Here is a 121,834-nt window from a genome sequence, read left to right as displayed (position 1 = left end):
AGGCTGTCATGCCCGGCCAGTAGCGTGGCATCGGAGCGCGTGTTTAGTGCGGCAGGAGGTATTGTAACTCCGCGGACGACACGACTGTCCACCCAAAGTGTGGAGAGACTCACGTTTGTGAAAATGAATCAGGCCTGGATTAGTCTGGATTTCAAACCACCAGTTCCTGACACAACTGACTAAATCCGCTATGAATCATGCCCCTGCCATGTGCCACTTTCAGGTCTCCTCACACTGCTGCTGGGTTTCATTTTGTCATAGGGTGCTGGCAGATTACGGGCCTCCCATAGCTGCTGCCAGGCCCCTAATCTGCCATGGGCCCCTGTACCGCCTCATGCTGCTGCCAGGTCCACAGTGTGTCATGCCATGTGCCACTTTCAGGTCTCCTCACACTGCTGGTGTGTTCCATTTTGTCATAGGGTGCTGGCAGATTTCGGGCCTCCCATAGCTGCTGCCAGGCCCCTAATCTGCCATGGGCCCCCGTACCGCCTCCTCATGCTGCTGCCAGGTCCACAGTGTGTCATGCCATGTGCCACTTTCAGGTCTCCTCACACTGCTGGTGTGTTCCATTTTGTCATAGGATGCTGGCAGATTACGGGCCTCACATTGCTGCGGCCAGGCCCCTAATCTGCCATGGGCCCCTGTACCGCCTCCTCACGCTGCTGCAAGGTTCACAGTGTCTCATGGGTCCCTGTACGGCCTCCCATTGCTGCTGTCTCCAACGCCACACTCTGCCATGTGCCACTATCAGGTCTCCTCACACTCCTGCTGGGTTCCATTTTGTCATAGGATGCTGGCAGATTACAGGCCTCCCATAGCTGCTGCCAGGCCCCTAATCTGCCATGGGCCCCCGTACCACCTCCTCACGCTGCTGCAAGGTCCACAGTGTCTCATGGGTCCCTGTACCGCCTCCCATTGCTGCTGTCTCCATCGCCACACTCTGCCATGTGCCACTTTCAGGTCTCCTCACACTCCTGCTGGGTTCCATTTTGTCATAGGATGCTGGCAGATTACAGGCCTCCCATAGCTGCTGCCAGGCCCCTAATCTGCCATGGGCCCCCGTACCGCCTCCTCATGCTGCTGCAAGGTCCACAGTGTCTCATGGGTCCCTGTACGGCCTCCCATTGCTGCTGTCTCCAACGCCACACTCTGCCATGTGCCACTTTCAGGTCTCCTCACACTCCTGCTGGGTTCCATTTTGTCATAGGATGCTGGCAGATTACAGGCCTCCCATAGCTGCTGCCAGGCCCCTAATCTGCCATGGGCCCCCGTACCGCCTCCTCACGCTGCTGCAAGGTCCACAGTGTCTCATGGGTCCCTGTACCGCCTCCCATTGCTGCTGTCTCCAACGCCACACTCTGCCATGTGCCACTTTCAGGTCTCCTCACACTCCTGCTGGGTTCCATTTTGTCATAGGATGCTGGCAGATTACAGGCCTCCCATAGCTGCTGCCAGGCCCCTAATCTGCCATGGGCCCCCGTACCGCCTCCTCACGCTGCTGCAAGGTCCACAGTGTCTCATGGGTCCCTGTACCGCCTCCCATTGCTGCTGTCTCCATCGCCACACTCTGCCATGTGCCACTTTCAGGTCTCCTTACACTCCTGCTGGGTTCCATTTTGTCATAGGATGCTGGCAGATTACAGGCCTCCCATAGCTGCTGCCAGGCCCCTAATCTGCCATGGGCCCCCGTACCGCCTGCTCACGCTGCTGCAAGGTCCACAGTGTCTCATGGGTCCCTGTACCGCCTCCCATTGCTGCTGTCTCCATCGCCACACTCTGCCATGTGTCACTTTCAGGTCTCCTCACACTCCTGCTGGGTTCCATTTTGTCATAGGATGCTGGCAGATTACAGGCCTCCCATAGCTGCTGCCAGGCCCCTAATCTGCCATGGGCCCCCGTACCGCCTCCTCACGCTGCTGCAAGGTCCACAGTGTCTCATGGGTCCCTGTACGGCTTCCCATTGCTGCTGTCTCCAACGCCACACTCTGCCATGTGCCACTTTCAGGTCTCCTCACACTCCTGCTGGGTTCCATTTTGTCATAGGATGCTGGCAGATTACAGGCCTCCCATAGCTGCTGCCAGGCCCCTAATCTGCCATGGGCCCCCGTACCACCTCCTCACGCTGCTGCAAGGTCCACAGTGTCTCATGGGTCCCTGTACCGCCTCCCATTGCTGCTGTCTCCATCGCCACACTCTGCCATGTGCCACTTTCAGGTCTCCTCACACTCCTGCTGGGTTCCATTTTGTCATAGGATGCTGGCAGATTACAGGCCTCCCATAGCTGCTGCCAGGCCCCTAATCTGCCATGGGCCCCCGTACCGCCTCCTCACGCTGCTGCAAGGTCCACAGTGTCTCATGGGTCCCTGTACCGCCTCCCATTGCTGCTGTCTCCATCGCCACACTCTGCCATGTGCCACTTTCAGGTCTCCTCACACTCCTGCTGGGTTCCATTTTGTCATAGGATGCTGGCAGATTACAGGCCTCCCATAGCTGCTGCCAGGCCCCTAATCTGCCATGGGCCCCCGTACCGCCTCCTCATGCTGCTGCAAGGTCCACAGTGTCTCATGGGTCCCTGTACGGCCTCCCATTGCTGCTGTCTCCAACGCCACACTCTGCCATGTGCCACTTTCAGGTCTCCTCACACTCCTGCTGGGTTCCATTTTGTCATAGGATGCTGGCAGATTACAGGCCTCCCATAGCTGCTGCCAGGCCCCTAATCTGCCATGGGCCCCTGTACCGCCTCCTCACGCTGCTGCAAGGTCCACAGTGTCTCATGGGTCCCTGTACCGCCTCCCATTGCTGCTGTCTCCATCGCCACACTCTGCCATGTGCCACTTTCAGGTCTCCTCACACTCCTGCTGGGTTCCATTTTGTCATAGGATGCTGGCAGATTACAGGCCTCCCATAGCTGCTGCCAGGCCCCTAATCTGCCATGGGCCCCCGTACCGCCTCCTCACGCTGCTGCAAGGTCCACAGTGTCTCATGGGTCCCTGTACGGCTTCCCATTGCTGCTGTCTCCAACGCCACACTCTGCCATGTGCCACTTTCAGGTCTCCTCACACTCCTGCTGGGTTCCATTTTGTCATAGGATGCTGGCAGATTACAGGCCTCCCATAGCTGCTGCCAGGCCCCTAATCTGCCATGGGCCCCCGTACCACCTCCTCACGCTGCTGCAAGGTCCACAGTGTCTCATGGGTCCCTGTACCGCCTCCCATTGCTGCTGTCTCCATCGCCACACTCTGCCATGTGCCACTTTCAGGTCTCCTCACACTCCTGCTGGGTTCCATTTTGTCATAGGATGCTGGCAGATTACAGGCCTCCCATAGCTGCTGCCAGGCCCCTAATCTGCCATGGGCCCCCGTACCGCCTCCTCACGCTGCTGCAAGGTCCACAGTGTCTCATGGGTCCCTGTACCGCCTCCCATTGCTGCTGTCTCCATCGCCACACTCTGCCATGTGCCACTTTCAGGTCTCCTCACACTCCTGCTGGGTTCCATTTTGTCATAGGATGCTGGCAGATTACAGGCCTCCCATAGCTGCTGCCAGGCCCCTAATCTGCCATGGGCCCCCCGTACCGCCTCCTCACGCTGCTGCAAGGTCCACAGTGTCTCATGGGTCCCTGTACCGCCTCCCATTGCTGCTGTCTCCATCGCCACACTCTGCCATGTGCCACTTTCAGGTCTCCTCACACTCCTGCTGGGTTCCATTTTGTCATAGGATGCTGGCAGATTACAGGCCTCCCATAGCTGCTGCCAGGCCCCTAATCTGCCATGGGCACCCGTACCGCCTCCTCACGCTGCTGCAAGGTCCACAGTGTCTCATGGGTCCCTGTACCGCCTCCCATTGCTGCTGTCTCCAACGCCACACTCTGCCATTTGCCACTTTCAGGTCGCCTCACACTCCTGCTGGGTTCCATTTTGTCATAGGATGCTGGCAGATTACAGGCCTCCCATAGCTGCTGCCAGGCCCCTAATCTGCCATGGGCCCCCCGTACCGCCTCCTCACGCTGCTGCAAGGTCCACAGTGTCTCATGGGTCCCTGTACCGCCTCCCATTGCTGCTGTCTCCATCGCCACACTCTGCCATGTGCCACTTTCAGGTCTCCTCACACTCCTGCTGGGTTCCATTTTGTCATAGGATGCTGGCAGATTACAGGCCTCCCATAGCTGCTGCCAGGCCCCTAATCTGCCATGGGCCCCCGTACCGCCTCCTCACGCTGCTGCAAGGTCCACAGTGTCTCATGGGTCCCTGTACCGCCTCCCATTGCTGCTGTCTCCATCGCCACACTCTGCCATGTGCCACTTTCAGGTCTCCTCACACTCCTGCTGGGTTCCATTTTGTCATAGGATGCTGGCAGATTACAGGCCTCCCATAGCTGCTGCCAGGCCCCTAATCTGCCATGGGCCCCCGGACCGCCTCCTCACGCTGCTGCAAGGTCCACAGTGTCTCATGGGTCCCTGTACGGCCTCCCATTGCTGCTGTCTCCAACGCCACACTCTGCCATGTGCCACTTTCAGGTCTCCTCACACTCCTGCTGGGTTCCATTTTGTCATAGGATGCTGGCAGATTACAGGCCTCCCATAGCTGCTGCCAGGCCCCTAATCTGCCATGGGCCCCTGTACCGCCTCCTCACGCTGCTGCAAGGTCCACAGTGTCTCATGGGTCCCTGTACCGCCTCCCATTGCTGCTGTCTCCATCGCCACACTCTGCCATGTGCCACTTTCAGGTCTCCTCACACTCCTGCTGGGTTCCATTTTGTCATAGGATGCTGGCAGATTACAGGCCTCCCATAGCTGCTGCCAGGCCCCTAATCTGCCATGGGCCCCCGTACCGCCTCCTCACGCTGCTGCAAGGTCCACAGTGTCTCATGGGTCCCTGTACCGCCTCCCATTGCTGCTGTCTCCATCGCCACACTCTGCCACGTGCCACTTTCAGGTCTCCTCACACTCCTGCTGGGTTCCATTTTGTCATAGGATGCTGGCAGATTACAGGCCTCCCATAGCTGCTGCCAGGCCCCTAATCTGCCATGGGCCCCCGTACCGCCTCCTCACGCTGCTGCAAGGTCCACAGTGTCTCATAGGTCCCTGTACCGCCTCCCATTGCTGCTGTCTCCATCGCCACACTCTGCCATGTGCCACTTTCAGGTCTTCTCACACTCCTGCTGGGTTCCATTTTGTCATAGGATGCTGGCAGATTACAGGCCTCCCATAGCTGCTGCCAGGCCCCTAATCTGCCATGGGCCCCTGTACCGCCTCCTCACGCTGCTGCAAGGTCCACAGTGTCTTATGGGTCCCTGTATGGCCTCCCATTGCTGCTGTCTCCAACGCCACACTCTGCCATGTGCCACTTTCAGGTCTCCTCACACTCCTGCTGGGTTCCATTTTGTCATAGGATGCTGGCAGATTACAGGCCTCCCATAGCTGCTGCCAGGCCCCTAATCTGCCATGGGCCCCCGTACCGCCTCCTCACGCTGCTGCAAGGTTGTTAGATTTCCAGAGTTATGAAAAAACTCTATTAATATTTCTAGGTTCTTGTAGATGGTTGTGGGAAGAAATCCTTATGAAAACCAGGTCAGTATGAGCAGTGTGATTTTATTTGATCACACACCAAAATTACAAAGTCAATAAAAAACAGTAAATTCAGACATATGTAGCTTAAAATGAAATAAAAATAAAGAATAAATTGCCTTGGATATTAGGAAATAATGTAGTTCCTTTGCATAGCTTAGATAGAAGTTTTCTTGGCCTAGTTTAAGAAATGACCATGTGAGATTCAATTTCTTTTGTTCTTTGTCCAAGCATGTGCTTTGAGTAAGAGTGTGTGAAAAGAATGTCTCTGTGTGTGTGAGTGAATGAAGTGAAGTGTAGTCTATCTGAGAAACTTCTGCCTCGTTGTTTGAAAAGCTGCATACTTAAAATGCATGAGAAATTAGATCCTCCCATTAAGCTTTGTTTCAAATTCGCGGGCTTCTAAACCACTCCCATAATCACTCCTAGTTTGAATAGAAACAGATGTTCCCATTCAAACCACCAAGTCATTATCATGATTGACATACAGACTATGAGAAAGGTTTCTGAAGTTCTTATATTACATACAACTGTCAAAATCCATGATTTATGACTACAATTTAAACTCTCAGACTCATTAAACGAATTCACAGTATGGTATACATTACATGAGTATTTTAAAAGAAAACATGACTTTAAACCTCTACTGATTACCTAGACTCAAACACAAATAATTCACATCTGACCACTTAAATACAAAACCTCACATTCACATCCAATTAATAGGGGATATATTCTGCCAGCATATATTTCAAAAACTACTAAAGACCGAATTAAAGTTTGGATATTAAAAAATTAATATTACATTCCCCTCTGAAATATGAAATTCATATTAATTTATAACAAGCACACATCATTTATATCACAAACACTCAGGTTTTGATTTAGTAATCTCAAATGTATCATTATTTGTAACTGAGTCAGCATAACCAGAAAGTAGTTTCCTCTGAAGTATATCTTGTAATAGATTATCTCCTTTCCTAATTTCACTTCTAATTCGCTTATAGAAACTGTTCATTTTACACATCAAACATAATTGAAATATAATACATAATATGATAATAATAAAAATAATTATTACAGGATGTAATAAAATATTTCCTGCTGCAGATGCAATTGAAGTTTTTCCCAACATTGATACAGTACGTTTAAATTTTGACCACCAAGAATGACCTGAAAATTCAGACCATTCATGTTCTATATCTTTTAAACTCCCTTGTTCATGTTTAAATAATATTTCTGCTTTTTGAAGTTCATCTGATAATGCTATCAGTAAACCTTCATCTTTTTGAATAACATTTGCCCAATCTCTCCATGGGAATTCATCCACTTGAGATATATTGTACTGTATGGGAAGAGCACTTATATTTTTCATAAGCATGTTTGTTAAATTCATTCTCATCCCATTAACACTTATTGCTGAAATATCTCCTTCTATACAGAACAAACCTCGACTTAAGTTTTCTGTATGTGTGCAAGAAGAGAAGAAGGATTGAACCCTTTCTGAGTCAGACATAACTTGAAAACAAACTTTCTTTTTATCTACAATTGAGATTAACTCAGAAGTGGTTTTAACCTTTTCTATCCTTGCTGAACATAGAGTATGGTTATGGTAACAAGAATGAAATATACCTTTGTCTTGATTAGGTAGACAAATCACTTTAGACTGAAATTGTAAACATGAAGACAGATCTAGTTGTTCTAACTCAAAATTATTATCAGTAAATGCAAAATCTGTATATTGCAGATGGTAATATAGTAACTGTGTGTTGCTAACTGGTAATCCCAAGACAGTGATTGGAACCAACATTTGTTCTTTTCCTGCTACAGGAATCATTGAAGAACTATAGCATATGTTCTGATAACATCCAATCCACTTATTTACCCACAGATCAGTATGGTTTATGGCATATACATACTCTCTTGGTAAATTTTGTACAATACCTATAGGAGTTATTCCACTTTGAAAAGCTTGAGCTATTATTTTAAAATTTGTGGAATATTCCATCTGAATTTCTAAACATGCTCTGGCTATATGGGAATGCTGTTCACTTGACATTAAATTAAGAGTAATATTCTCTAAGTGTAATATAGATGGACCCATAATATTGGCTGTTTTAATCACCATATTTTCCAATATTTGATTCAAGTTTCTTTGTACTTTAATACTATTGCTTCCCACTAAACCGGCTGTCTCGAGATCAGACTTTAGTGTACTAATGTCCATGCTATTTGTAATACTACCAATAGTACCTATTCCTCCTAAAATACCTTCAACTATACCACGTTTATTCCTGTGAGGATTCCTAATATCAGTACCAAACCATCTTTCAATACCTAATTCCATGTTAACCAGATGTTCTTTACATTGTGGAAACCTTGTTGAGATTTTCCATTCTGAAATGTTAAAGTTCCACACTATAATAACAAATTTTCCTTCTCTCAACAGAAGTCTGGTCTGGAAATGGTTAATTTGGAAGGGACTGGCTGGAATAAATTTCTTATCCGTACACTGCGTTCTTTTAGGGGATAGTACAATTACATTTGTATTTACACATTTCTTTGGATAATTTTCTATTGATATGCAGCATTCATATATACCTGTATCATTAATTGATATAGTGTTTTGATGATACACAAAGTTATCATTATCCCAGTTCAAATTACCAAAAATACTTTTATGGATAACATCAGTTTTATCATGAAAACTTCCCAAAAATTCACCATTCCTTTTCCAAGTTAATAATGAATTTTGAGGTAGGTGTATTTGTATATTACACATCAAATTCAGATTATCCTTTCCTTCTACAAGTCTTAATGATTGAGGAGATATTTTTATCTCTGGGACAATCAAATCTACCACAGTAACAATTACTTTGACTTTAGTTTGAACCAAAGCTCTTGTCACTTGGAAATCCCATATTTTCACTATGTCCTCTTTTTCATTACCATTAATATTCAAATGTTCAGGATCAAGAAAGTGTGAATAACTTTGTAATTGATACCAAATATCTGTTTTAGAACTTCCTATATTTCCAGTATTTAACATGTCTATGGAAATATCTCCTGACCAAATAGTAGGTTCATTTCCCTTTAAAACTATTAACCAGTATCCCATATCGGATAAATTACATTCAAAGTTACTAGTTTCGTTATTGATCCTATAAAATCCTTGCATTTTAACAAATTTTGATTTAGACTCTATTTTAGCTCTAACTTCAATATCATTATTATGAACGAAATACAATTCCGAACAACAAGTTCTCCCATAACCTATGCACATATATCCTAGCAAGTCTTCAGCTGTATTAATGTTACTGTCTTTAGGAAAAAATCTTTTGTTCCTAATAAGTGTAGTGTCTTTCTTATGTAGGGCTTCAGTCTTATTAACTTCTGCATTGCTGGAAAAGTTTATGTTGTAGATTACTAATATTGTCATTGTCACTAAGAAAAAAATCGATCCTGTAATAAGTCTTTTCTTTCTACTGCTTTGATTTTCCTTATGTTCTTTTGTTGTAATGTTTATTTTTCTTTGGAATCTGCGATGCTTTGTTTCTTCCGGATTATTGAAATCCATGTCTGCAAAAGAAATGCAGTATCATTATCTCGGTATAAACAATTTGCATTGGTCACTGTGCACCCACATTGTTTGTTGTCTGCGCGCATTTTTTACTGAATTAAGAGGTCTTTGCACTTGTACCATTACTCCTTGAACATCCAAAATATCAAATGGACCTTCCCAGTTGCTTTGCCATGGTCCAGTTTTTCTGAAAGTTTTTACCATTACTTGTCCTCCTTTTTCGAACTTAGAAGAATGTGGAGGAACCATTTTTTGCATGCGAGTAGCTGCATGTGGTACAATAGTGTTCAGATTGTCTTGCAACATCTGTAACCACTTTGTTTTTTCTATTGCCTCTTTTTGCGGCGTTGACAAGAACGGTTCATGGGGAAAAACAATACGCATTTTCCTTCCTGTCATTAACTCAAAAGGAGAATACTGTGTTGCAGAAGATGTTGTACTTCTGACACTCATCAGAACCAATGGTACAGCATCAACCCAAGTATTTCCTCTGTCTAATAACATTTTTGCAATCCTTGATTTGACAGTCCTATTCATTCTTTCCACAATACCTGCAGATTGTGGATGATAGGGCACATGAAATCTCTGTTGTATACCCAAGATTTTACACATTGCCTGCATTATTTTACCTGTGAAGTGGGTTCCTCTGTCACTACTGAGGTTTGTTGGTATACCCCAGACTGGAAAAACATGATTAATTAGCATTTTAGCAGTTGTTAATGCATCATCTTTGCGAACAGGCAAGATTTCAATCCATTTTGAAAAAACATCAACTACAACTAAAGCATACCTGTACCCATTTTTACCTGTAGGTAACGGTCCTATATAGTCTAGTTGTAATGTGGACCATGGTCCATCTGCTGGAGGAGTTCTTTGTAATGGAGGTTTTTGACCCTTTGGTCGAGGATTCACTTGAGCACAGATTAGACAAGATTGAACTACACTGTCTACTGTTTCTTCCATTTTGTCCCAGTAAAATTTTTCCTTGAGTATTTCAAGCAATCTTTGTTTACCTATGTGGCCTAAGCTTTCGTGATTGTACTTTGTAAATTCTACCTGTAGATGCTGCGGTATAACAGGACGCAGAAACCCGTTTAAGTCATGATACAAAATTCCATATTCACATATAAAGGGAAATTTTGGATCAACCTGAGAAGCAGAAAGAGATGGATCCCTTTTCTGTTCTTCTGCAAAGGAGGGAATCTGTGTGTCTGTCTTCCTAACAACATTAACTGAGACTGGTTCAGACTGCATCACTGGTACTCCATGTAAAGCTGCTTCCTTTGCTAAGAGATCAGCTGTTCTATTGCCTACACTCATCTCATCATTGTCCTTCCTATGAGATGGAATTTTTACAATTGCATAGGCAATAGGATTTTCCTCTGCTAGCTTAAAAATTGATTCAAGTGTCTCTTTGTGCACTAGGACTTTGTTAGATGCATCTACAAAACCTCTACGTTTCCAAATTGGTAAATAATCTGTCAGGGAACGTACAACATATGAACTGTCACTGTAGATCACTAATGGACTTCTGTTCTCTTCCTTGTCTAATGTCAACACAGTTTTTACTGCTTCAAGTTCTGCCCTTTGAGCTGAAAAATGTCCTGGCAATTTGTGCTGTATGGAATAATTACGCTCTGGATACCAAATTGAATATCCACTGTAATAATTACCTGACATACAGTATCTAGAACCATCAACAAATACAGGTTCATCAATTTTCTCTGCCTCTCTACGGAAAAGAGGAGAGGAAGTTTCTTGGACTTCACATAAACATTCATGTTCTAACCCGTTGTATTCCATCAACTGAGGTAGGACATACTTGGCATTATGTTCAACCTGTATTTGCTTAGGTGATAGAGCCAACAACCATTGAGAAAATCTTTGGTTGGAAACTCCCGGAACATTTTTCTCAAAAAGAAACTTCAAAGTGCTATGTGGAGTTTGTAGAATAATTTTGTTGAATCCTACAATATGCTCTGTTGCTTTTACTGCATAATGTACTCCCACAAGTTGTCTGACACAATCATCAAAACCTTTCTCTACTGGGGTAAGCAGACGTGAGAAGTATCCAAGACTTCTCCAGACTCCTCCCTGTTTCTGAATCAAGACAGCTGAGATTGCAGTTTCTGAAGCATGCACTTGCAAAGCAAATGGTGCTTGCTTATCAACAGTAGCCAAAGCTGGAGCTGTTTGCAAATCATTTTTCAACATCTCAAAAGCTTTTTGCTGTATTTCTGTCCAGGGACCAAATACATTTTCCTCATTGTACTTCAACAAATCATACAATGGTTTGGCTTTTTCTGCAAATGATTCGATAAAATCTCTAGAGAAATTTACCAAACCCAAAAACTGTCTCAGTGCTTTGAATGTTGTTGGTACAGGAAGTGACGCAATAGACTCAATTCTTTCCTGTAAAGGCTGTCTCTTTCCTGGACCAATCAAAACTCCAAGAAATTTTACTTCATTTTTCATGAGCTGAACTTTGCGTGTATTCAGCTTGAGACCTTCATCTTGCAGAAGTGTAAACAATTCTGCTAAGAGAGTCCTGTGTTCAGTTTCAGAATTCGTCATAAGCAAGATATCATCTACATATTGAATTAAACAATCAGGTCTAGAAAATTTAGACAAAACATTTGCTAATGCCTGATGAAATATAGATGGAGAAGAATGAAAGCCTTGAGGAAGACGATTGAAACAATACTGGACATTTTTGTGGATAAATGAAAACTTGTATTGGCAACTCTCAGCCAATTTAATACTAAAAAATCAATTTGCAATGTCAAGAACAGAGAACACTTTCGCATTGGCATCTATTTGTGACATGATGTCTGGAGTTTCTGCCACAATGGGTGTACAACTTGGAGTGTATTTGTTTAGCATTCTTAGATCTATCAATAATCTATATGCACTAGGGTCATCACGCTTTGCCACTACCCACAAAGGATTATTAGTAACTGAATTAGCTTTCCTGATGATACCCTGTTCCAAAAATTCTTGTATGATTACTGATACAGGTTCATCAGATTCTGGCGGCAACTTGTATTGTTTTAATGGGGGATGGTCTTTGCCTTGAATATTAACTTCAATATTTTTGAACAGTCCAGCTTCATTTTTACCTTGACTCCACAGTTTTTTGTGTAGTTGTACTAACTGTTTCAATTCCAGATTATCTCCAGTATCTGGCCATTTATAGTCAGCATCAATTGCTTCTGTCAAACAGATGCTACCGACTTCACAATAATCTGTTGGGTCAATTACCATAGGCTTACGATTAGCAGAGCCCTGCCAAACAATGCCATTGGCTAAATCAAGTATCCACCCTCTTTGAGACAAAACATCAGCACCAATAATGTTCTCTGATCCTTGACAATACCAAAAGTCTATCTCCATTTGCGAACATCCTGGTATTTCAAAAGACACATTTTTACATTTTTTAGCTTGAACATCACCTTTTCCATTGAAACCTACAACTGTGCATACTGTTGCATTAGATGGAATTGGTATTTTCATGCCTAAAACACTTATTTGGGCTCCTGAATCCAATAAAATAGAAGATTTCTGTCCATTAATTTTAGCTTTTACATAAGGGCGGCCACACTTGTCCAAGAAAATTGGAGCTACATATTCCAGACAATGGAGTTCAACTTCCTTTTCTTTTGCTAGTCATGGTGAAGGTAATAATGGCTGTCTTGAAGTACTGGATGAATGTGAGTTGTTCACATTTCCTCCATTACTAATTGACATTTCACTAATCTCTCTGATCAGAGGAGCGTAGGGTGAAGATGACTTAACTTCCTGTGAACGAATTGGAGCTGACGGTTCAGGAGAAATAAGTCCATTTTCTTTACCCAAATTTCTCATCTGAATGTCTTTCAAAAACTTCCTACACTGCCATTTCAAATGCCCTGGTTTTGCACAATAGTAACAAGTGAGTGGTCTTTGATTCCCTTGTCTTACTCTGTCATTCCTGCGGGGGGCAGCATTTCCTGTCTTGAATTTATCCTGACTGTCAGTCTTAGGATAATTATTCTCAATTAAAGCAATTTTTGGTCTTACATTATTTAGCTTTAATTGTCTCCTAATTTTGTCAATAATATAGGCAGCGTCATCCAAATTATCCTTTTCATTAGCAATCAATAAAGATGCTGGATCAAGGTACTTAAATTTTTTTACAAAATCCTTGACCATAGCAGGGGTCTCATCCTGTAAATTAAAAATCATCCTGTATGCCTTAGAAAATCTGATCCTAAAATCATATGGATCATCATTAATAGTAGCTCTTAAGGAGTCTAAAATTTCCAAACTAGGTGTCTCCTCTCCTGTTGTGAACAGTAATAACTGTCGTAGTCTATCAGTAGCATTGCTATGAATTTCCATATCATCCTCATTCATGAAAGGAGTCTTGACTAACCTACGAGCCATAAAACTGGGGATCCACAACCCAAAAATGCGATTTCTTTGCTCATCAGTTAATTGAAACCTATCACAAAAATTCTCAAAAACATCGGAATTATGGAATGAATTTTCTCTCATGTTATATGCTGGTATATCCTTCAATATTTTCATTAACTGATCCTGAATCTGTAACTTCAACTTAGATGCTCTAGCAAGTAATTTCTGTCTCTGAACAGTAGTCTCACTGCCTTCCTCATCACCCCTGGGTGAGTCCGGGATAAATGAAGCTTGGGCCGTTTCTGATTGTTTTTTCTTTGACACCACAGCTATTTGCTTATTTTTTAATATTGCAACATTTTGAGATTCAATTTCTTGCTCAAGATGTTCAATATAGGTACAAAAAGTTTCACAATTTGCACAATTGGATTCAACAGTATCCTGCATGTCTGTACTCTGTAAGACATTTTTGCTATCTGTCTGAACAACACAAACCACATTTTTCTCTGGCAATTCAAACACCATAGAATTGAAAACTCTAACTAGCTTCACAATGTTACGCAATTTTCTTTTCATCTTATTAAACGTAAATCTAGAGCTATCAATATCAACATTAGCCTGCATACATTGATCATACATAGCTTTCCATAAACCAGTATCAGAAGCATGGCTAGCTAAACCTTGAAATTCCAATTTACTTTCATTAGCTAATGAATCAATAAATTCCATTTTTCTACTCACCGAATGTAGTAAATTTCCTCTTTTGTTCTGACTTAGAGACTTTTCTGGTCACCACTTGAATCCTCAGATCTCCACAACCAACGTTTTCCGTTCCAGGTTCTGCAATCTTTCCGAAGCTTAATCAATAGAAATAGTTCATCTCAATCCCCTCTGAAGAAGCGAGGAGAAATTGAAAAAACGTGGAAAAATCGAATGGCTGGCACACGCCAATAATGTTAGATTTCCAGAGTTATGAAAAAACTCTATTAATATTTCTAGGTTCTTGTAGATGGTTGTGGGAAGAAATCCTTATGAAAACCAGGTCAGTATGAGCAGTGTGACTTTATTTGATCACACACCAAAAATACAAAGTCAATAAAAAACAGTAAATTCAGACATATGTAGCTTAAAATGAAATAAAAATAAAGAATAAATTGCCTTGGATATTAGGAAATAATGTAGTTCCTTTGCATAGCTTAGATAGAAGTTTTCTTGGCCTAGTTTAAGAAATGACCATGTGAGATTCAATTTCTTTTGTTCTTTGTCCAAGCATGTGCTTTGAGTAAGAGTGTGTGAAAAGAATGTCTCTGTGTGTGTGAGTGAATGAAGTGAAGTGTAGTCTATCTGAGAAACTTCTGCCTCGTTGTTTGAAAAGCTGCATACTTAAAATGCATGAGAAATTAGATCCTCCCATTAAGCTTTGTTTCAAATTCGCGGGCTTCTAAACCACTCCCATAATCACTCCTAGTTTGAATAGAAACAGATGTTCCCATTCAAACCACCAAGTCATTATCATGATTGACATACAGACTATGAGAAAGGTTTCTGAAGTTCTTATATTACATACAACTGTCAAAATCCATGATTTATGACTACAATTTAAACTCTCAGACTCATTAAACGAATTCACAGTATGGTATACATTACATGAGTATTTTAAAAGAAAACATGACTTTAAACCTCTACTGATTACCTAGACTCAAACACAAATAATTCACATCTGTCCACTTAAATACAAAACCTCACATTCACATCCAATTAATAGGGGATATATTCTGCCAGCATATATTTCAAAAACTACTAAAGACCGAATTAAAGTTTGGATATTAAAAAATTAATATTACAAAGGTCCACAGTGTCTCATGGGTCCCTGTACGGCCTCCCATTGCTGCTGTCTCCAACGCCACACTCTGCCATGTGCCACTTTCAGGTCTCCTCACACTCCTGCTGGGTTCCATTTTGTCATAGGATGCTGGCAGATTACAGGCCTCCCATAGCTGCTGCCAGGCCCCTAATCTGCCATGGGCCCCCGTACCGCCTCCTCACGCTGCTGCAAGGTCCACAGTGTCTCATGGGTCCCTGTACCGCCTCCCATTGCTGCTGTCTCCATCGCCACACTCTGCCATGTGCCACTTTCAGGTCTCCTCACACTCCTGCTGGGTTCCATTTTGTCATAGGATGCTGGCAGATTACAGGCCTCCCATAGCTGCTGCCAGGCCCCTAATCTGCCATAGGCCCTCGTACCGCCTCCTCACGCTGCTGCAAGGTCCACAGTGTCTCATGGGTCCCTGTACGGCCTCCCATTGCTGCTGTCTCCATCGCCACAATCTGCCATGTGCCACTTTCAGGTCTCCTCACACTCCTGCTGGGTTCCATTTTGTCATAGGATGCTGGCAGATTACAGGCCTCCCATAGCTGCTGCCAGGCCCCTAATCTGCCATGGGCCCCCGTACCGCCTCCTCACGCTGCTGCAAGGTCCACAGTGTCTCATGGGTCCCTGTACCGCCTCCCATTGCTGCTGTCTCCAACGCCACACTCTGCCATGTGCCACTTTCAGGTCTTCTCACACTCCTGCTGGGTTCCATTTTGTGATAGGATGCTGGCAGATTATAGGCCTCCCATAGCTGCTGCCAGGCCCCTAATCTGCCATGGGCCCCCGTACCGCCTCCTTACGCTGCTGCAAGGTCCACAGTGTCTCATGGGTCCCTGTACCGCCTCCCATTGCTGCTGTCTCCAACGCCACACTCTGCCATGTGCCACTTTCAGGTCTCCTCACACTCCTGCTGGGTTCCATTTTGTCATAGGATGCTTGCAGATTACAGGCCTCCCATAGCTGCTGCCAGGCCCCTAATCTGCCATGGGCCCCCGTACCGCCTCCTCACGCTGCTGCAAGGTCCACAGTGTCTCATGGGTCCCTGTACCGCCTCCCATTGCTGCTGTCTCCATCGCCACACTCTGCCATGTGCCACTATCAGGTCTCCTCACACTCCTGCTGGGTTCCATTTTGTCATAGGATGCTGGCAGATTACAGGCCTCCCATAGCTGCTGCCAGGCCCCTAATCTGCCATGGGCCCCCGTACCGCCTCCTCACGCTGCTGCAAGGTCCACAGTGTCTCATGGGTCCCTGTACCGCCTCCCATTGCTGCTGTCTCCATCGCCACACTCTGCCATGTGCCACTTTCAGGTCTCCTCACACTCCTGCTGGGTTCCATTTTGTCATAGGATGCTGGCAGATTACAGGCCTCCCATAGCTGCTGCCAGGCCCCTAATCTGCCATGGGCCCCTGTACCGCCTCCTCACGCTGCTGCAAGGTCCACAGTGTCTCATGGGTCCCTGTACGGCCTCCCATTGCTGCTGTCTCCAACGCCACACTCTGCCATGTGCCACTTTCAGGTCTCCTCACACTCCTGCTGGGTTCCATTTTGTCATAGGATGCTGGCAGATTACAGGCCTCCCATAGCTGCTGCCAGGCCCCTAATCTGCCATGGGCCCCCGTACCGCCTCCTCACGCTGCTGCAAGGTCCACAGTGTCTCATGGGTCCCTGTACGGCCTCCCATTGCTGCTGTCTCCAACGCCACACTCTGCCATGTGCCACTTTCAGGTCTCCTCACACTCCTGCTGGGTTCCATTTTGTCATAGGATGCTGGCAGATTACAGGCCTCCCATAGCTGCTGCCAGGCCCCTAATCTGCCATGGGCCCCCGTACCGCCTCCTCACGCTGCTGCAAGGTCCACAGTGTCTCATGGGTCCCTGTACCGCCTCCCATTGCTGCTGTCTCCATCGCCACACTCTGCCATGTGCCACTTTCAGGTCTCCTCACACTCCTGCTGGGTTCCATTTTGTCATAGGATGCTGGCAGATTACAGGCCTCCCATAGCTGCTGCCAGGCCCCTAATCTGCCATGGGCCCCCGTACCGCCTCCTCACGCTGCTGCAAGGTCCACAGTGTCTCATGGGTCCCTGTACCGCCTCCCATTGCTGCTGTCTCCATCGCCACACTCTGCCATGTGCCACTTTCAGGTCTCCTCACACTCCTGCTGGGTTCCATTTTGTCATAGGATGCTGGCAGATTACAGGCCTCCCATAGCTGCTGCCAGGCCCCTAATCTGCCATGGGCCCCCGTACCGCCTCCTCACGCTGCTGCAAGGTCCACAGTGTCTCATGGGTCCCTGTACCGCCTCCCATTGCTGCTGTCTCCAACGCCACACTCTGCCATGTGCCACTTTCAGGTCTCCTCACACTCCTGCTGGGTTCCATTTTGTCATAGGATGCTGGCAGATTACAGGCCTCCAATAGCTGCTGCCAGGCCCCTAATCTGCCATGGGCCCCCGTACCGCCTCCTCACGCTGCTGCAAGGTCCACAGTGTCTCATGGGTCCCTGTACGGCCTCCCATTGCTGCTGTCTCCAACGCCACACTCTGCCATGTGCCACTTTCATGTCTCCTCACACTCCTGCTGGGTTCCATTTTGTCATAGGATGCTGGCAGATTACAGGCCTCCCATAGCTGCTGCCAGGCCCCTAATCTGCCATGGGCCCCCGTACCGCCTCCTCACGCTGCTGCAAGGTCCGCAGTGTCTCATGGGTCCCCGTACCGCCTCCCATTGCTGCTGTCTCCATCGCCACACTCTGCCATGTGCCACTTTCAGGTCTCCTCACACTCCTGCTGGGTTCCATTTTGTCATAGGTTGCTGGCAGATTACGGGCGTCTCCCATAGCTGCTGCCAGGCCCCTAATCTGCCATGGGCCCCTGTACCGCCTCCTCACGCTGCTGCCAGGTCCACAGTGTGTCATGCCATGTGCCACTTTCAGGTCTCCTCACACTGCTGGTGTGTTCCATTTTGTCATAGGGTGGTGGCAGATTACGGGCCTCCCATAGCTGCTGCCAGGCCCCTAATCTGCCATAGGCCCCCGTACCGCCTCCGCACGCTGCTGCCAGGTCCACAGTGTGTCATGCCATGTGCCACTTTCAGGTCTCCTCACACTGCTGCTGGGTTCCATTTTGTCATAGGATGCTGGCAGATTACAGGCCTCCCATAGCTGCTGCCAGGCCCCTAATCTGCCATGGGCCCCTGTACCGCCTCCTCACGCTGCTGCAAGGTCCACAGTGTCTCATGGGTCCCTGTACCGCCTCCCATTGCTGCTGTCTCCATCGCCACACTCTGCCATGTGCCACTTTCAGGTCTCCTCACACTCCTGCTGGATTCCATTTTGTCATAGGATGCTGGCAGATTACGGGCCTCACATTGCTGCGGCCAGGCCCCTAATCTGCCATGGGCCCCTGTACCGCCTCCTCACGCTGCTGCCAGGTCCACAGTGTGTCATGGGTCCCTGTACCGCCTCCCATTGCTGCTGTCTCCATCGCCACACTCTGCCATGTGCCACTTTCAGGTCTCCTCACACTCCTGCTGGATTCCATTTTGTCATAGGATGCTGGCAGATTACGGGCGTCTCCCATTGCTGCGGCCAGGCCCCTAATCTGCCATGGGCCCCTGTACCGCCTCCTCACGCTGCTGCCAGGTCCACAGTGTGTCATGCCATTTGCCACTTTCAGGTGTCCTCACACTGCTGCTGGGTTCCATTTTGTCATAGGATGCTGGCAGATTACGGGCCTCACATTGCTGCGGCCAGGCCCCTAATGTGACATGGGCCCCTGTACCGCCTCCTCACGCTGCTGCCAGGTCCACAGTGTGTCATGGGTCCCTGTACCGCCTCCCATTGCTGCTGTCTCCATCGCCACACTCTGCCATGTGCCACTTTCAGGTCTCCTCACACTCCTGCTGGATTCCATTTTGTCATAGGATGCTGGCAGATTACGGGCCTCACATTGCTGCGGCCAGGCCCCTAATCTGCCATGGGCCCCTGTACCGCCTCCTCACGCTGCTGCCAGGTCCACAGTGTGTCATGGGTCCCTGTACGGCCTCCCATTGCTGCTGTCTCCATCGCCACACTCTGCCATGTGCCACTTTCAGGTCTCCTCACACTCCTGCTGGATTCCATTTTGTCATAGGATGCTGGCAGATTACGGGCGTCTCCCATTGCTGCGGCTAGGCCCCTAATCTGCCATGGGCCCCTGTACCGCCTCCTCACGCTGCTGCCAGGTCCACAGTGTGTCATGCCATGTGCCACTTTCAGGTGTCCTCACACTGCTGCTGGGTTCCATTTTGTCATAGGGTGCTGGCAGATTACGGGCCTCCCATTGCTGCTGCCAGGCCCCTAATCTGCCATCGGCCCCTGTACCGCCTCCTCATGCTGCTGCCAGGTCCACAGTGTTTCATGGGTCCCTGTACCGCCTCCCATTGCTGCTGTCTCCATCGCCACACTCTGCCATGTGCCACTTTCAGGTCTCCTCACAGTGCTGGTGGGTTCCATTTTGTCATAGGGTGCTGGCAGATTACGGGCCTCCCATTGCTGCTGCCAGGCCCCTAATCTGCCATGGGCCCCCCTACCGCCTCCTCATGCTGCTGCCAGGCCTGTAATCTGTCATGGGCCCCTTTACCGCCTCCTCATGCTGCTGCCAGGTCCAGAGTGTGTCATGGGTTCCTGTACAGCCTCCCATTGCTGCTGCCAGGAGGCAGCAGGGTCGCAGCAGTGTCAGTGGAGCCAAACGGCCACGGAGTAGAGCACCAGCTCCACTGCCGCCTACCACCACGGCCAGTAGTGGTGCCGGTGTGCACGGAGGAAGTAGCAGTCAGCCAGTGAGGAGTAGCGGGGGCAAAGTTTCCTACTCGGCGGTGTGGCAATTTTTCCTCAAGCCGCCCGAGGAAGTAAACGTAGCCGTATGTCGACTATGTGGCCAGAAAGTCAAGCGTGGCCAGGGGGCCCATGTTGGGACTACAGCGTTGCGTCAGCATATGCAGTGTCGCCATTCGGTGGCCTGGGAAAACCGTGATAAAGATACGGCGGTTCTGCCTGCCCCAGCCCAGGGTTCCATTTTGTCATAGGGTGCTGGCAGATTACGAGCCTCCCATTGCTGCTGCCAGGCCCGTAATCTGCCATGGGCCCCCGTACCGCCTCCTCATGCTGCTGCCAGGCCCGTAATCTGTCATGGGCCCCTTTACCGCCTCCTCATGCTGCTGCCAGGTCCAGAGTGTGTCATGGGTCCCTGTACGGCCTCCCATTGCTGCTGTCTCCATCGCCACACTCTGCCATGTGCCACTTTCAGGTCTCCTCACACTGCTGGTGGGTTCCATTTTGTCATAGGGTGCTGTATGGCCTCCCATTGCTGCTGCCTCCACCGCCACACTGTGGCTCCACACTCTGGTTTTGGCCCCGTGACTGCCCAAATGAGTGAAGTGTGCGGTGATTCTAAGATCGACGGCACTCATCTGCATGTCATACTGACTGACATTATTATTTCTCTTCCCCAGCAGACTCCAAGGGCATTTAAAATAAAGGTACAGTGTTCTGCACTAATATAAAGGCTCTCTGAAGCCTAGAAACACCCTTTTATAAGTTAAATTCGCAGCGAATATATTCGCCTCGAATCAAATTTTTTCCACGAATTCGCCGAATCAGTCGAATCGAATTTTTGAATAATTCGCTCATCTCTAGGTGTCACGCATGAGCTGCCAATGGCTGACATCTAAGTTACACAGGGGAGTACCTTTATCCGCTTGTAACATCAGGAAATCGGTGATGGCCTTTCGCTGTTCGTAAAGGCGGTCTAACATATGTAGGGTTGAATTCCACCTTGTTGCAACGTCGCAGATCAGGCGATGCTGTGGAATTCCGTTCTGCCGCTGCAGCTCAAGGAGGGTGTGCTTTGCGCTGTAGGAATGGCTGAAATGCATGCAAAGTTTACGTAACATTTTAAGGATGTCTTGCAGTGGGATGGTAGATTTTAGGAACCGTTTGACAACCAGATTGAACACGTGAGCCATGCATGGCGCATGGCACAACCTTCCTTGACGCAGAGCAGACACCATGTTCTTTCCGTTGTCGGTCAACACGGTTCCGATTTTCAGTTTGCGCGGAGACAGCCATCTGTCGATTTCTCTGTTCATTACACTCAGAAGTTCCTCCCCTGTGTGACTACGTTCGCCAAGGCATACCAGGTGCAGCACAGCGTGACACCGTTGCGCCCTGCACATGTGATATGCCGGTCGGGTAATGGGCCTTGGCACGGGGGTGGCGGCTGAGGACACGACGGAAGAAGAGGTGGTAGAGGCGGACATGTTTGCTGGACCAAGGACGTGCAAACGTGGAGGCAAAAGCGGCGTGACCTGTCCAAGTTGCTGGTGCGGCTGTGCCGGCACCACGTTCACCCAGTGGGCCGTAAATGACATGTACTGTCCCTGACCGTAGTTACAGCTTCACACGTCGGCGCTGCCGTGCACTTTGACAGAGACCGACATGCTCAAAGACTGGCCCACCATCTCTTCTACATGTGAATGCAGGGCTGGCACTGCCTTTTTGGCGAAGAAATGCCGGCTTGGCACTCTCCACCGCGGCGCAGCACAAGCCATCATTTCTCGGAAAGGTGCTGAGTCCACCACTTGGAAAGGGAGGGACTGCAGCACCAGTAACTTGGACAGGAGGACGTTCAGCTTCTGCACCGTCGGGTGCGTGCTCGCAAACTGTTGTCTCTTGGAAACGGATTCCAAGAAAGACTGTTGACGGAATCCGTGAAGAGGAGTAGCAGGAGAAGGAGCATCTGAACGAGCGTGTAATATTAATTTTTTAATATCCAAACTTTAATTCGGTCTTTAGTAGTTTTTGAAATATATGCTGGCAGAATATATATATTCCCTCTTAATTGGATGTGAATGTGAGGTTTTGCATTTCAGTGGTCAGATGTGAATTATTTGTGTTTGAGCTAAGGGTAATCAGTAGAGGTTTAAAGTCATGTTTTCTTTTAAAATACTCATGTAATGTATACCATATTGTGAATTCTTTTAATGAGTCTGAGAGTTTAAATTGTAGTCATAAATCATGGATTTTGACAGTTGTATGTAATATAAGAATTTCAGAAACTTTTTTCATAGTTTGTATGTCAATCATGATAATGACTTGGTGGTTTGAATGGGAACACATGTTTCTATTCAAGTTGGGAATGATTATGGGAGTAGTTTAGAAGCCCGCAAATTTGAAACAAAGCTTAATGGGAGGACCTAATTTCTCATGCATTTTAAGTATGCAGCTTTTCAAAGAACGAGGCAGAAGACTTCTCAGATAGACTACACTTCACTTCATTCACTCACACACAGAGACATTCTTTTCACACACTCTTACTCAAAGCACATGCTTGGACAAAGAACAAAAGAATAGCACATGGTCATTTCTTAAACTAGGCCAAGAAAACTTCTATCTAAACTATGCAAAGGAACTACATTATTTCCTAATATCCAAGGCAATTTATTCTTTATTTTTATTTCATTTTAAGCTACATATATCTGAATTTACTGTTTTTTTATTGACTTAAAAAAGTCAAATAAAGTCACACTGCTCATACTGACCTGGCTTTCATAAGGATTTCTTCCCACAACCATCTACAAGAACCTAGAAATATTAATAGAGTTTTTTCATAACTCTGGAAATCTAACATTATTGGCGAGTGCCAGCCATTCGATTTTTCCTCGTTTTTTCAATTTATCCTCGCTTCTTCAGAGGGGATTGAGATGAACTATTTCTATTGATTAAGCTTCGGAAAGATTGCAGAACCTGGAACGGAAAACGTTGGTTGTGGAGATCTGAGGATTCAAGTGGTGACCAGAAAAGTCTCTAAGTCAGGACAAAAGAGGAAATTTACTACATTCGGTGAGTAGAAAAATGGAATTTATTGATTCATTAGCTAATGAAAGTCAATTGGAATTTCAAGGTTTAGCTAGCCATGCTTCTGATACTGGTTTATGGAAAGCTATGTATGATCAATGTATGCAGGCTAATGTTGATATTGATAGCTCTAGATTTACGTTTAATAAGATGAAAAGAAAATTGCGTAACATTGTGAAGCTAGTTAGAGTTTTCAATTCTATGGTATTTGAATTGCCAGAGAAAAATGTGGTTTGTGTTGTTAAGACAGATAGCAAAAATGTCTTACAGAGTACAGACATGCAGGATACTGTTGAATCCAATTGTGCAAATTGTGAAACTTTTTGTACCTATATTGAACATCTTGAGCAAGAAATTGAATCTCAAAATGTTGCAATATTAAAAAATAAGCAAATAGCTGTGGTAGCGAAGAAAAAACAATCAGAAACGGCCCAGGCCTCATTTATCCCGGACTCACCCAGGGGTGATGAGGAAGGCAGTGAGACTACTGTTCAGAGACAGAAATTACTTGCTAGAGCATCTAAGTTGAAGTTACAGATTCAGGATCAGTTAATGAAAATATTGAAGGATATACCAGCATATAACATGAGAGAAAATTCTTTCCATAATTCCGATGTTTTTGAGAATTTTTGTGATAGGTTTCAATTAACTGATGAGCAAAGAAATCGCATTTTTGGGTTGTGGATCCCCAGTTTTATGGCTCGTAGGTTAGTCAAGACTCCTTTCATGAATGAGGATGATATGGAAATTCATAGCAATGCTACTGATAGACTACGACAGTTATTACTGTTCACAACAGGAGAGGAGACACCTAGTTTGGAAATTTTAGACTCCTTAAGAGCTACTATTAATGATGACCCTTATGATTTTAGGATTAGATATTCTAAGGCATACAGGATGATTTTTAATTTACAGGATGAGACCCCTGCTATGGTCAAGGATTTTGTAAAAAAATTTAAGTACCTTGATCCAGCATCTTTATTGATTGCTAATGAAAAGGATAATTTGGATGACGCTGCCTATATTATTGACAAAATTAGGAGACAATTAAAGCTAAATAATGTAAGACCAAAAATTGCTTTAATTGAGAATAATTATCCTAAGACTGACAGTCAGGATAAATTCAAGACAGGAAATGCTGCCCCCCGCAGGAATGACAGAGTAAGACAAGGGAATCAAAGACCACTCACTTGTTACTATTGTGCTAAACCAGGGCATTTGAAATGGCAGTGTAGGAAGTTTTTGAAAGACATTCAGATGAGAAATTTGGGTAAAGAAAATGGACTTATTTCTCCTGAACCGTCAGCTCCAATTCGTTCACAGGAAGTTAAGTCATCTTCACCCTACGCTCCTCTGATCAGAGAGATTAGTGAAATGTCAATTAGTAATGGAGGAAATGTGAACAACTCACATTCATCCAATACTTCAAGACAGCCACTATTACCTTCACCATGACTAGCAAAAGAAAAGGAAGTTGAACTCCATTGTCTGGAATATGTAGCTCCAATTTTCTTGGACAAGTGTGGCCGCCCTTATGTAAAAGCTAAAATTAATGGACAGAAATCTTCTATTTTATTGGATTCAGGAGCTCAAATAAGTGTTTTAGGCATGAAAATACCAATTCCATCTAATGCAACAGTATGCACAGTTGTAGGTTTCAATGGAAAAGGTGATGTTCAAGCTAAAAAATGTAAAAATGTGTCTTTTGAAATACCAGGATGTTCGCAAATGGAGATAGACTTTTGGTATTGTCAAGGATCAGAGAACATTATTGGTGCTGATGTTTTGTCTCAAAGAGGGTGGATACTTGATTTAGCCAATGGCATTGTTTGGCAGGGCTCTACTAATCGTAAGCCTATGGTAATTGACCCAACAGATTATTGTGAAGTCGGTAGCATCTGTTTGACAGAAGCAATTGATGCTGACTATAAATGGCCAGATACTGGAGATAATCTGGAATTGAAACAGTTAGTACAACTACACAAAAAACTGTGGAGTCAAGGTAAAAATGAAGCTGGACTGTTCAAAAATATTGAAGTTAATATTCAAGGCAAAGACCATCCCCCATTAAAACAATACAAGTTGCCGCCAGAATCTGATGAACCTGTATCAGTAATCATACAAGAATTTTTGGAACAGGGTATCATCAGGAAAGCTAATTCAGTTACTAATAATCCTTTGTGGGTAGTGGCAAAGCGTGATGACCCTAGTGCATATAGATTATTGATAGATCTAAGAATGCTAAACAAATACACTCCAAGTTGTACACCCATTGTGGCAGAAACTCCAGACATCATGTCACAAATAAATGCCAATGCGAAAGTGTTCTCTGTTCTTGACATTGCAAATGGATTTTTTAGTATTAAATTGGCTGAGAGTTGCCAATACAAGTTTTCATTTATCCACAAAAATGTCCAGTATTGTTTCAATCGTCTTCCTCAAGGCTTTCATTCTTCTCCATCTATATTTCATCAGGCATTAGCAAATGTTTTGTCTAAATTTTCTAGACCTGATTGTTTAATTCAATATGTAGATGATATCTTGCTTATGACGAATTCTGACACTGAACACAGGACTCTCTTAGCAGAATTGTTTACACTTCTGCAAGATGAAGGTCTCAAGCTGAATACACGCAAAGTTCAGCTCATGAAAAATGAAGTAAAATTTCTTGGAGTTTTGATTGGTCCAGGAAAGAGACAGCCTTTACAGGAAAGAATTGAGTCTATTGCGTCACTTCCTGTACCAACAACATTCAAAGCACTGAGACAGTTTTTGGGTTTGGTAAATTTCTCTAGAGATTTTATCGAATCATTTGCAGAAAAAGCCAAACCATTGTATGATTTGTTGAAGTACAATGAGGAAAATGTATTTGGTCCCTGGACAGAAATACAGCAAAAAGCTTTTGAGATGTTGAAAAATGATTTGCAAACAGCTCCAGCTTTGGCTACTGTTGATAAGCAAGCACCATTTGCTTTGCAAGTGCATGCTTCAGAAACTGCAATCTCAGCTGTCTTGATTCAGAAACAGGGAGGAGTCTGGAGAAGTCTTGGATACTTCTCACGTCTGCTTACCCCAGTAGAGAAAGGTTTTGATGATTGTGTCAGACAACTTGTGGGAGTACATTATGCAGTAAAAGCAACAGAGCATATTGTAGGATTCAACAAAATTATTCTACAAACTCCACATAGCACTTTGAAGTTTCTTTTTGAGAAAAATGTTCCGGGAGTTTCCAACCAAAGATTTTCTCAATGGTTGTTGGCTCTATCACCTAAACAAATACAGGTTGAACATAATGCCAAGTATGTCCTACCTCAGCTGATGGAATACAACGGGTTAGAACATGAATGTTTATGTGAAGTCCAAGAAACTTCCTCTCCTCTTTTCCGTAGAGAGGCAGAGAAAATTGATGAACCTGTATTTGTTGATGGTTCTAGATACTGTATGTCAGGTAATTATTACAGTGGATATTCAATTTGGTATCCAGAGCGTAATTATTCCATACAGCACAAATTGCCAGGACATTTTTCAGCTCAAAGGGCAGAACTTGAAGCAGTAAAAACTGTGTTGACATTAGACAAGGAAGAGAACAGAAGTCCATTAGTGATCTACAGTGACAGTTCATATGTTGTACGTTCCCTGACAGATTATTTACCAATTTGGAAACGTAGAGGTTTTGTAGATGCATCTAACAAAGTCCTAGTGCACAAAGAGACACTTGAATCAATTTTTAAGCTAGCAGAGGAAAATCCTATTGCCTATGCAATTGTAAAAATTCCATCTCATAGGAAGGACAATGATGAGATGAGTGTAGGCAATAGAACAGCTGATCTCTTAGCAAAGGAAGCAGCTTTACACGGAGTACCAGTGATTCAGTCTGAACCAGTCTCAGTTAATGTTGTTAGGAAGACAGACACACAGATTCCCTCCTTTGCAGAAGAACAGAAAAGGGATCCATCTCTTTCTGCTTCTCAGGTTGATCCAAAATTTCCCTTTGTATGTGAATACGGAATTTTGTTTCATGACTTAAACGGGTTTCTGCGTCCTGTTATACCGCAGCATCTACAGGTAGAATTTACAAAATACAATCACGAAAGCCTAGGTCACATAGGTAAACAATGATTGCTTGAAATACTCAAGGAAAAATTTTACTGGGACAAAATGGAAGAAACAGTAGACAGTGTAGTTCAATCTTGTCTAATCTGTGCTCAAGTGAATCCTCGACCAAAGGGTCAAAAACCTCCATTACAAAGAACTCCTCCAGCAGATGGACCATGGTCCACATTACAACTAGACTATATAGGACCGTTACCTACAGGTAAAAATGGGTACAGGTATGCTTTAGTTGTAGTTGATGTTTTCTCGAAATGGATTGAAATCTTGCCTGTTTGCAAAGATGATGCATTAACAACTGCTAAAATGCTAATTAATCATGTTTTTCCAGTCTGGGGTATACCAACAAACCTCAGTAGTGACAGAGGAACCCACTTCACAGGTAAAATAATGCAGGCAATGTGTAAAATCTTGGGTATACAACAGAGATTTCATGTGCCCTATCATCCACAATCTGCAGGTATTGTGGAAAGAATGAATAGGACTGTTAAATCAAGGATTGCAAAAATGTTATTAGACAGAGGAAATACTTGGGTTGATGCTGTACCATTGGTTCTGATGAGTGTCAGAAGTACAACATCTTCTGCAACACAGTATTCTCCTTTTGATTTAATGACAGGAAGGAAAATGCGTATTGTTTTTCCCCATGAACCGTTTTTGTCAACGCCGCAAAAAGAGGCAATAGAAAAAACAAAGTGGTTACAGATGTTGCAAGACAATCTGAACACTATTGTACCACATGCAGCTACTCGCATGCAAAAAATGGTTCCTCCACATTCTTCTAAGTTCGGAAAAGGAGGACAAGTAATGGTAAAAACTTTCAGAAAAACTGGACCATGGCAAAGCAACTGGGAAGGTCCATTTGATATTTTGGATGTTCAAGGAGTAATGGTACAAGTGCAAAGACCTCTTAATTCAGTAAAAAAATGCGCGCAGACAACAAACAATGTGGGTGCACAGTGACCAATGCAAATTGTTTATACCGAGATAATGATACTGCATTTCTTTTGCAGACATGGATTTCAATAATCCGGAAGAAACAAAGCATCGCAGATTCCAAAGAAAAATAAACATTGCAACAAAAGAACATAAGGAAAATCAAAGCAGTAGAAAGAAAAGACTTATTACAGGATTGATTTTTTTCTTAGTGACAATGACAATATTAGTAATCTACAACATAAACTTTTCCAGCAATGCAGAAGTTAACAAGACTGAAGCCCTACATAAGAAAGACACTACACTTATTAGGAACAAAAGATTTTTTCCTAAAGACAGTAACATTAATACAGCTGAAGACTTGCTAGGATATATGTGCATAGGTTATGGGAGAACTTGTTGTTCGGAATTGTATTTCGTTCATAATAATGATATTGAAGTTAGAGCTAAAATAGAGTCTAAATCAAAATTTGTTAAAATGCAAGGATTTTATAGGATCAATAACGAAACTAGTAACTTTGAATGTAATTTATCCGATATGGGATACTGGTTAATAGTTTTAAAGGGAAATGAACCTACTATTTGGTCAGGAGATATTTCCATAGACATGTTAAATACTGGAAATATAGGAAGTTCTAAAACAGATATTTGGTATCAATTACAAAGTTATTCACACTTTCTTGATCCTGAACATTTGAATATAAATGGTAATGAAAAAGAGGACATAGTGAAAATATGGGATTTCCAAGTGACAAGAGCTTTGGTTCAAACTAAAGTCAAAGTAATTGTTACTGTGGTAGATTTGATTGTCCCAGAGATAAAAATATCTCCTCAATGATTAAGACTTGTAGAAGGAAAGGATAATCTGAATTTGATGTGTAATATACAAATACACCTACCTCAAAATTCATTATTAACTTGGAAAAGGAATGGTGAATTTTTGGGAAGTTTTCTTCATGATAAAACTGATGTTATCCATAAAAGTATTTTTGGTAATTTGAACTGGGATAATAACTTTGTGTATCATCAAAACACTATATCAATTAATGATACAGGTATATATGAATGCTGCATATCAATAGAAAATTATCCAAAGAAATGTGTAAATACAAATGTAATTGTACTATCCCCTAAAAGAACACAGTGTACGGATAAGAAATTTATTCCAGCCAGTCCCTTCCAAATTAACCATTTCCAGACCAGACTTCTGTTGAGAGAAGGAAAATTTGTTATTATAGTGTGGAACTTTAACATTTCAGAATGGAAAATCTCAACAAGGTTTCCACAATGTAAAGAACATCTGGTTAACATGGAATTAGGTATTGAAAGATGGTTTGGTACTGATATTAGGAATCCTCACAGGAATAAACGTGGTATAGTTGAAGGTATTTTAGGAGGAATAGGTACTATTGGTAGTATTACAAATAGCATGGACATTAGTACACTAAAGTCTGATCTCGAGACAGCCGGTTTAGTGGGAAGCAATAGTATTAAAGTACAAAGAAACTTGAATCAAATATTGGAAAATATGGTGATTAAAACAGCCAATATTATGGGTCCATCTATATTACACTTAGAGAATATTACTCTTAATTTAATGTCAAGTGAACAGCATTCCCATATAGCCAGAGCATGTTTAGAAATTCAGATGGAATATTCCACAAATTTTAAAATAATAGCTCAAGCTTTTCAAAGTGGAATAACTCCTATAGGTATTGTACAAAATTTACCAAGAGAGTATGTATATGCCATAAACCATACTGATCTGTGGGTAAATAAGTGGATTGGATGTTATCAGAACATATGTTATAGTTCTTCAATGATTCCTGTAGCAGGAAAAGAACAAATGTTGGTTCCAATCACTGTCTTGGGATTACCAGTTAGCAACACACAGTTACTATATTATCATCTGCAATATACAGATTTTGCATTTACTGATAATAATTTTGAGTTAGAACAATTAGATCTGTCTTCATGTTTACAATTTCAGTCTAAAGTGATTTGTCTACCTAATCAAGACAAAGGTATATTTCATTCTTGTTACCATAACCATACTCTATGTTCAGCAAGGATAGAAAAGGTTAAAACCACTTCTGAGTTAATCTCAATTGTAGATAAAAAGAAAGTTTGTTTTCAAGTTATGTCTGACTCAGAAAGGGTTCAATCCTTCTTCTCTTCTTGTACACATACAGAAAACTTAAGTCGAGGTTTGTTCTGTATAGAAGGAGATATTTCAGCAATAAGTGTTAATGGGATGAGAATGAATTTAACAAACATGCTTATGAAAAATATAAGTGCTCTTCCCATACAGTACAATATATCTCAAGTGGATGAATTCCCATGGAGAGATTGGGCAAATGTTATTCAAAAAGATGAAGGTTTACTGATAGCATTATCAGATGAACTTCAAAAAGCAGAAATATTATTTAAACATGAACAAGGGAATTTAAAAGATATAGAACATGAATGGTCTGAATTTTCAGGTCATTCTTGGTGGTCAAAATTTAAACGTACTGTATCAATGTTGGGAAAAACTTCAATTGCATCTGCAGCAGGAAATATTTTATTACATCCTGTAATAATTATTTTTATTATTATCATATTATGTATTATATTTCAATTATGTTTGATGTGTAAAATGAACAGTTTCTATAAGCGAATTAGAAGTGAAATTAGGAAAGGAGATCATCTATTACAAGATATACTTCAGAGGAAACTACTTTCTGGTTATGCTGACTCAGTTACAAATAATGATGCATTTGAGATTACTAAATCAAAACCTGAGTGTTTGTGATATAAATGATGTGTGCTTGTTATAAATTAATATGAATTTCATATTTCAGAGGGGAATGTAATATTAATTTTTTAATATCCAAACTTTAATTCGGTCTTTAGTAGTTTTTGAAATATATGCTGGCAGAATATATATATTCCCTCTTAATTGGATGTGAATGTGAGGTTTTGCATTTCAGTGGTCAGATGTGAATTATTTGTGTTTGAGCTAAGGGTAATCAGTAGAGGTTTAAAGTCATGTTTTCTTTTAAAATACTCATGTAATGTATACCATATTGTGAATTCTTTTAATGAGTCTGAGAGTTTAAATTGTAGTCATAAATCATGGATTTTGACAGTTATATGTAATATAAGAACTTCAGAAACTTTTTTCATAGTTTGTATGTCAATCATGATAATGACTTGGTGGTTTGAATGGGAACACATGTTTCTATTCAAGTTGGGAATGATTATGGGAGTAGTTTAGAAGCCCGCGAATTTGAAACAAAGCTTAATGGGAGGACCTAATTTCTCATGCATTTTAAGTATGCAGCTTTTCAAAGAACGAGGCAGAAGACTTCTCAGATAGACTACACTTCACTTCATTCACTCACACACAGAGACATTCTTTTCACACACTCTTACTCAAAGCACATGCTTGGACAAAGAACAAAAGAATAGCACATGGTCATTTCTTAAACTAGGCCAAGAAAACTTCTATCTAAACTATGCAAAGGAACTACATTATTTCCTAATATCCAAGGCAATTTATTCTTTATTTTTATTTAATTTTAAGCTACATATATCTGAATTTACTGTTTTTTTATTGACTTTGTATTTTTGGTGTGTGATCAAATAAAGTCACACTGCTCATACTGACCTGGCTTTCATAAGGATTTCTTCCCACAACCATCTACAAGAACCTAGAAATATTAATAGAGTTTTTTCATAACTCTGGAAATCTAACAGAGCGGAAGATGCCAACGAGCGACAACTCCCCTCAGCAGAGGTGTTGGAGCCTTGACTGGCTGATAGAGGGCGATTGACGTCGGGTGACGGAGCAAGTAACGGAGCGGGTGATGGAGCGGGGGCTGCGGCAGGCAGAACCGCCGTATCTTTATCACGGTTTTCCCAGGCCACCGAATGGCAACGCTGCATATGCTGACGCAACGCTGTAGTCCCAACATGGGCCCCCTGGCCACGCTTGACTTTCTGGCCACATAGTCGACATACGGCTACGTTTACTTCCTCGGGCGGCTTGAGGAAAAATTGCCACACCGCCGAGTAGGAAACTTTGCCCCCGCTACTCCTCACTGGCTGACTGCTACTTCCTCCGTGCACACCGGCACCACTACTGGCCGTGGTGGTAGGCTGCAGTGGAGCTGGTGCTCTACTCCGTGGCCGTTTGGCTCCACTGACACTGCTGCGACCCTGCTGCCTCCTGGCAACCCACCGACTGTTTTGCTCGCTGGCAAGCTGGCACCCTCTTCTCTTGATGATGCGGAAGCAATAGCCTGATGACGACGAGGCTGCCAAGTGCAATCAGCCTCATCATCATCAATTAGGGTCTCCGCGTCACTACTAGCCCCCTCGGCTGCGTGTGGGTCAGGAGACAGACCTGTCTCTAGACCGGCTACCGAGCCACTCTCCTCGCCAGTACTTCTTCGCCTGGCTGTTGAAGAGGCGGATGTCTCCCCCCGTTCCTGACCGCCCTCTGTTAGCTCTTCCTCACTGTACAGTGGGGCTGAGCCCACAGCATGCGATACTTCGCTTGGTGAGGGAACACCAAAGGACAGGGGCAGGTCGAGGACACGTGATTTCAGTGGGCTTGCTCCCGGGCCATGCCAACTAACGGTTGTGTCTGACGTACCCACCGACCGTTGGCTGTAGGTGTCAGAGGTGACCTGGGAAGAGGAAGACGACCGAGTCAACCAATCGATGACGGCAGGGTTGTCGGTGGAGACACGACCGCTGGATGACACCGGGAGCACTGGCCTCTGGCTGCGACTAGTGCTGCCTCGACCCCTTCCTCTGCTGCCACGTCTGCTCGCTCCTGAAACATTGCCTCCTCTGCCACTCCTCTGCGTGTTGTCTGACATACTCTTTAATTCAATAAGCACCCCAAAAATAAAACCGGATTTAACTCTTTGAACGTACAATAGTGGTTGTGAAGCAGAAAGTCAGTTTATTTAGCACAATCGGTCAATTGCAGCTTGCCGTTGGCTGGAAACTGTACGTTTATGTCACTGGAATGCACTAATCACCCAAAAAATATTACCGCCACCCGGCGTGTAAATGGATCTAACTCTTTGAACGTACAATAGTGGTTGTGAAGCAGAAAGTCAGTTTATTGTACACAATCGGTCAATTGCAGCTTGCCGTTGGCTGGAAACTGTACGTTTCTGTCACTGGAATGCACTAATCACCCAAAAAATATTACCGCCAGCCGGCGTGTATATGGATTTAACTCTTTGAACGTACAATAGTGGTTGTGAAGCAAAAAGTCAGTTTATTTAGCACAATCGGTCAATTGCAGCTTGCCGTTGGCTGGAAACTGTACGTTTATGTCACTGGAATGCACTAATCACCCAAAAAATATTACCGCCAGCCGGAGTGTAAATGGATTTAACTCTTTGAACGTACAATAGTGGTTGTGAAGCAGAAAGTCAGTTTATTTAGCACAATCGGTCAATTGCAGCTTGCCGTTGGCTGGAAACTGTACGTTTATGTCACTGGAATGCACTAATCACCCAAAAAATATTACCGCCACCCGGCGTGTAAATGGATCTAACTCTTTGAACGTACAATAGTGGTTGTGAAGCAGAAAGTCAGTTTATTTAGCACAATTGGTCAATTGCAGCTTGCCGTTGGCTGTAACTGTACGTTTATGTCACTGGAATGCACTAATCACCCAAAAAATATTACCGCCACCCGGCGTGTATATGGATTTAACTCTTTGAACGTACAATAGTGGTTGTGAAGCAGAAAGTCAGTTTATTTAGCACAATCGGTCAATTGCAGCTTGCCGTTGGCTGGAAACTGTACGTTTATGTCACTGGAATGCACTAATCACCCAAAAAATATTACCGCCAGCCGGCGTGTAAATGGATTTAACTCTTTGAACGTACAATAGTGGTTGTGAAGCAGAAAGTCAGTTTATTGTACACAATCGGTCAATTGCAGCTTGCCGTTGGCTGGAAACTGTACGTTTCTGTCACTGGAATGCACTAATCACCCAAAAAATATTACCGCCACCCGGCGTGTATATGGATTTAACTCTTTGAACGTACAATAGTGGTTGTGAAGCAAAAAGTCAGTTTATTTAGCACAATCGGTCAATTGCAGCTTGCCGTTGGCTGGAAACTGTACGTTTATGTCACTGGAATGCACTAATCACCCAAAAAATATTACCGCCAGCCGGAGTGTAAATGGATTTAACTCTTTGAACGTACAATAGTGGTTGTGAAGCAGAAAGTCAGTTTATTTAGCACAATCGGTCAATTGCAGCTTGCCGTTGGCTGGAAACTGTACGTTTATGTCACTGGAATGCACTAATCACCCAAAAAATATTACCGCCACCCGGCGTGTAAATGGATCTAACTCTTTGAACGTACAATAGTGGTTGTGAAGCAGAAAGTCAGTTTATTTAGCACAATCGGTCAATTGCAGCTTGCCGTTGGCTGGAAACTGTACGTTTATGTCACTGGAATGCACTAATCACCCAAAAAATATTACCGCCAGCCGGCGTGTAAATGGATTTAACTCTTTGAACGTACAATAGTGGTTGTGAAGCAGAAAGTCAGTTTATTGTACACAATCGGTCAATTGCAGCTTGCCGTTGGCTGGAAACTGTACGTTTATGTCACTGGAATGCACTAATCACCCAAAAAATATTACCGCCAGCCGGAGTGTAAATGGATTTAACTCTTTGAACGTACAATAGTGGTTGTGAAGCAGAAAGTCAGTTTATTTAGCACAATCGGTCAATTGCAGCTTGCCGTTGGCTGGAAACTGTACGTTTATGTCACTGGAATGCACTAATCACCCAAAAAATATTACCGCCACCCGGCGTGTAAATGGATCTAACTCTTTGAACGTACAATAGTGGTTGTGAAGCAGAAAGTCAGTTTATTTAGCACAATCGGTCAATTGCAGCTTGCCGTTGGCTGTAACTGTACGTTTATGTCACTGGAATGCACTAATCACCCAAAAAATATTACCGCCACCCGGCGTGTATATGGATTTAACTCTTTGAACGTACAATAGTGGTTGTGAAGCAGAAAGTCAGTTTATTTAGCACAATCGGTCAATTGCAGCTTGCCGTTGGCTGGAAACTGTACGTTTATGTCACTGGAATGCACTAATCACCCAAAAAATATTACCGCCACCCGGCGTGTAAATGGATCTAACTCTTTGAACGTACAATAGTGGTTGTGAAGCAGAAAGTCAGTTTATTGTACACAATCGGTCAATTGCAGCTTGCCATGGCTGGAAACTGTACGTTTGTGTCACTGGAATGCACTAATCACCCAAAAAATATTACCGCCACCCGGCGTGTATATGGATTTAACTCTTTGAACGTACAATAGTGGTTGTGAAGCAGAAAGTCAGTTTATTTAGCACAATCGGTCAATTGCAGCTTGCCGTTGGCTGGAAACTGTACGTTTATGTCACTGGAATGCACTAATCACCCAAAAAATATTACCGCCAGCCGGCGTGTAAATGGATTTAACTCTTTGAACGTACAATAGTGGTTGTGAAGCAGAAAGTCAGTTTATTGTACACAATCGGTCAATTGCAGCTTGCCGTTGGCTGGAAACTGTACGTTTCTGTCACTGGAATGCACTAATCACCCAAAAAATATTACCGCCACCCGGCGTGTAAATGGATTTAACTCTTTGAACGTATAATAGTGGTTGTGAAGCAGAAAGTCAGTTTATTTTGCACAATCGGCAAACTGCAGCACCAACTGTGCACGACAGCCACCAAAAAAAAAAAGGATGTATGTCACTTTAAATTTTCGATTCTTTGATAGCTGTGGCCCTAAGTAACGATTCTGTGTCCCTGAGTAACGATTCTGTGTCCCTGAGTAACGATTCTGTGGCCCTAAAGTCTCTGTGGCCCTAACTCTGTCCCTTAATACACACAGGTCTGTCTCTCTTGAATGACCGGAGGCTAATGGAGAATTCTAAGATGGCCGCGATTTATAGCTCCACCATTACACAGTGCTGGCTGGCTGCTGATTGGCTAATGCGATCACATGTCATGACTCATTACTCATGAATGCATTATGGGTCAGCGCGCCTTGTCTGCGCGCCTTCCCAGAGATCCCCACCCCATCTTCTCTGTCCATTTTCTCCTGTCGCCACACATGTCGCCGCCATTTTTGGGAAAATTCGATTCGTGCATCCAAAGTTTGCTAATCTTCGGATTCGCCGCGAATCGAATTTTTCCAAATCTTCGGAACGAATTCCACTTTGTCATGTTCGATTCGCTCATCTCTAGTCTTATACATGGAGATCATATCCCCCCCTTGTGTATTATGCATGGTGATCATATCCCCCCTTGTGTATTATACATGGTGATCATATCCCCCCTTGTGTATTATACATGGTGATCATATCCCCCCTTGTGTATTATACATGGAGATCATATCCCCCTTATGTATAATACATGGAGATCATATCCCCCTTATGTATTATACATGGAGATCATATCCCCCCTTATGTATTATACATGGAGATCATATCCCCCCTTATGTATTATACATGGAGATCATATCCCCCTTATGTATTATACATGGAGATCATATCCACCCTTATGTGTTATACATGGAGATCATATCCCCCTTATGTATTATACATGGAGATCATATCCACCCTTATGTGTTATACATGGAGATCATATCCCCCCTTATGTGTTATACATGGAGATCATATCCCCCCCTTATGTATTATACATGGAGATCATATCCCCCTTATGTATTATACATGGAGATCATATCCACCCTTATGTGTTATACATGGAGATCATATCCCCCTTATGTATTATACATGGAGATCATATCCCCTCTTATGTATTATACATGGAGATCATATCCCCCCCTTATGTATTATACATGGAGATCATATCCCCCCTTATGTGTTATACATGGAGATCATATCCCCCCTTATGTATTATACATGGAGATCATATCCCCCCTTATGTATTATACATGGAGATCATATCCCCTCTTATGTATTATACATGGAGATCATATCCCCCCTTATGTATTATACATGGAGATCATATCCCCCCTTATGTATTATACACGGAGATCATATTCCCCTTATGTATTATACATGGAGATCATATCCCCCCTTATGTATTATACATGGAGATCATATCCCCCCTTATGTATTATACATGGTGATCATATCCCCCCTTATGTATTATACATGAGATCATATCCCCCCCTTATGTATTATACATGGTGATCATGTCCCCCCTTATGTATTATACATGGTGATCATATCCTCCCTTATGTATTGTACATGGAGATCATATCCCCCCTTATGTATTATACATGGTGATCATATCCCCCCTTATGTATTATACATGGAGATCATATCCCCCCTTATGTATTATACATGGAGATCATATCCCCCCTTATGTATTATACATGGAGATCATATCCCCCCTTATGTATTATACATGGAGATCATATCCCCCCCTTATGTATTATACATGGAGATCATATTCCCCCTTATGTATTATACATGGAGATCATATCCCCCCTTATGTATTATACATGGAGATCATATCCCCCCCTTATGTATTATACATGCAGATCATATCCCTCTTATGTATTATACATGGAGATCATATCCCTCTTATGTATTATACATGCAGATCATATCCCCCCTTATGTATTATACATGGAGATCATATCCCCCTTATGTATTATATATGGAGATCATATCCCCCCCTTGTGTATTATACATGGTGATCATATCCCCCCTTATGTATTATACATGGTGATCATATCCCCCTTATGTATTATATATGGAGATCATATCCCCCCTTGTGTATTATACATGGTGATCATATCCCCCTTATTCATTATACATGGTGATCATATCCCCCCTTATGTATTATACATGGAGATCATATCCCCCTTATGTATAATACATGGAGATCATATCCCCCCTTATGTATTATACATGGAGATCATATCCCCCCTTATGTATTATACATGGAGATCATATCCCCCCTTATGTATTATACATGGTGATCATATCCCCCCTTAAGTATTATAAATGGAGATCATATCCCCCCTTATGTATTATACATGGAGATCATATCCCCCCTTATGTATTATACATGGAGATCATATCCCCCTTATGTATAATACATGGAGATCATATCCCCCCTTATGTATTATACATGGAGATCATATCCCCCCTTATGTATAATACATGGAGATCATATCCCCCCTTATGTATTATACATGGTGATCATATCCCCCCTTAAGTATTATAAATGGAGATCATATCCCCCCTTATGTATTATACATGGAGATCATATCCCCCTTATGTATTATACATGGTGATCATATCCCCCCTTATGTATTATACATGGAGATCATATCCCCCCTTATGTATTATGCATGGAGATCATATCCCCCTTATGTATTATACATGGAGATCATATCCCCCCTTATGTATTATACATGGAGATCATATCCCCCCCTTATGTATTATACATGGAGATCATATCCCCCTTATGTATTATACATGGAGATCATATCCCCCTTATGTATTATACATGGAGATCATATCCCCCCCCTTATGTATTATACATGGAGATCATATCCCCCCTTATGTATTATACATGTAGATCATATCCCCCCCTTATGTATTATACATGGTGATCATATCCCCCCTTATGTATTATACATGGAGATCATATCCCCCCTTATGTATTATACATGGAGATCATATCCCCCCTTATGTATTATACATGGAGATCATATCCCCCTTATGTAATATAGATGGAGATCATATCCCCTTTATGTATTATACATGGAGATCATATCCCCCCTTATGTATTATACATGGAGATCATATCCCCCCTTATGTATTATACATGGAGATCATATCCCCCCTTATGTATTATACATGGTGATCATATCCCCCTTATGTATTATACATGGAGATCATATCCGCCCTTGTGTATTATGCATGGTGATCATATCCCCCCTTATGTATTATACATGGTGATCATATCCCCCCTTATGTATTATACATGGAGATCATATCCCCCCTTATGTATTATACATGGTGATCATATCCCCCCTTATGTATTATACATGGAGATTATATCCCCCTTATGTTTTATACATGGAGATCATATCCCCCCTTATGTATTATACATGGAGATCATATCCCCTTATGTATTATACATGGAGATCATATCCCCCCTTATGTATTATACATGGAGATCATATCCCCCCTTATGTATTATACATGGTGATCATATCCCCCCTTATGTATTTTATACGGTGATCATATCCCCCCTTATGTATTATACATGGTGATCATATCCCCCCCTTATGTATTATACATGGAGATCATATCCCCCTTATGTATTATACATGGAGATCATATCCCCCCTTATGTATTATACATGGAGATCATATCCCCCCCTTATGTATTATACATGGAGATCATATCCCCCCCCTTATGTATTATACATGGAGATCATATCCCCCTTATGTATTATACATGGTGGTCAGAGTGCAAGCAGCAACACTGCGGTCTGCTGCACGTGTTGAAAAAAGCCCACACTATTGAACTTTTGGAAGTCAGCGGAGAGTCAGCAATGCCCTGCACCTGTGGAGCTCTGTTCTGACGTCAACATCGAGTAGGCCACGACCAACGCGTTTCGTCACCACAACGTCATCAAGGGGCGGTACGGGTGGTACCGTCCCTTGATGATGTTGTGGTGATGAAACGCGTTGGGCGTGGCCTACTCGATGTTGACGTAAGAACGTTCTTTTCCTAGTGTTTGTCGGAGGTGATCCGCGGTGAGCTGGGATTGTTCTCACCTTATTGCTGTGCATTGCTGATCAAGCTGGTGTCTGTCTGGACACCTTGTCTGTGAGTTGCTTGAGCTTTTATTAAATTCTCGTATGTTTTAAACGTACTGCACCATTATGTTTTTTTCTTTGTCCCTGAGTGTGATTCATACATATATGGAGGTATGGAATTAAATAGAGAGATTCATCAGAAAATCCTTGGCTGCAGAGTATTGCTCCTGGTAGTGATACGTTATTCCTCATACTGATTCACCATTATTGATTACCTGGACGTGATTAAGAATGACCACATCTATTATCTGGACATCGTTTATTCACCGCTCCCAGAGCACAAGCGTTATTGCTGGTTTATAATTTGATCAGCATATAGCTCTGGTGAGTTTATTCAATTCATTTGGTGGTGGATTATTCACAGTGTTATGAAGTCACAGAGAATATTTTGAGTTTATTTTTTTGGACACTTAATATATGGTGATATACTTATAGATATATATATTTATTTAGCGCATACCCTTATGAGATTTTGTTCACTTTGCCAAATTAATTGTTTGTGTATATATTTTTTTGGGTGGGTGTTGCTTCTGACACGTAGTTTATTTATTTAAAAAGAGTTTGGCGTTTTTTCTTTTTATTTTTATAGTTACATAATTTGTCTGGCTGAGAAAAGACAAAAGTTCATCCAGTTCAACCAAAAAAAATGAAAAAGTTATAATCCTACACCCACACTTGATCCGGAGGAAGGCATAAAAAAAACAGCAAAGCACGATCCAATTTGCTCCTGCAGGGGAACAAATTCCTTCCTGATCCCCCGAGAGGCAATCGGATATTCCCTGGATCAACTTTACCTATAAATGTTATGTCCAGTTATATTCTGTGTATCCAAGAAATAATCCAGGACTTTCCTACAGCAATGCACTGAGATGGCCAGAACCAACTCTTGAGGGAGGCTATTCCACATTCCCACAGCTCTTACTGTGAAGAAACCTTTCCGTGTTTGGAGATTAAATACAGAGACTGTGAAATGAAAACTGTGTTAAAAGCTCCATTCATGGAAGAAGAGAGGTAATACTCTGTCCGGGAAAAGTCCAGGCCTGGGTGGTTTTATTCCACAATTTTCAACGCGATCTCTCAAGGCGAATCTTTTCCCACACAGGCTTTTGAAGCACATATTTCTTTAATACCAAAACCTGATAAGGATCATACCCTCTGTTTAAATTATCGACCCATTTCTTTGATTGGGGTCGATCAGAAGATCTATTCTAAAATGATTGCTAATAGACTCCAGCCCTTACTCTTGGGTCTTATCCACCTAGATCCTGTGGGATTTGTTACTGGGCGGGAGGCACAAAATAATGATTAAAACATTGTTGCCAATGTAACACACTCAGTCTTCTTCTATCCTCATTTTCCACCTGTCGGTTGATGTGGAGAAGGCCTTTGATAGTCAGCTGGTCCTTCCTGTGAGACACTTTGATCCAAATAGGGCTGGGCCCCAGGATGACATCTAGAATTCTGGCCCTATACTCTTTCCCTACTGCAAGGGTGAGAGTCAATGGATCTCTTTCCCCATGGCTTCCTCTTAACCACTTCCCGACCGGCCGTTGCATATAAACGGCCAGATGGTGGCAGTGCAGGGTCGGGTGGCCGTCTATAAACAACCTCCCCGCACCCTGCTTGTGCGTGCTCCCTGGGAGCGCGCAGCACCGCGATCCGGTGCCCGCTGTGTCCTCCGGACACAGTGAAACACCGTTCGTCGGACGGGACCTCTATACGAGGTCCCGATCATGTGATCACTGATTGGCCAATCAGTGATCACATGCAAAGTAGTAAGCAAGATGTCACTTGTGACATCATTGCTTACTACGTGTGAAATCTGTGAATGATCACAGAGGTCACATGGTACAAGCCTATTCACAACAGGCTTGTACCATGTGACAAGCTGTGACCAATGACAGCTCACTCAGTACTTCTCAATGAGTGCATGAATGCACAGAGAAAGAGAAATGATTGCTTTTACATCCTATATGGGTGTAAAAGCAATGCTTAAAAAAAAAAAAATAATAAAATCTTCATCACCCCCCACAAGTAGTACAGTGTCACCATGGTGACACTGTACTGCTAGGGTGACAGTATGTAAAAAAAAATAAAAAAAATAAAAAATAATAATATAAAAAAATAAAATAAAAATGTAAAACAAATGTTTAAAAATTATAATTTTTGTTATAAACTAATTTGGATTTTTTTTTTTTACTAAAAAGATAACGGAATACATTTTGGCAAAGATTTATGATGAAATATTATTTATTTGCAAAATTTTATAAAAAAAACACTTTTTTTCAAAATTTTTGGACATTTTCATTTACATAGCAAAAAAAATAAAAATCCCAGCGGTGAATAAATACCACCAAAATAAAGCCTTATCTGTTTAAAAAAAATGGTAAAAAATTCATTTGGGTACAGCGTTGCATGACCGCGTAATTGTCATTCAAAGTGTGATAGCGCTGAAAGCTGAAAATTGCCCTGGTCAGGAAGGGGGTAAAAGTGTCCGGACTGGAAGGGGTTAGTAAAGTTATGCTAAGGGGCTGCCTTATATCTCGTTTGCTATATATATTAATGATGGAGCACTTCGCAGTTGCCCTTAGGCACAATCCTAACAGGTCAAAGTATCTTGCAGATGACCTTCTCCTGTATATGACCCGATCTCACAAAGCAATGCTATCTATACTACAGGAACTTCAAAAGTTCAGATCTGTGGGCAACTTCAAAGTCAATTTATCTAAATCTGAAATTCTGAATATTTCACTTCCAGCATCTGCAGTGCGGGCACTTGAGGGGAGCTTTCCATTTAAGATCTGTTCTAGCACTTTTAAATACTTGGGGATATGAATCTCATAAGGCCTGCCCATGCTGTATTATTTAAATTATGAACCCCTAATGTGTAAAGCTGTTTTGGATCTTCAAAACTACGATATGAAGGTTCTCTCATGGTTCGGGAGAATTAATACTCTGAAAATGGACATAATTCCAAGATTTTTATATTTCTTTGAAACTGTTCCAGTTCATGTTCTTGTCTTCTTTATAGGAATAAGGGACAAGTAGGGGTTGGGTAATGGGAAGAAAAAATGACTAGAATTGAAAACTGTATGTTTAACAATGTGAAGGTCATATTATAGTGTAACACTTTCCCAGTTACACTGGGGGAGTTAGATCTCAATCTGCTAGGCAGCTCAGGAGGAATAGCCAGTGGGATCAGATTTGGGACAGGGCTGAGAAGCTCTGCAGACCAGCCTCTCTGGAATTTCCCCCTGCTCTGAGGTTCTCTGGGAGGGCCTTAGAGGCAGTGAGTGGATCTGAAGAGTAGCTCGTTGCACCCCTTTAGAGACTCTGGCCAATCCCCAACAGGAGCTCAGAAAGGGCTGGACTCCTTTAAAAGGGAGATGGAGCTAGCTCAGCCTGGAGGAGAGGAGGAGGAGTTGATGGAGGAAATGCTGCTGGACTTGGTCGGATGGAAGGAGAGAGCAGAGTGCTGTGAGGCTGTCTGCTGGGATGAGACCTACCTGCAAGCTTGGAGTCAGAGAGGAGAAAGCTCAGACCTCAAGGGACTCTCATTAGAGGAACACCCATGGAGCAGAAGAGAGCCATCCAGCTCACAAGCCTGGCCGCTGCAACTATCCATATGCCATACAGGAGAGCACTCTGAGTGAGTACACTTGCAACCCCTGGGTGATTGAAGAGGGAGCACTCTAGTGGGAAGCCAGATTTGCCCCATTTTCTAGAGACTGTGTACCTTTTCCAAAGGAACAGGATCTGGATCCCCAGCTCAGGACTAAAGAGACATTGTCAACTGGAGGTGCAAGCTAGCACTCTAATCGAGTTTGAGGCCTTAACAAAAAGATGTTAATAGTTCAGGAGAGCTGTCCTCATGTTTCAATCCATTGGGCATCCTGGACACCCCAAACCCTATCCCAGTTAATATCCCCAATAAAAATCAACAAAACAAATGCTCATGGACTGGATCCCTGACTATGTGTGTATGTTCGTGTGGGGGTGCTGAAGGTCTGGTGAAGCAGGAGTATAGGGGGACCCACATTAAATAAATGTTCTTGAGCGGGTCCTATGGGTGTAGTGCTACAATACTATCAATATGGAAGAATGGCTGTCGTGGAGACTTTTTGTACAGGCATCTAGGGTAGTGAGGGATATTTCCCTGTACCGGTCACCTAATGCTCCCCTTTGGTGGAAGGGGGTCATCAATGGGTACAATCAGGGGCGGACTAACAATTCATGGGGCCCCCGGGCAATAGGGGATCATGGGGCCCCTGTGTCCTTGCCCAAACTCAAAAAAGCCTATGAAAAAGGTACCGGGGCATCTCATGGGGCCCCCTACTAACCCCGGCCCTCGGGCAGTGCCCGAGTTTCCAAATGGTCAGTCCGCCCCTGGGTACAATATGTTATAAAGTATGCAGAACAACTGTATAAATATAATGTTTTTGTTTCTTTTCATGATTTGCAGATATAAAGAGGGGTGCAGGCCTCTTGGTCCTTCCAATACATTTAATCCTCTCCACAGACGTCAGCATCCAGCAAGCCAAGCCCTACTAGTTTCGTCATGAATGACGTCTTCAAGGGGCATCCAGACCGCAAAAAGAGACCGCCCCTTGAAGACGTCATTCATGACGAAACTAGTAGGGCTTGGCTTGCTGGATGCTGACGTCTGTGGAGAGGATTGAGTCACGAGCGCTGTAGTGAGTGTGCGGGGAGCAGGAGACTGTTATACCATTTGCTGTTTTACTGGTGTCGGTGAAGACACCCTTTTTGTGAGTGTAAATCTTTATTAAATTGTTGGATACTTTTATAAAAAAACTGGCTGCACCATGATTTTCTCTTTCATTCCCAAACATGACCTCGGTGGAGAGATATAAAAAGAGAGAGTGATATATTGCTCCTGGAACCATTATATTGAGTGGTGGATACCTACCTTATGGATGATTGTGTAGCTATTGATCATCACACCTGAGAAGTTGATTCATTGCATCTGCTCCCAGAGCAAAAAGCGTTTTTTGCTGATCTAGAGATTGATCAGCATGGAGCTCAGGTGAGTTACCCAACTTTACTTTGGTGGTGGATTTTGGCACAATTTCTTTGAGAGCACTTGAATTCGAAAAGGATTTGTTTGGACATTTGAAGAAATTCAGAAGTGGACAATTTTTATATTCACAAATTTAATTATTTAAATTACTTATGCACTAAAAAATAGTTTTGCACATAATTTTGATATTTTTTTACATTAATTGAGAATAGATATATATATATCTTTTGCACTAATGTTTCTACACTAAATTAGGAATAGTTTGTGGTTTGTTTTTTTTTAAACAAAGCTTTATTTGAGTTTTTCAATTTACATACACTCAGCGGATGAAACACTCCAAGGATGCATCATGGCAACAAAGTCACTTATGTAACAGAACTGATAGATTGACCAATATGAGCAATACAATATTTTGCATAGAAAACTGATCAGAAAGATTCACGAAATGTCAGCAGTTAGAACCTCTGAACAGAAACTCTGAAGGCAGATGAGACAAAAGAGGGGAGGCATTGTGAGTCAGTAGAGTGTGTAGAGGATGTGTAATGGTGAGCTATGATATATATCCAAAGATAAGAAGGTCAGGAGATATCACAGAACTTTGAATGGGAACTGGGGTGCTTAGAGTATGTCAGTTGTCATGCGTAAGACGTGGATGTTGAAGTAGAAGAGAAGCGTATGAAGAGGAGATAATCAAAAAAAAAGAAGGAGCAGAGAAGATAGGCAGATCTATTCAGAAGAAGAAAGTGGAGAAGGAAGCTAGTATGGAGAAAAGATGGGAAAAAAAAAAGAGAGAGGTGGAAAAAAAAATGATGTTGGAACGGGCCAGAGGATCCCCTCCCAAGAAGTCGTTGAGAATATTTGGTAATGAGCCGAGCGCTGTGTTTTGAGAGAATAGAGCTAGAGGCAACTCCCTGTATCAAAAATTGATATACGTGTTGTAAGTCCTCGCTGATTAAGGGTGGGGGGGAGAAGTTATAAAAGAATGTGCGATGAAGATGAAGTATAAAGAAAATGGTAGAAGAGGTAGATGAAAGGAAATATGGCTTGGTTGCCTAGGTTGGCTAGAAGTGGTGTGAGAGCAGCAACAAACGAGTATTGTAAGTGTTTTAGATATAGTCATGCACACCTTAAATCCTCATAAATCAAAACAATATGTCCGGATTTACTGGATCATGTTTCCAGATTGGGGCATCACAGAAGAGCCATGAAGGAAAAACTGATGCTCTGTGGTTGGAAAGGATTTTTGAACATAGAGTCTCCATTTTCGATTATATTGATCCTCTCTGTGCTGGAGGGATGAGGTGAGGAAGTGGAGCTGGTCCAGACGAAGAAGTGCATTAAGAGCTGACTTGACATCCGAGATATTTGGAGGACTGTTGGAGACCCATTTTTTCAATATGGCTCTCCTCGCGACCATCAGGCAAGAGGACAGCCATGGTTTTGTGGCTCGGAGAATGGCAAGCTGAAGCGGATGAGCCCCTGTGGAGACCGATTCCAAATTGCCGAAGAGAAGAGGTAAAGGGTCCCTTGGTAGTTGTAGAGAAGTGATGAAGGCGATATAGCTGAGTAGTTGGGACCAAAAAGAAGATATTAGTTGGCAATCCCAAAATCTGTGTTTCAGCGAAGGTTTATAGTGTCCACACAAAGGGCAGGTAGACACCGAGGGATTCCCACGGACATACAGGCATGGCATATAGGCACGGTGCATTAACTTTAATTGTTGCTCTCGCCAGAACTCATTGGAGTTGAAGGCACAGGTACTGTTGAAACCAGTGAGGATTTGATCCATTGAGAGTGTGTTGTCAAAGTCTCTGATCCAAGGAGAAGTAGGAGTGGAGGCCTCTAGAGGGTGCACATAGTGTAGGTTTAATGGTCCATAGATGTGGGATATCTTGTATTTTTGATTTCTAACTAAGATGTCTATGAACGAGGAACGGAAACGACCAGATTTAACCAATGTTATCTTGTTCACATAATTACAAACTTGCAATACATACAGAAAATGGTGAGGAGGTAGATTGAAAGAAGTTGAAATCTGAGAAAAAGATAAAGGACAGCCAGAGGCCGTGTCGTATAATTGGCTAACTAGTTTGAGGTCCCTTTCCAACCATAGACCATAAGCTGCGTATTGTTGAGGGACAGAAAAAGCAGGATTACGATGTATGGGGAGGAAACGGGAAACCCATGGGGATACACCTAATTTACGTCTGATCTCCCTCCATGTGATAAGGGTATCACGGATGAGTGGATTATATTTTAAGTGTGGAGGGAGTGAGTTAGGGTTTGAATGTAAAAGGGCTGCAAGATCGAAAGGATGGGCCATGGCAGATTCCAGTTGCAGATTAGAATAGTTGGAGGATTTGGTCAACCAATCTATACACACCCGTAAGATGCAGGAGAGATTATATACTCTGATATTTGGAAGACCAATTCCCCCCTCACATCTAGGCAGATATAGCTTATGCAGGGCAATGCGTGACCGACGTCCTTTCCAAATAAATGTAGAGAGCGCTTTGTTTAGTCTAAGTATGTCCGTATGCTTAAGTAGTAGAGGGATGGTCTGAAGAGGGTATAACAATTTCGGGAAGCTCACCATCTTGAAGAGGTGGGCTCTCCCTACAAGTGACAGTGGTAACTCTTTCCATACCTCTAGTTCGCCTATAATTTTTTGAATTGTTGGTGAAAAATTGAGTGAGTAGAGAGAAGAGGCAAGTTTTCCAATTTTGATTCCTAAGTATGTAATATGATAAGGGGCAATTTTGAAATGAGAATTATGAGCCCATGAGGGAGTGCGTGCATGGAATAAGGGAAGGACTTCGCTTTTCGTGAAGTTAATACGAAGACCCGAACAGTGCCTGAAGGCTGTGAAAATATCCTGTATATAGGGCAGGTCATGAGTTGGGTTGGCAGTGAAAATTAAAATGTCATCAGCAAACAAGGCTAAACGTAGATCTTGTTGAGCTATTTGGACTCCGTGCAGCTGTGAGTGGAACAGAAGGAAGCGGGCCAAGGGTTCTAGGGCCAAATTGAAGAGCAGGGGGATAAGGGGCACCCTTGTCTTGTTCCTTTATGCAGTTTAATAGGGGTAGATGTGTGCCCTGCAGCAACCACCTGTGCTGTAGGAGCTGAGTACATAGCTTGGACTACATGAGTGAAAGGGCCTGAGAAGCCAAATCTATGTAAAACCATCTGCAGCCACTGGAAGTTAACATTATCGAAGGCCTTTTCAGCATCAAGAGAGATTATCGCTAGATCTTGGTGAGGATTAATTTTAGCATGATTTAACACTGCTAGTACTTTGCGGATGTTTGAGGCAGCAGAGCGTCCTTGTATGAAGCCCGCTTGAGAGGGATGAATGATGGAAGGCAAGATAATAGCTAAACGATTTGCGATAATTTTTGATAGAATTTTGGCATGTAAATTTAGAAGGGAGATCGGCCTATAGGAACCTGGGTCAGACGGGTCTTTGTCTTTCTTTGCTATTAATTTTATATGTGCCTGAAAGGCAGACGGAAGATAGGCACCCCCTTCTTGTATAGAGCAGTAAACTGATTGCAGGGTAGGAGAAAGGGTTGTGACCATGAGTTTATAGAACTCAGAAGTGTATCCGTCTGGGCCAGGGGCTTTACCATTAGCCAGAGTTTTTATAGCGGATTGAATATCGGATTGAGATATAGGAGCATTAAGAGATTGGAGTGCTACGGGATCGATTTGAGGAAGAGCAATGCCTTCTAGAAAAGACAAAGCCTGTGATTGGTCAATAGGGTCGGGGCCATATAGTTTAGCGTAGAAACTTTCCAATATGGAAACAATTTCTTCAGGGGAGTGTTTCAATATACCCTGAGAGTCCTTGAGGGAGGTGAATTGTGTAGGAGTAAACGGTTTACGGCACAGGCGAGCCAGGAGTTTGCCCGGCTTGTTGCCAAATTTATGATACTGTAAATCAAGATGTGATTGGTGCATGGATTCTTGTGCTGTTGCCCATGTTTCAAATTGGTGTTTTGCCTCTAGCCAAGCTTTCCTCTGTTCATGTGTGTTGGAGTCAGCCAAATTTTTTTGAGTCCGTCGGAGTCGGTTGCTAGCTTCTGTGTATTTTAGAGCGACCTTTTTCTTATATGCCGATGTAAAGGCAATGATTTTACCACGTAAAACCGCCTTTCCCGTTTCCCAAAATAGGTTAGGATTGGATAAGTGAGCTGCATTGGTGATCTGGAAGTCTGCCCAAGTATCTTGGAGTTGACGTAACACCTCCTGGTTATTTGCTAAGAAGGAAGGAAAGCGCCACGTTTTGTGAGATTGTGTGTTGTTAAGATAGTTGAGGGTTATGGATATGGGAGAATGATCCGAAATAACTATGTCATGTATATCTGAGGAAGATGTGTATTGCAAAGCAATAGAATTGCAAAAAAAATAGTCTATTCTGGAAAGCGAATGGTGTACCGGAGAAAAGAAGGTGAATTCCTTCCCATCTGGGTGGGCTAAACGCCAAATGTCTGTTAATTGCATTGCTTCCGCAAATGTAGACAGTTGTGTGAGCGTTGATTGGGACTCTGAAAGTGGGCGATGATTGTGTTCTAGTGATTTTGACTTATCTTCAAAGGCATTCATAAGTGAATTGAAGTCCCCTCCGACTACTAAAGGTAGGTGGATGTAGGCGGACAGCTTTGAGGACAGGTCCTGAAAAAACTGTTTTGACGGTGAGTTTGGAGCATAAATATTGGTGAGGACCAGTGATTGAGAGCCTACTTTGAGGTGTACCGCTAGGAATCTGCCTGCCTCATCAGTGTTAACCGAGATTATGTCAGGTGCGAGCTTTTTGTGTATCAGAATGAGCACACCCGCTTTATTATTGAGTGAGGGAGAGCCTATAACGTGCCCTACCCAAAGTTTCTTCATACGAACAAAGTCAGATTGGCCTAAGTGTGTTTCTTGGAGTAGTGCTATATCTGCTCTAAGTCGGCGGAGATGGCGGAGAATAGCCATGCGTTTATGAGGTGATCTTAAGCCCTTGACATTCCAAGAATAAATACGTATCATTAGGTCACGTGATAGGAGGTGAGTACAAAGGTAGTGGACTTACAGTTTTGTAGGGTGGAGCCAGCTATCCCCCCATTACCGCCCAATCTCTGATGAAGTATGGTCGACTCCCAAGGAAGGGGTGATTCTCCAGAAAAATGTAAGAAAAAAGAACAGAAGAAAGGAGAGAGAGAGTGGAACATGGTGGCCCAACTGGGGCCTATCAGAAGAGCAAAACAAACAAAAAACCATAACAGTGTATTGGACTTCACATAAATCTGCATGCTGTCCCTGTACTGCGACCAACGTAACCGGGAAATAGCAGAGTAATGATCTGCAGCAGTGGCTCATTGGAGTTGTTGAGAGGGCAGGGGAGCATGGCCCCCATGTCTAAATGGCATCGCCAAAGGGAAAAGAGGCTCAACAAATCGAATGACCAGAGCGGAACCGTGGTCGAGGCAAGGCACAGAGAAGGGATGACACAGTAAGTATAAGTATATGCTATCAAGCAGAATGAGAGGAAAGTACCACAGGACCAACTAAGTTATTGCTTTCTAACAGCTGGTATAGCTATCTGTGGACTGAAGATGATAGCTAAAGGCACAAGAAACGTTTAGTCAGTTAAATGAGGCAGGTGGTCCAATTCGTGGAGTAAACCGTATAGCGCCTGAGAGAGTGCGCCAGCTCAGGATTGACGAGATTTAGAGGGAGCAAAGTTGGTACGTGGGCGTTTCGGTGGATCTTTGCGAGGGCTTCGCTGATCTCTAGGGCCTGAGGTGCGAGGGTGAGGAGACGTCGCACCATCCGTAGCCATCAAAGAATCTTGTAAATATTGAGCGGCTTCTTCAGGGTGGACGAAAGACTTTGTATCGCCAGAAGGTGTAGTAAAGCGGAGAGTAGCCGGATAAGCCAAGGTGAATTTGTAGCCCCTTTGGTGGAGCGTGGCACATATTTCCTGAAAGGCCTTACGTTTGCGGGATACTTCTTGCGAGTAATCGGCAAATAGGAGTAATTTGTGACCGTCTACTTGTAGGGATCGAGAATTGCGGAAAGAATTAAGAATAGACACTCGATCAGCATAGTTGAGATACTTGACTATCACCGATCGCGGTGTACGGCGGTCATTCGAAGGCGGCCCCAGGCGATGAGCTCTCTCGACCGGACACAAAGTGGTTAGACCTAGAGCTGAGGGTATACGTGTGGAGCATAATTCTGGAAGCACCCTGGTTGTAAATGATTCTGGAAGGCCCACTATGCGCAGATTATTTCTGCGTGAGCGATTTTCTAAATCATCCAACTTGTCTAGGATGGATTGGTGCGTACGATTGGTTTGAAGCGCACCTGAGCGCAGCGAGTGAACATCGTCCTCCAAATCTGACAGACGCTGTTCCACTTCAGTTAAACGTTTACTATGATCACCTATGTCTTGTCTGATCTGTTCAATGCCTGTGGCTACTGCATGATCCACGGCTTGTGTAATTGTGGGCAGTAGAATGGCAGCGACTGCTTGAGCAATTTTTTCATACATTTCTGTGGAACTACAGGTGCCAGGAGTAGAGGTCAGGGCTGGTATAATTATATCAGTGTGTGCAGGGAGGGTGTGTACATCTGCACCAGCGTTTATGACAGCCTCTGTGCCTGTGTCCATTGAATTAACATGGGCGGCGGCCATCTTGGCTGCAGGAGGGGGAGAGCCGCATCCCTCTCCCCTGGTGGAGGTCCTGAGCTCTGAGGAGTCGGCAGGAGGAATCGCTCCATGCCGGATATACTGAGGATCGTGCGGGGGGGGGGGGCCAGTGGGGAGCTCCTGAAGCCGCTGACAGATGTCCCCTATGCAGAATGCCGGCTTTGTATGCGGGGATCCCGGGAGCCGCGGGTCTCACCTCCTCACAGCATCAGCGCCGGAACCGGAAGCCTAGTTTGTGGTTTTAGCGCATTCCTTTATTTATGTTATAGCACTAAGAAATTTATTTGGTTTCTTTGAGATGGAATTGCTGCTTTAAAGTATTAAGGGTGTGGCACTTTTATTACACTTGATACTTGTGTGAAAAATGTTTCCATTTTTTTGCCACCAGTCCATAGAACAAATACATGTTGCATCCTTAGATCATCCTCACTGCTCTGCAAAGTGCCTAAAACCTGGGAACACATAACAATTATCTGGTCATGCTCTGGCCTTCCTCTTCCAGCCCTCTTTCCTATTTGGCAGTGAGGACAGCCACCATGTTTGGTGACCTGCTATGATAACATTGCATACATATATAGAGAGTCATGAAATACTTAGAAAATACCGTATAACAGCAAATATATAATGACATAATTAAATATTAATTATATTAATGAACCTCATGGTCACATAGTGACTAAAATCTCTACTCTGGTGACTTGACAACAATTTACACCAGGGGTCCTCAAACTTTTCAAAACAGGGGGCCAGGTCACTGTCCCTCAGACCGTTGGAGGGCCGGACTATAGTTTAAAAAAAAAAAAAACTATGAACAAATGCGGACATAGTACAGGAGATGACCAGAGACTGCGGACATACAACGGCGGCGGAATACTGGGCCGGCCGCTCCATAATATGCACACACATTTCCCCCCAAGTGTGTTTTATGGAGCAAAATAGTGTCCCATCATTGGTGTCAGTGGGAGGAATAGTGCCCCATCGTTGGTGTCAGTGGGAGGAATAGTGCCCCATCGTTGGTGTCAGTGGGAGGAATAGTGCCCCATCGTTGGTGTCAGTGGGAGGAATAGTGCCCCATCATTGGTGTCAGTGGGAGGAATAGTGTCCCATCATTGGTGTCAGTGGGAGGAATAGTGCCCCATCATTGGTATCAGTGGGAGGAACAGTGCCCCATCATTGGTGTCAGTGGAAGGAACAGTGTCCCATCATTGGTGTCAGTGGGGGGTGGAATAGTGCCCCATCATTGGTGTCAGTGGGGGGTGGAACAGTGCCCCATCATTGGTGTCAATGGGGGGTGGAACAGTGCCCCATCATTGGTGTCAGTGGGGGGTGGAACAGTGCCCCATCATTGGTGTCAGTGGGGGGTGGAACAGTGCCCCATCATTGGTGTCAGTGGGGGGTGGAACAGTGCCCCATCTTTGGTGTCAGTGGGGGGTGGAACAGTGCCCCATCTTTGGTGTCAGTGGGGGGTGGAACAGTGCCCCATCTTTGGTGTCATTGGGGGGTGGAATCGTGCCCCATCGTTGGTGTCAGTGGGGGGGAGGAATAGTGCCCCATCGTTGGTGTCAGTGGGGGGGAGGAATAGTGCCCCATCGTTGGTGTCAGTGGGGGGGAGGAATAGTGCCCCATCGTTGGTGTCAGTGGGGGGGAGGAATAGTGCCCCATCGTTGGTGTCAGTGGGGGGGAGGAATAGTGCCCCATCGTTGGTGTCAGTGGGGGGGAGGAATAGTGCCCCATCGTTGGTGTCAGTGGGGGGGAGGAATAGTGCCCCATCGTTGGTGTCAGTGGGGGGGAGGAATAGTGCCCCATCGTTGGTGTCAGTGGGGGGGAGGAATAGTGCCCCATCGTTGGTGTCAGTGGGGGGGAGGAATAGTGCCCCATCGTTGGTGTCAGTGGGAGGAATAGTGCCCCATCATTGGTGTCAGTGGGAGGAATAGTGCCCCATCATTGGTGTCAGTGGGAGGAATAGTGTCCCATCATTGGTGTCAGTGGGAGGAATAGTGCCCCATCATTGGTGTCAGTGGGAGGAATAGTGCCCCATCATTGGTGTCAGTGGGAGGAATAGTGCCCCATCATTGGTGTCAGTGGAAGGAATAGTGTCCCATCATTGGTGTCAGTGGAAGGAATAGTGTCCCATCATTGGTGTCAGTGGGAGGAATAGTGCCCCATCATTGGTGTCAGTGGGGGGTGGAATAGTGCCCCATCATTGGTGTCAGTGGGGGGTGGAATAGTGCCCCATCGTTGGTGTCAGTGGGGGGTGGAATAGTGCCCCATCTTTGGTGTCAGTGGGGGGTGGAATCGTGCCCCATCGTTGGTGTCAGTGGGGGGTGGAATCGTGCCCCATCGTTGGTGTCATTGGGGGGTGGAATCGTGCCCCATCGTTGGTGTCAGTGGGGGGAGGAATAGTGCCCCATCGTTGGTGTCAGTGGGGGGGGGGAATAGTGCCCCATCGTTGGTGTCAGTGGGGGGGAGGAATAGTGCCCCATCGTTGGTGTCAGTTGCGGGGAGGAATAGTGCCCCATCAATGGTGTCAGTGGGGGGGAGGAATAGTGCCCTATCGTTGGTGTCAGTGGGGGGTGGAATCGTGCCCCATTGTTGGTGTCAGTGGAGGAATAATGCCCCATCATTAGTATCAGTGACACCAATGATGGGGCACTATTCCTCCCACTGACACCAATGACACTTAACTTGCTGATCCTTTTCCAGCATGATGCTGCTGCAGCCAGCATACCTGGTTCCAGCAGCACCATCTGCACGGCACACTTACCTGTCAGCTGTCCTTTTTCACTCCGGCCTCTCCCTCACTCGATGTTTGCGGGGCTGCTCGGCTCCACCTCCTCGCATGTGATTGGCCGCCTGTGTGCCTTTCCTGACCTACAGTTCTGGCGCCCAATCACCGGTGAGGAGGCGGAGCCGAGTGGCAGGAGTGAGGGAGTGGCCGAAGTGAATGAAGGAGCAGCGTTTCCTGGACTGGATCGTTGTGGGACTGGGACCGGAGCCAGGTAAGGTACAGCAGCCCCCGGCCCGCCCCTGTACTTAGTGTCCCTTCCTGTCCCGCCCCTGCCGGCGGGCCAGATAAATGGCTTTGGCAGGCCACATGTGGCCCGCAGGCCGTAGTTTGAGGACCCCTGATCAGCCATGTGAATCAAAGGATGCCCTGACCTGGCAATGAAGCCCATCTCCACCATCAGGAGCTCTGCTGAAGACTGGCAAGTACTTACTTCCCGTGTCTTTGGTAAACCCACAGCTGCTAGGGAGATCTGCTTGTGTATTAATCCAGCTGAATATTGCATGAACCTCTCTACTGCTATAGCCACTGCCCTCCAAGCCGTGACATCTGGAGAACACAATCTATTCCCATCCCCACTCCACAGAGGAGGCAGCCAAGAGCATGACCAAGCGTCTCTGGTTGCTATTTGCACCTCAGGTTTTTGAAATCCAGCAAAGCAGTGCAGATGTTCTGAGGATGTAACTAGATGTTTTTTTAAATGACTTCTGTGTGCTAGGGAGGATGACCTAAAAAATTCTTGCTGCAAATCCATTTTTTTGGATACCTTCCACTTTCACTTTTAAAACCGTCACCATTCAGGTAAACATTCTCTAGTTCATCAGAGAGCACTGGCTTTCTACGAATATTAAATCTGGAAAAAAAAGAACAAAACATAACATTATGTAAAAAGCTGTTTAGATAATGATCACATACAGTATATAGTGGTTTTCCATACATTTTCTATCTATGCCTGTTATAGTCAGGACTAAAAAATATAGTACAAATACAAAAAAAAATTCTTTCTGTCAGGTGAGTATGAAATATAACATGTGAATATTTTGTAAGCTCATATGAAACCACCAGGGGGTGCTGTAGCCTCTTTTTACACATTTACCTGTTCATTCTCTACTTTGCTGGAAGAAGTCTGTTTACAGAGATCAGATCTCTAACAACAATGATAGATTCAGCCCTGAAAATGCAGATCTAATATATGTTCTTCACAACACAATTTGATTAATCTGTCTGTAGTCTTGATATTATGATCTCTGAACAATCACTTCAGCTCTTTGGATGTACTATACAGGTCCAGAGAGCGAAGGGTTTCAAACAAGCTATAGGAACAATGCAGTAGCAGCCATGAGCTTGTATTTTTTTCTGTTCAGCCAGCACTCGACTGTCCTGTAAAAGTGATGAGGATAGCAAGTGAGAGGCGTTCCCCTATCTCCTCTACTGTCTATGAAGCCAGAAGTGCTGACCTCTGTGCATTTCTGGTGTTAGAGCTGTCACTCCTCAGCTGCTACAATCAGGGGAGCAGCTAATTCAAGCGGAGTTCCACCCAAAAGGGGAAGTTCCGCTTTAAGTCTTTGTCACCCACTCCCCATTTAGGATTGGCACCTTTGGGGAGCTGGGAAGGGGAGTGGGTACCCAAATTTGACAGGTTCCCACTTCCGCTGCGATCGCCTAGGCAATCGGAAGTGGAAGTTGTCCTCCCCCCTGTAGTCTTGTGGGACACGTGACAGGTCCCAAAAGACTACGGGGCCATTCACAAAGCGCAGAGCTTCTCGTGCATGTGAAGTGGGCACCCGGCTTTGAAGCCACAAGCTGTCACAGCCAGGTGCCCACACTAAAGATGCCGGCGCCAGGGAGAGAAGACAGCCGGTGAAACCAGCCGTGGTGAGGACACCACTGGACTGAGGGACAGGTAAGTGGCTGTATTTTAAAAGTCAGTAGCTACAGTTGTTGTAGCTGCTGACTTTTTTTTTTCAGCTGGAACTCAGCTTTAAGCATGATCTGCGCTTGATTAGCTTCGTTGGAGGTCAGGAGAGATATTAGGGATCTGATAAACCCCTGATACCTCCATAAAGAGGACTTGTCACCTGCCTTGGGGCTTGTTAGCCCCCTTGTGATAACAAAAAAAGTAAATAAAAAAAATAAAATTACAATAAAAGTATAATAAAAAAAATGAAAGTAGCTATGTCGCCCTGCACTCCCCTGCAAATATGTGTATAGGTAACGCACATGTAAACAGCGATTGCACCACACATGTTATATATCACTGGGAATGTTAAAGTGAGAGCAATAGTTCTAGAACCATCATTCACAGTTGATTCTAAACAGATTATTATTATACAGGATTTATATAGTGCCGACAGTTCGCTCAGCGCTTTACATTAAGGTGGGAGACAATACACAAGACAGTACAGTAACAATACGATTCAATACATGAGGGGTTCGAGGGCCCTGCTCCTTGGAGTTTACAAACTAGGAGATTATCTACAGATAATCTGTAAAGGCTTTTAAAGCATCTTCTATTGATAATTTTGGGTCCCGTCATGTTTTGTCATTTTGCAGGCGCACACAGTTTTGAGGCTTGACACCTTTGGTATATATTCACTCTAAACCACCTAATATTATTTTAAGTACAAAAATTGTGGATTACATTGTGTCTGGGATACAATAAAACTCATTTCAGTGTATTATCTTCTTAAAAATATAAAACAGTTGCTCAAATATTGTATGACATAACAATTGCAACTACTATTTATTTTTCTGCGAAGCCTCTGCTTTCAGATAATATATAATGTTCTGGAGGTTGGAAGTATAGCCAAAATTGCTGTTGCATGTGTGCAAAAAATGAAAACAATTGCTGTAGAAAGGGAACTAGTGAATAGCAACCCTGTTCTCAGAAGGCATATGAAGCCGCTCTCTAGCAGAGGAGATACAGGGGTGGATTTACTGAAAATGGAGAGCGCAAAATCTGGATCAGTTGTGCATGGTAGCCAATCGGTTTCTAACTTCAGCTTGTTCCATTATGCTATGACAAAACCTGGAAGCTGATTGGTTTCTATGTAAAGCTGCACCAGATTTTGCACTCTCCAGTTTTAGTAAATCAGTACAATGAGTCCCCCACCAGTGCCAGACTGGGACCAGTAGGTGTAATAATAATGACCCTGTATTGGTTTCACTGCTGAATTAGCAATGCACTGGGGAGGATAAGCAAAGACTTGCCCCAACTCCAAACTGAAACAGAATATTGAACCCCCCCCCCCCCCCCCCCTGCACTCAGGATAAAGCGACAGTGCAATCCACAAAGTAAACTGTGCAACCATATAATAAAGACCCAAAGCCATTGCTGAAAAAAAACCCAAAAACATAACACAATCGTAAAATAAATTAGAATTGATTGCAAGTCTGTGCCATAGTAGTAATTATTTATGGCACAGCGCTGTGGCTACAGGTCTTCATGAAATATGTTGTACAAGGAGGGATGATTCAATGGGCTAATATAGAACAACACCTGAAATGTCGGTTTTAGGTGAAGCTGATCTTACATTTGAGGAGTGGAACTTACATTGGTTCTGGGTAGAGTGTTCCATCAGTCCAGACCCAGCCTGAACCATCTTGTGTCCTGCTCAGTCCAATCCAGTAACTGGTAGACTTCACAAGATTTAAAAAGTTCTGCAAGACAGAAAGACAAATAATTGAAATAAATGACATTTTTCACTTGAAAAACTGCTTAGAACATTGCACTGAACTGGACTCGATTCCCATGGTGCTTTACACTTATCTATACAGTACATAATAGTTATCCATAAAACTTTAAAGCTGAACTGCAGCTTAAAGACGTTTTAGTTCAATCAGTGGGCTGAACCATAAAAAAACCTGACAAATTCCTCCATCCACACAAATGAGGTGGCTGGAGGAATCCGCCCATCGGTACATTGTATTTTGAGGGGGAAAACTTGCTACTGTCAGAATACATTGATCAACGACTGCAGCAAATAATCAACAAAAGTTTTCTAACTTTCTCATTTGACAGGTGTCAATCAAACAAATGACTTCTGCCAAGCAGGGGCAACCACACACTGATTGAAATTCAGTCAGTTCCTGCCATCTATCTGTGAACATCTTCACCTTGTCCTTTCCCCCCATGTACATAGTCCTCTCCTCTATCTATAGATGGCGCTCTCCTATCCCTGCACACGCTGGGTTCCACGATATGTTCCTAAGAAGGGGTGGCAGCTAAACTAAGAACCATCCAACTTCCTGTGTGAACGACCTCCAATGATAATGAAGAGTTCGTATTTAGCATAGTCCCGGCAATGGCCCGCCCCATACCTTTGGTTGTTATGATGAACCCATCATGGCTGCCTGGCATCATGTATGGACATGGTTTGCATAACTCATATTGCACATGGAAGTATTTTTTTTTTAATTAGATTGAACTGTAGGAGTTATCTTGGGCAGACTGAATGATTTCCCACTTCTAGACTTAAACAGTCTGTGTGATCTCTGAGAAGACCAATAGATGTGAGCACAGTAATATGTGAACAATGACAACAGGAATACACTATACTGCCAAAAGTATTGGGCTATCTCTCCAAATCATTGAACTCAGGTGTTCCAATCCCTTCCATGACCCCAGGTGTATACAATCCAGCCCCTAGGCATGCAGACTGCTTCTACAAACATTGGTGAAAGAATGGGTCGCTCTCAGAAGCTCAGTGAATTCAAACGTGGTACCATGATAGGTTGCCAACTATGCAATAAGTCCATCCATTAAATTTCCTTGCTACCAGATATTCCACGCTCAACTGTTAGTGGGATTATAACAAAGTGGAAGCAACTGGGAACAGCAGCAACTCAGCCACCAAGTGGTAGGCCACGTCACATGACAGAGCGGGGTCAGCGCATGCTGAAGCGCACAGTGCGCAGAAGTCACCAACTGTGTGCAGAGTCAATAGCTAAAGACCTCCAAACTTGGTGTGACCTTCAGATTAGCCCAACAACAGTGTGTAGAGAGCTTCATGGAATGGGTTTCCATGGCCGAGCAGCTGCATCCAAGCCTTGCATCACCAAGTGTAATGCAAAGCGTTAGATGCAGTGGTGTAAAGCACGCCGCTACTGGACTCTAGAGCAGTAGAGACGTGTTCCCTGGAGTGAAAAATCACGCTTCTCTTTCTGGCAATCCGACGGACATGTCTGGGCTTGGAGGTCGCCAGGAGACCAGTACTTGCCTGACTGCATTGTGCCAAGTGTAAAGTTTGGTGGAGGGGGATTATGGTGTGGGGTTGTTTTTCAGGACTTAGGCTTGGCCCCTTAGTTCCAGTTAAGGCATCAGCATACCAAGACATTTTGGACAATTTCATGCTCCCAATTTTGTGGGAAGAGTTTGGGGATGGCCCCTTTCTGTTCCAACATGACTACGCACCAGTGCACAAAGCAAGGTCCATAAAGACATGGAGAAGCCAGTTTGGGGTGGAGGAACTTGACTGGCCTGCACAGAGTCCTGACCTCAATCCCATAGAACACCTTTGGGATGAATTAGAGCGGAGACTGTGAGCCAGGCCTCCTCCCCCGACATCAGTGCCTGACCTGACAAATGTGCTTCTGGAAGAATGGTCCAACCTTCCCATAGACACCCTCCTAAACCTTGTGGACGGCCTTCCCAGAAGAGCTGAACCTGTTATAGCTGCAAAGGGCGGGGCCAACTTAATATTGAACCCTACGGACTAAGACTGGGAGGACATTAAAATTCATGTGCGTGTAAAGACCGGCGGCCCAATACTTTTGGCAATACAGTGTATCTGTATGGACACTGAGCCCTTCTTCAGATACAGGAATCATGGCACTTATAATGACATTATTATTTTGCATGACGTTTGTATTTCTATATGGGCCCTTATGTAACCGCTGCTGCTAGATATATAAACTTTGCTTAGAATTTGCAGTATTTATATTTTCCATTTGAAGTCGGTGTAAAGAAACAGAAGTTCTGCAAAACAGGGACACCCAGCTGACTGATTAATGATCATAGACAAGGAGGCTCTTTGCTCTTCTGGCAAAGCCTTTGCAGCCACACAGAAGCCTGCCCTTAAGTGCACCCATCCAGGCAGGAACATTTTGCGTGTACATGCCCAAGAGCCAGCCCAATGAATGGTTGTGGAGTTGTGAGTAGTCTTTCTCCTGGCGTCTTCCACACTACATGCCCTTGACGACACATTGGCATATTATTATTATTATACAGTATTTATAAAGTGCCAATGGTTCGCTCAGCGCTGTACATTACAAAGGGGGACAGAACATGTGACAGAACAATACCAATACAATGCAAAACATGAGGGGATCGAGGGCCCTGCTCTTTCGAGCTTACAATCTAGGAGGGAGGGGGTGGTGGCACAGTAGGAGATAGCTGTGGGGGATGGAGTGGTAGGAAGAGTGGAGGAGGTCGGCAAGTTTGCAGGGGGTGGGGTAGGCTTCCCTGAAGAGATGGGTTTTCAGGGTGCGCCTAAAGGAGAGGAGAGTAGGTGATAATCTGATGGGTTGGGGCAGGGAGTTCCAGAGGATGGGTGACACCCTGGAGAAGTCCTGGAGGCGGGCATGGGAGGAGAAGACCAGGGAACTAGAGAGAAGGAGGTCTTGTGAGGAGCGGAGTGTGCGTGTTTGGTGGTACTTGGATATTAGGTCAGAGATGTAGTACGGGGCAGTATGGTGGACGGCTTTGTACGTCAGTGTTAGGATTTTGAATTTGATCCGTTGCGCAATCGGAAGCCAGTGGAGGGATTGGCAGAGGGGGGTGGCGGAGACAGTGCGGTTGGAAAGGTGAATGAGTCTGGCAGCCGTGTTCAGGATGGACTGAAGAGGGGATAGCCAGCGGCGAGGCAGGCCAGTGAGGAGGGAGTTGCAGTAGTCGAGTCGTGATATGATGAGGGAGTGGATGAGCTGTTTAGTGGTTTCTGGGGTTAGGAACGTGCGGATTTTGGCGATGTTGCGGAGGTGGAGTCTGCACGAGTTTGTTAAAGATTGGACTTGGGGCTGGAAGGATAGGTTGGAGTCCAGAATGACACCAAGTACTCTGGCCTGCAGGGCGGGTTTGATGGTAGCGTTGTTGGGATATACAGTGCAGAATGTACACATCTGGAGTGGTCACATATTGCAGCATACAAAGTGCAGCTCTAAGGAGTATTTAAAATACAGTACAGTGTTGCAGTCTTCATTAAAATGATGGTTGAGCAGGCCCCATCGCGGTAGTAATACAACCTTTTGACCCCTGAATTCTGCATATAGCTTTTAAGCTCTTTCCACTGTTATCATAATTTGTCCACACTCACAATTCACCATAGTGTGCCATGTGTGCTGCCTCATTTTTCTCCTTTCAATTTTCTTCTTTCTCCAATGGTGGCCCCAAATATTTAAGTCCCTGTGGGGCGAGCCCTGTCAGGTACGCTGTACAGGGGCCCATGATTTCTAATGCCGGCCCTTTGTGCACATTAATCAGCCATGTCTTCTGTCTCAACAAAACATGGCCACCTAATAAATGACCGAGTGCATGGTTTACTGCCCATTACCTCTGCCGGCACCTACATTTTGGAAAAGTGTAATAGAATTGTATTATTATGTCCAGTGGTGGGTCATGTTGGGGGTGTAGTGTTCTATGTATAGAGTGTAATAGAATTGTATTATTATGTCCAGTGGTGGGTCATGTTGGGGGTGTAGTGTTCTATGTATAGAGTGTAATAGAATTGTATTATCATGTCCAGTGGCGGGTCATGTTGGGGGTGTAGTGTTCTATGTATACAGTGTAATAGAATTGTATTATGATGTCCAGTGGTGGGTCTTGTTGGGGGTGTAGTGTTCTATGTATAGAGTGTAATAGAATTGTATTATGATGTCCAGTGGTGGGTCATGTTGGGGGTGTAGTGTTCTATGTATAGAGTGTAATAGAATTGTATTATTATGTCCAGTGGTGGGTCATGTTGGGGGTGTAGTGTTCTATGTATAGAGTGTAATAGAATTGTATTATTATGTCCAGTGGTGGGTCATGTTGGGGGTGTAGTGTTCTATGTATAGAGTGTAATAGAATTGTATTATTATGTCCAGTGGTGGGTCATGTTGGGGGTGTAGTGCTCTATGTATAGAGTGTAATAGAATTGTATTATTATGTCCAGTGGTGGGTCATGTTGGGGGTGTAGTGCTCTATGTATAGAGTGTAATAGAATTGTATTATTATGTCCAGTGGCGGGTCATGTTGGGGGTGTAGTGTTCTATGTATAGAGTGTAATAGAATTGTATTATTATGTCCAGTGGTGGGTCATGTTGGGGGTGTAGTGTTCTATGTATAGAGTGTAGTAGAATTGTATTATGATCATGTCCAGTGGTCAGTTGTATTCTGGTATAATGGATATTATATATTTTGATCATGTTGAGATGGGTGGAGATGGGATTATTATTACTCACCATTTCGACTTCATTATCAATAATGGCCAGGGATGAATTGTGTGATTGGCAGAAGTTCTGGCTGTTCCTCCATGTATCAGTGTTGTTTGAGAAATAGTAACATTTTCTCCTGTATATGACCCAGTCACCTCCACAGTCTGCAGCTGGGGAACCCTTTACCACTTTTGGTTCAGGTGTCTCTCCTACAAATAGATTCGTTTATTTTAGCCATTTTAGCTACTCATTAACCAACAGACAAATGTTATTAGAAAATTACAATACTATCAGAAGAAAATAAGATATTACAAAAATATAAACAGAAATATCAAACAACAACTAATCATTTGTAAATGTCAGCAAAGCGGGCATGTTTAGTATATAGAGGTGAAAGGTCCTATCAGAAAGTAGGAACGGCAATACTGATAAAGGGCTGCGTCACCTCCAGTAAACTTTAAGGTATGTATATATGTGTGTGTGTATATATATATTGTGACAGTATGAACGGCAAGGTGATGGATGGACGATATGTGTCACCTCGCATGAGGTCATACTGTGAAGTGTAAGGTGGAGTCCACTCCGGGTTTTCGGGGCCACTATGGCAGAGGTGGTTCCGGACCGGATTTTGTGCTCCACTGATGACCACCAACAGGTGGTATAAAAAAGGCAGGGCTGGAGCAAAAAGTCGCTCATGGCCTGGGACTCAGAGAGGTATTCTGAGAGAGCTGTGTGTGTACTATACCCACAAGAAAAGCTTTGCTTTTGTTTTGTTTTGGGTGACAGGGAGAAGCCCTTCACCTCTGAGAGAGGAAATGTCTCCTGTTTAGTTAGTGCCTGGATGGCAAGGGTTTATTTTGATATTTTGCAAACCTGTATATAAAACTGACAACCAGTCAGATTTTAAGAAAGTCTGCTGTGTGGTCTACCCTTTTTCCCAGGGAAGGTGATCCCCCACCTGAGCTAACCCCACAATATACCGCATTTTCCGGCGTATAAGACTACCCCTCTTCCAGTGCACACCAGTGGGAAGAATCGTGCCCCATCATTGGTGTCAGTGTGAGGAATAGTGCCCCATCATTGGTATCAGTGGGAAGAATCGTGCCCCATCATTGGTGTCAGTGGGAGGAATAGTGCCCCATCATTGATATCAGTGGGAGGAATAGTGCCCCATCATTGGTGTCAGTGGGAGGAATAGTGCCCCATCATTGGTGTCAGTGGGAGGAATAGTGCCCCATCATTGGTGTCAGTGGGAGGAATAGTGTCCCATCATTGGTATCAGTGGCAGGAATAGTGCTCCATCATTGGTAGGAATAGTGCCCCATCATTGGTGTCAGTGGAAGGAATAGTGCCCCATCATTGGTGTCAGTGGGAGGAATAGCGCCCCATCATTGGTGTCAGTGGAAGGAATAGTGCCCCATCATTGGTGTCAGTGGGAGGAATAGCGCCCCATCAATGGTGTCAGTGGGAGGAATAGTGCCCCATCATTGGTGTCAGTGGGAGGAATAGTGTCCCATCATTGGTATCAGTGGGAGGAATAGTGTCCCATCATTGGTGTCAGTGGGAGGAATAGTGCCCCATCATTGGTGTCAGTGGGAGGAATAGTGTCCCATCATTGGTATCAGTGGGAGGAATAGTGCCCCATCATTGGTATCAGTGGGAGGAATGGTGCCCCATCATTGGTGTCAGTGGGAGGAATAGTGTCCCATCATTGGTATCAGTGGGAGGAATAGCGCCCCATCATTGGTGTCAGTGGGAGGAATAGTGTCCCATCATTGGTGTCAGTGGGAGGAATAGTGCCCCATCATTGGTGTCAGTGGGAGGAATAGTGTCCCATCATTGGTGTCAGTGGAAGGAATAGTGCCCCATCATTGGTGTCAGTGGGAGGAATAGTGCCCCATCATTGGTGTCAGTGGGAGGAATAGTGTCCCATCATTGGTATCAGTGGCAGGAATAGTGCCCCATCATTGGTATCAGTGACATCAATGATGGGGCACTATTCCTCCCACTGACACTTGCTGACCCCTGTTCCAGTACGGTGCTGCTGCAGCCAGCATATGTGGTTGCAGCAGCACCTAAGCACGGCACACTTACCTGCATCTCCACTCGATTTTCGCGGGGCCGCTCAGCTCCGCCTCCTCGCCGGTGATTGGCCGCCTATGTGCCTTTCCTGAGCTACAGTTCTGGCGGCCAATCACCGGTGAGGAGGCGGAGCCGAGCAGCCGCGCGAACATCCAGTGGACGAACCGAAGGAAGGAGCAGCCGTGCTTCCTGGACCGGATCGTCGTGGGACCAGAGCCAGGTAAGAGACAGCAGCCCCTGCCCACCCCTGTACTTAGTTTCCCTTCTGTTGGGAGTGTCAGCATGCCGTTACCGGCGTATAAGACGACCCTCGACTTTTGGGAAGATTTTCAAGGGGTAAAAAGTCGTCTTATACGCCGGAAAATACGGTATATAAAGTCAATGTTCTTTTTTTACTTTTTTTGTGGATAGAGTGGCAAGGGGTTAGAACATCTGCCAAGTCTTTATTGCTGTCTATCACATCCCCTAAGGGGTGATTCACCCCATCCATTTGTCTTGGTAACACTGGTATTGGGACAGAAAGTTCTGGGAATGTGTCATTGTTGAGCTGTCACCAGAGCAGTAGGTGTGGGGAAATCTTACAATGGAAATGCCTGTGCAGGTAACTACTGCCTACCAGGGTAATTCCCCTCACTGTGGAGAGATTTCCTCTCATTTCCTTCTGCATCTCTGTTGACAGGAACTGAAGGGAAATCTCCCCAAATGGGACACAGGTGGAAAAAAAAAAGTAAACTGACAGAGGTTTTAACTCTTTCCTACTCTGCTCTAAAAATAAAATAAAGGTCTATATATACACTTTACAATAATACAACAACCAGAAATTGGTACTGTATATATATATCTCCATCCTAATTAGTTATACTGCTCTCAGTGATGGGTGTGTGTGCTGTGTTCTGTTATTCTTTCCCTGCCAAAGTGGAAATGTCAGCCCAGGGTCAGGCTGTAAGGTTCCCATAGAGAATGACAGAGTTCAGAGGTAATAACTGACACTGTCTGGGCTGCTGGGGGGGAGTGTGGGAACCTGTTAATTAATAAAGGCTTTAGTTTTAATTCATGAAATCCTGACATCACCTTTGTTATATAAGGTTTTCTCAGCTTTGACAATCATCAGCTATGAGTTTAGGCAAGAGAAGGACAACCTCTAGTGGGGTCTTACATCTGAACCTCCTGCCATGGCAGGGAGAGAATACAAGTACTCTAATATAAAGGACTCCCCAATTCATGAATGAAAATTCATATTATTACAAATACATTGCCCATTTGTAAATGTCTCTATTAAGGGAATCCTCAATACTTTCCATTGTGTTCAGGTTTTTCTATGGTGACACGTTAAATGGTCAGTCCACCTAAAACTAATATTTAATCTGAGAGTAGACATGCCGCATCACCCATTGGGGAGCCATCAAACCATGTTCAAGCAGAAATCCATTTACTTTCAATTTTCTTTCAATTTTTCTTTCAATTTTCCATGTTCACTAACATAAGTCAAAATTCCCTTTACAAATGAATATGCTCTACTCCTTTAGTAAATTGGGGTCTCTGTGTATCTGTTTTGAAGGTTAGAAGCTGATTGGCTCCCATGCACAGTACATGAGATTCTGAGTGAGCCAGCTCTAGTAAATAAATCCCAAAGTGACAGCAGGGAGTCTGTTGTTTGCAGGATCACCATGTGAAAATAAAAAAAACAAAACTGGAAAAAGAAAAAACTGATGTAGCCACCACATCTAAGGGCTGGTAAACTACAATAAATATATATATAATTTTTTTTTTTTGGGGGGGGGGGGATTAGATATCATTTAAAATCAACAACAGGAAGACCAAGCAAAAGCATACACCAGTAGACATGATGTTTTTTTTTTTTTTTTTTAAATGTTGGTACGATTTTCAAAGCATTAATGGGGTCGGATGAATGTTTGTTTTCAACCTAAGTGACGAGTAAATCTGGAAAATTCTTGAACGAACAAATCTCTAACAGGGAATGTGGTTTCTGTTTGTAAAATCCACTCATTCCAACATTTTGAAGTACTTTTGAATAACATTTATCAAGTCATCGAATGTTCTGAGAATTTTCATATGAATGTCTTTGGGAATATTTGTTCAAGAATCTACTAGTGTATGGCCAGCTTAAGAACTCCAAGACAGGACAAATGAAAGAGGTGGCACAATCTGCCGGCTTCTATACACACTAGAGGCATTTTTTTTGGATGTAGCCTTTCCTCATCCTTCTTAGAATATACAAGAATACACACACATTGTACTATTAGCAGCAGAAATTTTGTAGGATTGGAATTGTTCTTTGAAATATTGATTTTCCTTTTGTCAGATTCTGCCTTGTTTTCTTATTGATAGAAATTCTGTAGAGTTGTAGAAAATCAGACTTACTACATGCAGCCAGAAGAGCACTAAGGATGATGATCAGAGTTACTGATATTGCTGCTCCAATTAAAACACAGAGCAAAGGAACTTTGGTTGACCTGAATTTCTGGCAAACTCCTAAAAACAATACAGAGATCAGACATTAGAGATAAAGAAAAATCTGATATGTATTCTTATTGGTGTAGAAATCAGACAGAACATAATGGAGTCACAGATGAACACAACACAACACATGGTTCTTGTAGAAGAGCTCAGAGTGAATGGAAGTCATTGTATGCGGCTTGTATGTTACATGGAGAACATCAACACACACAGCAGCTATATAAAGGGCCTGAAAGATGGGGGCTCCCAGTGGGCCACCCCCTCCTGAGGCCTGCAACCCCCACCAGCAAGATTTTCTGGCTCCCCACAATGTTACTTCTTTTCCTCCAGGGCAAACATGGACTCATTGCTCTCTAGTGCCAGGACATCGGACTTGTGCTAGCCCTTACAGGTCTTGTCTTTCCCCCAGCTTGTGAAAGGTCAATAAAAGAAGAAGCAGTAGGCCTAAGATCTCATCTCTCACTTTGCTCTCTCCTCCTATCAGCATGCTTCTTGTCAGCACATGAGACAATTAATTTGCTTCCTCTGTTGCGTCTCCCTGTTCCAGAATGAGCTCCGCTGTAAAGGGACTACCAGAGGCTGATACCAGGCCAAATTCAGGTATTTACATTTACTCAGTGACGTATAAATGGATAGAAATCTTCATTAGTTGGTGTCTTTTAAATATTTCTGGAGTTTAGCGTAAACAAAAAGCTCCAAATATACAAGATATGGGTGAACAAACAATAAATCAAATGTCCATATAAAAAAGTCCTTATTCCCAGTGAAAAAAATATTCAAAATATGCTTCCACCTTCCACCACGTGATTAAATAATATCAACCGCACTCACCAGATCTAGGTGAGTAATGAGCCTTGTAGGATATAAGGGATCCTATACCCCCTCCAAAAAGATCAGCTATTCTTCTCCACCATGAACCGGAAATGACGTGAACCAGAATGGTGGCGGACCGGAAGTCGACGCACTTGACGCACTTCCGGTCCGCCGTCATTCTGGTTCACGTCATTGCCGGTGATTGGAGCGCACACTGAAGGGTGCGTTCCAAGCGGCCATCTTAGAGGTGGAAGGCTGTCTCATCCTCTGCAACATAACAGAATCGGGAGGTCCCTGTTTTTAACTTTGGACTGTGGATGTATTTAAGCCATTAAACAAGGCTTTCTATTTTATTCTATCATGTGAGTGGCCTGGCTTTATCTTTACATTTAATATCAATTTGGCAGTATTACACTATGTGGTTTCTTTTTCTTTGCACCATTGAGGAGCTTATGGAGGAGTAAGGTGGAGGCGAGTAATATACCCAATCAGGGTGGAAAAGAATAGCTGATCTTTTTGGAGGGGGTATAGGATCCCTTATATCCTATAAGGCTCATTACTCACCTAGATCTGGTGAGTGCGGTTGATATTATTTAATCACGTGGTGGAAGGTGGAAGCATATTTTTGAATATTTTTTTCACTGGGAATAAGGACTTTTTTATATGGACATTTGATTTATTGTTTGTTCACCCATATAATGTATATTTGGAGCTTTTTGTTTGCGCTGTTCTTTTGTTATCATTTATTGGTGTTTTCACTGTTGCACAGCGGCATACTCACCTGGCATCTATCTTGTGGGATATATTTTTCTATTTCTGCAGTTTAGCCTTGAGGGAGCTTAGAGGACAGGTAAATGTCAGAGCCAAGCATGTATACGTGTCCCAGAGCGGATGTTGGCATAGTGACAGAGTCAAAATAATCCCACAATACTTCTTTGTCTCCTGGGCATTCCTCTAACGGCTTGTATACTCCTACAGTAACTGCCAGAGCTTGAATTTCATACTTAATAGAAACCTGACCTGAGATAAGTACAGAGGTGTCATTGCTGACCAACATCTAAAAATGCCGGTTTCCTGGCTCTCTCAATATTTTTGAGGCAAGTATGAGGTCAGTGAGGTCATATCTGGTCTGCGCACTTCTTCATATCTGGTCTGCGCACTTCTTCATATCTGGTCTGCGCACTTCTTCATATCTGGTCTGCGCACTTCTTCGTTGTTCTGGAATGAAGACAAAAGGTCCGAACAGCATTTTAGAAGGAGATTAGCAATGGCAGCCTCCTCTGTGTCTGCTCAGGTTACTGAGTTACAGTCAGAGAGTCTGAAGGTATACAGCTTCTGCTGTGCTGTCCCTTTAGAAACCCATCAGGGTCCCTGAATCCTTAGTCATGGCTGCCCCTGTAATAGATGTTTACTTTTAAAACAAATATTTAATACAAATAGTAACAGATATACTACATCAATTTAAAAACACAATCTTAAAAAATAATGTTTCATTAACCACTGACCCAAAACTAGTATTGGTTCTCTTTTATGTGGGTCCACCATCAGATTTATCATTTGTTACATGCATTATAAGTGATGTGTCACGTAACACTTCCAGGTGTTTATTCACAGAGATCTCAGTACTCCCCTGACAATGCCTTCATCTGCTTCTCTCTCCCAGTAAGGATGGAGCCATGTTTGTTCAGCCATCACCCAGGGCCTGGACTGAGATTCAGGCTCAGAAATTACACCATCATGTAAAACTTGTCTCCAGGGTCTAAGCAAATCATCTCCTGCTGCAGCCTCTCACCTTGTGACTTTCTACAGTTACAATGTTGTGGTCTGATCACTAGAGGGGGGAGAGACTGAGGAAATGCTACCTCCTGTCTGCAGCAGACTGATTACATCATCTCAGCCTGAGGAAAGTCAGTGGACTGGAGCTCAAGATCAGCTTATATATGCAAAGCGCTGTGTAAATTGACAGTGCTATAAAAGTACCTGAAATAAATAATTGTGTTTATTATTTTAAGTTTCTTTTCTCCTTCATTACCAAAGGGCTTATTAAGAAAGGAGAGTTGATATTGTTATCCGCTACCCGTGATACTTGGCAGTGTAGGTCTACACCAAGGCCCACCAATGGCACACAGGGCATTCATAAAATGCAGGACATGGTGTTGAGGCTGCTGTGCTCCCGAAGAATTCCCTTGCTAAATGCATCTCCCTGATTGGTGACGAGCCATACATTTGACATTGACAGGTCACTCAACTGAGTTTTCCTCTTTTTTTCTTACTTTGCCATTTATTTTTATTGCACTCTCAAAGCCAGTGAGGGGCAATGCACATTTGTGAAGCACACCTCTGCATTGCAGCAGAGAGAGTCATATATGTCACATTGACAGGCCATGCAACCAGGCTTTCCTCCAGGTATTCTTTTCCCACTCCACCATTCAATTATTGGACTCCACAGGCTTTGTACTCTCAAAGCCAATGAAGGGCAAGGCACACCACTATGCTTTATGAAAGTGTGACTTTTTTGGGGAGGCGGGGGGTTGTTATTTTTATGCTGTACTGCTGATTTTTAAATGAACCCCTTAGTGACTTAGTAACCTGGAAAAGTATGTGCATATCTGGTATCCCGACACCTCAAATATGTTTTTGTTTTTTCATGCCAGTGAACAACATTATCCACTTGCTGTATTTTTCGGTGTGGCTTCCGTGAGGCTTAAGGCCCAACTGAAGCTATGTCTGCTCTCATTGTTATGTAGTCAGACTGCATACCAAGTGTGTCTGCCATGTCACCTGCACAGTGCTCCAATCAACAATGGTCCATATTGCTGGGTGATCCCCTTTAAGGTCTATTGTTACCTAAAAGACAGTTGAATAGTAGACAGTACACCGATCACGTCATTTCATAATTGCTCCACAGAATGTATAGCCTTTCATTTCACTGTGGCTTACCAGGGTGTACCATCAGAGCTTCAGAGGACAAAGGCAATTCATAGAAAAAGGCAAGAATGATCACAACATTACCAGACATTTTTTGGAAATGCATGGCAGCTCTGCTTTGGGTCTTATAGTATGGATCATAGACGTCATACCAAGCAGTCTTGGAAATGCATGGAGGCTCTACTTTGGGTCCTATAGTATGGATCATAGAAGCCATACCAAGCAGTTTTGGAAATGCATGGCAGCTCCACTTTGGGTTTTATAGTATGGATCATAGAAGTCATACCAAGCAGTCTCCCTCCTGAAGAATGTTTTTGCAAAAGGGAGACGTTCTGGATTTACAAGCTTGATACAATATCTCCAAAAGGTCTCTGTGAGAGTTTTGAGCTGAACACAGTATTGTAAAAAAAAGTTTTCTATCTCTTATTTTATTGTGATTATTATTACTAGAGATGAGCGAAGTATTCAAAAATTCGATTCGACTGATTCGGCGAATTCGTAGAAAAATTTCGATTCGAGTCGAATATATTCGCTGTGAATTTAACTTAAAAAAGGGTGTTTCTAGGCTTCAGAGAGACTTAATATTAGTGCTGAACACTGTACCTTTAATTTAAATGCCCTTGGAGTCTGCTGGGGAAGAGAAATAATACTGTCAGGCAGTATGACATGCAGATGAGTGCCGTCGATCTTAGAATCACCGCACACTTCACTCATTTGGGCAGTCACGGGGCCAAAACCAGAGTGTGGAGCCACAGTGTGGCGGTGGAGGCAGCAGCAATGGGAGGCCATACAGCACCCTATGACAAAAATGGAAACCACCAGCAGTGTGAGGAGACCTGAAAGTGGCACATGGCAGAGTGTGGCGATAGAGACAGCAGCAATGGGAGGCCGTACAGGGACCCATGACACACTCTGGACCTGGCAGCAGCATGAGGAGGCGGTACAGGGGCCCATGGCAGATTACGGGCCTGGCAGCAGCATGAGGAGTCGGTACGGGGGCCCATGGCAGATTACAGGCCTGGCAGCAGCAATGGGAGGCCGTACAGGGACCCATGACACAATCTGGACCTGGCAGCAGCATGGGGAGGCGGTACAGGGGCCCATGACAGATTACGGGCCTGGCAGCAGCATTTGGAGTCGGTACGGGGGCCCATGACACACTCTGGACCTGGCAGCAGCATGAGGAGGCGGTACAGGGGCGCATGACAGATTACGAGCCTGGCAGCAGCAACTTGGACAGGAGGACGTTCAGTTTCTGCACCGTCTGGTGCGTGCTCGCAAACTGTTGTCTCTTGGAAACGGATTCCAAGAAAGACTGCTGACGGAATCCGTGAAGAGGAGTAGCAGGAGAAGGAGCATCTGAACGAGCGGAATATGCCAACAAGCGACAACAGGGGCCCATGGCAGATTAGGGGCCTGGCAGCAGCTATGGGAGGCCCGTAATCTGCCAGCACCCTATGACAAAAAATGGAACCCACCAGCAGTGTGAGGAGACCTGAAAGTGGCACATGGCAGAGTGTGGCGATGGAGACAGCAGCAATGGGAGGCCGTACAGGGACCCATGACAGACTCTGGACCTGGCAGCAGCATGAGGAGGCGGTATAGGGGCCCATGGCAGATTAGGGGCCTGGCAGCAGCTATGGGAGGCCCGTAATCTGCCAGCACCCTATGACAAAAAATGGAATACACCAGCAGTGTGAGGATACCTGAAAGTGGCACATGGCAGAGTGTGGCGATGGAGACAGCAGCAATGGGAGGCCGTACAGGGACCCATGAGAGACTCTGGACTTGGCAGCAGCATGAGGAGGCGGTATAGGGGCCCATGGCAGATTCGGGGCCTGGCAGCAGCTATGGGAGGCCCGTAATCTGCCAGCACCCTATGACAAAAAATGGAACACACCAGCAGTGTGAGGAGACCTGAAAGTGGCACATGTTTGGGGCATGATTCATGGCGGATTTAGTCAGTTGTGTCAGGAACTGGTGGTTTGAAATCCAGACTAATCCACGCCTGATTCATTTTCACAAACGTCAGTCTCTCCACACTTTGGGTGGACAGTCGTGTCCTCCGCGGAGTTGCAATACCTCCTGCCGCACTAAACACGCGCTCCGATGCCACGCTACTGGCCGGGCATGACAGCCTTTCAAGGGCAAATTCAGCTAGTTGGGGCCAAAGGTCAAGTTTCGTTGCCCAGTAGTCAAGGGGATTGTCTACCTCGGTTGGCAGGGTGCTGTCCAAGTAGGCCTAAGCCTGTTGTTTGAGGTCCTGCTCCAGGTCCACCTGATGCTGCTGCTGCTGCGGCTGGTTAGTAGTTTCCTCACTGCGCTGGTGAAGAAAGCTACTCATCATCGACTGCAGACTGAGGCAGCCGCAGCTGGTGGAGCTGCCACTGCTCCTACCACCCCACCCCTCCCCTGCTGCCATGGCAGCGGAACGCGAGCGCACAGGGCCCACAGTGTCTGAGGATGGACGTTGGCGCAGACAGGCAGAGACCAGCTGACTACATAGGTGGTTTTTATAGTACGTTATTTTGGCCTCCCTCTCAGCAGGTGTGAAAAAGGCCACCATTTTTGAACGGTAGCAAGGGTCCAACAAGGTGGACAGCCAAAAGTCATCCCTCTGTCTGATGGTTATTATTCGGCTGTCGCTACGCAAGCAAGCGAGCATGCTATGGGCCATTTGTGCCAAGGAATGCGAGGGACTCCCTGCCTCCATCTCCACAGCATACTGCCACGGTGCGTCTGGGTCCTCTGTCTCCTCCTCCTCCTCCTCCTCTACCAGATGCTCCTGCTCCTCCACTCCTGTCCGCTGAGTGGAAAAACCACCCATTTCACTCAATAATTCCTGAGCACCAATGTCCTCCTCTACCTCCTCCTCTTCTTCCTGTCCTGCCCCCACAGGGGTCATGTGGCGTTGAGATCTGTGGGCCACGTCTACCGCACCCTGACCAGCCATTGTTAACAGCATTTGTTCCAGGACGTGCAACAGAGGAATGACGTCGTTCATCCCATAGTCCTGCCGACTCACGAATAGCGTGGCCTCCTCAAAGGGCCTGAGCAAGCGCAGGTGTCACGCATGAGCTGCCAATGGCTGACATCTAAGTTACACAGGGAGTACCTTTATCCGCTTTTAACATCAGGAAATCGGTGATGGCCTTTCGCTGTTCGTAAAGGCGGTCTAACATATGTAGGGTTGAATTCCACCTTGTTGCAACGTCACAGCATGAGGAGTCGGTACGGGGGCCCATGGCAGATTACGTGCCTGGCAGCAGCAATGGGAGGCCCGTAATCTGCCAGCACCCTATGTCAAAAAATTCAACACACCAGCAGTGTGAGGAGACCTGAAAGTGGCACATGGCAGAGTGTGGCTATGGAGACAGCAGCAATGGGAGGCCGTACAGGGACCCATGACACACTCTGGACTTGGCAGCAGCATGAGGAGGCGGTATAGGGGCCCATGGCAGATTAGGGGCCTGGCAGCAGCAATGGGAGGCCCGTAATCTGCCAGCACCCTATGTCAAAAAATTCTACACACCAGCAGTGTGAGGAGACCTGAAAGTGGCACATGGCAGAGTGTGGCGATGGAGACAGCAGCAATGGGAGGCCGTACAGGGACCCATGACAGACTCTGGACCTGGCAGCAGCATGAGGAGGCGGTATATAGGGGCCTATGGCAGATTAGGGGCCTGGCAGCAGCTATAGGAGGCCCGTAAACTGCCAGCACCCTATGTCAAAAAATTCTACACACCAGCAGTGTGAGGAGACCTGAAAGTGGCACATGGCAGAGTGTGGCGATGGAGACAGCAGCAATGGGAGGCCGTACAGGGACCCATGAGAGACTCTGGACCTGGCAGCAGCATGAGGAGGCGGTATATAGGGGCCTATGGCAGATTAGGGGCCTGGCAGCAGCTATGGGAGGCCCGTAATCTGCCAGCACCCTATGTCAAAAAATTCTACACACCAGCAGTGTGTGAGACCTGAAAGTGGCACATGGCAGAGTGTGGCGATGGAGACAGCAGCAATGGGAGGCCGTACAGGGACCCATGAGAGACTCTGGACCTGGCAGCAGCATGAGGAAGCGGTATATAGGGGCCTATGGCAGATTAGGGGCCTGGCAGCAGCAATGGGAGGCCCGTAATCTGCCAACACCCTATGTCAAAAAATTCTACACACCAGCAGTGTGTGAGGAGACCTGAAAGTGGCACATGGCAGAGTGTGGCGATGGAGACAGCAGCAATGGGAGGCCGTACAGGGACCCATGACAGACTCTGGACCTGGCAGCAGCATGAGGAGGCGGTATATAGGGGCCTATGGCACATTAGGGGCCTGGCAGCAGCTATGGGAGGCCCGTAATCTGCCAGCACCCTATGTCAAAAAATTCTACACACCAGCAGTGTGTGAGACCTGAAAGTGGCACATGGCAGAGTGTGGCGATGGAGACAGCAGCAATGGGAGGCCGTACAGGGACCCATGACAGACTCTGGACCTGGCAGCAGCATGAGGAGGCGGTATATAGGGGCCTATGGCAGATTAGGGGCCTGGCAGCAGCTATGGGAGGCCCATAATCTGCCAGCACCCTATGTCAAAAAATTCTACACACCAGCAGTGTGTGAGGAGACCTGAAAGTGGCACATGGCAGAGTGTGGCGATGGAGACAGCAGCAATGGGAGGCCGTACAGGGACCCATGACAGACTCTGGACCTGGCAGCAGCATGAGGAGGCGGTATATAGGGGCCTATGGCAGATTAGGGGCCTGGCAGCAGCTATAGGAGGCCCGTAAACTGCCAGCACCCTATGTCAAAAAATTCTACACACCAGCAGTGTGAGGAGACCTGAAAGTGGCACATGGCAGAGTGTGGCGATGGAGACAGCAGCAATGGGAGGCCGTACAGGGACCCATGAGAGACTCTGGACCTGGCAGCAGCATGAGGAGGCGGTATATAGGGGCCTATGGCAGATTAGGGGCCTGGCAGCAGCTATGGGAGGCCCGTAATCTGCCAGCACCCTATGTCAAAAAATTCTACACACCAGCAGTGTGTGAGACCTGAAAGTGGCACATGGCAGAGTGTGGCGATGGAGACAGCAGCAATGGGAGGCCGTACAGGGACCCATGAGAGACTCTGGACCTGGCAGCAGCATGAGGAAGCGGTATATAGGGGCCTATGGCAGATTAGGGGCCTGGCAGCAGCAATGGGAGGCCCGTAATCTGCCAACACCCTATGTCAAAAAATTCTACACACCAGCAGTGTGTGAGGAGACCTGAAAGTGGCACATGGCAGAGTGTGGCGATGGAGACAGCAGCAATGGGAGGCCGTACAGGGACCCATGACAGACTCTGGACCTGGCAGCAGCATGAGGAGGCGGTATATAGGGGCCTATGGCAGATTAGGGGCCTGGCAGCAGCTATGGGAGGCCCGTAGTCTGCCAGCACCCTATGTCAAAAAATTCTACACACCAGCAGTGTGTGAGACCTGAAAGTGGCACATGGCAGAGTGTGGCGATGGAGACAGCAGCAATGGGAGGCCGTACAGGGACCCATGACAGACTCTGGACCTGGCAGCAGCATGAGGAGGCGGTATATAGGGGCCAATGGCAGATTAGGGGCCTGGCAGCAGCTATGGGAGGCCCGTAATCTGCCAGCACCCTATGTCAAAAAATTCTACACACCAGCAGTGTGTGAGGAGACCTGAAAGTGGCACATGGCAGAGTGTGGCGATGGAGACAGCAGCAATGGGAGGCCGTACAGGGACCCATGACAGACTCTGGACCTGGCAGCAGCATGAGGAGGCGGTATATAGGGGCCTATGGCAGATTAGGGGCCTGGCAGCAGCTATGGGAGGCCCGTAATCTGCCAGCACCCTATGTCAAAAAATTCTACACACCAGCAGTGTGTGAGACCTGAAAGTGGCACATGGCAGAGTGTGGCGATGGAGACAGCAGCAATGGGAGGCCGTACAGGGACCCATGACAGACTCTGGACCTGGCAGCAGCATGAGGAGGCGGTATATAGGGGCCTATGGCAGATTAGGGGCCTGGCAGCAGCTATGGGAGGCCCATAATCTGCCAGCACCCTATGTCAAAAAATTCTACACACCAGCAGTGTGTGAGGAGACCTGAAAGTGGCACATGGCAGAGTGTGGCGATGGAGACAGCAGCAATGGGAGGCCGTACAGGGACCCATGACAGACTCTGGACCTGGCAGCAGCATGAGGAGGCGGTATATAGGGGCCTATGGCAGATTAGGGGCCTGGCAGCAGCTATGGGAGGCCCATAATCTGCCAGCACCCTATGTCAAAAAATTCTACACACCAGCAGTGTGTGAGGAGACCTGAAAGTGGCACATGGCAGAGTGTGGCGATGGAGACAGCAGCAATGGGAGGCCGTACAGGGACCCATGAGAGACTCTGGACCTGGCAGCAGCATGAGGAAGCGGTATATAGGGGCCTATGGCAGATTAGGGGCCTGGCAGCAGCTATAGGAGGCCCATAATCTGCCAGCACCCTATGTCAAAAAATTCAACACACCAGCAGTGTGAGGAGACCTGAAAGTGGCACATGGCATGAGACACTGTGGACCTGGCAGCAGCATGAGGAGGCGGTATATAGGGGCCCATGGCAGATTAGGGGCCTGGCAGCAGCTATGGGAGGCCCATAATCTGCCAGCACCCTATGTCAAAAAATTCTACACACCAGCAGTGTGTGAGGAGACCTGAAAGTGGCACATGGCAGAGTGTGGCGATGGAGACAGCAGCAATGGGAGGCCGTACAGGGACCCATGAGAGACTCTGGACCTGGCAGCAGCATGAGGAGGCGGTATATAGGGGCCTATGGCAGATTAGGGGCCTGGCAGCAGCTATAGGAGGCCCGTAAACTGCCAGCACCCTATGTCAAAAAATTCTACACACCAGCAGTGTGAGGAGACCTGAAAGTGGCACATGGCAGAGTGTGGCGATGGAGACAGCAGCAATGGGAGGCCGTACAGGGACCCATGAGAGACTCTGGACCTGGCAGCAGCATGAGGAGGCGGTATATAGGGGCCTATGGCAGATTAGGGGCCTGGCAGCAGCTATAGGAGGCCCGTAATCTGCCAGCACCCTATGTCAAAAAATTCTACACACCAGCAGTGTGAGGAGACCTGAAAGTGGCACATGGCAGAGTGTGGCGATGGAGACAGCAGCAATGGGAGGCCGTACAGGGACCCATGAGAGACTCTGGACCTGGCAGCAGCATGAGGAGGCGGTATATAGGGGCCCATGGCAGATTAGGGGCCTGGCAGCAGCTATGGGAGGCCCGTAATCTGCCAGCACCCTATGTCAAAAAATTCAACACACCAGCAGTGTGTGAGGAGACCTGAAAGTGGCACATGGCAGAGTGTGGCGATGGAGACAGCAGCAATGGGAGGCCGTACAGGGACCCATGAGAGACTCTGGACCTGGCAGCAGCATGAGGAGGCGGTATATAGGGGCCTATGGCAGATTAGGGGCCTGGCAGCAGCTATGGGAGGCCCGTAATCTGCCAGCACCCTATGTCAAAAAATTCTACACACCAGCAGTGTGTGAGGAGACCTCAAAGTGGCACATGTTTGAGGCATGATTCATGGCGGATTTAGTCAGTTGTGTCAGGAACTGGTGGTTTGAAATCCAGACTAATCCACGCCTGATTCATTTTCACAAACGTGAGTCTCTCCACACTTTGGGTGGACAGTCGTGTCCTCCGCGGAGTTACAAAACCTCCTGCCGCACTAAACACGCGCTCCGATGCCACGCTACTGGCCGGGCATGACAGCCTTTCAAGGGCAAATTCAGCTAGTTGGGGCCAAAGGTCAAGTTTCGTTGCCCAGTAGTCAAGGGGATTGTCTACCTCGGTTGGCAGGGTGCTGTCCAAGTAGGCCCAAGCCTGTTGTTTGAGGTCCTGCTCCAGGTCCACCTGATGCTGCTGCTGCTGCTGCGGCTGGTTAGTAGTTTCCTCACTGCGCTGGTGAAGAAAGCTACTCATCATCGACTGCAGACTGAGGCAGCCGCTGCTGGTGGAGCTGCCACTGCTCCTACCACCCCACCCCTCCCCTGCTGCCATGGCAGCGGAACGCGAGCGCACAGGGCCCACAGTGTCTGAGGATGGACGTTGGCGCACAAAGGCAGAGACCAACTGACTACATAGGTGGTTTTTATAGTACGTTATTTTGGCCTCCCTCTCAGCAGGTGTGAAAAAGGCCACCATTTTGGAACGGTAGCGAGGGTCCAACAAGGTGGACAGCCAAAAGTCATCCCTCTGTCTGATGGTTATTATTCGGCTGTCGCTACGCAAGCAACCGAGCATGCTATGGGCCATTTGTGCCAAGGAATGCGAGGGACTCCCTGCCTCCATCTCCACAGCATACTGCCACGGTGCGTCTGGGTCCTCTGTCTCCTCCTCCTCCTCCTCTACCAGATGCTCCTGCTCCTTCACTCCTGTCCGCTGAGTGGAAAAACCACCCATTTCACTCAATAATTCCTGAGCACAAATGTCCTCCTCTACCTCCTCCTCTTCTTCCTGTCCTGCCCCCACAGGGGTCATGTGGCGTTGAGATCTGTGCGCCACGTCTACCGCACCCTGACCAGCCATTGTTAACAGCATTTGTTCAAGGACGTGCAACAGAGGAATGACGTCGTTCATCCCATAGTCCTGCCGACTCACGAATAGCGTGGCCTCCTCAAAGGGCCTGAGCAAGCGGCAGGTGTCACGCATGAGCTGCCAATGGCTGACATCGAAGTTACACAGGGGAGTACCTTTATCCGCTTGTAACATCAGGAAATCGGTGATGGCCTTTCGCTGTTCGTAAAGGCGGTCTAACATGTGTAGGGTTGAATTCCACCTTGTTGCAACGTCGCAGATCAGGCGATGCTGTGGAATTCCGTTCTGCCGCTGCAGCTCAAGGAGGGTGTGCTTTGCGGTGTAGGAATGGCTGAAATGCATGCAAAGTTTACGTGACATTTTAAGGATGTCTTGCAGTGGGATGGTGGATTTTAAGAACCGCTTGACAACCAGATTGAACACGTGAGCCATGCATGGCGCATGGCACAACCTTCCTTGACGCAGAGCAGACACCATGTTCTTTCCGTTGTCGCTCAACATGGTTCCGATTTTCAGTTTGCGCGGAGACAGCCATCTGTCGATTTCTCTGTTCATTACACTCAGAAGTTCCTCCCCTGTGTGACTACGTTCGCCAAGGCATACCAGGTGCAGCACAGCGTGACACCGTTGCGCCCTGCACATGTGATATGCCGGTCGGGTAATGGGACTTGGCACGGGGGTGGCGGCTGAGGACACGGCGGAAGAAGAGGTGGTAGAGGCGGACATCTTTGCCGGACCAAGGACGTGCAAACGTGGAGGCAAAAGCGGCGTGACCTGTCCAAGTTGCTGGTGCGGCTGTGACGGCACCACGTTCACCCAGTGGGCCGTAAATGACATGTACTGTCCCTGACCATAGTTACAGCTCCACACGTCGGCGCTGCCGTGCACTTTGGCAGAGACCGACATGCTCAAAGACTGGCCCACCATGTCTTCTACATGTGAATGCAGGGCTGGCACTGCCTTTTTGGCGAAGAAATGACGGCTTGGCACTCTCCACCGCGGCGCGGCACAAGCCATCATTTCTCTGAAAGGTGCTGAGTCCACCACTTGGAAAGGGAGAGACTGCAGCACCAGCAACTTGGACAGGAGGACGTTCAGCTTTTGCACCGTCGGGTGCGTGCTCGCAAACTGTTGTCTCTTGGAAACGGATTCCAAGAAAGACTGCTGACGGAATCCGTGAAGAGGAGTAGCAGGAGAAGGAGCATCTGAACGAGCGGAAGATGCCAACGAGCGACAACTCCCCTCAGCAGAGGTGTTGGAGCCTTGACTGGCTGATGGAGGGCGATTGACGTCGGGTGACGGAGCAAGTAACGGAGCGGGTGATGGAGCGGGGGCTGGGGCGGGCAGAACCGCCGTATCTTTATCACGGTTTTCCCAGGCCACCAAATGGCGACGCTGCATATGCTGCCGCAACGCTGTAGTCCCAACATGGGCCCCCTGGCCACGCTTGACTTTCTGGCCACATAGTCGACATACGGCTACGTTTACTTCCTCGGGCGGCTTGACGAAAAATTGCCACACCGCCGAGTAGGAAACTTTGCCCCCGATACTCCTCACTGGCTGACTGCTGCTTCCTCCGTGCACACCGGCACCACTACTGGCCGTGGTGGTAGGCTGCAGTGGAGCTGGTGCTCTACTCCGTGGACGTTTGGCTCCACTGACACTGCTGCGACCCTGCTGCTGTCTCCTGGGCAACCCACCGACTGTTTTGCTCGCTGCCAAGCTGCCACCCTCTTCTCCTGATGATGCGGAAGAAATTGCCTGATGACGACGAGGCTGCCAAGTGCGATCAACCTCCTCATCATCAAGTAGGGTCTCCACCTCACTACTAGCCCCCTCGGCTGCGTCTGGGTCAGGAGACAGACCTGTCTCTAGACCGGCTACCGAGCCACTCTCCTCGCCACTACTTCTTCGCCTGGCTGCTGAAAAGGCGGATGTCTCCCCCCGTTCCTGACCGCCCTCTGTTAGCTCTTCCTCACTGTACAGTGGGGCTGAGCCCACAGCATGCGATACTTCGCTTGGTGAGGGAACACCAAAGGACAGGGGCAGGTAGAGGACACGTGATTTCAGTGGGCTTGGTCCCGGGCCATGCCAACTAACGGTTGTGTCTGACGTACCCACCGACCGTTGGCTGTAGGTGTCAGAGGTGACCTGGGAAGAGGAAGACGACCGAGCCAACCAATCGACGACGGCAGGGTTGTCGGTGGAGACACGACCGCTGGATGACACCGGGAGCACTGGCCTCTGGCTGCGAATAGTGCTGCCTCGACCCCTTCCTCTGCTGCCACGTCTGCTCGCTCCTAAAACATTGCCTCCTCTGCCACTCCTCTGCATGTTGTCTGACATACTCTTTAATTAAACGATTATGTGTCCCTGAGTAACAATTCTGTGTCCCTGAGTAACAATTCTGTGTCTGTGCGAGTAACAATTCTGTGGCCCTAAGTAACAGTTCTGTGGCCCTCAGTAACAATTCTGTGTCCCTGATTAACGTTTCTGTGGCCCCAAGTAACAGTTCTGTGGCCCTCAGTAACAATTCTGTGTCTGTGCGAGTAACAATTCTGTGGCCCTAAGTAAAGTTTCTGTGGCCCTAAGTAACAATTCTCTGGCACTCAGTAACAATTCTGTCTGTCCCTGAGTAACAATTCTCTGGCACTCAGTAACAATTCTGTCTGTCCCTGAGTAAAAATTCTGTGGCCCTAATTAAAGTTTCTGTGGCCCTAAGTAACAATTCTCTGGCACTCAGTAACAATTCTGTCTGTCCCTGAGTAACAATTCTCTGGCACTCCGTAACAATTCTGTCTGTCCCTGAGTAACAATTCTCTGGCACTCAGTAACAATTCTGTCTGTCCCTGAGTAAAAATTCTGTGGCCCTAAGTAAAGTTTCTGTGGCCCTGAGTAACAATTCTCTGGCACTCCGTAACAATTCTGTCTGTCCCTGAGTATGAATTCCGTGGCCCTAACTAGCGTTTCTTTGTCCCTAAGTAAAGTTTCTGTGGCCCTCAGTAACAGTTCTGTGTCTGTGCGAGTAACAATTCTGTGTCTGTGCGAGTAACAATTCTGTGGCCCTAAGTAAAGTTTCTGTGGCCCTAAGTAACAATTCTCTGGCACTCCGTAACAATTCTGTCTGTCCCTGAGTAAAAATTCTGTGGCCCTAAGTAAAGTTTCTGTGGCCCTGAGTAACAATTCTCTGGCACTCCGTAACAATTCTGTCTGTCCCTGAGTAACAATTCTCTGGCACTCAGTAACAATTCTGTCTGTCCCTGAGTAAAAATTCTGTGACCCTAAGTAAAGTTTCTGTGGCCCAGAGTAACAATTCTCTGGCACTCCGTAACAATTCTGTCTGTCCCTGAGTATGAATTCTGTGGCCCTAACTAGCGTTTCTTTGTCCCTAAGTAACAGTTCTGTGGCCCTGAGTAACAATTCTGTGTCTGTGCGAGTAACAATTCTGTGGCCCTAAGTAACAGTTCTGTGGCCCTCAGTAACAGTTCTGTGTCTGTGCGAGTAACAATTCTGTGTCTGTGCGAGTAACAATTCTGTGGCCCTAAGTAACAGTTCTGTGGCCTTCAGTAACAATTCTGTGTCTGTGCGAGTAACAATTCTGTGTCTGTGCGAGTAACAATTCTGTGGCCCTAAGTAAAGTTTCTGTGGCCCTAAGTAACAATTCTCTGGCACTCAGTAACAATTCTGTCTGTCCCTGAGTAACAATTCTGTGGCCCTAAGTAAAGTTTCTGTGGCCCAGAGTAACAATTCTCTGGCACTCCGTAACAATTCTGTCTGTCCCTGAGTATGAATTCTGTGGCCCTAACTAGCGTTTCTTTGTCCCTAAGTAACAGTTCTGTGGCCCTGAGTAACAATTCTGTGTCTGTGCGAGTAACAATTCTGTGGCCCTAAGTAACAGTTCTGTGGCCCTCAGTAACAGTTCTGTGTCTGTGCGAGTAACAATTCTGTGTCTGTGCGAGTAACAATTCTGTGGCCCTAAGTAACAGTTCTGTGGCCTTCAGTAACAATTCTGTGTCTGTGCGAGTAACAATTCTGTGTCTGTGCGAGTAACAATTCTGTGGCCCTAAGTAAAGTTTCTGTGGCCCTAAGTAACAATTCTCTGGCACTCAGTAACAATTCTGTCTGTCCCTGAGTAACAATTCTCTGGCACTCAGTAACAATTCTGTCTGTCCCTGAGTAAAAATTCTGTGGCCCTAAGTAAAGTTTCTGGGGCCCTGAGTAACAATTCTCTGGCACTCAGTAACAATTCTGTCTGTCCCTGAGTAACAATTCTCTGGCACTCAGTAACAATTCTGTCTGTCCCTGAGTAAAAATTCTGTGGCCCTAAGTAAAGTTTCTGTGGCCCTAAGTAACAATTCTCTGGCACTCAGTAACAATTCTGTCTGTCCCTGAGTAACAATTCTCTGGCACTCAGTAACAATTCTGTCTGTCCCTGAGTAACAATTCTCTGACACTCCGTAACAATTCTGTCTGTCCCTGAGTAACAATTCTCTGGCACTCAGTAACAATTCTGTCTGTCCCTGAGTAAAAATTCTGTGGCCCTAAGTAAAGTTTCTGTGGCCCTAAGTAACAATTCTCTGGCACTCAGTAACAATTCTGTCTGTCCCTGAGTAACAATTCTCTGGCACTCAGTAACAATTCTGTCTGTCCCTGAGTAAAAATTCTGTGGCCCTAATTAAAGTTTCTGTGGCCCTAAGTAACAATTCTCTGGCACTCAGTAACAATTCTGTCTGTCCCTGAGTAACAATTCTCTGACACTCCGTAACAATTCTGTCTGTCCCTGAGTAACAATTCTCTGGCACTCAGTAACAATTCTGTCTGTCCCTGAGTAAAAATTCTGTGGCCCTAAGTAAAGTTTCTGTGGCCCTGAGTAACAATTCTCTGGCACTCCGTAACAATTCTGTCTGTCCCTGAGTATGAATTCCGTGGCCCTAACTAGCGTTTCTTTGTCCCTAAGTAAAGTTTCTGTGGCCCTCAGTAACAGTTCTGTGTCTGTGCGAGTAACAATTCTGTGTCTGTGCGAGTAACAATTCTGTGGCCCTAAGTAAAGTTTCTGTGGCCCTAAGTAACAATTCTCTGGCACTCCGTAACAATTCTGTCTGTCCCTGAGTAAAAATTCTGTGGCCCTAAGTAAAGTTTCTGTGGCCCTGAGTAACAATTCTCTGGCACTCCGTAACAATTCTGTCTGTCCCTGAGTAACAATTCTCTGGCACTCAGTAACAATTCTGTCTGTCCCTGAGTAAAAATTCTGTGACCCTAAGTAAAGTTTCTGTGGCCCAGAGTAACAATTCTCTGGCACTCCGTAACAATTCTGTCTGTCCCTGAGTATGAATTCTGTGGCCCTAACTAGCGTTTCTTTGTCCCTAAGTAACAGTTCTGTGGCCCTGAGTAACAATTCTGTGTCTGTGCGAGTAACAATTCTGTGGCCCTAAGTAACAGTTCTGTGGCCCTCAGTAACAGTTCTGTGTCTGTGCGAGTAACAATTCTGTGTCTGTGCGAGTAACAATTCTGTGGCCCTAAGTAACAGTTCTGTGGCCTTCAGTAACAATTCTGTGTCTGTGCGAGTAACAATTCTGTGGCCCTAAGTAAAGTTTCTGTGGCCCTAAGTAACAATTCTCTGGCACTCAGTAACAATTCTGTCTGTCCCTGAGTAACAATTCTGTGGCCCTAAGTAAAGTTTCTGTGGCCCAGAGTAACAATTCTCTGGCACTCCGTAACAATTCTGTCTGTCCCTGAGTATGAATTCTGTGGCCCTAACTAGCGTTTCTTTGTCCCTAAGTAACAGTTCTGTGGCCCTGAGTAACAATTCTGTGTCTGTGCGAGTAACAATTCTGTGGCCCTAAGTAACAGTTCTGTGGCCCTCAGTAACAGTTCTGTGTCTGTGCGAGTAACAATTCTGTGTCTGTGCGAGTAACAATTCTGTGGCCCTAAGTAACAGTTCTGTGGCCTTCAGTAACAATTCTGTGTCTGTGCGAGTAACAATTCTGTGTCTGTGCGAGTAACAATTCTGTGGCCCTAAGTAAAGTTTCTGTGGCCCTAAGTAACAATTCTCTGGCACTCAGTAACAATTCTGTCTGTCCCTGAGTAACAATTCTCTGGCACTCAGTAACAATTCTGTCTGTCCCTGAGTAAAAATTCTGTGGCCCTAAGTAAAGTTTCTGGGGCCCTGAGTAACAATTCTCTGGCACTCAGTAACAATTCTGTCTGTCCCTGAGTAACAATTCTCTGGCACTCAGTAACAATTCTGTCTGTCCCTGAGTAAAAATTCTGTGGCCCTAAGTAAAGTTTCTGTGGCCCTAAGTAACAATTCTCTGGCACTCAGTAACAATTCTGTCTGTCCCTGAGTAACAATTCTCTGGCACTCAGTAACAATTCTGTCTGTCCCTGAGTAACAATTCTCTGACACTCCGTAACAATTCTGTCTGTCCCTGAGTAACAATTCTCTGGCACTCAGTAACAATTCTGTCTGTCCCTGAGTAAAAATTCTGTGGCCCTAAGTAAAGTTTCTGTGGCCCTAAGTAACAATTCTCTGGCACTCAGTAACAATTCTGTCTGTCCCTGAGTAACAATTCTCTGGCACTCAGTAACAATTCTGTCTGTCCCTGAGTAAAAATTCTGTGGCCCTAATTAAAGTTTCTGTGGCCCTAAGTAACAATTCTCTGGCACTCAGTAACAATTCTGTCTGTCCCTGAGTAACAATTCTCTGACACTCCGTAACAATTCTGTCTGTCCCTGAGTAACAATTCTCTGGCACTCAGTAACAATTCTGTCTGTCCCTGAGTAAAAATTCTGTGGCCCTAAGTAAAGTTTCTGTGGCCCTGAGTAACAATTCTCTGGCACTCCGTAACAATTCTGTCTGTCCCTGAGTATGAATTCCGTGGCCCTAACTAGCGTTTCTTTGTCCCTAAGTAAAGTTTCTGTGGCCCTCAGTAACAGTTCTGTGTCTGTGCGAGTAACAATTCTGTGTCTGTGCGAGTAACAATTCTGTGGCCCTAAGTAAAGTTTCTGTGGCCCTAAGTAACAATTCTCTGGCACTCCGTAACAATTCTGTCTGTCCCTGAGTAACAATTCTCTGGCACTCAGTAACAATTCTGTCTGTCCCTGAGTAAAAATTCTGTGGCCCTAAGTAAAGTTTCTGTGGCCCTAAGTAACAATTCTCTGGCACTCCGTAACAATTCTGTCTGTCCCTGAGTAACAATTCTCTGGCACTCAGTAACAATTCTGTCTGTCCCTGAGTATGAATTCTGTGGCCCTAACTAGCGTTTCTTTGTCCCTAAGTAACAGTTCTGTGGCCCTGAGTAACAATTCTGTGTCTGTGCGAGTAACAATTCTGTGGTCCTAAGTAACAGTTCTGTGGCCCTCAGTAACAGTTCTGTGTCTGTGCGAGTAACAATTCTGTGTCTGTGCGAGTAACAATTCTGTGGCCCTAAGTAACAGTTCTGTGGCCTTCAGTAACAATTCTGTGTCTGTGCGAGTAACAATTCTGTGTCTGTGCGAGTAACAATTCTGTGGCCCTAAGTAAAGTTTCTGGGGCCCTAAGTAACAATTCTCTGGCACTCAGTAACAATTCTGTCTGTCCCTGAGTAACAATTCTCTGGCACTCAGTAACAATTCTGTCTGTCCCTGAGTAAAAATTCTGTGGCCCTAAGTAAAGTTTCTGTGGCCCTAAGTAACAATTCTCTGGCACTCAGTAACAATTCTGTCTGTCCCTGAGTAACAATTCTCTGGCACTCAGTAACAATTCTGTCTGTCCCTGAGTAAAAATTCTGTGGCCCTAATTAAAGTTTCTGTGGCCCTAAGTAACAATTCTCTGGCACTGAGTAACAATTCTGTCTGTCCCTGATTATGAATTCTGTGGCCCTAACTAGCGTTTCTTTGTCCCTAAATAACGATTCTGTGGCCCTCATTAACAAGTCTGTGTCCCTGAGTAATGGTTCTCTGTCCCTAAGTAACTTTTCTCTGTCCCCAATTATCGTTTCTGTGGCCCTAACTCTGTCCCTGTCCCTAGTACAGAGCGGTCTGCCTCTGTTCAATAACTGCAGGCAAATGAAGAATTCCAAAATGGCCGCTATTTATAGCTCGACCATTACACAGTGCTGGCTGGCTGGCTGCTGATTGGCTGATGCGATCACATGTAGTTGAGGAATGCATTATGGGTCAGCGCGCCTTGTCTGCGCGCCTTCCCAGACATCCCCGCTCCGTCGCCGCACATGTCAGCCGCCATTTTCTGAAAAATTTCGATTCGCGCGTCCGAATTAGGCTATTTTTCGGATTCGGCACGAATCGAAATTTTTCCGATATTCGACTCGAATTCCACTTCGGATACTTCGATTCGCTCATCTCTAATTATTACATTAAATTAATATTCATCTATATTCATCATTTTAGTCACATCCGTCAGTTTTTTCTTTCTGTGTACTATTTATTGTTTGTCACTTATTTTATTTTGATTGCACTTTCTTTTTATTGTGGCTCCACTTTATTGTGTTTTTCCCATACTAAATATTTCCACTTTCTTTCATCTTTTTCTTTTAGTAAAAGTTTATTGATTCAATGTACCTACAATGCAGATTGCTGTCAATGTACTTGCACTTTCTCTGCTGGTTAACTTGTGTTAGTGCAGATTGTATTGGTATACCATCTTTGTTTGATGTTTATTAACATAAGTTCCATTTTACACCAATCATTGCTTTTTTATTCTTTTTAACATATTTATTTTACAATTGTTTTTAATTTTTTGCTGTATTGGTGATATGGCCACCAATTCTCCAGGTTTTCCTTCTATTTAGATTTTAAATCTTCTCCTGTAGTGGTGGTTCCCAGGCCTAAGAAAGGGTCTTGATGACTGGAAACACGTTGTTGTTGTTTCCCGTTACCACTGACAGCCCTCCCTGTTTTCGTACTGTGCCCCTGTCCTGCAGCCTCCTATTGATGGCTGCACACTTACATGGGTTCAAGGCTGGGCTGCTGAGCTGATCTGTATCCTGGACCTTTCCTAATTCACCTGTCTACATGTATTATGTGACATCTGGTTCTTATTCCCGATCATCGTGGTGCTGGTTATCCTGATCTTTGATAAGAATGGAGTATTTTAACCAAGAAAAGTAATATTCTGGCTGCCATCTTTTTGCTCTCTGCTCCTTATGTCCACTCTGATCCACAATGCTCATGTCTCCCTGAGCAGCGCCTATTGAAGCAGAACTACCATGAGTAGCCTACTGTGCAATAAGACACTAGGCACCATAGATGAATTATTCCACATAAAATCCTTCCATTCCAACCTGTTGATGTGGTCTTCCCTTTCTGAGGTGCAGGCTGAGCTGTTGTACAGAAGTTTCCAATGACCAGTCAGAAATGTGCAATATTAAGTGATGTGATGAGCCATAACGTCAAATACTAATTATTTGCCAATTGCTTTTTTTTTTCGCAGAGAAATATGTGATCGCGATCACAAGATATTGTACTTTACATGACTCTTGGGCAGGTCTATACAGGTAAAATTTGAATGCAAAATAACATGGTGTCAATGCAAATTCCTGGGCAAGTTCAAACACCAACCAAAGCTGTAAAACATCCAGCAAAGGAACAACAATACAGCTAAATACAGTACACAGTCCTTGTACATATGTGTGATATTTCATACCTTGGTCATGATTATCTGTAGACTTCTCAGGGTCTTCGTTTGTGAGCGGTTTTAAACATCCTGTAAATAGAGAAAAAAAGAATCCCATAACATTTCATACATCTACTCTTAGGACAGCAATATATCAATGTACAATATAGGAGCAGCAGCAAATAAAGTGCACAGCTACACTGTATGGCCAAATGTTTGTAGACTCCAAATGGGTTCTGGTGCTTTTGGTGAAGTGGTCAATGCTGACACATACAAAGAAATTTTAGACAATTGTGCACTTCCAACCTTGTGGTAACACTTTGGGGAAAGTTCTTTTCCATTCCAGTACGACTGTCCCCCTGTGTACAAAGCCAGCTCCATAAAGACATAATTTGACCAGTTTGATGCGGAGGAACTCAAGTGTCCTTCTGAGACCCCTGACTTCAACCCTACTGAACAACTTTGAGATGAATTGGAATGGGTGTAAATTCCCAAAGGTGGACCCCAATATCTTATTGAGTGTCGTACCAGAAGAGTAGAGGATGTTATAGGCACAAAGAAGGGCTAATTCCACATTAATGGCCATGGCTTTGGAATGGGATCTCCAACAAACTCATGATGGTCATGGGTCCACAGTCATTTGGCCATATAGCGTATCTAGAGCAGTGTTTCTCAAGCTTTTTTTAAGTCGAAAAAGCTCATGGTACATTTGTGTGAAGGCCAGCAGGATAAATCCCCCATACATTTGAGGTCAGTAGGAAAAACCCTCCCTTTACGGATATCTAATGATATTATTGGTGTCAGTGGTCAGTTATTTGAGAGGCAGAAGTTGCTCATTACTCAAGAAACCCCAAATAACTTCCGGAGAAACCTTAGGGTTCCACCAAACCCTGGCTGAGCATAGATGATCTACAGACTAGAAGTACAGTGAGGACAACTAATCCATCAAGTATCGTGCAAACTGGATGTAGAAGATGTATGGAAAGCACACCTTTGAGATAGGCCTTTCTTTTTTTTTTATTCTTTTATATTTTGCACCACTAATTATACTCTAATGCCACTGAGCTTAGAAGGCGATGCTTTTTTATTAAAGAATATATTACCCCAACAAGGGGCGGACTGACAACTCATGGGGCCCCCGGGCAATAGGGGATCAAGGGGCCCCTGTGTCCTTGCCCAAACTCAAAAAAGCCTATGAAAAATGTACCAGGGGCATCTCATGGGGCCCCCTACTAACCCAGGCCCTCGGGCAGTGACCGAGTTTCCAAATGGTCAGTCCGCCCCTGAGTCCCCTACAATTCCTATTCCTGATCTGTGCCTGCTGTTCCATGTACTTGTATGAAAAGGTCTCCAGTTCTCTTTCTATTGCTTCCTCTGTGTGACATCCCTGGTGTTCCTACCAGTCCCTAGGCTCACACCTAAGCGTTTTCCGCAGCATTTTGCAGAAACGCAGTACAGTCTATTTAACATGATTTCCTATGGGACAGGTTCACATCTCCGCGTTTTCACCCGGTGCATTTCTTGGAAAGGGTCAGGCACTTTTTTAAACGCAAAACGTTGCGTTTTGGGTTCTATGGATTTCAATGAAAACGCTGCAGAAAGGCATGAAGTGCGTTCTTGATGCGTTTGTGCAGCATTTTTTATGCGTTTGGTGTTTTAATCTGCCTAGCAACAAGGAGAAAAAAGTGCAAATTATGGCAAAAACGTGCAAAATGCAACGCAAAACGCTCTGCAGGAATGGATCAAACGTAAACTGCATAGGTGTGGACCAAGCCTGAGAGCACAGCGTGGTTCTCTAGCTGTGCTGGGCACTCATTGTGCTCTCCTCCAATGATCAGTCTTGTATTGACACCACCCCACCCCTTTGCACAGCCATTCACTTTGAAGATCAGCCTGAGAGCACAAAGAGGTTCTCTAGCTGTGCTGGGTACTCATTGTGCTCTCCTCCAATGATCAGCCTTGTTTTGACACCCCCTCCCCCACCCCTTTGCACAGCCATTCACTGGGAAGATCAGCACGGGGTGACACCGGACCCACTCCTCGAAAAGGTAAGTTGTAAAGCAAACCGACGATCCCTGCAGGATGGGTCCGATCCATCCTGCGGGGATCATCGGCTTTCTTTACAACTTACCTTTTCGTGGAGCGGGTCCGGTGTCACCCCGTATAGGTTGCATGCTGACGATCCCCGCAGAATGGATCGGATCTGCAGATTGGGGAGCATAATGGATCGGAGTCCGATCCATTATGCTCAATTTGCAGGTCCGATCCATTCTGCGGGGATCGTCGGAGGGGGTGTCACCAAATGTTACCGCCCCGGGTGACACCAACCCTAGGTCATTTGCTTCCATGAAAATGAAAGTAGTCGGTCTTCTCCAAATGATTTGTGTAAATACCGGCAATAATGAGTGGAAAATGGGAAATAAAATCACGCAAAAGACAATGTTCCTGGTTCTGAGTAGAGTGGGGAAGTATCAGAATTCTTGTTAGGTTTTTCCTGATCTTTGGGAATGGGTCCTTTCACACGGGGCGGACCTGTATAGTGGATCCACCTGCTCAGCGGGGTGTTCCCTCCGCTGATCCTCTCTGAGCATTCGGATGACAGCTCTGTGTCTGCTCCGCTGCTGCAGATCCGACGCAGAGCTGATCGCTGTCCTCAATGGGCGGTCGGAGGAAAACGGATCGCCTGTCTGCTTTCATCCAACCCGCTTTGACGGACGGAAGGGGAATTGGATCCCCATCTGTCCCTTTTTTGTGGATCGGATCAAAATGGATGTTGGCGGGTGTAAACGGACAAATTTCCATTTACATCCGCCGCTCCATAGAGGAGAATGGAGGTTCTGGTCGGGTCGGCCTGAAAAACAACGTTGGAGAGTTCCTCTCACTGCTGTCTAGAAAAATGCCGGACAGCAGTAAAGATCTGCCGGATGTTCCTAGGCTTCCCTGGGTCCTTTCACACGAGTGTTTTTTCATCAGTTCAGTCACATTTTTTCCAAGAAAAAAGGGATCAATTCACATCCGCTTCTCATCAGTTTACATCCATTTACATCCATTTTTCATTAGTTTACATCCATTTTTTGTATTTGTTTACATCCATTTTTCATCAGTTTACATCCGTTCTTTTACAACCTTTATGAATGTAAAAATGGACCGTATGTCCATTTACATCGTTTTTTTCATCAGTTTACAACCATTTTTCATTCATTTACATCTGTTTTTCATTCGTTTACATCAGTTTTTTATCCGTTTACATCGGTTTTTCATCAGTTTACGTCAATTTACATCCGTTTTTCATCCGTTTACATCTATTTTTTTGTCCATTGCTGAGTTTTTTAAGGAAGAAAAATAGGGGTTTCTTCCGTTCAAAAAAAACCCCAAATGTTAAGGGCTGCGGACATTAACGGATGTAAACAGATGATCATCCGTTTACATCTGCTAGCCAATAGAAATAGATAAGTGTCTGTTTTTCACCCATAAACAGACAGATGAAAAACGGACATACGGAACGCCCATGTGAGAGGGGCCACAACAAGTTCGGGTGGATATGCACTTTAAGTACTATGAATAAGGAGCAGTGAATGTCACAATATAATTAGCAGCATATTATGGATTTATGAGTAGCAGACTATAATCATGATGCTAAAATAGGAGTCAGATCAATGAGTCATGTTTGAAGCAGAATTCCCCGTTGTGTATTAATGAGAAATAAAAATATTTTTACAGTGATTCTGTTGCACAATAACAATACAGCCATTGAATTATTATGTGTTCGGTTTTAAAGGGATGAGGTGACAACCCTACTTAAGTCTACATTCACACCTTGAGCGGTTTTTTCAGCAGCCCCTGAACTCTCCCTAATGTTCCCCTATGTGTCCGTGTACACATCGTCCTTTACAGGCAGTTGAGTTTACAATTGTTTTTTTGAACGCCCCAAACTTGCATTCAGGAGTAGATTTTATCGGCATTTCAAATGCCAAATGCTTGTAAACGCGGCTAACCACGTTTATAAGCGTTTGCGTTTAGAAGCATTTTTTAACTGTTCCATGTCCAGATGCTGTCCGGAGCCTTTTTTTATCATCATAAATGCATGCAAAGCGTTTTCCAAGTATTCAGATGGACCCGGTACACCAGCGCAGTCAGTTCCAGGTTTCGCGTGAAGGAAACAATGGCAGAACGCGCCGCATTATGCTCATGATGGGATCCATAGTGACTACAACCAGAAAAGACCGATCATCTCACCACATACTGCTCTCTCTGCTTCTGCTCTCTCTATTCCTCTCAAAATGTCTGAAATAGTTAATTTTTTACTGTTTTTCAGTGCATTCTGGGCATTTGGGAAGGTCTCCTGAGGTTATCTTTAACCCCTCGCCTACAGGGCACTTACACCCCCTTCCTGCCCAGGCCAATTTCCAGTTATTAGCGCTGTCACACTTTGAATGACAATTGTGCGGTCATGCAACACTGTACCCATATGAAATTTCTATCATTTTTTTGTGACAGATAGAGCTTTCATTTGGTGGTATTTAATCACCTCGGGGTTTTTTTATTTTTTGCTAAACAAACCAAAAACAACTGAAAAATTTGAAAAAAAAAACGTTTTTTTCTTCGCTTTTGTTATAAAATTTTGTAAATAAGTGATTTTTTTCCTTCACTGATGTGCGCTAATGAGGCTGCACTGATGGACACTGATAGGTGGCACTGAAGAGGAGGCACTGGTAGGTTGCACTGATAGGCATTGACAGACATCACTGATGGGCACTGAAAGGCAGCACTCATATATGGCACTGATAGGCAGCACTGATAGGTGGCACTGACTGGCACTGTTAGGCAGCACTGATAGGCAGCACTGATAGGTGGCACTGATAGGTGGCACTGATAGGTGGCACTGACTGACATTCATAGGTAGCACTGACTGGCATTGACAGGCAACACTGATGCGCACTGATAGGCGGCACTGATAGGCGGCACTGACTGACATTGATATGTAGCACTGACTGGCATTGATAGGTGGCACTGAAAGGCAGCTCAGATGGGAACTGATATGTGGCATTGATGTGGCACTGATGGGCACTGAATGAGGAAAGAAAAAACAGAGGGCGCACAGGCCTAGTGTATTACCATAGAAAATAAAGTATGTGTTGTATTCACAAACGACTATAAAGTCAAGGCACGTCATAAAGAACAGCTGGGTCAACACCGCGCTGAGTAATAGTCCGCAATAGGGAGTGTAGACATCCAATAGGCTGACGCATTTCGAGGACTTGCCTCTTCCTCAGAGCCATTGATGGGCACTGACAGGTGGCACTTCTGGGGCTACACTGCTACACAGTGCCCTGATGATAAGTGTAGATGCAGATTACCGGCTCTCCTCCTCTCCTCTGTCAGCGTGACAGCTCGTGAGGAGAGAAATGCCGATAACCGGCATTTCCCTATTTACATGCGATCAGCTGTGATTGGACACAGCTGATCACATGACCGAGCCGACATCTTCAGCTCTTTCCGTTGATCGGTGATCAGCTGTGTCCGAGGGACACAGCGCACCATGATCGCCGCGCTGCCCGCTCCCGGAGCCGCACATGCACGATTAGAATGGGACGACGTCATAAGACGTCCTCCCAGAACGAGAAAACCGCCTTGCACCCATCATTTCCTTATATGGCGGGTGGGAGGCGGTTAAAAAATGCTTCTAAACGTTTTCCAACAGTCAGTTTCCTTCGTTCAGAAGAGTTTTACAAACATCCCGTGTACATGGAGCCTTAATCCCTGCACCTGGCTGGAGCCAGGATTGTACACCGATTTGTGCATGCTTAGCTAAGGCTGGCCATACATTATACAATTTCCTTGAGAATTTTACTTTAGATTTACCAAAAACCATATAATAAGAGGTCCAGGGGCGGACTGACCATTTGGAAACTCAAGCACTGCCTGAGGGCCCGGGGTCAGTAGGGGGCCCCATGAGATGCCCCTGGTACCTTTTTCATAGGCTTTTTTGAGTTTGGGCAAGGACACAGGGGCCCCATGATCCCCTATTGCCCGGGGGCCCCATAAGTTGTCAGTCCGCCCCTGAGGAGGTCAAACCTAAACAACACTTTCAGTTGTATCCAATTAGGCAGGCCCTTGCGCTACATAGTTGAAGGTAAATCTAAAGGAAATTGGGCAGAAATTAAACAGAAAATTGTATAATGTATGGCCAGCCTAAGTGTAGACACACACACAAAAGCAAAACCTTCTTGGTTGGAATAAAAAAGAAAAAAAAATAAAACCAGCAAAAAAACAAAACAAAAAAACAGAAAGAAATTGCGCCAGTTTCAGAACTGTGCGCCCCATTGTGTACAATACATTTCCAAGTTAGCTGAGATGTTTTCTTTTAAGTATTTGAAAAAGAAAGGACATTTCAACAGAAAGACGCCCACGCCTATTACAGTGAAAAGCCCCAGTATGAGGAAATGAGAACAGAAGGGGGGCCTTAGGGTTGATGTGAGATACAACTGAAAGCATTGTGCAGTGACTGATCTCTGAATATGGCTGGGGATTTTTTAAAAAAAAACTTTTTTTGCAGATTCTGAAGAAATAGGTGTTTGCTTGTCTGTGTCAGCCCGAGTTCACACTGATGCGGTCCGCAAAACGCTGTGCGATGTGCAGAATCGGATCGCATAGGCGTGAATACCCATGCGATCTGATTCTAGTGCGGACCAAAAAAAGGGTCCTGAATCTTCTTGATGTGGTGCGATTTGAGCCATAAAAAATGTACGGCTACAATCGCACCGCACACAAATCACATGTGATTTGCACAGGAATGCGGTGCGGTTCCTGCGCGGGCTTAAAAAGCAGTATGGCACTGATTTTATAATGATCTTTCAGCTGCTGCACTTGCTAGTTTCTAATAAGGAAAGTGGCAGGGTCTGCATCCCCTTTTGGACAGGATTTTCCTTTGGGAATATCACACCAAAAACGACATTTTTGTTGCGGAGGATGCCCAAAATCTGACTTGTATCTTAGTGCAGACCTCTGGTAAAATCAGAGAGTCAATCACACAAGCAAGAAATGACATTTGTTGGGGGGTGTTCTGTATACCATCTGTGTACAGACCTCCTCCAGGCTGCCATATTGCATTTTGCAGAGAATAACAGCTCTGCAGATTGAAAAGAAAAAGGTAATTTTTAATGACATTCAATGACAATATGACAGGTTTCTAATGAGGAAAGTGGAAGGGTCTGCATCCCTTTGGACAGGATTTTCCTTTGGGAATATCATACCAAAAATGACATTTTTGTTGCAGGGGATGCCCAAAATCTGACTTGTATCTTAGTGCAGACCTCTGGTAAAATCAGGGAGTCAATCGCACGAGCAAGAAATTACATTTCGGGGGGGGGGGGGGTTCTGTAAACCCTCTGTGTACAGACCTCCTGCAGGCTGCCATATTGCATTTTGCAGAGAATAACAGCTCTGCAGATTGAAAAGAAAAAGGTCCATTTTAATGACATTCAATGACAATATGACGGGTTACAGTCCTATATGCTATATTGTATTGATTGTTTTTTCTGGGGGGGGTTTCCCACGAAAGTGGAGTTACCCTAAAATTCTCGTGCCCAGAGTTCATCTTTAACCTCTTTGCGCCGGCGCCTCCCGGCCCGAGTTTCAGAAGCCAGTAGGCGGGGTGGGTTTTTAGGGTCATGTGACCGCCGTGATTCACCGTCACATGATCGGGAAAGGTCCCAATCGAAAGGGAAGATTGGGACCTTTCCGGGAGTAGCAGACATATGTGCTGGGAGCGCGCAGCAAGGGACTTCTCAGCCAACCCACCAGATTACTCTATAATAAAGCCCCGTGTACAATGTTCTTAGAGTTTGAAGATCCTGAAGGGCATTTGCTAAAACTGGAGCAGCCGGAACATGGAGCAGTTCTACATGGCAACCAATCAGCTTCTATCTTCAGCTTGTTCAGTTGAAATTTGAAAATAAAAGCTAGAAGCTTACTGGTTGACACCCACAGCTGCCAGTCAACTACCATGGACCTGTGGAGATAAAGTGGTGACCTCTCCGTACACTTATTTTATGTTTTTTTTTTCCACTGAACAAACAAGCAAAAAAAGTATAATAAAACATTTACAGCCACCGAACACAGATAACAATCAAATAAAAAATGGAATAAACAGTAAGAACACTAAATTAAAAAAAAGGATAAGACTGAACTGATAATCTAGTAAAAAAAAAGAAAATAAAGGTAGAAGCTGGAAATAATCACCAGCCTACCCAATACACCGGACTGTAATGGCACAGCAGAAGGGACAAATCGTAATTTGGTGAAACATAGTCTTTGTTACACAATAATAAACAAGATAAACCCCCTATGCATAGTGGGGGCCATAGTCCTCAATATATAATCTGAATAGCTCTGGAGGCTAGATCAACCATTTATATATAGACATAAGATACGTGTGCTTGGTGTAGCTTCCAGAGCTGTTCAGATATATTATATATTGAGGACTATTGCCCCCACTTTGCGTAGGGAGCTTTATCTTGTTTTTATCTTTTTTTATTGTTGTGTAACAAAGACTTTGTTTTACTAAATTACGATTTGTTTCTTATGCTGTGCCATTACAGTCCGGTGTATTGGGTAGGCTGGTGATTACATCCCGCTTCTACCTTTATTTTTTATATATATGCGTATATGTGTATGTATGTATAAATATATATATATGTATGTATATATATGTACATGTATGTGTATGTATATATATGTGTGTATGTATATATATGTATGTATATGTATTTATGTATATATATATGTATATGTATATATGTATAAAATATATATTTATTTTCAGATGAGGCACTGAAAGTCTCCTTTTTTTGCATGGTTAAAAAAACACTAAGTTTGCATTATTTTTTTTAATAACATAAAAGAAAATGTATAGCAACAGGACACAAAAAAATTATCAAATACAAAAAAAAAGGAAGACACCAATACAAAGAACACTATAAACCTGCATTGAAAAACAAAAAGAAAAAAAATATATTGCATGCAAAATTTGTAGCAACAACATAAAGGGACTGTCTATTTTTTGGAACAAAGGTGTCCATTTATGAACCAGCGGTAATAGATCGCTGCTCAGTTCTCTGGCATTCTCGGAGAACACAGTTCTCCTGTGAATGCAGTTTATGAAGCAGTTCTCCAAACGAAGGGAGAACGGTCTCCAAACGCTGGAAAACGGCTGATTTTACTATAATCTCGCGAGATTACAGTAAAAGATCAGTTTACTAAACAGAGGTAAATTATCTCTGCTTAGTTTGAAGTCCCTCTGATTCTCCAGCTCTGCGCTGGAGAATCTGGAGGGAGAACACAGATCTCCAGCGAAGGGCTGACATGATCTGCTGAGTGTCATAAACTGTGAATGACCAGAGAATAGCTGAGATCCGTTGAATCGCAGCTATTCTCTGTGTCATAAAAGGACACCAAAGTCCTTCTGTCTCTTCTCTCCTCATTCATCCCTCTTTTTGTCCTGATGTTTACACTGTATCAAAAAAAAAAATACTATTTATCAAAAAACAAAAACGTTTTACAGCGCCAAACCTTATATCCAATTTCCAGCTTGCTGTATTTGTAAATGTCAAAAGCCACTATAAAGGAACAACAGTGGTGAAATAAAAGTACTTGTCAGTTTAACTGATCAATTTTATGTATTATTTCTGTGCCATTACAGTCCGGTGTATTGGGTAGGCTGGTAATTACATCCCACTTCTACCTTTATTTTATATATATATATATATATATATATGTGTGTGTGTATGTATATATATATGTGTGTGTGTATGTATATATATATGTGTGTGTGTATGTATATATATATGTGTGTGTGTATGTATATATATGTGTGTATATGTATGTATATATATGTATATATATAAAATATATATTTATTTTCAGATGAGGCACTGAAAGTCTCCTGTTTTTGCATGGTTAAAAAAAACACTAAGTTTGCATTTTTTTTTTTAATAACATAAAAGAAAATGTATAGCAACAGGACACAAAAAAATTATCAAATACAAAAAAAAGGAAGACACCAATACAAAGAACACTAAAAAACTGCATTGAAAAACAAAAAGAAAAAAAATATATTGCATGCAAAATTTGTAGCAACAACATAAAGGGACTGTCTATTTTTTGGAACAAAGTCCTTCTGTCTCTTTTCTCTCCTCATTCATCCCTCTTTTAGGCCTGATGTTTACACTGTATCAAAAAAAAAATACTATTTATCAAAAAACAAAAAAGTTTTACAGCGCCAAACCTTATATCCAATTTCCAGCTTGCTGTATTTGTAAATGTCAAAAGCCACTATAAAGGAACAACAGTGATGAAATAAAAGTACTTGTCAGTTTAACTGATCATAAGCTCGAAAGAGCAGGGCCCTCGAACCCCTTGTGTATTGTATTGTTACTGTCTTGTCTCATGTCCTGTCCCCCTTGCTATTGTACAGCGCTGAGTAAACCCTTTGGCGCTATATAAATACTGTATAATAATAATGTATTATTTCTCCACCTATCAAGGCTGTGTCCTTTGCCTATATACTGTCTGCTAGTAGTTGTGCCCCTCTTTCCCATCTCAGAAGGTTGGCAGTTATCCCACAGAGCACATGTAATGATCAAATACACACAAAAGGAAAAAAAACTGCACTGATAATCCAGTTAAAAAAAAATAGTAAAAAAATTGTGTTATTGTAATTAAATAAATACATATATAATATAGAATGTGGATAACAATCACAAACACAGAAAAGGAAATGGAAACTTAAATACAAAGAACACTAAATAAAAAAAGAAGAAAAAGAAAAGACAGCAGTACTGATAATGTAGTTAGAAGCTTGCAGGCGTAGTCCCTGTGCTAGAGCAATGGTTAGTCCAGTACAGACAGCTTCAGCTCTGCGTTGTATAATGACAATGTGTCTTAGAGGAGCTGTCAGTACTACTGGTCTGGGTGAGAAGGAAAGGCGACCCTTACCCTCTTCTACTGCCTTGTAGTCAGGCTCTGTGGTGTGTGCATCAATCCCCATCTTATTCTGTGTGTACAGCCTCAAAGTCTTCTATGAGAATGTTCTCGAAAGGAAGAAACACACGCTATACAAAGGGAATGATGAACACCTCCCCTAACTATGTTACATACAAACGCACCCTCCATAGGGAGTGCATAGTCATGGTACTTCAGTTGCTTTCGGTTTCGTGTTCTTTGTAGTTGAGTTATATTCCCTATTCGTGTATTTGATCATTATTTGTATCAACTTGCTGTGATTTTATTTGACCTTTTTTTTTAAATTTGTTTTTCTTTCTGTTAAATAAAATCATGAGACTTATGAAGCATCACTTTTTGCCACAGGTCCAAGGTAGCTGACTGGAGGCTCTTTCACACGGGCGTTCCGTATGTCCATTATTTTCATCTGTCCGTTTACACCCCCATTTATTTCTAAGGACTAGCGGATGTAAACGGATGATCATCTGTTTACATCCATTAATGTCCGCATCTGTTGACATCCGGAAGAAAACCCTATTTTTAAAAAAAAAACGGATGTCAACGGACAAAAAAAGGGACATAACAGACATAGGGCTCTTTCACTCTTCTCACTCTGCCCGTTTTTCAGGTGGACCCGATCGGAAACCCCATTCTCCTCTATAGACGGACACGTGTCCATTTACACCCACCGACATCCGATCCGATCTGCCAAAAAAGGGATTCAATTGCCCTTCCGTTCGGGTCGGTCAGTCCGTTTTCATCCGACCGCCCATTGAGGAGAGCGAGCAGCTCTGTGTCGGCTCTGCAGCAGCGGAGCGGACACAGACTTGCCATCTGTTTGCTCAGCGGGGATCAGCGGAGAGATTCCCCGCTGAGCAAGCAGATCCACTAAACGGGCCCACTCCATGTGAAAGATGGCATGTTACGCCGGCACCATTTTGTTGACGATGGAAAGTATGCAAAAGATGCGCGCGTGCACATCCGCGGGCGCTATTTTGCCATGGATTTGAAAAGGATAAGTACAATGTCTCACGAGAGATCACGCAGTATACTGATATGACCAATTAATGCACAAAATAGTCAAAAAAGGATCTATTTATATTAGTAATAATATATAAATCATATAAAAAGATAAATTAGTCATTGTGAATAACTCGATGATTGGTCAGCACAGAACAAATACATTAAGAATTAAAAAATTAAAAAACAGGGGCAAACAGGAGCCAGAATTGAATAAACTGAATTTAAGAAAAAAGTTATATATTATATAAAAGGATAATAACCCCGTATATCTTCACATCAGAATCCATGTGATTTTATAAAGTATGCGGAACTCATGATTTTATTTAAGAATAAAATATATATATATATATATGTCTCAAAAAAAATTCTAAATTCCATGTCATAAAAAATATGAGATCAAAATCCATGGCAAAAACCCTTAAAATGACAAGATAAACAGCAAATGTATTAAAAATAAATATTCAAAATAGAATAGTATAACCTAAAATAGTATAGAATAGTATATATCCGTAAGACAAAAAAAACAAAAATATATATGTATGAATAATAAAGAAAAAAATTCAAATAATAAGTCCACAATTTAAGATATAAATGACACAAAAAATGTGCAAAAAAATGTCTAAATGTGACAAACCACCACCAAAAAAACTAAATAAACTCACCAGAGCTAAAAACAAATATTGCTCTGGGAATGATGATATGATGGCAAGTCATCCATAGGTATATCTTCAGGAAATGAAATTCTGCAGAACACCGATCCACATAGACCAATATCAAAAGATGGAAAAAACTTTTCAAATTATCAAGGAAATCCACTTCTCCAGAAAAACCACCTTTAATCGTATCCAAGGAAGAAGATGCCAGGCACTCGAAAGAAACAAGAGAACTTCATGGTGCAGTATTATTAAAAACCAAATTCCTTTATTAGGTACTCATTGCACTTAACTCAGGAGGTGTCCCAGCCGACACCAGCATCAACAGCATAACAGCAATCACAGAAAACGAACCCAGCTACTCAGCACATGCGCAGTAGCTCGTAGACAAACGTAATGACGTCACATCGATCAAGCTCCGTCCGATTCATTTCCTGAAGATATACCTACGGATGACTTGCCATCATATCATCATTCCCAGAGCAATATTTGTTTTTAGCTCTGGTGAGTTTATTTAGTTTTTTTGGTGGTGGTTTGTCACATTTAGACATTTTATTGCACATTTTTTGTGTCATTTATATCTTAAATTGTGGACTTATTATTTGAATTTTTTTCTTTATTATTCATATATATATATTTTTGGTTTTTTTTGTCTTACGGATATATTTACTAGCGCAAAATATTTATTGTAATAATTGTTACACTTTATTTACTTATGGTGATTTTTTGCAGCTGGTACATCACAAGTGATTTATGTATAACTTTTAATTCTCCATAGGCGCTATTATATATTTTTATAGAATAGTATAACCTAAAATTGTATAAACGTCAGATAATATCAGAATTAAAACAAAAACAACTGAGTACAATGTGTGATACTTTTTTTATTTGCACATACAATTTTGAGGACAAGCTTTTGGGGAGTGTCCCCTTCTTCAAGGTCCAAGCAGTACTATACAAATCACAATGTTTTAGCAGAATGTTAGAAGAGATGAAAAAAAAAAAAGAGGCTAGAGATAAGACCCAGCAAAAGCAAAGGGGGGGGGGGGAAGACAACAGTCACATCACAGAGGGAGTCAAGCTTGAGCTGATAGTCATAAAACTGTTGGATAATGATTGAGGAATCCCATGTCCAAATTCAGGCCGTTAGACCTCAATTTTAGTTCTTAAAGGAAATTTCAAATCCATTCAGGAAAGAAAAACTCTTGAACTAAGAATGATAATTCTATTTGACACAAGAAACAATGGCCTGAATTTGGACATGGGATTCCTCAATCATTATCCAAGAGTTTTATGACTTTCAGCTCAAGCTTGACTCCCTCTGTGATGTAAGTGTTGTCTTCAAGCCCCCTTCCCCCCCTTTGCTTTTGCTGTGTCTTATCTCTAGCCTCTTTTTTTTTTTTCCATCTCTTCTAACATTCTGCTAAAACTTTGTGATTTGTATAGTACTGCTTGGACCTTGAAGAAGGGGACACTCCCCGAAAGCTTGTCCTCAAAATTGTATGTTAGTGCAAATAAAAAAAGTATCACGGACAGTACTCAATTGTTTCTGTCGCAAATGCACTAATACGGCTACAATCACCTCAAGCAGAATTAAAACAAAAAATATAACATAAGATTCATTAAAAACAATACTGAGGTGATAAGTCTTATTAAAAATGTGGTATAAATTCATGGAAGATAGATAACTATCAAATTGCAATAAATCATTATAATCCATAATAGCCTAAACCAGTGGTCGGCAAGCCGCGGCTCGCGAGCCACATGCGGCTCTTTACACACTTCAATGCGGCTCTTCTGTGTGCCGGGCGCCCGCTCCCCTCCCTCCTCTCGGGCGGCCGCCCCAAAAGTCAGGACTCTGCTGCTAGCCCAGCAATGGGCAAACTACGGCCCGGCGGACCTTTTAATCCGGCCCGCGGAGCGTGGCAAACATTGGCTGTCAGGATGTAGGCGGGAAAGCGTGACGAACTCCTCTCCTCTCACAGTCCGCCCTGAAGACCAGAACGGCGCGGGAACACGGCGAGAGGAACGCGCGGAGCAAAGGTAAGTGAATTGACACAATATGGGGAATGAATTACTATGGGGGATGAATTACTATGGGGGATGAATTACTATATGGGGGATTACATTACACTACATTACATTGAGTTTATATAGCGCCAAAGGGTTTGCTCAGCGCTGTACAATAGAGGGGGGGACAATACATGAAACATTACAGCAACTACGAACAGCACACGAGGGGTAAGAGGGCCCTACTCTTTCGAGCTTACAATCTAGGAGGGAGGGGGTAGTGGTACAGGAGGAAGTGGCTGTGGGGGATGGAGTGGTAGGAGGAATGAAGAAGAGCAGCAGTTAGGTGAGGGTGGGGTAGGCTTCCCTGAAGAGATGGGTTTTCAGGGAGCGCCTGAAGGTGAGGAGGGAAGGTGACAGTCTGATGGATTGGGGTAGTGAGTTCCAGAGGATGGGGGAGGACCTGGAGAAGTCTTGCAGTCGTGCGTGGGAGGAGGAGACCAGGGAGCAAGATAGAAGGAGGTCCTGTGAAGAGCGAAGGGTACGGGTAGGGTGGTACTTGGGAATCAGGTCGGTGAGGTAGTTAGGGGCAGTGTTGTGAATGGCTTTGTAGGTCAGAGTGAGTAGTTTGAATTTGATGCGTTGGGCGATAGGGAGCCAGTGGAGGGAGAGGCAGAGGGGGGTGGCAGAGGTGGAGCGGGTGGTGAGGTGGATGAGTCTAGCCGCTGAGTTGAGGATGGTCTGAAGCGGGGAGAGCCTGCACTGGGGTAGGCCGGTGAGGAGGGAGTTGCAGTAGTCAAGGCGTGAGATAATCAGGGAGTGCACAAGTAGTTTAGCGGTGTCTGGGGTAAGGAAGGAGCGTATTTTGGCGATATTGCGGAGGTGGAGCCTGCATGTGTTTGTCAGTGATTTGACATGAGGTTGGAAGGAGAGGTTAGAGTCCAGAATGACTCCAAGGACTTTGGCTTGCGGGGCGGGATTGATGGTGGTGATGTTAGTAGTGATGGATAGGATGGGGGGGGGGGGGCGCGGGCAGGAGGGAAGACGAGAAGCTCGGTTTTGGAGAGGTTGAGTTTGAGGAAATGGAGCGACATCCAGTCAGAGATGTCGTTTAGGAGGTGAGTGATGCGGGCGGAGAATGTGGGGGTGAGGTGAGGGGTGGAGAGGTAAATTTGAGTGTCATCAGCATAGAGATGGTAGTTGAAGCCGTGGGAGTGTATGAGTTTGCCAAGGGAGGAGGTGTAGATGGAGAAGAGAAGGGGTCCAAGGACAGAGCCCTGGGGGACCCCAACAGAGAGGGGGAGGGAAGGGGAGGTGGCACCATTGTAGGAAACGCTGAAGGAGCATCGGGATAGGTAAGAGGAGAACCAGGAGAGAGCGGTGTCTCTGATGCCAAGGGAGAATAGTTTATTAAGGAGGAGGGGGTGGTCAACTGTGTCGAAGGCCGCGGAGAGGTCCAGGAGGAGGAGGACAGAGTAGTCGCCTTTGGCTTTGGCGGTTAGTAGGTCGTTGGTGATTTTGAGGAGGGCGGTTTCGGTGGAGTGTAGGGGACGGAAGCCGGACTGTAGTGGATCAAGGAGGTTGTTGTCAGTTAGGTGGGCGCTTAGGCGGTTGTAGACTAAGCGCTCCAGGAGTTTGGAAGTGAGTGGCAGCAGGGAGATGGGTCTGAGGCTGTTTGGGTCAGAGGGGTCCAGGGAGGGCTTTTTGAGTATGGGGGTGATGTGCGCATGCTTTAGGGGGGAGGGGAATACGCCGGTAGAGAGGGAGAGATTGAAGATGTGGGTGAGGGAGCAGATGAGGGAAGAGGGGGGTGACTGGAGGAGTCGAGAGGGGATAGGGTCTAGGGGGCAGGTAGTGAGGCGGGCTTCAGAGAAGACCCTGGTGACTTCCTCAGTGGTAGCGGGGCAGAAGGAGTGCAGAGCTGGTGGGGTTACGGTAAGCGGGGTCTTGGGTGTGGAGGGGGGCAGTGCGGTTGCGAGGTCAGAGGAGGGAAGAGATGAGGGGGAGATAGGGGGGGGGGAGGCTAGGTGGGGAGGTAGATTGTGAGTTGACTATGTCCTGACGGATTGCATCAATTTTGTTGTGGAAATGAGTGGCAATCTCGTGGGCGGTGAGTGAGGTACTGAGTGGAGGAGGGGGGGGAGAGAGCAGGGAGTTGAAGGTGGAGAAGAGTCGGCGAGGGCAGGAGGAGAGGGTGTTAATCAGGTTTACGAAGTAAGCCTGCTTGGCGGCGTGGAGGGAGGAGGTGTAAGTGAGGAAGGCAGATTTGTAGAGGGAGAATGAACGGGGGGACCTGGTTTTGCGCCATAGTCTCTCCAGCGCACGACTGCGACGTTTGAGGCATTTAGTGTGGTCATTCTGCCATGGTTGGAGCGGTCTGGGTTTGATGTAGCGTGTGGTTAGGGGTGCCAGAGAGTCTAGGGTGGCTGATAGTGAGTCGTTGTACGCGGTGGTGGCTAGGTCAGGACAAGACAGTGGAAGGATGCTGTCGTGTAGGCGGTCGGCAGCTGAGTGGAGGGGGGCCGGGTTCAGGTTGCGGAGGTTGCGGCTGGTGATGGTTTGGCGCTCTGGGGGGGGGGAGTTAGGGGAAGGGGAGATGGAGAACGTGAGGAGGTGGTGGTCGGAGAGAGGGAAGGGGGTGTTAGAGAACTGGTTGAGGGTACAGAGGTGGGAGAAGACGAGGTCCAGAGTGTTCCCAATGATGTGGGTGGAGGATTGAGTGTGCTGTGTGAGCGCGAAGGAGGAGGTTAGGTGGAGGAATTGGGAAGTAGCCGGGCTGTTGTCATTGATGGGGATATTGAAGTCCCCGAGGATGATGGTTGGTAGCTCAGAGGAGAGGAAGAAGGGAAGCCAGGCAGCGAAGTCATCCAGGAAGCGGGGTATGGATCCAGGAGGCCTGTAGATCACTGCGATCCTTAGGGGGGTGGGTGAGAAGAGCCGGATGCAGTGAGCCTCGAAGGAGGAGAAAGTTAGGGAGGGAGGATTAGGGAGGACCTGGAAGGTGCTCAGCGGTGATAGGAGCAGGCCGACCCCACCACCTTTGTGACCGCTCAGTCTTGGAGAATGGGACCAGACGAGACCTCCATAGGAGAGTGCCGCAGGGGAGGTGGAGTCAGTGGCCTGTACCCAGGTTTCGGTGATGGCTAGGAGGTTAAGGGAGCTGGAGATAAAGAGGTCATGGATGGCAGTAAGTTTGTTGCAGACCGAGCGGGCATTCAGGAGTGCAACCGAGAGAGGGGGGATGGATGCGGGGAGAAGGGGCACAGATATGAGGTTGAGGGGGTTACGGCAGCTGGCGGGAGCGGGGGGGTCCCTAGAGGAGGGGTGAGGTGGCGAGGGGCCAGGGTTCGGGGAGATGTCCCCAGCAGATAGGAGAAGGAGAAGGGTGAGGAAGGTGGCATGGGGATGGGAAGTGTAGGAGCGTGTGGGTCTGATAGTGGTGGCACGTGGGTCGACGGGGGAGTGGAGTAGCAGGAGGAGGTGGTGAGTGCCGTAGTGGGGAGAGGGGAGTAGTGAAGGGGCAATGTAGAGCTGTTTTGGGGGGGTAGGCGGGTAGAGGGAGGCGATTTTTGGGATGGTGGAGAGGAAAATGAGGAGGAGGAGTGCAGGAGGCATGTTGGGGTGGGTGGGGTGACAGTTGGGTCAGGGGAGGTGAAGGGATACAGGTCAGGGCAAGGTGGTGTGGGGAATCTGTATTACCGTGGGAGAGTCATTTGAGTCATTTGAGGGATGAATTACTATGGGGGATGAATTACTATATGGGGGATGAATTACTATGGGGGATGAATTACTATATGGGGGATGAATTACTATGGGGGATGAATTACTATATGGGGGATTAATTACTATGGGGGATGAATTACTATATGGGGGATGTATTACTATGGGGGATGAATTACTATATGGGGGATGAATTACTATGGGGGATGAATTACTATATGGGGGATGAATTACTATGGGGGATGAATTACTATATGGGGGATGAATTACTATGGGGGATGAATTACTATATGGGGGATGAATTACTATGGGGGATGAATTACTATATGGGGGATGAATTACTATATGGGGGATGAATTACTATGGGGGATGAATTACTATATGGGGGATTAATTACTATGGGGGATGAATTACTATATGGGGGATGAATTACTATATGGGGGATGAATTACTATGGGGGATGAATTACTATATGGGGGATGAATTACTATGGGGGATGAATTACTATATGGGGGATGAATTACTATGGGGGATGAATTACTATAGGGGGGATGAATTACTATGGGGGATTAATTACTATAGGGGGGATGAATTACTATGGGGGATTAATTACTATAGGGGGGATGAATTACTATGGGGGATGAATTACTATAGGGGGGATGAATTACTATGGGGGATTAATTACTATGGGGGATGAATTACTATATGGGGGATGAATTACTATGGGGGATGAATTACTATGGGGGATGAATTACTATACGGGGGATGAATTACTATGGGGGATGAATTACTATATGGGGGATGAATTACTATGGGGGATGAATTACTATGGGGGATGAATTACTATATGGGGGATGTATTTTCAGTTTTAAAAATGTGGCTCTCAAAATAAATTTCAATCGTGGTTTTGGCGAGATTTGGCTCAGTTGAAAAAAAAGGTTGCCCACCACTGTCCTAAACCAAAAGAGATAAAAGCATAAAATTAACTATTATCTATAAAGCAATTTACGTCTACTTCAACATTATGTCCAGTGGGGTGCAAAGTGCCTAGTTCAAAAAGAGCATTCCTTGTCCAAGCATTATAGGTGGTTCCATAATAAAGACCCCTCCACACTCAAATTTGTGGGTATTGACATGGTAACCCCACATTAGAGGGGCACACATAAGAAAAGGGCCATCTCACAGCTTGAGACTAAGCTAATTTTTGAACTAAGAACTGGGAAAGGAGGTAGCGGCTATATGTGCTTTTTGAGAACCTTCCCTTGACGGAACTCTCGGAGCAGAATAGGAGTACTGCAGGGATAGAGAAGAATAAGCTTGACAATCAGCTAAGCTAGACAGGTCCTTATTCAGAGGAGGGAAATGTTCTCCAGTCCCTGGGTACACTGCTATGCCAGTGCACCAAGTGGAGACCCTGGGACAGGGGCAGACTGACAACTCATGGGGCCCCCGGGCAATAGGGGATCATGGGGCCCCTGTGTCCTTGCCCAAACTCAGCCTATGAAAAAGGTACCAGGGGCATCTCATGGGGCCCCCTACTGACCCCGGGCCCTCAGGCAGTGCCCGAGTTTCCAAATGGTCAGTCCGCCCCTGCCCCAGGACAACGGCCACTGAGACAGGCAGCTTACCGGGTACCTGATGCAATGAGTGAGAGGATGCGTAGTGAGATTAAGGAGATGCTTGAATTGGGAGTCATCAAACCATCCAGCAGCCCCTGGGCTTTCCCAGTGGTCCTCATTCTGAAGCGGGATGGCACGACCCGCTTCTGCGTGGGCTACTGCCGACTAAATGACTGTACCACCATGAACGCTTACCCTATGCCCTGGGTGGATGATCAGTTAGATCACATTACTAGGAGAAAATTCCTGACAATCCTCGACCTATGCAATGGGTACTGGCAAATTCCTTTGGATGTGGAATCTATTGGTATTCATCCCCCATTCAGCCTATACCAGTCTAAGGTAATGCCATTTGGGAATGCTCCAGTGACTTTCCAAAAGATAGCAGATTGACTCCTCGATGGCCTCCAGGACTATGTCTGTGCACATCGGGACGACATAGTTCTCTACAGTGATACCTGGTAGGACCATATGATTCACCTGGGTGTCATGTTAGACTGCATCAAGGCTGCAAGACTAACCCTTAAGCCAGAAAAATGCAGCATAGACATGTCTGAAGTACAGTACCTTGGCCATTGGGTAGGCAGTGGGCGACAACGACCCAGGCCCACTAAGGTTGAGGCTGTTGTCAACTGGCCTACACTCCATACTAAAACCCAGGCCCTGGCACAGCTGGATACTATAGGAAGTTTGTCCCAGACAGGGGTGGACTGACAACTCATGGGGCCCCTGGGCAAAAGGTGATTATGGGGCCCCTGTTTCCTCGCCCACACTTAAACCACACCCAAAAAAAGCCTATGAAAGTTACCAGGGGCATCTCATGGGGCCCCCTACTGACCCCGGGCCCTCGGGCAGTGCCCGAGTTCCCAAATGGTCAGTCCGCCCCTGGTCCCAGAGTATAGTTCCATCGCTAAACCCGACAGACAGTGTTAAGCTGCTTTCCAATGCTTAAAAACTGCACTAACTACAGCTCGTACTCTAGCTGCCCCTGACCCAACCAAATGTTTTTGTGTCCACACAGATGCCTCTACATTCATGTTGGGCACGGTGCTGATCCAAGTGGGACCTGATGGCAGTGAGTACCCAGTGGCCTACATCAGTCGGAATCTGCTACCAAGGGAAGTTGTTTATGCAGTCATGGAGAAGGAGAGTGCCATCAAGAAATTCCAACCTTATCTCTACAGACGATCTTTTGTGGTGCTCACCAACCACAGACCACAATCTGTAAATCTGGCATAAATCGGGTCTCCCGGGATAATGGACATTTGTTACGATGGAGCTTGGCCCTGCAGCCTTACAATTTTATCATCCAGTATCAGCCGAGAAAGCAGAATGGGAACACTAATGGGCTTTCCCGGCAAACAGAACTATAAGACACTCCTGGACAGCCCCAAGCCGACCTTTACTGGATCTAGTTGGGTCTGCCAGACCATGGAACAAGGGGAAGCACTGTCATGGACACTGGCTGCAGGGACCTTTTCTGCCAACATTCACACTGTTATTTGTTATTGTTATATTTCCTTTTTTGTTACATTTTTGAAGGACTGTTTTCTTGTATTTGCCCTAAAGTCTATTCCTGGTTTTATTTTATTTGGAATTATACATGTTCTTTGAAAGAGTTGGTCACATTGGTCTCTGTTCTATATATTCCTATTTAGGCGCCGGGCTGTCTGGGTGGACTGCCTGATTAATCAAAACATTGCTGGGGTGCCTAGCTGTTAATTAGATTACTGTTGTCTGTTGGCTAGACCTCCTGGAGGTTCCTACATGATAGGATTAGCCTGGTGTCAACTTGACCTTGGGACATAATCAGTGAGGGATGTTTATTCCAATGTGTAATGTTTGTTTTTATTGTTCATGTGGGGACTGCCCCTATTTCCAGAGCCTATAAAAACCTGTATTTCTGTTCAATAAACATTTCCAGTTACACCTAAGCTAGTGTTGTCTAGGTCTTGGGTGCAATGCCCAGCTATAATATCTTGGTCCTGTGTCTCAGCAGTGAGGAAGCAGTTCTCTGATGGAAGCACCCAGGCGGGTGCCAGGCGGTCTGTCACACTGCCCATAACTGGTTTTAAAGACAGTTCCATTTATTGCAGTGGGATGGGGTTCTATACTCCCAAAAGTTCCAGTTTGATTAAAATAACAGCCTCTTTTAGCCTGTTGAGAAAGCTCAGATGTTAAAGTGGTTGCATTCCTTTCCATATACCCAGTAAAGTGAGTGGCCTCAGGCAGGGGCGGACTGACCATTTGGAAACTCGGGCACTGCCCGAGGGCCAGGGGTCAGTAGGGGGCCCCATGAGATGCCCCTGGTACCTTTTTCATAGGCTTTTTTGAGTTTGGGCAAGAACACAGGGGCCCCATGATCCCCTATTGCCCGGGGGCCCCATGAGTTGTCAGTCCGCCCCTGGCCTCAGGTGATACACAGAGATAAAGAAATCCTCCTAGATAGGTTGTGCCTGTTTATCCGCAGTCCTCTCTTCTCTACATCCGTTCAAAGTGCTGACTTTATAAAGCTTGACTGAGAGTTCAGAAAAGGGCAGAAAGCTGAAGTTACACTCTGCAGAGCTCAGAAAGGAGAACTCTGAGAGCTGATTGGAGGGAAGGGACACCCCACCCTCACACAACTCACAGGATCAGAGCTGAGGCTGTCAATTTGCCCTGGAGGCCCCTGCCCTGTCAACATATATCTCTTGGTGTCAGGAAAACTTGTCAGAAGTGACTCATGCTGATAGCAGAGGAAGGAGGAGGCAGACAGAAATGACACTTAGTGCTCTAGATTGAGACAAGTACACACCAGGGACGGACTGACCATTTGGAAACTCGGGCATTGCCCGAGGGCCCGGGGTCAGTAGGGGGCCCCATGAATTGCCCCTGGTACCTTTTTCATAGGCTTTTTTGAGTTTGGGCAAGGACACAGGGGCCCCATGATCCCCTATGGCCCGGGGGGCCCCATGAGTTGTCAGTCCACCCCTGGTACACACTATAGAGGGATATGCTTTGTTAATATTTTGTGTCTGAGGTTTACAACCACTTTAAGGGCAAAGAATAGCCGCAATAAGCGATGAATGGTCTCAGGGAGCAGTCTTCCTTGGGGACAAAGAAGAACCCCCCCCACCTGCCATGGATAAAGATTTACAAACCTTTTTTGTAAGTTTTCAGCAATGTACAACATGGCCAGTGACTCGGGGACGGATAAGGGATAGATATAACCCCTGAGCAACAGTGTTCATTTTGACATCAACTTTCGATTTAGTCATAGTCTTTTGACTATAATTCCATTTTAGATTTAGTCATACATGGGTGACTAAAACTACATGACTACATGGGATTTTTCATATCAATAAATACACTCACCGGTCACTTTATTAGGTCCACCTTGCTAGTCCCGGGTTGGACCCCTTCTTACCTTCAGAACTGCCTTCATTTTTCATGGCATAGATTCAACAAGGTGTTGGAAACATTCCTTTGAGATTTTGGTCCATATGGACATGATTGCAGTACGCAGTGGCTGCAGATTTGTCAGCTGCACATCCATGATGCAAATCTCCTGTTCCACCACATCCCAAAGGTGCTCTATTGGATGGAGATCTGGTGACTATGGTCCAGTGAACTTATTGTCATGTTCAAAAAACCAGTTGAAGATGATTTGAGCTTTGTGACATGGTTCATTATCCTGGTGGAAGGAGCCATCAGAAGATGAGTACACTGGCACCCGGTTTGGTCTTCTGCTTCAAGGCTCCACGTGTTGTGTGTTCAGAGATGTTATTCTGCATGCCTTGATTGTAACAAGAGGTTATTTGAGTTACTGCTTCCTATATATAATCTCAAACCAGTCTGCCCATTCATCTCTGACTTCTGATGTCAAGAAGGCAATTTTGTCCACACAACTGCAGCTCACTGGACACTTCCTCTTTTTTGGACCATTCTCTGTAAACCCTAGAGATGGTTGTGCGTGAAAATCCCAATAGATCAGCAGTTTTAAAAAAAACACAGAGCAGCCCATCTGGTACCAACAACCATGCCATGTTCAAAGCCACTTGAATCTCCTTTCTTCCACATTCTGATGCTTGGTTTGAACTTCAGCAAGTCATCTTCACCACGTCTAGATGCCTAAATGCATTGAATTGCTGCCATGTGATTGGCTGTTTAGCAATTTGTGTTACCAAGCAATTGAGCAGGTGGACCTAATAAAGGGACCAGTGAGTGTATATGTTGGTTTATATCACTATTGCATAAAATTTGAATGGTTATGGGGGCGCTCGTGAGCAGCAGCCAGGATGGCTGCCTTTTGATCTTCTCCCTCGGCCGCCGGACACATCGGCCGAGTTCTGACCCTCAGGGGGGGTCCCCCTGCTTGCTAGCTGGCCCCTTGTCTTCTGTGTGCCCCTGTGGGCAAGAAAACGCCGGCCGCCTGCGCCTCCAGCGCCCGGCGGGCTGCGCCGGAATTTGCGACCTACCCGCTGAAGCCGCGGTCTCGATTTTGGGCCGGCCGCCGGAGGCTTCCAGGTTCCCGGCCGCGGGTCAGCGGCTCCCGCCGGAGGAGGAGGCAAATGCAGCCCAGACCTCGATTGTGGGTCCCACGTTGCCGCTACCCATGGATCCTAGCGGTATGGAAGACCTGGCAGCAGGGACATCCCAGCAGTCTCCCATTCCATCCTTGCAGGATGCTGAGCTCCTGTGCCGCTTTCAATCTATGCTACAAGTGGAATTGTCCTCTGCTACCTCCAAGCTGGCCGACCGTCTTTCGCGAGAAATTCGGGAGTTGGGCTCCCGGACGAACGATCTCGAGGATAGAATGGACGCTGCGGCCACGGTCATTGAAAATCACGAAGAGGATTTGTGTGACCTCAAGAAAGAATTGGCGGACGTGATGCTGCGGCTTGAGGATTTCGAAAACCGTTCCCGCCGTGGCAATTTGCGGCTAAGGGGTATCCGGTCGCAGATCTCACTTCCACCGCTACTGCTCTGTTTCAGGAGCTGACGCCCACTATCCCCATTGACCGGCTCGAATTTGATCGCATACATCGTGCATTGGGCCCTAGACGGCCGGATGGGCCCCCGAGGGACATTATCATCAAGTTTACTTTTTACTGCACTAAGGAAACTGTCCTCTTGGCGGCCAGAAACAACCCTGATCTCAGCTTCCAGGGGCATCGCTATCAGCTCTTTGCGGACCTCTCCCAGACCACTCTTCAGAAGCGCCGCCAGTTGAAGCCCTTCACTTCGATCCTGGTGAAACGCAGTATTAAATACGCATGGGGCTTTCCATTCCGCCTCACCTTCAACTAACAGGGCCGCAGTCACTCGGTAGCTACGCCGGAGGAGGCCCATTCTCTCTTGCAGTCTTTACGCCTTCTTTCGCCGGAAGCTGCTGATCGGAGCCCAGCTCATTCATCTGGATCCCTGGCGAGGCCACTTCCTCCGGGCCACACCTGGGAGCGGTCGTCCAACAGGAAGCGGGCCCTGTCTCAGACCCCTTCGCGATCAAGTCCTTCCTGTTCTTCTCCGGGCTGAACATGCATCTTGGACCTCCCACGCGTCGTTTCTCCGATGGACTTCTCTGATGGGACCGTGAGTTTGGCCCCTGGGCTTTCCCGGTTTGTTGGCATTCTAGGTTGGGACTAATCCGGCTTGCTCCCTTGGGTTCCATCCCTGGTTGGGGGGGAGGGGGTCTCCTCCTGGACTTGAGGATTATGATTTTCTGTTGTTCCAGCCTATTTGGGGTCTGGGTGATGGTATTCGGGTCTCCTTTGGTGGCATAGGGTGCTGGTTCCCTCGGGCTCCGGGGTGGGAGGTTGACCTGGTAGGTCCGGTTGGGTGGGAGGCGGTTGGCCCCCATGGCTCTCCGGGATTCTATGGGAAGGTCATCACGGAGGTTCTCGCTCCTGGGACTCATAGTGTCCTTATTTGGTACTCCGTGCTATTATGTTCATTGCCCTTTTGTCTTTTTGTCCCCTGAGGGTTTATGTTCTTAATGTTTCCATTTGCAGCCATGTGTCCGGTGGTAGAGCCACCCCTAACTGGTATCCTAGAGTGTAGGATGCACGTCACCATTGGCGTGACACGATTGCACTGTTGTATATACTTTTTGTGTCTTATTCTCCTTTTCTTTCTTTGTTTTTTCTTCTTCTCTGGTTTTTTTGTTTTTGTTTTATGCAGGGTTCCGGGACGCCACGGTCCGATTGCCAGTGGGAGTAGGAGTTGTTGGCTGCTTTATGCTTTTTTTGTTGAGTGTGCTATGCTGCTGCCACCATGGCCTCGCCCCTTTTGAAAATACATTTGCAAAATGTTCAAGGCTTCAATTTGCCTCAGAAGCGGGCTAAAGTTTTTCATCACCTCAAATCGCAACAAATTGACGTGGTATGTTTACAAGAGACCAGGTTTTCCCAGTCCTCCGCTCCACGTTATCTTTCACCTCACTATCCCACCTTTTACACGGCCTCGGCCCCTGAGAAGCGTCGGGGTGTACTGATAGCTTTCAACGCAATCTCCCTTTTGTCTGTGCTAGGAATACGGGCCACGGGCAGGTATTTACTTCTGCAAGGCACCCTCCTGGACCAGGAGGTTACTTTTGTCTCTTACTACGCGCCTAATCGTTTTCAGCATAAATTCTTTTTGCATCTTTGCACCATTGTTTCCCAACACTCCAAGGGTCTTCTTCTTGTTTTGGGAGATTCAAATGTTACCTTGAATTCTACATTGGATAGGTGCTATGCACGGGGGGGGCGGCCCCTTCTCACGACTTAGTGCTGGAGGAACGTATGCGCTCTCTCTTGTGGATGGCGGGGCTGGCGGACGTCTGGAGGGAACTTCACCCAACCGAGCACGACTTTACATTCTATTCCAATCCTCATGACAGTTTTTGTAGAATTGACCATATATTCATGCATGTTCAGCAGCTTCCCTTGGTTCGGCGGATAACTATTCCCTCCTCACCCTGGTCGGACCATGATCCCTTGGTACTCCTCCTGACCCTTTCTGGGTCAGAACGGCGCCCTTTTCATTGGCGCATCAATGACTCTTTATTGACTACTCAGGCTACCTGCCAACAAATAGAATTTTTCTTACGAACATCACGGAAAACGCGGGATCGGTCTCTTCGGCTGTGCCCCTATGGGAGGCGCATAAGGCCACAGTGCGGGGTTATGTTATACAGCTGGCGGCGGTCCGGAAGCGGGAGTGGGAGCGCCGACTTTTGGAGCTTCATTCTCTCCTGGCCTCTGCAGATGCGCGTTGGAAGTCATCTCCATCCGCGGCCCATAAACGCGCTCAGGACGCTCTGGCGGCAGAGTTGGACCTACTTGCCTCTTCGGAGGCGGAACGGGCCCTGCGTTGGACCAAACACAAATTTTATTCCTGCGCTAATAAGCCGGGCCCGATGCTGGCCAGGAAACTCAATTATGTGGGGAAACCCCATAAACCGATTTGACTGCGACTTCCTACAGGTGGCTGTACTTCTAATCCCCAGCAGATTGTTTCCTGTTTCTCAGACTTCCTTTCGCGCCTCTACGCTAAACCAGATCCCTTCCCCGTGGCTCAAGCAGAGGCATTCTTTCAAGATCTCCGACTTCCTGGGTTATCCGAGGCAGCACAGGTGGCACTCAGCGCCGGTGTCAGTGTACCGGAAGTGCTCCAAGCTATCAAATCTTTATGGTCCACCGCGGCCCCAGGTCCCGACGGCTTTTCCGGTCTTTATTATAAGAAATTCTCAGCCTTGTTGGCGCCCTTTTTGGCTGACTATTTTAATGCGTTACGACAGGGCTCCTTGCCCTCCCCAGATGCGCTTAGAGCACATATCGCCATGATTCCTAAGACGACCGATGATGTACAGGAACCGCAAGCCTTCCGGCCCATTTCTCTTCTTAATGAAGACCTAAAGATATTGGGCAAGATCCTTAGTTTTTGCATCAATAACTATTTGCGTAGCCTGGTCCACAGGGACCAAGTAGGGGTCATCCCCGGGAGGCAGGTGGGTGATAACGTTCGTAAGGTGGTCCATCTTATACATTTTCTGCAACAGTGGAAAATCCCGGGATTCTTACTGTCTTTAGACATATATAAAGCCTTTGATTCTCTATCCTGGGAATATCTCCGGTTTGTGCTGTCTCGTTGGGGTTTTGGGGATTCTATTCTTTCTTGGATTCAGGCCTTGTATTCTTCTCCTTCGGCCTCCGTTAAATACGCTGGGTATTTTTCAGATCCCTTTCCCCCTGTCCCCAGCGCTCTTTGTCCTGGCGCTTGAGCCGCTGGCTTTAGCGCTTTGGACCAATTGCAATATATTGGGGGTTCCTTACGCGGGATAGGAGTTCAAACTGAACTTTTTTGCGAACGATGCCCTCCTGACTCTTACTAACCCCCTGACGACGCTTCCTAATTTGCAACAGGTTCTTGAGCGCTCCTCCTTGATTTCAGGTCTCCATATCAACTTGGATAAGACTGTCGCCCTCAATATTACTTTGGCTTCAGATTTGGTTTCGCGCCTACGATCCCACTTCCCTTACAAATGGGCTTCCTCTTCTCTTGAATACTTAGGCATTCGCTTGATCCCCACTTATGACTCCTTGTTCGCTGCGAATTATTATCCATTGCTTAGCTCTCTATCCTCTCTTATGCATTCTTGGCAATTTCCGCACCTGTCTTGGATAGGACGGGTTCATTCGGTGAAAATGACCATCTTGCCGAAATTGTTGTATTATTTTCGCATACTCCCGGTGCGGGTTCCCCCTCATTTTCTTCGGTTGCTTCAGGCGAAGTTAATGCGTTTTATCTGGGCCGATAAGCACCCCAGAGTATCCAAAAATACGCTTTTTGCCCATAGACTTGAGGGTGGTCTTGGGGTGCCTAATGTAACTAAGTATTATCAAGCGAGCCAGATTGCCCCGCTGTCTATGTTGCACGCTTCTTCCGACGTCCCCCTCTGGGTCCTGTTGGAACTACCTAATTGTGCCCCTATCGCACTGTCGACGCTTCTATGGCTTCCCCCTGCCCTGCGCCCTATGGCACTGAGTCCGATGTTACTTCATGGTCTACAAGTCTGGGACTCGGTACGTTACTCTGGTGGTCTGATGTCACCTTTTCTGCCTTTGCTCCCAACTATTAACAACCCTCTTTTCTCACCGGGTTTGGATCATCCAGGGGCGTTTTCTTGGTGGGTGACTAATGGTTTTTCGCAGGTGCGACACTTTTTGATTTTTCGGTCCTTTCCCACCTGGAACTCTCTTCGGGAATCCCGGAATATCCCCCCGGCGGAATTCTTTCGATATCTTCAGTTGCGACACTGGCTGCTCTCGCTGCGGGGCACTTCTGCTTTCCCGTACCAGAAATCTGCCTTTGAACAGCTTTGCCAACAGCGTCCGGGCGCTCCGGCCTTATATCCCTTCTTTATGCAGCTCTGAACAGACGCTCGTCGCATACTTCTCTTTCATATCTTGTTCAGTGGGAGCGCAACCTGGGAGTGGCTGTGGGTCCAGAGGACTGGAATAAGGCCTGGTCACTCATAGCTAAATGCGCATTTAATACGACCACACTGGAGGCAGCCTATAAGGTATTGTTTTGTTGGTACTGGGTTCCGGCTCGGTTGGCCCGGGCTAACCCTGCCTGTAGTGATCAATGTTTTCGGGGGTTGTGGCCATCGTGGAGATGTATTGCATATCTGGTGGTCATGCCCGAGACTGTTTCATTTTTGGTCTCATGTGTTTGGCCTCCTTTTCACCTTGTTCCATCTCTCCATACGCCGGGATGCTCGGTATGCTTTGCTTCATTGCCCCATACCGGGCCTCTTGGCTCGCCAGCAGAAGTTGGCTTCCTATCTGTTTTTATCGGCCACTAGAACAATTGCTCAGGCCTGGAAGAGCCTGTTTGTCCCTCTTCAGGGGGTGCGGGATCGTATGACCACTATGATGCTCAACGAACAGATGTCGAGTATCTGCAACGACTCCCAACGTAAATTTTTGAAAATATGGGGGCCGTGGTTGCAATATGCCTTTCCCTCACTCCCCCCCCCCCCTAGTCTGGGGATGTAATGGCGTTCGGTATTGGTGCTCTTGGACCCCTGCTCTTTGTCCCCCTTTTTTTTTTCTCTTTCTTCCTTTTTCTCTCTCTCTGTTTTTGGTGTGACTGGACAGCTGCATTTAGTTGTTATAATCAGTTACATTAATGTTTTGTAACTTATGTGCCACTGATAGCCCCTGTGTGGGCGTACCTTTTGTCCTGTTGGCGTTAGAGCACTGTTTTTTTTTTTTTTTGCATTTTTTTTATCTGTGCAATTGATAGCCCCTGCGTGGGCGTGTTTTATTGCCTCTGTTTTATACTGTTTAAAAATTAATAAAAACCATCGAAATAGAAAATTTGAATGGTTATATTTATTTATTGAACATTTCTATACTCTAATATTTGTTTGTATCATTGAAGCTCTGCACTTTATTCTTGCTTCTTTCCCTGGCATATTTAAAGTGAGACTGAACGTAAAAAGTTAAGATTTGATATGTTATAGGAAAATACTGTTAAAATGATCATTGTGCCTAAGCAGTACCATGAAAACTGTGCTTTTTGCCTGTAATTCCTCCTGAGAAATAGCAGTATACATCCTGGTATGTGAGGGCACCACGGCACTTCTGTAGCTTCATAGCTGTATATCTACAGTATGAGATCTAAGGCACTACTGCCTCTGATTGCTAGTATCAGGAGATTTGGGGATGTCACTACTGTGCTGCTCACTTGTGTCCTTGCTGGAGGTCCTGACATGAAGAAGCAAAGCCCTGCCTCCTTTTTTGGGGCACAGTTACTCTTCAACAGAGCAAAAGAGAGCCAACTAGAGAAGTTCAGTGTTCAGCTTTACATCCTGAACCTCTTACAGCTTTAATCAGATAGTGCTGATTGAGGAACCATGGCATTTCTGTGTTATTTTGACTTTGACATTTCCCTTGTGATGACAACATTCTAGATATTATCTAGTTCCTTGTCCTCTATGGTTACATTCCTTCCTGTAATATTAGAAGGCCCCTAGTATTTGAATGCTTGGAAGTATTTTTTCTGTCTGTTATCATCTTCACTTCCTCATTCACGTGTGCATATTTATTTTTTGAAGCGACGCACCGCCACGTACACATGTTGTTGCATTGCAGTATCATACATTTTTAACGGCTCCGTGCATCTCATCCAATGTACATACTGCAATGGACAGTAATTCAATACTGGGTTGCACCATAAAAAATTATTCTCGTCTGATTTTTTTGGTCCATTTTCGTGTGTTAGCAGCCATTGAAATAAATGAATGAACAAGGCATTAATGAATAATATAAACCCAGCTTCAGGGAGTAGTGAAAATCTACCCTTTCAGTACAGCCCCCCTCTGCACTGTAAAGGGTTAATTACTCGCTCAGTCTAGGTGCCAGAATAAGAATTAATACTTAGGTTCAGGGGCGGACTGATCATTTGGAAACTCGGGCACTGCCCGAGGGCCCGGGGTCAGTAGGGGGCCCCATGAGATGCCCCTGGTACCTTTTTCATAGGCTTTTTTAAGTTTGGGCAAGGACACAGGGGCCCCATGATCCCCTATTGTCCCGGGGCCCCATGAGTTGTCAGTCCGCCCCTGCTTAGGTTACTTCTCGCTCCAGCAGGATACCTCTAGTGGTGCAACCAATCCCACAAAGCCTCCTCTAAGGCCTCCAAGCCACAAGTCCTATTCCTTCCTTTTCCACTTACAATGTAGGGTTAATGGCCCTGCATTATACAAGGTGACGCAGAGGATCGGAAGGAGGGAGAGAAGGAGAGCGCTGGAGCCAACCAAAGCACGGGAAAGGTAAGTGTCAACACCTTTTCATCTCCTCCTAGACTTAATGGGCATGGAACCCCCCTCTCATAGTCAGGGGCGAACTGACCATTTGGAAACTCGGGCACTGTCCGAGGGCCCGGGGTCAGTAGGGGACCCCATGAGATGCCCCTGGTACCTTTTTCATAGACTTTTTTGAGTTTGGGCAAGGGACACAAGGGCCCCATGATCCCCTATTGCCCGGGGGCCCCATGAGTTATTAGTCCGCCCCTGCTCATAGTTACATAGTTGGTAAGGTTAACCCCTTCGTGCCGGCGCCT

At 45.4% G+C, this 121,834-nt stretch overlaps 3 protein-coding genes across 3 annotated transcripts; 1 reads left to right on the top strand and 2 right to left on the bottom strand.

Moving 5' to 3' along the window:
- Window positions 1-5,621: 5,621 nt before the first annotated feature.
- Window positions 5,622-14,454, bottom strand: LOC149431623 (uncharacterized). The gene is made up of 2 exons (XM_089665460.1): window positions 14,282-14,454; window positions 5,622-9,144 (listed from the first exon to the last, which is right to left on the bottom strand). The coding sequence occupies exon 2, from the start codon at window positions 9,140-9,142 to the stop codon at window positions 6,428-6,430; it is 2,715 nt and encodes a 904-aa protein (XP_089521586.1). The 5' UTR covers window positions 9,143-9,144; window positions 14,282-14,454; the 3' UTR covers window positions 5,622-6,427.
- Window positions 14,455-23,132: 8,678 nt separating this feature from the next.
- LOC149431622 (uncharacterized) lies at window positions 23,133-32,009 on the top strand. The gene is given in 2 exon segments (XM_089665458.1): window positions 23,133-23,297; window positions 28,436-32,009. A coding segment is annotated over 1 exon segment (2,715 nt). The 5' UTR covers window positions 23,133-23,297; window positions 28,436-28,437; the 3' UTR covers window positions 31,153-32,009.
- A 13,557-nt stretch (window positions 32,010-45,566) lies between these two features.
- LOC149431621 (C-type lectin domain family 2 member B-like) lies at window positions 45,567-100,828 on the bottom strand. Its single transcript, XM_089665459.1, has 6 exons — window positions 100,714-100,828; window positions 89,749-89,808; window positions 67,663-67,773; window positions 63,226-63,407; window positions 58,340-58,446; window positions 45,567-55,639 (listed from the first exon to the last, which is right to left on the bottom strand). The coding sequence occupies exons 1-6, from the start codon at window positions 100,763-100,765 to the stop codon at window positions 55,501-55,503; spliced, it is 651 nt and encodes a 216-aa protein (XP_089521585.1). The 5' UTR covers window positions 100,766-100,828; the 3' UTR covers window positions 45,567-55,500.
- Window positions 100,829-121,834: the final 21,006 nt, after the last annotated feature.

Source organism: Staurois parvus, unplaced genomic scaffold (genome assembly GCF_062004578.1).
Source record: "Staurois parvus isolate SC_StPar_1 unplaced genomic scaffold, SC_StPar_1.0 ptg002198l, whole genome shotgun sequence".
NCBI classification, from domain to species: Eukaryota; Metazoa; Chordata; class Amphibia; order Anura; family Ranidae; genus Staurois; species Staurois parvus.
The sequence above is the reverse complement of the archived record's forward strand: the minus strand, read 5'-3'. Positions and strand labels throughout refer to the sequence as shown.

Excerpts from the sequence above, each read along its gene's own strand:
- LOC149431623 (XM_089665460.1), bottom strand. The coding sequence starts at position 9,142 with ATGGATTTCAATAATCCGGAAGAAACAAAGCATCGCAGATTCCAAAGA.
- LOC149431621 (XM_089665459.1), bottom strand. The coding sequence starts at position 100,765 with ATGGGGATTGATGCACACACCACAGAGCCTGACTACAAGGCAGTAGAA. Across the intron at positions 89,809-100,713 it reads CTACAAGGCAGTAGAAGAGG|GATGTTTAAAACCGCTCACA; the intron begins GTAAGGGTCGCC and ends CTCTATTTACAG. Across the intron at positions 67,774-89,748 it reads TACAGATAATCATGACCAAG|GAGTTTGCCAGAAATTCAGG; the intron begins GTATGAAATATC and ends TATTGTTTTTAG.